The 143,780-nt window shown below is 44.4% G+C and overlaps 2 protein-coding genes across 3 annotated transcripts; one reads left to right on the top strand and one right to left on the bottom strand.

Moving 5' to 3' along the window:
* Positions 1-10,118: 10,118 nt before the first annotated feature.
* Positions 10,119-21,756, bottom strand: LOC128141167 (estradiol 17-beta-dehydrogenase 2-like). The gene is made up of 2 exons (XM_052785781.1): positions 21,328-21,756; positions 10,119-10,580 (listed from the first exon to the last, which is right to left on the bottom strand). The coding sequence occupies exons 1-2, from the start codon at positions 21,722-21,724 to the stop codon at positions 10,444-10,446; spliced, it is 534 nt and encodes a 177-aa protein (XP_052641741.1). The 5' UTR covers positions 21,725-21,756; the 3' UTR covers positions 10,119-10,443.
* A 29,616-nt stretch (positions 21,757-51,372) lies between these two features.
* PAK5 (p21 (RAC1) activated kinase 5) lies at positions 51,373-143,286 on the top strand. Of its 2 annotated transcripts, XM_052784077.1 has the most exons (10): positions 51,373-51,515; positions 92,999-93,075; positions 101,739-101,953; positions 124,386-125,183; positions 130,955-131,446; positions 132,766-132,899; positions 134,951-135,077; positions 137,979-138,104; positions 140,188-140,322; positions 140,974-143,286. In XM_052784077.1, the coding sequence occupies exons 3-10, from the start codon at positions 101,750-101,752 to the stop codon at positions 141,127-141,129; spliced, it is 2,172 nt and encodes a 723-aa protein (XP_052640037.1). In that variant the 5' UTR covers positions 51,373-51,515; positions 92,999-93,075; positions 101,739-101,749; the 3' UTR covers positions 141,130-143,286. The 2 variants fall into 2 exon arrangements, with proteins under 2 accessions (XP_052640037.1, XP_052640038.1); XM_052784078.1 differs by lacking the exon at positions 92,999-93,075.
* The last annotated feature ends 494 nt before the right edge of the window (positions 143,287-143,780 follow it).

Below are 143,780 nucleotides of genomic sequence, written 5' to 3'. Positions count from 1 at the left end.
GAGGAAATGACTTGTGTGGAGAGAATGAAGGAATTATCTAGAAGAGGTATGGAAGAAAGCCTGGCCACATCCATCATGGGCTCAGAAGCAAGCAACAAGCAGTGATAGAACAGGGGAAACTGAGCAGAGCGAAGCATAGAGGGGTGTTAGGTGCTGAGGCTCAGCACCTGATTAGCCAGGTGACTCTGTTCAAATGGCAATTAGCCAGTGGACTGGCAGTCCCATGGAGTAGAGTCAAGTGACGACCAGTGTGGAGAGTCAAGCCCACAGGCAACTCAACAGGTGTAAATGGTTCATTTGATAAAGCAGCACCAGTCAGATCCAGGGCTGCATTTAAGCTACATGTCTGATGTGGAGATCAGGAAAGGTTTCCTGAAGTTAGAGGAGAGCACAGAGAGCAGTAGAAGACTCCTATTGAGCCCCACGATTGTGTGCTGACCCCATTGTATGTTGGACCATTTTCAATATGCTGCTTCCTCCTGGGATATTGCTATAGGTAATCGTAAAGTTGGGAGAGGAAGCGTGGGGTTTAATAGCTTTGTGGGTTTGAACTGATCTGGGCAGAGTTAACCTAGGAGTGAGATTAGTCTAGCTCTCCAGAGCTGTCAGTACTCTGTCTTTCAGAAGCATAAAAGTACACTTGAAATGCACAGAAAGCTGCTATGAGAGGTGTTAATGGCCGTTCATGACAGACTAAGTGACGTCTAATCAATTCATTAACTGTCTAGAAGAAAGGACTAATAAGGCTGAAAAACTTGCTGGAGGTATAATGTAACAGGTATTAAGATAAGGAAGATTTGAGAAAGATCTAACAAAACTAGATAATAAAGCAGCACAATAGCAAAAAAAGTCATCATAGCAGAGATGACCACAAGGTAACAGAGTATGATTCCTGCTTTTCACTCATCCATGGAGACTGATATTTAATATTTGTTGGCATTTGCATTCTTAAAGTCACAAGCATTGTATAAAAACACATCTTTTTTATGCCTTTTTTTTTTTTTTAATGTATCCATTCTTAGGAACTAGAAAAACATCCAAACACATGTGTAACATTAAGCATGTGACTCATCCCCTTTATAGCCACAGATGTCTCTCACTTTTTCAATTAAATGTGTGCTAAAGTGGTCTGTTGGAGCACAGCCCAGGAGTACTGTGCGCAGGTTTGAGCTCATCGATACAAAAGTGGTGCTAACAAGCAGGTCTAGATTTATAGACCTGTCAGTTTAGCTTCAGTTCCTGGAAAAACACTGGAACAAATAACCAAACAAACAATCTGTAAGCACCTAGAAGAAACTGAGGGGATGAGTAACAGACAGCGTAGATCTTTTTGAGATGTAAGAGATTCAAACCAATCTAATTTCCCACTAAAATAGGGCAGCACCCTGAGATTGGTTTGAATTTTGGAGCTGTTTAACATGCACTCTTATATGGATGGCATGGATGAAAATACTGGGGTACAAAACTGGTTGGAAAACTGATAGAAGGATGTTTTTGAGTGAGGTTCTGACGGGGCTGTTTTGTGTGCATGTCTTTTGATTCTATATGTGATCTCGCTGATGGAAGAGTGAGTATGCAGTTTAAATTTGCAGCTGACACCATGTTGGAAAAGGCTGTGAGCACACCAGGATTAGAATTCAGCACGATCTTTGCAAGCTAGAGATGCAGTAAAAAAACCCCAACCAAACAGCTTGCCATTCAGCTGGGATGGTGCATTGTCCCTCTGCTGAATACAGATTTATGTATTGTAATAAACTCTTAATATAGGTTATTATATAGTTATAACAGGTTGGGGAACAACAACTATGTGTGTAGTTGATTTATCAATAAGGATGAAAGATTTTGATGGCTCACAAGCTGATCGTGAATAAACAATGCCATGCTGGTGCAGAAAAGGCACAGCAAATATATGTGCAGGACTGTTGCCACTATGGCAAGTGCCATAATCCTTGCAGTCAGCTCTGTGCCAGCAAACAGGAGCACAGCGCTTGCTTTTGGCCAGCATACTTCAAGACTGAGCTGGACAATGGTTGAGTATGAAAAGGAAAGCAGTAAGACTGATCAAAGGTTTAGAAGACTTGATGTGCCAGGAAAGATTGAGGGGGTTTCATCCTTAGGAGAGGGAGACTGAGGGGAGACTACATCTCTTCCAAAACATTGTCAGCTGCTGCAAAGGAAAAAGGGAATGATTTGGTCTTCCTGACCCTGAGCAGTTAAGACAAGAAGCTGTGGGCTAAACTGCTTCAAGAGAAAAGCAGGGCACTTTATTTTTAGTAATTAATCTGATACTAAGGGAGTGTGAAGGACTGAAGTAGGTTCCCTGGAAGAGGTGAGTCTCTGACACTTTGAAAATAAGCTAGACCTCTGTCTGTCAGGAATGACCTATGTAAGTCCTCTCTTACACAGGTGGATGGACTAAATGACCTCTGGAAATCCCTTCTAGACCTCTGGTTCTGCTAGGGTTAATTTACACTAATCTACCAGCATAAATCAAGGTTAATTTAACTAAGTCAGTGCCAATAATCTGGTATTGATGGAAAGGGAATCTTGTCATCTCAGCAATACAGCTATAGATATCCAGAGGTTTTCCACTTTGGCACTGAGAAGTATTAAATGTGTAAGTACAGAGAGTAGCAGGGTAGGAGAGTGCATGAAGCAACTAATAAATCACAATATCTAACTTGAAACTCATTTGTTAATTAGTGTGTTAGCTAAAAGTTGATTTCATCCTACTTTGCCTCAGCCCCTAAATGTTGGTGGCTTCAGAGGCTGATAGAGGGAAGTAATGCAGAGCAGGCTTCTTACAGCTTTCCAAACAGCAGAAGATGACAGCCTTATATACTGCAGACAAGTTGACTATACAGATATTTTCAGCATTTAATGGTCCACCGAATGCTACTAGTGTTGCTAGCATTTGGGCTCTTTTTCCTTTCATCTATGCTTCTTCATAGAGTCTGCTTAATGTTTTGGTCCTGCCCCCCCCCTCCCCCAGTTAATTTCTGGATCCTCAAGCTCCCTTTTTATTTTTCTCAAAGCTAATTTCTTCCTCACAGTTGCCTGCACATAACAACTCCGTTAAATGTGGAAGTAGGAAACCAGTAGGTGATGTTTCACTTCACATCTGATACTGTAACCATTGTGATGGTGTTCTCTTTGAAAACTCCATTCCTGTTACCTGCAGGGATCAGTAATTCTCTTCATCTAGTCACTTGTTTATTTTTAAGAAAAGAGATATTAAAATCTACCAGAACATTTAAAGTCAGCTACTACTTCTTGCTTCATTGCTTTATTTATATATGCACTAGCTTTAGGGACAAATTCCCAAGAAAGCAGTTCCACTGCATTCTCCTCATTAGGAGAACTGACTAATTGGTGGAATAACCCACATCTGATGGGCTTGACCTCAGTTTCCCAAATCCAGACTCCTGAAAAGGTTCAGGTTTGCATGTAAGCCTTGATGGAGATGTTCAAGTTCAAACATTGTGAAATGATGGGTCAGCAGAGTTACCCAAAGCTTGTCTGGCATGTAAATGGCTCCCAGAACACTGGATAAGGACACCAAACCCCTTGGCTTTCTCTCTTCCCCATGTCACACTCTGTAATGCTCCTATCGGTTTAACCATGCTGTCTGTACAGGGGGCAGGTTCTTGCATCGATTGGAAAAGAGACAAAGGAGTTGGAGACCTCTACTCTTAAGACAAATATTTGGCCATAGCAGTGGATATTTAAGGTTTTGATCAGTGTTTGAGGTTTGTTGCTCCAGTGCGGCCCTAGGCAGGATAGGATTGTTCTTATTAAATCCTAGTTAGAAGCATATAACTTTTTCTGTATTGCTGAGTTATCAGTATTTGTGTCTGTTTGAATATGTTTGTAAGGTGACAATTTTGAAGCTCCAATGGGAAACACTATTTTGGGCTTCGCCTTGGGCATGTGTTGACCTGTGATACTGTGCAGTGCAAAGTGCATCCAAGCGGCACAACGGAAAGTTGTTGGTCATTTCTTCTAAAAAAAAAAAAATCCACCCACCCAAAAGACATGTTTCTCGGGGTTGTATTTTTTTCGTGCTTCTTAGAGCTGATACAACAGCATTGCCCATAGTTGGTTTTTTGCTATTTTTTTTGTCCCTAGGAAATGCCAAAATAAATTAGATGCATTACAGCAAACTAATCTTGCAACTATGCGTTTCAGAGTTCTTGTATTCTGGAACATGGTATCTGGGCTCCTTGGACGGATGCTGCCTGTGGCATTTGCTGTTACAGCGACGCGTGTCTGTTCACATACTAACATCTATAAATGGCACAACTTCCCTTGTCATGAGGTCATGGGGACAGGCTTTTGGATGGGGGAAAGTGCCCCCCCCCCCCCCCCTTGAGCTCTGCAATGGGGAGGGCTATTCTGCAGGGAAATCTACCTTTAGTAGATTCCCCACACCACCCCTCCCCTTGCAGTTTTCAGTTTGGAGTTTCTCAGCTTATTTCAAAGCCAGTTATAAGGCTTGAAAATTAGCTTTATACTGATACACCAACAGGATGTTTTTACATGCTTTTAGCACTATCTGTTTAGAAAGATGAAAGCAAAACTTAAGGCAATCTTTCTTTCTCTGCCTAAAATCAAGCTAAAGAATAAGGATTGTAAGAAAGGCCTGTGGCTCCTTAGAACATATGCTGTGTCCTGTGGTATGATACCAATAATATATCATAAATGCCATAGTATGAAATAGCAAATACAACTGCTCTAGGACAAAACCCAGCAAAGCCACTGTGGCACCACCACCCTTACCACAGTGACCTCTCTGGGACTGGTGCTGTCCCACCCTGCCACCAGTTGTGCCTTGTCCCTCCATATATGTACATTTTTATATCTTTTACATATCTTCAGCATCTAATTGATGAAGTCTCCAAAGAGGGGCTGCTAATAAGTCAATCCTTCAAGGAAAGACTGTGTGAGAAGTGTAGGATCCAACTGTGTGTGATCTGCAAAGCTTTAGAAGTGTTGGGCTGTCTCCAGTGCAGGTGAGAAGCACACATGGCTCCATCTGTGAGTCTGATGCAAGTGGTGCCTTGGAGCATGGCACCTATGCAATTAACTTGCTCATATAGACCAAGTCTCACATATCCTGAGAGCCATCATCTCCATATCATGTGTCTGGTGTATCTAGCACAACCAGGACACACACCATGGCATGTGGCTGAGGAGGTCACTTGTGCATGGCTGGGTGTTTAGGTATGGGAAATCCCAGTCCTGGCTTTTTTTGTTGCAGAAGTAAATGGGTAGTAGAGATGCAGATGATGCTAACCAGGGCTTGTGAGTGTTAAGCTAAATATAAAGTGACTTGATCGTGGCAAGCACATAACAGGGTTCAGTAAATGTTTATATTGATTAAACTATTAACAAGAATAGCAAATCCCATTACGCTAATCATTATTATATTGCTTTCCTGCCCTCTCCTCACTCTTTCTCCTCCCCTGAATATTTTTCCTAGAATACAGTAAAACACATATAGGGAAATTTCTCACCTCAGGGGCCCTGGCTGTCTGAAACACCTCCCAGGTGTTCACTGTGGAGGTGAGTAGTACTTGCACACTGGGCTCTGGCTTCAGTGGAGCTGTATGTGTGGCCAACCTCTGTTTAGGAGAGGAAAGTCTGAAGAAAAGTGCCCCAAAAAATTGAGACGGACTGCTAGTAAGAGAATGACAATGCTGAGGAGTGTTTAACCCAGGGGGATTCTGTCTTAGTATCTTTTGACAGGCATACAGACATTCAGGAAGGAATCGTATCAGCTTGTAGATTCGTTATTAACATATTTTCAAATGGTGAAAGGATGTATTCATGTAACCAGCTTCCCTCTGTTTCTCCATCACCACTAACGTTTTGGTTCTGATGGGAAATAATTCTACAGTGTTGCCCAAGCAAAACTGTTATTTTTGAAGTCCAATTCTGTGCTTTCTTAGAAAAGTTAGAAAAAAGGAAGTATTGCAGTTGGGTTTGGGGAGAAAGAACAGGTCTTGGGTGATCACTTATTTCTGTTCTGAGTTGTGGGGCAAAGGGTTTGGTGCTAAAGTTTGTGTTCTTTAAATAGACTTATAGCCCAATTACTTTTTTTTTTTTAATGGCTCAAAATGATCTGTTAAAAAAAATTTGTTGGAATTGTTTTTTTCTGAAAATTTTAATCAAAACTTGGAATATTTTCAGGGATTTCTGAAAATCTCTAGTTTTAATGGCAGTATGGAGGGGAGGGATGTGTGTGTGTGTCCCAAAAGATGCTGGCAAAATCTTTTGGCTAGGTTTGTAAGCTTTAAGAGCAAGTTACTTTAATTTTTTTTCATGTTATACATTAGTGATGAAACACTCAAGACTATTTAAGGAATTCAAATCCCTCATTCCCACTCAAATTAAAAGCAGCTGGGCATTCAGATCCCTTAGCTTCAGCAGTCTATAACTTCAGTGTTAGTTTGATATAGCTGATTTGTGTTAAACACACTTTTAAGTGCAGTTACATTATAATTTATCTCATGGTGGTATTGCCTCACAGTCATAATTTTATGCTTGTACGCAGTAGTTCTCTGTATCCCAATGGACCAGAAAGCTTTATAAACAAATGTAGGCCATCCCCAAGTCCTCAGGCAAGCAAAACTTCCACTGAAGTCTTCAGGAGCTTTGCTCACATAATGTCTCCAATTTCAGACCATGAATACTACTGTGTATACAAGCAGGCATCATCCTGTGAGTGAAGGTCACTTTGGGGGAAAAGCAGTAGCCATGTAGCAGCCCATATGTGTCCCCTGCAGTAGTTTGGAGGAGAAAATAATGGTTATCAGCCGAAATTGCACAAGGTTATGTGCACATAATGGGATTACGCACTGAGGGAGTTGACAACTGGCTCAAAACAGGGTTCTGGCTAAAGGAAACCTTTCCTGGGACATTCTGCAGAATATATGGGTTTGGCATTATTCATATAACTGGTTACTTGCCAAATATGTAAAGACTAAAACCCCAAGCTTTTCATTCAGGAATTTTCTGCTTTAGCATGTTCTCTCCCCATGCTTTGATGTTCTGGAATTAAATTGTTTGTTTTCAGTCTGGCTTGATATTAAGCTGGTTTAATGTTTTATAGAAGGTGTTTTGAAAGCTTTCCTTTTCCTCTCTGGATCCAGCTCTCTGGGTGGGTGACATCTCTTATCATCAGTCGGACAGTTCTGAGTTGTGGCTTTAGATAATGAAAACCAAGCTTTAGCATTTTTCTTCCCAGCAGTGTTCTTCCTTTATTTCCTTTCACCTCAGATGTTTTTCCTCTGTATGTGCATATCCCTGTGTGTACAGTACAGCATTGTAATGTACAACCCAAAATTTCAGTGTCTTGGTGTTCTTTTCCTTACAGATCAGACTTGGAAGGGAGTTGGAGACCTGTCTCATGGTTCAGGAGGTGCTTTCTGTCTTCACCTGCAGTTTTTCATTGTCCTGCAATTAAAGTCACCACTCATAATCCTCTCCTGCCGGGAGTTTGTCACTTCTGATCCCAGCTATGCTCCTTCCTGTAGCATTTTTTCATTGTGGCATGCCAGTATTAACGTGTAGCGCTCCATGGGTTTCCTTCCTGGCTGAAAGACATCGGGAGAGTTTTAGTTTTTCAGTGCTGTTCAGTCATTTCAACTGACTTCATTCATACTGCCATTTTACTCCCTCATCACACCTGCACTGTATCACTGCTGCTACAGCAGCCACTGGTGAACACATTGCAGTGGGGAGAACAGACTATATCCACCTGTATGTTCAACATAGCATCTACAGCATGCTTTATGGCCCTGATCCAAAACTCAGAAAGGTCAAAGCAAAGATGCTACTGAGAACTAGACACCTGAAGGTAGTGTTAGATGGAGAGCTGGGGATCCTTTCCCCTTTAGCAAGAAAAGATTAGACCAACCAGTGGGGACACCTGGAGATCCATCTCATTTGCTGTCTTACTCCTTTTTTTTTTCTTTTTTTCCCCTCCCCTGTTCTAAAGCCTGGATCAATGAATCACAGCAGGCTCTGAGTGCTTTGTCTTGAGCAGGGGTGTTGGGGAATTTGCCGTTTCAGTTGTTCTCCTAGCCATGTGCTCCAGTAGATGTAATTCAAGAGCCATCACACCCTGCAGTAACGATAATACAGGAATGGGGGAGAGATGATCCAGCAATGAACAAGCTACAGGATATTTTTGGTTCTGCCCTTTAAAAGCAACTACCATGCCTCTTAAATTCCAGTGAGATGCGGGAGAGCAGCTAACACTCTGCCTCCAGTGTTGGAGACTGAGCTGGCTGTTCTTGCGTTTGCTACCAATCTAAATGTGCTGCAGCTCTGGCTGCAGAGCTCAGAGGAATACTAACTGACAAAGCAGCAGGCTCTAAAGCGCCACCTGTGCCTCCTTGCTGGGAAAGCCTGTCCCTTTGCTCTCCCAGTGATTTTGGAGGCAGTACTTGCAAAGCAGAACTGAGCTCTGGGTAAACACCTAGCACCAAAGCCAATGACAGACCTTGCAAAAGGTTTTATGTCAGTATTTATGTTAGTTATTTAATGCACATTTGGTTCACATCACTTGATCTGACATGAGATCTGTATATATGTGAACATGCACCACTCTTGACAGCTGTGGGTTTACAGCTGATTAGGATAGTATAGGACAGCATTTACCAGTTAAGCCAAATTTTGCTTGTATTCCTTTGTCTTTGTCCCTCAGGTGGCTGGTTGCACGTGGCTGTGCCCCGGGCTGGACTCCCTGGGGCCAGATTGGTGCAGAAAGGCAGCATCCTTCAGGTGTCAGAGTGCTGGAGGGGACAGGAGGCTGCTCCTGGGCTGCTTCCCTGGTCCTCCCGAGCCCTCTTCCTACCAGCTGGGTCGCCCTTCCTTGTCCCAGCAGAGGTAAGAGCCGCTATTGCAGGAGATGCTGGTTAGCTCTGTCAGGTGCATGTAACTAAGCTGTGAGCATGCTGTTTCACCTCAGTTTTTGGACTTCAGCAGAAGCACAAGGAGCTGCAGACTTCTTTTCTTCAGGAAAGTCAGGGCACAGTTCAGTGGGCAAAAGAGGACCGCGACACAGAGGGCTGCAAACAGAAAAGTGCCTCTGTTTCAACCACTAATTCAATAGCAAAAGAGAACACTAATCTGTCAAAAAAGAAAAAAAAAAGATATCTTCAGCACAGCATTTATGGGCTTTGGATTCCCAGAGCAAACAACCCAGAGGCACTACTTCCCCCATCCCACTCCTACCCCAGCGCCCTTTGCACAAGGGCTGTGGGGACAGCAGGAGGAGGGCTCAGGTGGGGAAGGGGCCCGCTCACAAGCCGAGCTCCCGCCACACTGTGCAAGTGAGCACTGTACCCCTCAAATGTGAACTAAGTAATGGTAGCCAGGAGTGGGTGGTTAGCAGGGTGGCCACGAATGCTGGATCCCCCCAGTGCTGGCTGTCTGGGATCTGGAGCGGGGGCTTGTGGAGAGTAATGGTAGAGCTGGTGATGCAGAGAGTTAGGTAGCAGATCTTTGGGTTATTTACCCATCTACTTTTGTGATATACCCCATACTTCCCACTTGGGAAAGGAGAAGAAGATACCTACTTTTTCTGCTATTTCATGAAGGAGAGCTTAGCTGCCTGCTCTTACAGCTTTTTTTTGGTCATTTTTCTCTCTACTAAGAAAGGAAAGTACACTGGGACTCTGCAGCCAGAGTCATGACATCCCCGAGGCCAGAGTCTGCTTCCCCTGTCAAAGCTCTTACATGCCTGAGAAACACCTTCAAATGGTGACAAGTCTTGCAGAGGAGACTTAGCATGCAACTAAATAATATTGTTCATAAGGCAAACAAATTTATAATGTAAATAAGTAGGTATAAATGAACATCACATGTAATAAATAGATTGAAGTCACGCTTTAATTATCAGGTTATTTCTAATCAGGAATTCTTTCTATAAACAGCTAGCCCTGACAACAAACCTCTTTCAGTGAATGCTAAGGCAGCAGTAGCTTCTGTGTGAAGAGCTAAGCAGGAAGAGAATTTCTGCCATCTGATAAAGGCTCAGTGCTGCCAGCTGCTGAACTGTATTTTGTTGATGGGAGTTGTGGGGTTTTATTTTTTTTCCATGCCAGGAGGAGGGAGCTCACGTGGTCGCTGCGACAGTGGGGACTTTGCAGAGCTGATTCTGCACGTTGGCTCTATACTACCCCGGTAGTCTTAATTACAAGCCCAGCCTGGGAGAGCAAGAGTTTTCCAGAATATTAGCTAACACCTTTGAACACGTTTTAAGCTGTCAATGGCAAACCCTGGTGAGGAGTGGCCACAAATGATGACTTTGGTTTTGAAGTTTTGAAAACCATGTTAAGGAAAAAAAACTTACCGGCTAAAACATTTTAAAGACATTTTCCCCCTCATCTAGATATTGTCAGAGAAACGCTATATGTTCAATTGTACTGACTGCTACAAGTGGTTCCTACCTGGAGCCTTGAAAACCTTCTTCCATTTATAAGAGGTTTTTCTCTCAGGTAACCTGCATGTGTCTGGTTCCTCCTCTTCCCATATCAGGATTGATGGCTTCTTCATCAGCCCATACATGCCTGCCAAATTAACAGGGTATGAGCTAAGTTAATTTGTACAGCTCATTCTTGGATTACATCAAGATGTTTCTCCAAAGACATAACAGGTACAGGTGAAATATTGCCACTTGAAAATAATTCTAATTAAAAACCTGAATGCAATGAGGTCTATAGCAGCCATCCACACTGGGGAGGAGGGAGGCCATAGTTTGCAAGACTTATAGCATTAGAAGTAGAGCTCGTTGAAAGACTGTGATTCCTCCGTGTGCCCATTGAAATTTGTTGTTACATATTCTATTGGAATTTCAAATCTTTTTTTTTTTTATAATCAGTTGCTTGAAGTTATTTTTACGAAAGCTTTAGAAACATTTCCATCAGTTATACGAAGAGGCCGTACAGAATAAATAGGAGAAAGCCCTGCTGTATGAACAACCTAATGCACTTCAAAAGGCCTAGCAACATGCTGTGATGTCAGATTATTTGTTGAAGGTCAAATCAATTTTCTCATCAGGCAAACATTACAAAATTATTTTTCTTAGAAGCAAAGCAAGCAAAGTATTTTTCCAAGAAATACTCTTGAGAAAAAATCAAATGGCATTTATTAGAAACCATCACTTGCTGGGACTTGTTCTCTTTAAGGCACTTATTCACTTCGTAATGGTAAGCCATTGCATCCAAATATCATGCAGGGACAAATTCAGGTTTAAAAGTTTTCTGCTCTGTAGGGAAAATGAATCAGAACTGGGGCCTGTTTGTCTGTGGTATAGTGAATAATCTTTGAGAGGGGATGTTTATCTGTTTGTTTGCTTACCTAGCTTTAAAACAGGGTGCCAAAGGGCTCTGACCCATAAAAATGCAGTGTCTACTGAAGGGACCACTTTTCCTTTAAATCTGGTGGCTGCTCCAAGTTGTCTCCAGACAGTGCATGTGAGGGAGAGGGGACAGGGTGGCTGCTGGTTGAGGAGACGGTGACTTCCTGCTCAAGGAAAGAAGAGACCTGCCTTGCTTTAGGGAAAGAGGGCTGGAATACAGTATTAAGGAAAGTATCTCCTTAGTGTTGAAGTGAGAGCCCAAGGAAAGCTCATGTGAATTTTTCTGGCCAAGAACTGTCCTTCTCTGTGCTGTGTTTGCTGAAAGCTGTAAAGATATCTGAAAGCTGTAGCAAAAGGCACCATGGGTGGTGCTCAGCTCCTGTTAAATGTCTGTTCATACCTGTAATGCGGGCCCAGAGAAAAGTGACTTGGACTGAACCTCTGATTCACATCTATCCCGGACCCAACTGTCTGTCCCATGGTTTAACTCCTTATGTCATTCTCATATATCAGATATTTATCATATACCTGATTTGTCATATCTGATTAATAAAGTGCAGTGCCAGATGTATTGTAATTATGCTTGGGCTGAACGTGGTCTGTGGCACGTCCCTCTGGGAGTGAGCAGAAAGACTCGCCTTGTCCCTAGTCCTCTCTGCTTCAGTGCTTTGCCTCTCTGCTTCTCAGAAAACAGTGATAAGACTTGAAGTCGTCTTTTACCTGCTCCCATGTTTTAGTTGCAGAGTCGATGCATTGCCTTGTTTTGCATCAGACAGCGTGAATCCACATGATTGACACAGGCAGACATGACCTGTGCCCTGGAGCTGGTGGCATGAATAAAAAAATCTGCTAGAGAGGTCTAAAGAGAGATGCAGAGAGCAAATGGATGGCAGTAGCATTCCTCTTGCCACCTCTCTTTCCAGCATCCAAACACTTGGGGACTTTGCTTCTGTTGTATTGTAGACTTTTTTTTTAAAGGCTGTAATTTATTCTCCTATTTCTGCCTGTATTTTTATTTTCTGGACCTTATATAAATAACACTGAAGTCTGCTGTTCTTGAATGGATGGATAAGAAGGGCACAGTCCCTCCCTTTACAGTCTGCTACCTGGTGAATTAGTCAACACTGTAGGTATGGTTATTGGAACTGCTCAGGAATTTTCCATGAGTGTGTTTACTCATTGGAAAATGTGGTCTCCATAAACTGAAAGCAGGATGGAAATTCAAATCTCTGATGAGGACTAAAAGATTTCCAGATTCTGTGCGAGTCTCAGGTAGCAAGAAAAGATAGAAAATGCATTTTTAATATATGTAAATATGAAACTGTAAAGGTGGCCAGAGGGAAGGAGTGGAAGGCAAGTAACCTGAAAGGAGTTTTAGCTTTAGATTGATGACATATCAATTAATTTAATGATGACCACTTAAAATGGGAGTGAAGAAAACAAGGCCTTAGTGGAGGACAGGCATGTGGGCTTTTACAGTAAAAGGGCAGTTCAAATACAAAACAGATTTGCAGGGGCTAGAAAAATCAAAACTTTCTTGGCACAGGTCTAAGGCCTAAGTGGACTTGTGTGGTGTGTATGTTGTGTTTCCACATTTAGGACAAGGCAGAATGGAACTTAAACAAGAATGCTGAGACCTATGGGGAAAAGCCTATGGGAAAATGGGGAAAGCAGTTAGGTGTAGCACCAGTTAGACATACAGGCATAAATGTCTGGTTTAACCACTGGGAACGGTTCTCTGATGACAAACATTTTATGGGAGGAAATACAATTACTACTCATTATTGAAAATAACTATTTGTTATTCATCAGTCTGCTGTTTTAAAAAATTAACTCCCTGTAGTCTGGGGTTAGAAATGAATGCTACCTGGCACAGCTATTTAGCAGGATAATTTCATATTGGATAGCTCATAAGTTTCAAACTGTTTGACCAAACCACAGCAATGAATACTTAATAAATGTAGTCCCAGAAACTAGGGAAGACCACCCAAGAACAGAAGGAAGGCTCTGGTTTTTGGACAATATCTTCATAACAAATCATTTGACTAACTGTAAGAAAGCATCAGGTCTAAGAGGTTTTCACTACGTGCATTTATAATTCAGTAGACCTGAAAAACAGGTGGATTTTTAAACCTCTGGTGGCAGACTGTTGTCTAGTCTAAACTGGTGCAATTTTTTTTAAGACAATGTTACTAAATCAACCTACTGTGGGGTGAAATTCATCTCTGTGCTGGGATTTTTTAAGAGCTTTGGTACTACAGGCTGTACCTGCTGGACGTTTCCTCCCAGAGCCTCCCCAGAGAACCAGCGGAACAATTTAGTGCCAAAGTGAAGCTCCTGGGGCTGAGCTGACCATGAGCCTGGCCAAGTCCTCTGTCCTGCAGCAAGGAGAACTCTGTAGAAGAGTTTGTTCCTGCTTACCTTTTCCTACTGAAAATGCCACAGCAATTGTTCTGTGTTACCTGGGAGTTTGCCGCGTAATAAGTGTTGGGAAAACAGTTTGTCATTTGGATGGGAAATTTCAAGAGAGTAGATTTAAAATAAATAAATAATCTACTCGGAAGTTCTGTAATAAGATAGATAATTTATTTCTATGTGTCAAGAAAGTATTTAATAATCATACATAGAACTATTCAATTTTTATGCATGTTCCGTCTTACTACGTAATTTAAATTAAGTCTCTAAGCATATGTCTTAGAACTGTTCAGAAGGTTTCTGTCTCCAAACACTGTAACATGGGAAGCCAGAGTTGCAGAAACCTTTTCTTTCACTTGGTTCCCTTTCCCTGTCAAAACTGTCCTCTGGAAAATTTTCCTGAAGGCTTGAGGTGAGGGGTGGAGAAAAAAAAATAGAGGTGCACACATGCTCCAAATACTCTGTCTGACAAGCTGCATTATTTCAAAGGGAGAAATAGATCTGTAGAACTCTTCGAACTCTACTCCTGGTATTTTTCAAAAATATTTGTCTGGTCGGAAGCTGTCCAACTCTGATTAATGGAAAACAATGTTTCTAAATTGGTACAAAGTTAAGCTCTTGTTTGGGACATTTTTAAATTAGTGTAAAGGTTGGGTTACATCTGTGAATATTTCCAATGACTTACAGAATCAGAGGTTAGTTTATCATCATGCATGAGTGATAAATAAATAGTTTCCCAGATACTTTTGTTTTCAGTTTACCTTGCATCTCTAATCCTACCACTGCAATTGCATGAAAATGTGTTGAAGTTCAAGAATGTTCAAGAATGACATGTCATAAATACAGATATCTTTCTGGTGATCTCTCAAAATACTCTTCAGTCTTGTGTGGTTTAATGATTGATGAAGCTTGGAAATGAAACTCTTGTCTGGGGTTTGTTGTAAGATAAACTTACACCCTGGGAGTAAAATTCATATGAGCTAAGCGGGGGCAGTGTGAGGAGGGTGTTGCTTTAGGATGGTAAAGAAGGCTTCTGGCAGAATTTAGGAGCCAGTATAATGTAAGTATCCAACTACCTGGGCCTTGTTTGGTTTCTTTTTGAGAAATGATCCATTTCTGTTCATGTTGCCTGCAACCATAAGATTTGGAAGAAAGCTAAAAAAGGTCATGGCAGCATATGGCTCTTTCACCTCCTTCTCCTTCCATAATATTATATTCAGGGCTGGTATTAGTGGTGAGCATGGCAACATGTTCTGAATACATGCAAATAAAATAACCCACTTTTTAATATATGGCAGACCAAGATGCATTTTTAATTATTGCTTAAAGATCTTGGTTTGCAAACAGAAATCCTCCAGCCACCGACAAACAGATAAACAAAGTGCTGATGTGCACAGTGGGTCTCATGGGTACCTGCTGCATTTCACAACAAACCGAGCTTGCTGTTCACAGCTCAGCTCCTGCTTTCCCTGCCCACGTATTTCCACATGGATGGCTGCCTGGTTTGTTCTTTTGAAATCTTGATGAAGTTCTCTGGCCTATAAAATACAGGTCAGGCTAGCTGACCAGACTGATCCCTGCCAGGATTAAAAACCATGATCGTGCAGAGTCCTGAGGACTCTGCACAGGGTCTGAAGTGCCAGCCCCTTCCAGCACACAGCCTTCCCGCTCAGTCCAGCAGCAGCAGGCAAGAGTGTCAGCAGTAGCAATGTGATGTGGGGGATGGAGGTGTTGAACCCGAGTGGGCTCTGCCTGCTGGTCATGAGCAAGGGGATGGGGACAGAGGAGAAGTGTTGCTGCAGCTTTTCTGGATTGTGTAACTCACTGATCATGTGTTTTTATGTGTATGTCCAGGGTGCTTGGCTCTTGGCAGAGAAATTGTCTGTTGAAATAAGAAATTACAAAAGCACTTCAGGGAAGTGAAAACTGGCCTCCCAGAAAAAGTCCAGAGGTGTTGATGCATAGCTTCTTTTAGAAAAATTAAAAAGCACATCGAGTATAGATGACGCATAGATTCTTATTTTAAAAAAGAAACTTTGAATGGGAAGCTTCCCTTCATCCTAAAACAAATAACTCCTCCCAACCTATAGTTTAAGAATGAGATCAGTTTTCTCTGTCTGGGTTGTTTCATAGCCCTGACAGGTGCTGTATGAAAGTACTTGTCTAGTTTTGATAAATCCCCAAGAGATAGGAAGGCAATATAGTTGCAAGCCTGTTTTTCAAAGACTTCTGGATAACCCATATTAAAGGCACAAAAGCATAGCTACGAAAAATTAATCATTTGACTCGTAACTCCAAGCATGGTCATTTACAGCCTGGAAAATGGCCTGATTTATCCAAGGTGGCCTGCAGTTGTTGTAGCTGAGTGAAGTTAAATAATGCAGTACTCTTTAAAATTGCATGAGTATATGATTGCGTTTGCTTTATTCATTCATAATTCCTACACCCTTGTAGTTTATTGCAGTTAATGATTATCGCATCTGTTTAATCCATCTCTGAAGTGAGTGGGAATGGCAGATTGTTGTGACTCTTCCTTGCTCATGCCATGCACGAAGCTATACTATTGCAAAAGAAAGCTGAACTTTCCCTCTGTTGTGAGTTTAGGAATGACTGTATGGCCTAGCCTTTTATCTTAAGATAAGTGTAGCATGGAAAAGTGAGTAAGGAAGGGTTACCTTCTAATAAAATAATTTGATTGACCACATTGACATCCTGAGGAAGGAAAAGAATTTCTACGGTGCGTCCACCGCACAAGGGAGCGGTTCAAATGTCTCTGTCTCTGGTTCAGGCCCACCATAAGGTCTCACTTTCTGGATCTCTGTCACAACGGTGCCTCTATGGACTAAACTGTATGACTAACCAAAGTACGTGGATGCTGAAGGAGAGGTGCAAGGCAAGTAAATGTACCAGGAGAGCGTCTACCACTGCTACCTACTGCAGAACAGAACTGTAAAAACAGCTTGACCTTTAGAAGAGGTGGAAGCTCTCCAAGAAGCCATGGGGCTGCTAGAAGCCTTGATATTTCGGCACTCTGTAGTCCTGCCAGCACCTCAGTACACAGCCTTGAGCAAGCAACTGCAGCTGTGGACACCCTTCCTTGCCTGGGATTAGCTATACTTGCCACTGGTGGTGTTACTGCCCTCGCAGCTCTGCTCAAGGAAGAGATTGCGTGAGTGTCCCATGAAGTATAGAAGAAAGTAATCAGCTGGATTAACTAAATCTACCTATTTAAATTGATCAAATGATCCAGGTGATCTTGCCTGGACTAACTTAGGAAGAGGTTATGAGAGCCACTCTGCCAGCAGCATCATGGGGGTGAGAACAGATGGCCAAGGATGACAGTCCTTTAACTCCCACTGGTCTAGCTGTCTGCACAGGGAGCTTTCTCCAGGCCCTTTGGAGTCCTCGGAACAAGGTTTGGAAACAAGCACTTACCACTGGTCTGAAACACCATGGTGAAGTGCGGAGTGAGAGAGTCTTTCGGATATGGGACCTAAGATAACTTAGGAATTAACACTATTGATTTGTATCGGTTATTTCTCTGCTTGTGAAAAAGGTATTGTCCTTCCTATTTAACAGATAGGGATGGAGGGAAGGTGATAAAGTACCAAAGAATCCAGCAGTTGTCATGTCTTAGCTGAGATTCAGGTACAAGGAATGAAATCCTGACCCTATGAAAATCAGCAGGACTCTTGCAAGCAACTTCAGCATAGCAGAGACCTGAATGATCACAGGGAGGCTGTGCTGTGCAGCCAGAGGCACTGCTCACATCGAGCATTGTCTCCCCTGCAGAAACCTGAGGCATTACAGAGGAATGGAAATAAAACAAGGAAGGAGAAAGTAGGTGGAAACAACTGGGATGCATGATGGTTGGTAGCACAGTATGAAATACTGTGAGGAGTGGGAGAGAAAGAGTGGAGAAAAGTGTGACAGGGTAGTGGGAAACCAACTTTGGTCCCTGGAGTAAGGGTAGGAAGGAAGGATGGCAGGTCCCCTGAGTGCTCTGCCATCGTGGCTGCTCTATGCACTATCAATAGGTGATCTACAGACTCACAGATGTTATAAAGTTTGGCGGAGCTCAGCATGGAGTGCAGAAAGACCTGAGGGACATTAAAGACTCTAAAAGGAGAAGACAGGATCTCTTAAGACACTGGAAGTGTTTTGGGTGCAGCTAAAGAAAAAAAACACAGTTCAAATAATCTCTAAGCCGTGAGAAAGGCTGAGACTAGATGCGAAACAGTGGTTTCTCCATTCTGTCTTGTCCTGGCAGTTTAATTCAGGGAGCTGAACTCTGTGCAGGCTAGCAGGACAGGGTCACTTAACAGCTTTGTGGGGCTTGTTCTTCTTGGCAAAGCCAGAGACAGCCAGTCTTTGGACATGGCACAGTAAATACTGATTTCACTTAGCCCCATGTCTGTTGTGCTTGTGTGTGTGATTTGGTGAACCCCAAGGTACTGCAGCAACATAGGCTACAGCAATTAATCAGACCAGTGCTCTGATTGTCTGAACTCTTCTTGAGTTGGGTCAGGTTGCCGTCTGTTGGGTCTTGCCCATCTCTGCATTTTTTTCCTCCTTGCCCTGCCCCAGCCTCCCTGCAGTCAATCCTGAAAGTCATGAAGCAATTGCCAGCATTACCAGGCAACGTGCCCAGAGAGCAACACGGTGCAGCAATTTCTCAAGCAGCTCAATCCCAGAGCACTTGGACAGGATGCCAAGAGCTCTTGCAGTACAACCTCTTGATAGTACAAGCTCAGCTACTGGAGGTGAGCAATCAAGACTCCTTCTCTCCCCTTTTTCCCTCTACCTCTTTGACCTTCTGGTCACAAAGAAAGTTTAAACATTTGATCTAAAGGCACCAAAAGCTAAAAGCCAGAAGAACCCAAGACTTTTCATGAACCAAGTTAAGCTATCACAATACAAACTATGAATTTGGAAGGGAACTGACTTGCATTTCTCTGTATCTTTGTGTTACAATCTCTTTAGACCTAATAGCACCTTAATTATTTGTACTGCCACCACAAAATCAAGGCATTAGCCTACCTGAAAATTTGGGTCTCTGGGCCTGTACTAAAATAAAAACCAGATTTAGTTGTCATAAGCCTTTTAATTCTAGAAGGAACCGTGACTAGAGGGTTGTGTCTCCATTGTGTTACTCTCAAAGGCGTTTAGGATGCATTTCAAAAGCTGTGTTTATATCAAACAAGTATCTTTTTACTTACTTACACTTGCAAAGATATAATGGTAAAAATTTCCTATGGGGACAAGTTATTAAAAAAAAATTCATAAAAACTAGCACAGAAGTCCCTTTCTTTGGAAAGCAAAAATTGCATACACATGAAGTGCGTAAGAGGAATCTTGAAATGGAGAAAGTTGTTTAATGGTTCTGCCATATCTTGTCCCTATAGCACAAACTCTCTTTTCTTCTCCTTGTCCAGATCCTGCTGAACAAACTGCATGTTGCATGTGGGGACCTATCAATGTAGTCTTTTGATTCGGTTTAAATTGTTTTATTATCAGTCAGCTGGTGGCTGGTGTTCATGTTCAACCAACCCATGCCAAAAATATTACAGCAGATCTTGCAGAATAAATACCAGCACTCACTTGAAACTGTTAACAAAGAAATCCAAGAAAACTGTGAGGTTTCTTCCCCGCCCCCACCCCCCTCCCCGACATAGTGCTTTGATCTCCCATGCAATCGGGTCAGCGCTTGGGAAATACATTTTAACATCCCCATCTGTGATGTGAATACTGTGCAGGAGATCCTAAATGTAAAACCTCACGGATCCTACAATAGACCTCCCTGACAAAAAAAAAAAAACCACAAAACCAAAAAACCCCCCAAACCTGCAAAAGCCCTTAACTAGCCCAGTGATCAAAGTATTCAAAAGCAAAAACCACAGATATCACTGGGCCAGATCCTCATTTAATTAAAACAGCATGGGCCCACGGAAATCACCAGCTCCCACAGAGCATTACTGGTTAAGAAAGTCTCTGTTGTTCATTTCCAGAGCAGGACTATGCTGATACTTATCTTTGTGAGCGTTTAGGCCTTGTCCACATAGGCAAGTTTTACCAGAATAATTTTACTAGTGTAAATTAGTCTAAATGCTCATGCAGGCAGCTGAGCATTTGGTCTGAAACCCTCTGTTTGTGTGCAGGGCACCCGTTCCCGGAGCCTGCAGGCTGCTAGTGAATGGGGGGATGTATCCTGGGCCATGCAGAGTCGCACAGGATCTGACCACTCACGCTTCTGGTCTGCTGGATGCTTCTGAGGAGAAAAGCAATATGAGATAACCTGTGCCACTGGGTCCTGAATAGCTGCAGCTAGCAGCAGGTATTGGCTAGGGTTCCCTACCACCTCTCTGAAGGCTGTCTACAGTAGGGGAGGCTTTGTGGTGCATGCTCTGATTTCCAAACTGTCCTTCCTCTGCAGAGCCTGGGACCACAAAGAAAACTTTCAGTGCTGGGCAGCAGTGGAAAGGGTCTCATTATTTGTCATGGTGAGATGTGGACGCTCAGAGATCTTGGCTCAGTGTGAGTACGCATAGAGGCTGCCCTGGGGAGACCTCAACGGGAGCCTCAGAGAAACCACAGAGAGAAGAGCAAGGAGGAGAGGGATAGAGAAGCTGGAGAAGGAAGGAGGCAGTGTGGGGAAGCAGTTGGGAGAGCTTCACTGCTCAAATGTACCTTAGGTAGGCTCACAGTGGAGGAGAGGGTTGGCCTCTTCCCTTGTAACCCCATAGTCCTGGCAGGCAGTGAGGTTACAGCCCTGACGGCTGAGGCTGAATTTTCTGTCACTTCCAAGAGGTGTAAAATTATGGCTGCAAGGACAGAGACTCCTGGATAGCAGAGCTAATTCAGCTAGGGCATAAGCCAGCCTGCCCATTGGCACCCTTCATCTGGCACCTAGAAAGAACTGGGGAGATTCCTCAGCAGAAGTGTTTACAGCCACCCCCTCAGTAGGACACTTGCCTCGTGCTGTCCCAGGTGAGCTCTGCAGGTTGCTCTCGGTCCCATATCCCCACAGAAATGATGGCAGTGTGGTTCAGAGAGACAGTCCCAGCCTGCCAGCCAAAGCTCTGACCTGACTGTTTCTTATGAATGCCACAGCAGGCAAAAAGCCAAGACGGACCTCAGGTTTTTTAATCCAGAAGAGGTTAAAAATCAGATACATTCCTTCACCTCAGGTCACTGTCTGAGTCTCTGCTCCCCCTTGTTCATCCCTGTGTTTTCTCCCAGGGTGAGTCCAGTCCTCTGTGCCTTGGTGGGACCTTCTCCTCCTCATTCCTTGGCCTACCTTGCCTTCCTCCAGGGACTGGGGTCTACTGGTGCCTTTCACAGCCACCAGAGCAGGCACTTTCCCCCAGAAAAAGCAAAATTTTTGTTTTGCACAGCAAAATGCAATGCAGTTAGAGTGTTATAACCCATTTCCTAAAGCATTCTTGCCTCCCTTGTTGGCTGATGAACTACAACGATCTCACAATCTTGTGCATTTTGATTTCTACTGTAGGCACAATCCACAAGTTTGCCCTAAAAATTACCTTTCAGGGATAAGTGGCTTTCTATGAAGGTTTTCATTGTCTTCTGATACTCATCTTCAGTCATATGGAGCTGGGCTACCTCCATGCTTGAAGAGCAGTCTTCTTCCGTAGCTGTCCCCTCCTCTTGAGGAGGCCAGTGTGCAGCAGACACCCTGAAACCTGCTTTATCCAGGTTCCTTGCAAACATCCTCCCAATGGAGCTGTTGGACACAAGAATTACAATTGCTCTCCCTTTCACATCAATGTTCCTCTCCACAATGCCGAAGGAGAAGATTATAATGAAGCAGGTCAAAAATGCGATGGAAATGCATACAAAGGCACAAAAGAGGCAGGAAAGGGTCATCGCGAGTAATAAGTCTGTGGCCAGCAAGAAGAAATGCTGCAAGAGGAATATCATCGTTAGAAGGATTAGCCGCCGCCTCGCTTGCAAGCGAGCTGAGAAAACTGCTAGGAGTCACCGTGTGCAACCATGCTGTTATAAAGCCAGGAAGCGTTGCAAAATGTGCGGAGGCAAGTCAAAACCCCATGGGGAAGATTAATCATTTTCTGGGATAGAGCAACAACGGAGATTTTCAAACCACGTACGTTTTCAGGAGAGAGCAGTGCTGTGTTTGTCTTGGCTTTGTTGTGCACTTGGATGCTCTGCTAGGCTGAAATGTAAGGATTCGGTTTGTAAGGGCATTTCGTCATGTGTCATCTTTAGGGACAGTGATGCATATAGGTTATTTTGAAGCAGCCATTTTTAAGGGATTTCTTTAAGTAGTGTGTGTGTGGCATTGGGAAGCCATGGAGTAGAAATAATCCCCGTATCTGCTTGGCATGCTATGACTTAAATTTACCACTCTAGCTACTGCTGTAAAGCAGGCAGTTTCAGTAAGTCTGGGAAAGGACCCAAGCAGGCACAGAACTGGGAACCCTGCCCCATGCAACCAGCTCTTATTCTGCTGTAAAACATGCCATGCCAGGAGCGTTGTGCTGCCTGGCTGAAGGGACTGCATCAGTCCGGGAGGATTTAAGTCACGTCAGAGATGAGAGAAATGAGCTGGGTGCTAGAGAGAGAGCTTTTTTGATTGAGGACAGAGATTTTAGGGAGGGTCCTGCCATTTCTCAGGCCACCAAAGTGGCAGGCAGAGCAGTGCCACTGTCAGGGGCGTACTTATCCCCGACTGCAGCAATGCCCTTTGCACATGGAGCACAGCAGGGCTCTGTGCTACAGTCGTAGGCCTCTGCAGGATTGGGAAGAGCCTGGTAGACTTGGGAACGAGCCTGGCAAAGGTAAATGCTGCAGCATCAAGGCTCAGCTAACCTCCAGCAGTGGGTCAGGAGGGAAGCTCCCACATAAGCTTCCCAGCTGCCAGCTCTCTTACTGCTTTCTCTGAAGCAGCCACTGATGTTGGAAGCAAGACCTTTCCCTTCTTGGTCAGGGTGGAGGTACTGCTGATCACCGCTAAAACCTCAATGTCAGAACCTGCTCTTTAAATAGTATCTTCCTTTTTTTTTTTTTATTTTTGTTTTTAATGTGGATTGATGTAAAGGGTCCCCCCAAGAAGGTGTGTGCGGCAGGGTGTGTTGTGTTGCAGGTGGGTGTTGTGTTTGTTCTCTGCTCTAACTGGAAAGGTATTGGGAGCGTGAGACAGGCTGTCAGCATGATCCATACATGTTTTACTAGTCCTTCTTGTTTGTCTTCTGCGCAAACGTGCAGGTCCCATCTCGTGGATCGGTAGCACTGTGCTATCACAGCAATCCAGCTCCAGGCACTTCTGAGATGGAGTTGCTGCTAGCTGCACCCCAAAACTACCCTGTGCACCCCACCTAGCATGTGTATAAACACGCAGAGCTTTATTTGAAGTGGACAAAGGGATGCAAGCCTCCAGTTTGCCTTTAGGTGGCTCATAAGAAGTGAGAGGCAGCGGGGCTGTGTGCATTGGGGGACTCATCTTACTCATAAGGTGCTTTTTAAAATCTTCAAGCCCTTCATGCTAGAAGACCGGGCCAGGACATGGTCTGCAAATGGTCTGTGGTGGAAGAGGATTACCCACACAGCTTATTTAGCAGAAAGTGGGTGCCATCACTATGCCTGGCACAGGAGTCATGACTGCAAATGCCTGTGCTTGGTGCCAACCAGGTAGGAGGCGTATTCTGAGCCGGGAAAGCACAGGAGATCCCTCCCGGTCAGTGAGGACGGCACAGCCCTGGCCCTGCTGCAGGGCTCAGCAGGGAGAGCATGCAGCGAAGCAGAGTGGCCACGTGCTCCAGCGAGAGTAGCTGTGGGCACGCGTGGGTGCTGCGCTGTGCCGGAGGGCGGGCACTGGCCCTCGCCACCAGTGGGTTAGCAGGAGCAGGTGGCCCTGGCCAGGCCAGTGTGTGTCTCACCAGCTTGAGGCGCGAGCAAGGCAAGCTCCTGTCTGCAACTTGGTGGGGCGATACCTGCCAGGCTTTGAGCTGGCAGCCTGAGCCTCCTCTATCCTTGCAGTCTTGGCCAGAAAAAAGTCTATGGTCCTTTTTGCTGCCAAAACCAAAGAAAAACCCCAAAACCTCTTGCCTCTGCAAGAGATGAGTTTGCACCCCCTCCTTGCTAGGTGTACTGACCGAGCATGAAAAGCCTCCATGCTCCTCTAAATACTGGAGCCTTAAGGTCAGCTGAAAAGGCAGGACAGGGGAGCACCGTGCTGCTGGGGAGACGGGCTTTAATTGTCCTTTGCTGGCCCTCAGGTATTCTAACATTCACCCGTTGGTGATGCCCGTTTGAGGATTTCCTTAATGCGCTTCAAGACTGATTAATTTGGGAAGTGCAGTTCTGTGTTGGGGTGCAAGGAAGACTGGGTCTCAAAGCAGAACCGTCACAGCGAGGATTAGCTTTAGAGCTAGGCACGGCGCGCTGCGTTTCACCTCTGCTCTCGGGTCCCTTTTCTAAAAAAAAGTTGTTAGAGAACTTGGCCTTTTGTTTTAAAAAAAGGAACTTTTAAAAAGCTGGTGGGGGGGGGTTTCCTAGTAAATACACTTTTTGAGGGCTTCTCAAAGGACGGAAGGGGAAAACTTAGCTCCCCCCCCGCCCCCGCCGGGGGTGCAAAGCCAGCCGCGGGCGCCGAGACCCCGCCCCCGCGCCCAGCCCCGCCGCCCGCGGCGCAACGGCGCCACCTCTCGGCCGCCCGCGGCGCCGCTCGGCAGGGCCGGAGAGGCGGGAGCCGGGGGGGGCGCTGGCAAAGGCGGAATACCCCCGCCGGCTGCCCCCCGCGCTCATCTGGGGGTTCCCCGCAGCCCCGGGTGACCCCCGCTGGAGCCAGTGTTGCTTCCACCGCCAGACCGACACTAGCAGCTTTTCAGATGGGGTGTGACGGTATTTCCGTCCTTGTCCTAGGTTATAACCCTTCTGATCTTTCCCAGAAACTCAGTTCTCTGGTTTCAAAAGCGGCAAACCACCAGCTACCCAGAAGCACTGCAAAAATCCTTTTTTTTTTTCCCCCCCCCCTCCTTTTTTCCAAGGAATGATTCCTCTGTTCAGTGGTTCTTCTTAGTCGATGAATAAACATTAAAATGAGAGGCTCTAGTATGGGTCAAGAAAACACTTCCACTGTAGTGATTTTTTTTTCCCTCCACTACTGCGACATCTGGGAACAGTCAAGACCTCAGGCCTGTCCTGGGTTTTACCATATTCATAAGCATAAAGATATTTTGCCAGTAGGTGACCCATAGGGCAGCAGTGACATGTCTGCTAGCTCCACTGCTGGCTGTCACCCAACTTAAGTTTTGCACTATAATTACTAAGCTAACTCCTCCAAGGGTTTCCACTGCATCCTTTTCTAAATGGCATTAACCCTTGGAATGCCACATCATTTTACTCAGCAGATTTTTGTTTTCGGGACTGTTCAAGAAATTACTGATTAATGCTCTACTTCTGCATGGGGTTTGCTGTTTCTCATGCTAAGCAAGAGGATTAAATGACTGTGTCAGCAATGTGAGCTAAGCTATTGAGTCATTCCCTCAGGTTTGCTGTGCCTCTCAGAGAAGGCGTCTGGTTGTTTTCAGCAGCGTGATTTGGGATTTTCACTGGGGCAGAGGAGGTTGTGTGCTGGAGATCTCATGGCAGGCTTGAGTCTCTCTGATTACAGCTTCCTCCACAAATTAGCGCGTTAGAAGAGGCAGAAAGTCAACCAAACTTTCTGTCTTTGGGTCAGGTGAATTCAATAGTAGCTGCTTGAGAGGGAAAGGGAGACCCATGCAGAGGAGCAGTGCATTTTGGGCAACATTTCTGCTGTAGCACTCCACCGTGCCACAAGCTTGGCCTTTGCCCATGCTGGACAAGGGGTTCCTGCCAGTGTTGTGGCAGCCATGGCACCGGGAGAGCTGCAGGGAGAGAAAGGCTCTGATTCAAGGTAGGTTCTTTGCTTTGCTAAAGGTGCCCAGACAAAAATCAACTTCTGCTCACTCTACTTGCAGGATGACTGGAAATTGTTGTCGCAGGAGAACAGGCATCTGCTTTTGCCACTGGGCTTGATGCTTCTTTAAGAATATAAATGAATATAAATGAAAAAAGAATATAAATGAATGATCTTTCAGAAAGGGTAGATTAGCCTTTATTTGGGGCTTGCCAAAATTGCTGGCCACCAAAAAAGGGGACAACACCTTTGTGGATGTTCAGTGTCTGTCAACTGTGGCTTGATTTGGCTATGTGGTTCAAAATGTCTGTTATAGGGAGCTGTATATTTTTTAAAAATCTTCAGACCGCAGTTAAACTCTGTATAATTAGAGAGGCTTATCTTAAACCTCTTTTAAGCAGTTCCTAAAGTTCTGCTTATTTTCTGATCAATACCACCATTGCATTCCTGATGCTACTAACCAAGCAATAAAAAGTGATGTTTTTCTTAAAAACTACATCCTGAAGTTAGATTTCCAGGAGGCTTGGAAGCTTTACAGGGGCACCACAGGGCTTTGAAGCACTTGCTGGGGACCAAGGTTTCAGGCCAGCGCAGTCTTCTTTTGGTCTTCCTTTTGCTGCCTGTTTTAGTGTGGACAGAACAATGGGCATCTCAAGGCAGGAGAAAATGGAGCTGGAAAGCATGAGTTGAGGGGCTAATCGCCCTCATAACTCAGTAGCGCTGCTACTGGGCCAGGTTTATTTTGCTGCTAGCCGTGGGTGTTGGTTGAGCCATGCTCCATGCTGGGCTTGGCCTATTTTTCTCTCTTTGAAAAGGCAATACCCAAGTAGAAAGTATAGATTTTAGTTTTATAAATTAAATAATTCCAATAACATTAAATTTTATGTTAGCTTTACAAGGGTTTCCCTACCTTTTGTGTTCATCCTGCTGAGGAAGTGGAAGTACAGATTTAGATTTTGTGATTTGGACTGCACTCAGGAGAGTTTCAGAGATATGAGACCTAAAATGCAAGTGCAGTGAGAGCTGTCAGAGTCTCTTCAGTGGTCAGCAGCCCTTTGCAGGCACTCCAGCAGCCTTTGGGAGCTGTGAGGAAACAACTCTTATTGAAGCTCTTTCTTTTTTTTTCCTCCTGTTTGATTGAAATCCTTACTGCAAAGCATTATACCTGCATGAAAGATAACCAGGAAATTCAGTTTTTACCAGATTAAAATTGAATTCAGTTCTTCACTGCATGAAAATTGTTGTTTAAAGCTGCAAAGCATTGTTTTGTTCCCAAGTGCAGGAACAGAGTTTAATTTCTGCTTTATTCCCTTCATGTTTGCTTTTCCTGCTTTCTCTCTTTTTCAGGAGCAACATGAAAAGAGGAAAAATAAGACTTAGAAAGAGAAAAAAGATGGAAAGAGGGAGAAGGGGGGGAGAATAAAAGTTCCTATTTCTTTCAGTTCATTTCTTGAAAATTTTTATTGCTAGAAAAGTTGAGACGCTGTTTTGATCCCAGTTCAGTTAGTATGGAGAACTTGTACATTAAGTAAGGAGCCTATATGCAAGTATTGGAATCTCTTGCAGTGCTCTGATGTGATTTTTACCCCATCCTTCAGACTTCCTGAAGTGAAGTGAAAACTGACTAGCTAACGCATTTTCTTTTTCAGTTTGGTACCAATAGCAATAGTTGATGGTAATAAAATAATTCCTTCAGTTCTTATCTGGCAGCTCAGTCTTAGCCGACTCCTAAAAAAGGGTCCCAGTTGCTTATTAATGGAGGCATCCAACTGTTCTGTGATGTTTGACACCACTTTGCTATTCTGATCTTTAATCTAAAGAAGAAAACTATCAGCTTGGTCAGATACTAATGTCCTAGATGTTCCACTACAATTCAATAAAATACTGACCTATTTATTTATATATCTCATTAGATGCTCTGGTACTTTTCCCATTTATCTTTTCTAAAGGCAAATTTCCTGTCTTTTACTTGAGGCTTCTTGCTCTCTGTTAAATATTGTTCAGTCATAGCCTGCTAATTGAGTTGAGTGGGAGCAGAGAGAAGAAAATGAAAAAGGCAACTAATAATGAGTGGTGCAGTAGCAAGCTATACTGTATGCACATTAATGTATGGACCTGTCACACACACAGCTTCACTAAGAGAAGTTTAAGGACACATAGCCCTCAGTGTCTGAAAACCAGTGTGTGAGCACATAATTATAGGGCACACATATCACAGGGTCAAACTTGCACTCCACAGACAACATTAAATTATTAATTTGTTAACTTGTAAGCATTGACCTTTTCAGTTGAAATATTCCTTTATGTCTTAAGTGCATATAATTTCTTAAGTTAAAAAAAAAAAAATATGATCTATAGAAATTTGTGAAACCTTCACAAACATTATCAGCCAGTTAGGGATCCTTAAGTTAAAACAAAGTCCTGTGTCAACTAACTTGACTAATAGATTGCCAGCAATAGAAAACTTTTGTCTTCTCTCAGATTTTGGCAGTGGGTTTCCCAGCCACTGAGGACTTGTAGCAATGTTTTAATGGTAGATCTTATGCATTGGTGCCTTTCCTTAAATGCTTCTCTGAATTGGATCTCAAGTTCTTTAAAAGGTCAGCTACTCCTGAAACACTATTGCTCACAGAAATGGTCTCTGTTGATTCCTGGCATTCTCACAACCCAGCTGTAGCTCTGGCCTTTCACATTGTCTCAGCCCTGAGCTGTACCCTGACATGAATGCCCAGCCTAGGTTTATGCTGGCCTCCAAGGCCCTCTCTAGGTGGACAATTCCTGAGGACACAGCTGTAGGCTGATCCATACTCCAGTGGACTCCCTCCATTCAGAGACTCAATATGCCTCAAATGTTCTGGGATCCACCCCTAGCTTCCTCTGGAGCCTCCTCTGCAGCCCCCTAATGACTTGTAGATCTGCATTTTTCCTTTCTCTGAACCCCAGCTCTAGGTTGATCCATGGGCCAAGGAGCCAATCTTTCAAGTGTTTCCTCATAGCTGTGAAAGGTCCTCTAAAACAGATGATATCTTGCTAGAATTATGATCCCAGCTGTCATGGTCTTGTAAAACAATTTGGGTTGGAAGGAACCTTTGGTGGGCATCTAGTCCAATCTCCTGCTCACAGCTGGTCCAATTATCAGGAGTTTTGCAATGAACTTACTACAGTGGCAATGCTATGGGTCTCAGAAGCCCTCCATCTGTAGAGGCATTCAACTGGACACAGACCTGGGCAACCTGCTTTGGCTGACCATGCTTGACCAGGTGGGTTGGACTAGATAATCTCAAGAGGTCCTTTCCAACCTCAACCGTTCTGTGATTCTTTAAGGACCATGTTCATGGCTATCAAGTATTCTCTGCATGTAAGAGAAAGAGCTCCTTTTTGATTACTGGAAATAATCCAGTGGGGGATTATCTGGGAAAATTAAGTAGTTCTGGAAAATATGCTTTCCAGTGCTCTCTGTAAGCCACCACTGGACTGTAAACCACCACTTCTCTTTGAGTAGTCAGCACAGGTTTTATCTACAGCCCTCCTGCACTTCATGGAGGCTATCGGGGCTCCTTTCTGTTGAAGAACCTCAAGTCAGTCTCAGGGCATTCAGTTGGCATTAAAAACTGGAAACTCTGAAGAACAGAGACCCCCAGTGGAGATTTATCAGGTTTCGCTTGACATGAAAACATTAAAGATTCTCTCCAGAAAGCCGGAAGACTCGGCACAGGTCTTGAGAGCAGCAGGAATGCTACGGGCAGAAGTTCTTCCATATTTTTAAGGTGACCTTATGTACCTGGCATATCTGTCTTGTTTGGGAAACCTGAGCAGTAGAATAAGTCCCTGCCATAAACATTTTTAAAGTTTTATGTAACCCTGTCAGCAATTGCCAGTTTACAGAGTGGAACAAAATGGGTATATTTATAAGGGAAAAAAGTACAAAATTCATCATATGAATTGGTCATTTAACAGATTCACAAATTATTCAACAGGCTTTAAGTTGGATGAATGGAAAAATAAAATTAAACATATAGATAAAGTAGAAATAAAAGTACAGAAGAATTCATCAGAACAACTATTCACTGTTTAGAAATGCAAGCACTGCTTTCCCTCACTTGGTCACACCCACCTGATTAAACAGCAAGCTCCTAACACAAGAGATCATGCATTTCTCTGCTGTGGCGCACACTGGGCCTCTAACTAGCATCTTTAAGTCATGTTTTATAAGATAAAAAAAATCCTTTTCCCATCATAAATCCTATATGAGTCAGTATTATTCCACTTCTGCAGCTGAAAAAAATTAGGTCAGATGGAAAGAATGACTTGATGAAGGCCACCAGGGAACTCTGTGTTGGAGTGACAATTAGTGTGGAGGAGACCCAGGATAATCAGTTGGGTCCTGACATTTGCTGCATCCTTTCCACACTGGAAAAAGCCAGTAGCATCACTTCTTTTTGTCCTTCGAAACTGCTGGATGATGACAATAATGGGTTATCATTTGGGTTAAGCACACCTTTTAAATACATTTCTTAAAACTGCCACATAGCCCAACTCCCAAATTTCTTTCTGTTCAACATTAATATTAATGCAGATTTTCTGACTTAAACACGTGGGCTTTTCTTAAGTGTACAGATACCAAATTGACTTAAGCTGGAGAAGAAACCATATTTGGGAAACCCTGAAAATCTTTAATCAGAAGCTTACTAAATGCAGAGCAAAAAATAAAACCAGCTAATTTTCAAAATGGACATGCTCTATTTTTTGGCTTCCCATATTTTTCCCCAGCATGATGACAGATGTGCTTTCTGCACTCACCATAGCCAAGCTTTTCTCAAAGGTCAGGGGCTGAGGATTTAAAAATGAAACCTGACTGAAATTAAATTGCTTCTGCCTGTCAACACGTTCTCTAGTTATATGTACCAGTATATATCAGAAATATTTTGTGGTCTCTGTATAGAGGCTTTTCTGTGCAGGAAAACAAAGGAAGCGCCCTGCAGTGACCTGAGCAGGTAAAATAAACACTCTGCTTTTGATAAGCTGTTGCAAAGGATCCTTCCATACAAAATTCCTCTTTCGTAATAACAGCTAAGTGTGTATTAAGTGTGCTCTTCACCTATGATGATCCAATATTTTAGCTAATTAATTTCATTTCTTGTCTCTCCTCCCAAAGAGTTCTGGGCAAGTTACTGAACAGTACCAAAAGTGTCATTTTTGGCAACCAGTCTGGCAGAGCCAGGTCAGAGTTTGGTGAGGGTAGTGTTTGGGGGCGGGGAGGGGAAGGGTGGAGATTCCCCCACATCTGTGGGCTACTGCCCCTGCATAGCAGGTCAGTGCCCCCAGTCCTGCTGGTGGCCCTCCGCTGGCCTTGCTCCAGCCTGCCAACGTCCTCCTCCTCCAGAAGGCATAAGAGCACTGTGTGTTTTCCATATCTACTTGCCTGGAGTTAACTATTTCACTTGGAAAATCCTAATTGCTCCTGTATGGATGATCTGTAATCTTCCAGCAGTGCTCTCCCAAGTGCTGAGTTTTCTGGCCCAGCTCCCAGTCAGGGTTTGGCGCCTCCAGAGGGACCAGCCAAGCTGCCTCCCTGAATCTGCAAGATACAGCTCGTAGCCTCAGATAAGTTACAAATGCTTCTGTATTTTCATTTTGGTTTATACTTTCTAAAATCATATTGCTCCATTGCCTCCTTCTTGCAGGGAGCACAAATCCCACTCCTGCCTGGCATGCAGCTCCTGAGCTGCCGCAAAGCCAGGCTTTCAGGAGCCGTTGTCAGAAATAAGGCCTCTTTATCTGTCTTTCTCTCTTGCTGGTATCCATTTGAGAGAAGGGGTGAAGTGTAAAGCAGAACACACTAAGAAGCTTTTAATTGCACTGACACTGTCATCCTTTGCTCTTCTGTGGGTCTGCTCCCAGGCAAAGTGCTGCTGAAGCCATCTCTACCTGTCCTTCACGTTTTCATAAGGATGCAGCTCTCGTCAGCCTTTTATCTGCTCCATTCCTCCTCTCAATGTGTTTTCAGAGTTCGCTTTACTGCCTGGGAAGGTGCAGCGTTCAGCACACTCCCAGAGGCAAATCTGCTCCCCACAGTGTACAGCCAACGGGCTTTGCTCAGCCGGTGCCTCTGCCTAATGCCGTAGCTGGCTCCAGGCTGGGGCCGTCAGGGGCTGCTGTTCCTCCAGCTCTGCAGCACCCCAAGCAAATCCATCCAGATGTCCTGCCTGGTTATCACCTGTGCTGCTTCACTTTATTAACCTCTCTAGCACACAGTGTGTGAAGGCTGATAGCATTTTCAAGAAATAAAAGTCTTGGTAGCAGTAGGAACACAAAATATTCTATTCTCTTCTCTTCAAAGGAGAGACAGGGACAGAAGACTCCTTCCATCTGGACTGCGAGGCTCTGCAGCTCTTTGAGTTGCAGCGCATCAGGTTTGGACTTTTGCACCTTATGCCCAAGGGAGACTGACCTGGGTAGTTCCCAGAAAGTCCTTCATTACAGTGCAGCCAAAATGAGTAACTCAACTTCTCTCTGTTACCTGACTTTCCTTCAGAGCAAACCTTCCCTGCCCTGCCTGTTCAGACGGTGCATGCATGATGTTATGCCATAATATTAGGCCGTTAACCGTAAACCACAGTAGCTGTCTCTGTGCTTCATGATTCAGACCTTAACTGCTGCAAACATGCGGCTGTAATAAAATGTACGTGGGCATTTTCAGTGTCCCCAGAATCTATCACAAGCTTTGCTTTTCATGGGAAAGTGTGCCATTCACAGGGGAATGATGCTAAAATATGTCCCTGTGTCCCTTTTCTTCCCAGATTACTAGAGCTAACGCAGCAGTGCCTTTAAATAGGAGAGCTTGGGCACCAGTGTCTTAGCTGTCTTGCAGCCCAAATTGGAGGGCATTTTGCAGAACACCACGTAAGATACTAGACAGGATTATGGCATGTGTATCCCACTGTTTCTGGATCCCTTTAGCCCTGCGTATTTAAGCTAGGTCAGTTATAATACAGCTTGAAGCAGAAAGATGAAAGAGCTGCAATTAACATGATCAAGCCCACATTTTCTTATGAACAGCAAATGCAAATGTTAATGTAGACAAGCAGACAAAGACCTGTCCCGACCTCTGTATGTGCTGAAAATTTAGCAAGCACATCAATAAACTGTTCATGGAGATACTCTTGAATATTTTTGTATTTTAGCCTTGTCATCAGCAACTTTTCAAGATAATTATGTTGTGTGAAATGATTACTACAGAATGAAAGAGCAAGCTCCAGGGTAGTTTGTCTCTATGGCAGTTCATTTTTCAGTGATATGAATGACGGTTTTAATCAACAGGTCTATGCGATGGAATAAATTCCACTGTCTCATCATTGCTTTGGGGTGCGGGCTGTTTTCACCAATAACTGGTTTTGTATAACCAGGAGTAGCTCCTGCTATATCCCAGCAAAGAAAAGGACATGTATGCTGTACATGAGTATATTATGCTTTATGGCTGATATTTGCAAAGCTACCAAAACAATCTGGACACCCAAATCCCATCAGTGTTAATGAGCACAGAATACCCAAGCCCTTAGTTGCCCTAATTGAAAAATCTATATACACAGCACTTAATTCGAAGTATGTAGAAATCAGTGGATAGGCTCCTATTGATATCGAAAGACATTAGACCTGGCATACATCAAGGATTTTAGAGAAAGCACCAGCCACTTCACACCCCCAGAAAAGGGGGTTTGAGGTAACACAGCTAGCTGGCTTGGTGCTATGGCAATATTAGAGAGGACTGATTCAGCTGGGCTGGGAGCAAGTAACCTCCAGTGCAGAGGCTCCCAAAATGCTGCAGCCCATACAGACTGCAACAGGATGCTTTAATTACAGCAATTTCAGGAGGAAGCTTGGGGTTATGGTAGCACAAGCTGCAGCAGCTGTGTCAGGGCAGGGCTGGGCATCAGGGCATTGAGAGAGCCAGAGCTGTTGGCATGACAGAGCTAGGAAGAGCTGAGTCCTTCCCTCACCCTCCTATTTACCCCACCTGGCAGCAAGGCTCTGCTTCAGCAAGGTGGTATGGCCCAAACCAGGCTGTGTCCATGCTTTGTAACACTACAGAGGTGACAGCAAGGTCAGCTTCTCCTTGTGCCAATGTGTCTCAGTCTTTCTTGGCCTTTTTAGTGTGGAAAGGCAAACTGAATTCAGACTCTGTCCCCAGTTAATTCTTGGTTGTTCTCCTGGAGATGCACCTCAAAGCCCTTGTTTTAGTAAGTACTGAGCTGTTAATTTGTGCCTTTCCTATTTACCTCAGCTAGTATTGAGCTGAGCATCAGTGAAAGTAGATAATTACAGCTGCTCACAGAGGAGCTTACATAAGTGGACATTTGTTAGGGCCAGTCTTAGTAACGTGTGTGAAGTGTAAGCAGAGCCAAGGAAGTGACCAGGCTCTCTTGGCTCTTCTAGCACTTCTCATGTTCCCTAAAGAATTTTTTCAGTGTGACCCAAAATTTCTTGATAATATTTATGCCTGAAAACCAGGCAAAATCACTACACTGTGTTTTCCAGACCTTTGCCTAGGACATAACCAGTGGATACATTCCACTATGTAATTCAGCAAATTCCACAATTTGTTGATTTTTGAACACAGCTCTAACAGCCTCAACAAGCTTCGCAAAATGACTTAGATGCAAGAGGCTCCGTTTCATCAATGGATTTGTAACTAAGTGGACTTCACAGGGGGTTACTCAGTTGCGGGTGAAATTAAACCAAGATTCTTTGGCTGAATTTGCCATTTGTCTAACGAAAAAGCTGTTTTTCGTTTGCTAACCTTCCAAATGTGTCCATCTGTAATTAAATATAGCCTCTCCACTAAATATTAGGACATACCACATACATGTAAGCAATTAGAGTTGAGTATATATTTATTCATGTTGACTTTTCATTGCCTGATGCTCTGTAAGATTTACTTGGGTTGGGTGTTTTGTTTTTATTTTGTTTTCCTGGCAACTTGAGTCAAATAGCTCTTGGGTAGAAACAAGAATGCAAATAAACATACAAAGAAGCAGACTTTAGTTGAATGAAAGAATATTAAGTGTGCTGGATACATAAGCAAAACCCAGGCTTATTAGAGCATGTTTTGCATTCAGTGCTAGTTTATCAAGTAAAGGAAATGTTACCTGAAGCCAGCAAATTGAACTGTTTTATGGTCTCTGTGTTCTTCTGATTTTATAACCAGCAGCTCTCCGCCTCGTCTCTCATTTTATTTACTGGAAAGAAGTGTCCTGTTTTTCCAACTCCAGATTAACTTGTTCATTCAAAGCTAAACCAGCAAAGTAAGAAGACGCTGTATCTGCTGCAAGTTCCTTGTACTTCAGCAAGCTCCGGTGCTAGAGGTTTATCAGATGCCCCTTTATTTTTTCCTCCTTGAGGCAGGATTTTTAAAGGCTGGCTTTATACAGGCAGAAATCAGATACATTCAGTAAAGGTTAACCATTCACAGTGGCACATATTCAATAGCTTTGGAGTGGAGACCAAGGAAATTCATGTTGACTTTCTGTGGTGCTTTAAGTGTTCTTGAAAACTTTCTCCTTGGTATTCCTGAAAGCTTCCTCTCTTCCTTACAGCATCTTAATGATTTTTCAAAGGATGAATAAAAATTCTTTAGGAAAGTAAATCTGAGGAGCCATATGGAAAAAGAACTGGTCTAAAACTGAAAATTGTTCACCTGGGAAACAGGAAAAAAAAAAGTACTTTAGCATGCAATGCGTACCTCACTGGATTTTACTAAATTGCCATTGCATTAGCACTGAATCGCAGGAGAAACACTGCATTTCACAAGGCAGGTAAAAGCAGAAAAACTTTAAATCATTTCTGGGATATTAAATTCATAGAGACTAAGACATATTGTGCCAGCCTAATTTTGTAATACTGTGGGTAAACCAATGGACGTACACTTGATTTTTAATTGTAGGGGCCATCTATTACTTCTACTGTGTAGGCCAAATCCTGCTCTCATTTGCAATTACCGAAATCTTACTAGAGGCAATAATTCTGTGTGAAATGGGCAGCATTTCAGCACTTGTTTGATGATACATGTTGTGATAGAAAACAAGCCAAGAGCAGAACACATGGCTCTTCCTTTCCCACTGTTGGCATAGAAGTGGCATCACAAGGACCTCCACAATGAAGAGCAGACAACAGCAGCCTGTCCACTAAAGAAGAGGACATGTTAATTTTGAGTGGTTTTCCAAAAGAAAAGGACCTTTGGGGTCTATATTGGGTCAGGTGAGCTTCTGCCATCCAAAATCAATGCAGCACCTATGGCAAATGATGGCTGCTCTTTAATTCATCCAGGATTTGTCACCTTGGTCTAACCTGCTGACTGCCAGGTTTGAGCAGCGCTGGGAATGGGAGATCCTGCTCCAGCTGAAAGCTGGTGGCCAGGAAAAATTAACCATCATTGTCAAGAAGACTAGATGGGGTAAGTAGATGCCTCTTGCTTTATGTTCTCCATGGGGCTTATTTAGAGCTGGCCATGGCAGACTTTAAATTGTGACTGATTCCATTTAGTGTTTGGTATTGCCTGGGCTATTTGTGTGTTTTCCAGCATTAATAGTGTTTTCTAGTTGGAACATTGCTGTAGCATTTGCTCCCAACTTGATTCTAGGTCCTTGTCTGGCTTCCTCATTAAAATGACCTAAATTTTGAGCTGGAAGCTCCTAAGAGCAAGGATTGCTGTCTGTGCATTCTCTATATGATGGCTTTCCTCTGTGTGAGCTTCTCAAGGACACCTATATGCCACTGTAAATCAGCAAAATTGTACCCTTGTCAGCCTGTGGTCTGGAGAGACTAGTCCTTTAGGTACTGAAGTGCTAATAAGTAATACCACCAGCATCCTTAAAAGATTCACTTTGGGGTTCTCTTGAGCATTGCCTGGGGGGAGCGGGTGACATTTGTCATGGGAGCCACAGTAGTCAAATTCTTCTGTAATGCTTTTCACACTCCCACCTTATGAGTACTGAGGTCCAGCTTGCTCTGATGAATGCCTTGGCATGTGGCACAGGGGAGAAGGACTTGCTGTAGAAGGTGATAATCATGTTTACTTGCTTATTGTCATCGCAGCAGGGGGAGAAAAGTCCTAGCAAATAGCCTCTTAGTCTTAGTAGTCAGAAATGTTTGAGCTCTCCAAAATTATACCTTTGTAAAATCGTAACTTTGCAGGCTGCAACCCCTCCAGGGCTCCAGAGACTTTCTGTGCAAGCTAAATAACCAAACTGGCCCTGCCTTCATTCTCCACTGTTGACTGGAAGAGAAAATGTGTTGATTTTATGGCGCTGCTAAGATCTCCTAGCACAGGATTAACCCTGTGCCAGACTGTGCAAGTGATGCAGCGTCACTGTGCCTGGACAGCATGAGCTAGACAAAAAAGTAGTTCAGAGAAAAATATTATCAATCCAAGCAACTCTTTAAAGTCAGCAAGTATTACCTAGGATTATCTAAAGGTGTAACTGCCATCATCCCCCCTTTGCTATGTACTGATGTCAGAGCTAGCAAAACTTCAGCTGTCCCCATATTTTCTTTGGGTCTGTGGTACGATGGAGACGTCCTGCCCTAGAGATGCTCCCTGGGGAACATGCCTCTCCTGTTGCCTCCACCCACCTCCAGCCGCAGGCTGCTGGCATACCTGCCCTCAGCGGGGCTAAATCCCCCAGGACAAGCCACATCGCGCATCACCTCTCTGGCAGTGGCACCCTTATAAGTGGGGGATCTCCGTTGCCATGACAACAAGCCTGTCAGGATGAACATTTCTTTCTGTGAACGGCAATTCAAAGCTTAAAGCAATGCTGCTGCCTCCCAATGCTTATTAGTGCCATGTGCAAACAGAGTTGGGCAAAGCCTTGGGAAAATAAAGGGGCAGGGGGGGAAAAGCTGGCTGGTGCTGCGGTCCCTTCCCTGCTCAGGCTTTGAGCAGTGGGGAGAGTGATTGCTTTCCGCCTCTTTGTTCCCAGCTCCGGCACAAATCAAATCAAGCCTCCCTTCCCCCAGCAAAGCTCACGCTAAGCTGGAGCACGCCAGAGCAAAAACGGATTAAAAAGAAAAATCGTCCTTGTGGCAGCAGATGAAGAGGGTATAAATCAGCGAGATTGAGGGTGCTCTGCCCCTGGGCTGGTGCTTGCCGCTGCTAATGAGGGGCTTAAATCAACATAATCGGGAGGACCTGGGGTATCTGCCGAGCCCTCCTCTGCCTTCTGCACCTGTAACACCAACGGGCCGAGAAGGGCAGTGGCCAAATACGCTGTGGGTGTGAGAGTCCAGGAGTACGGGACGAGCTGGAGCTGCCTCTCGCCACGCTGGAGGGAGCTCCTGAGACAGCAAAGGGCTGCGTTGTGGTCCAGCCCTCACAAGTCAGACCCCAAAACGATGAAAGTGGGTTATATTTCAGGATGCTTTTAATAGCTGATGTTGGAAGACAAGTTGTTCCTTTTCAATTTTTAGATCTGTGAAGAGTTAGGGTTTTTACCCTGTGTAAATAAGTCTTATGTAGGTTGTAAACAGTCTTACATAGGTTTTGAACTTTTTTTTTTTTTAACTTTTTACATACAGAATCTGACTTTCTTGGAGCCACGTGACCCTGGGAGCTGGGGGAGTGAATTCCCAGGTTGAGGGTGACACAGCTTTACACTGTCGATTATCCTTTCCTCCATTGGCTGTCCCACAAACCACGGCTGGCCCACGCACAGAGTGGGGGACCCTTTCAGCCGGACCCCTTAACACAAAAATAGAGTCAGAAGTTGGCATGAGTGAGTGAGGGCCTGCGGACAAGCTGGGGTGGGGACTGGGGATCAGGATGCGCCCCTTGCTGTGGATGGTGCTCAGAGTGTGGCTGGTGTCAGCAAAAGCATTCATGAAAAGAAGGGGGTTTTTGCAAGCAGGGGTGGAAACGCAGCGGGGCACTGGAGAACTGGATGGGAAGATTACAAATACAGAAACAAACGTCCTTGCTTTATGCAGGGTTTGGCTACCATTGAAATGTGGGCTAAAACTGGTGAAAACCTTTGAGAGGTGAATGCAGAATAAGAACAAGTAATACCATATCTTTCTTGTGCTGGTTAAAGATTAACTGTCTTTTGGCACTTTTCCTCAGTTCTTGTTTCTATTTGCTTCAACTGTTGGGCACTGAGCAGTGATGATAAACTCAGAAGGCTCCATCCTTTGTGGAGTGTGTGTCCCCAGAGCACCTGGGGCAGCAAGGCTCAGAAAGGCTTATAGTGCTTGTACCTGGGGTGGGACACCCAAGATAACCCCGCAACAGCACTGAGCGGAGGATGAAGGGGGGTCTTGGCTATAAGATGTGATCTGTAACCAGAGTCTGATGTGATGCTGAAGGACTCTCAAGCCACGGATGGTTGGACGTGGTGTTCCCAAAAGGCCTTGAAATACAAAGAGCTAGGACCATGCTCCCCAGAAACGTTGTTTTTGTCCTGGTGGTGTTGTGCCAGCAGGAGTGGATTAAGGGAAGATTCCCTCATTTGAGAAGGGGGGACTCCTTAATCCCCAAAGCCTGGATATAAAGATACTGGAGAGAGTAATCACAGCCAGCCAGATTAACATCTGCTGGGGAGCCCGGCAAGAGAGGGCAGCATGGCACTGCCAACCCCAAAGTTGGTCCTCACCCTTGTTTGCAGCCCTTTTTCCAGGCCTGCCTCGTAGATGTACTCAGGCACTTGAAAACACAAAATCCACAGAAAAGGCGGCATTGAAAAGAGCATTTCCTTACTCAAGTCATGGGTGGTTTCCCACAAGTGAGAAACATGCAAAACACGTCTGGGGCAGGTGACAAATAATGGGGGGTGGGTGGTGGGTGTTTTTTTACAAGTGTCTTTAATATTGCTTTTGCAAGGCTCCTGCCATAACAAACTGAGTCATCCTTTAGCCAGAAGAAGAAAAGGAGGAGATGCTTCTCAGCAGACACTAGCTGGTGTAGGGCCATCTCCGTGATGCCTGGAGGCACGCTGGCCTTCAGCCATGTGAGGAAACCCATAGTTACTGCCTTGGTTGTGTGAGAAGCCTTGAAACCAGAGTTTGTGGTGGTGTGTCCCTCATTTTTTACTTACTGTGGCTTGTGCTGTCGGGGAGCATGACCATGCTCTGCTTTTCCCTGAGTATGCCAAACCCAGCCTTTTTGGCAAGGTGCAACTTCTTTCTTGTGTATTTATTTGAAACCAAATCCCTAAACTGTGGGATTTCTGTACACATATAGTACAAGTGAAGCATTTATCCTGGCTGTGGCGTATTCCTGCTGGGAGATCCTGCAGGAGAAATGGACCATACTGGCTTTTCCAACTGGCTTCAGGTATCACTGCAGTGGCACATGAACTCAGTGGTGCATGCATTTACCTGGCAGGAGACAGTTGCCTCAAACCAAGTGAGGATCAGCTCCCCAACAGGTTCACTATTTCAAATTTAAAACTGCATTATTTATTCAGACAGGATTTTCTGGCATCAAACCATGCATCCTTTTTTGCATCCTCCGTAGACAAGACAAAAGACAGTGGCATTCTTGATGCTCCCCAGAGCATGCCCTGCGACCCGTGCTGATGGCCGGGCTCAGTCAAGCTGGATGGTGAGGTCAGCAGATGCAGGCAAGTGCCAGCTGACCCATCTCAGGCTTGGGAACTGGAACTTTGGGCCCTGTTGCACATTGCCTTCTTGGTTGCTCTTTTTAAAAGTTCCCTTTGGGCAATATTGAAGCGCCTCTCAGCATGCTACCCTGTGATGAGGCTGATGCTGCTCTACTCCAGCCTTGCAACTGCAGCTCGTCAGTTGTTCTTGGCTTTCAAGTCCAACATGATCATCTCCTACAGTCAAATCAGTCCCCTTTGCATAGGGCCTTTGCTTTCAGTTTTCAGACCCTCTGGATCCTCCTCTTGCAGGTCTTTGTTGTCTCCATGATGCTTTCCTGGCTGGGGATGGTTCAGTTTAAAGCCCTCTCCTACTTCTGTATGAATCCATCATCTGAGAGAGACATCACTGATGAAGTACATATAAACAGTGTGGTAGAAAGGAAAGCTATGTAATATCAGAGCTACCAAGAGCCTGATGCCCTTTTGCTTAAGTCACCAAAACAGACTGCAAAAGGGTAGGCAGCTATCCTGCTTTTCTAATCATTTCCAGTGTGACTTTGCACTGGACAAACTGTTTCAGCCCAGATCCTCTTTAAGGCATTCATTGCCTGATTTCAAAAGGAATTCAATAAATATCTCTAAAGATCTGGTCCTTGAACTCTCCCTTTGCCGTTCCTTGCTGAATTGAGGGTCAGTGTTTTCTCTTCTCCCTCCATTGCACCTGCTCAGGAACACTGATGCAGAGGGTGATTTCTGTTAGCATCAATTCCCAGTCTCAGGGGACTCTGCTCTGCCAAAAGAGTGTGAGCATGTCTACCCATGGAACATGGTGGAGGAACACCCCAGGTACCATCTGGCAGAAGATGCTCCATCGGCAGGACACCCACTCCTGTGCTTGGATGCCGCTGGGCCAAGGTGCCACATGTTCCACTGTAGTGGGTTGACCCTGGCTGGATGCCAGGTGCCCACCAAAGCCGCTCTATCACTCCCCCTTCTCAGCTGGACAGGGGGGAGAAAATATAACAAAAGGCTCGTGGGTCAAGATAAGGACAGTTTAATAAACTGAAAGCCAAGGTCGCGCGCAAAAGCAAAGAAAAACAAATGATATTATTCTCTACTTCCCATCAGCAGGCGATGTCTAGCCACTTCCTGGGAAGCAGGGCTTCAGAACGCGTAGTGGTTGCTCCGAAAGACAAAAATGCCCCCCTTCCGTCTCCCTTTACTTAGCTTTTATATCTGAGCTGACGTCATATGGTATGGAATATCTGTTTGGTTAGTTTAGGTCAGCTGTCCTGGTTATGTCCCCTCCGGAGATCTCGCCCTGCCCCAGCCTGCCGTTGAGGGGGGGGCAAAAATGTTGGAGAGACAGCCTTGATGCTGTGCCAGCACCACGCAGCAGTAGCCAAAACACTGGTGTGTTATCAACACCTTTCTAGCTACTGATGCAGAGCACAGTGCTATGAGGGCTGCTATGGGGAGTATTAACTCCATCTCAGCCAGACCCAATACATCCACTCTGGCAGACCTGCACAACTGTGTGGTTGTTGACCTTTTTTCTCTCCCTCCTGGGCCATTTTATATTGAATTGGATTTGTATAGTGGCTTTTTTGCTACAGACTGTGCCAGTGCTTTGGGATGCCTGCTCCTACAGTTTATCCTTTCAATTTAAATGTTGCCAAGGAGCTGTGTCAACCCTAGCCTCTTAAAGGGTGAAAATCCTTTCTGTTGTTGAAAATCGACTGTGTGCAAGTCTCTGAGGACCAGCACCAGTTTGTACTGTATACTGAATAGGAGCAGTGGTCTCAGTCTGGTTTCTAAATCAGGTCGGCTGACGTTAGCGAGGCAAGAACAGCAAACAACCTAGTGCTATTCTCCATCTGTGCTCAGAGGAGACCCAAATGGTATCAGCAGAAGGGCTGCAGGGAGAGAAGAAGGTGTCTTGGCAAACCTGTGCATGTGACGTAATAGCCAAGAGAAATCCCTGTTTGCAGCAGGTTGTTTTCCATCTCTTGCACGTGGCCATCAGCGTAATTGTAGCATACAACCTGCTCAGAGGAGATAATGCCCAAGAATAACAGCTAATGGGGAAGAGTGGGAGAGAGAAGAGGAACAACTTTTTATTGCTGCCATATGCTTTAAATCCCTTCATCTCTCTCGCTACAGTCATAGCGAGGAATTTTTTTACATTGGGAATTTTAGTGCTGCTTTAAAAGAGCCAGATTAGCAATACCAAGGAAGTAACCACCTGCCCATCCCTGGGATGTCTTCCTGCTCCTGCCTGCACTCAAGATCTCATCAATGCACCCTGCTGACTGTGGGCACCTTACTGGTTTTTCCATCTTGATCAAATCAGTGTCTCTTCCCAGAGAGTGGACAATGCTTTGCTTTGAAAACAGACCACCATGATAAGCCCAAGAGTTGTTCTTCAGGTCCCAACAAGTGCCTGGTCTGCTGGAGAGCACCCCACTGAGAGGGAGGAGATGGATCACAGCCTGTGGGGGGTGTCTCTCCAAACCTGCCGCACTGGTTTGAGCATCCTGCAGTCCCCCCGCTCTGGTCAGCACAGGCTGAAGCTGATTTTTAAGTCAGCGAGCTGTTGGGGAAGGAGAGGAGGGGAGCCTTGGCAAAGCCATGATCCCGTTTGCTCTGATGACTAAAGCTCATGAGGTGGTTCCTTGTGTCAGAGGAAGGAAGTGAACGTGGTATCTTCAGCAAACCAATTTCAGGCTTGTACCAGTTCCCTTTTCAGTGTAATTTAATCATCTTCAGTGTCTGATTCTACAAACACGGCTTTGTACTGCTAAACCTGTACTGCATATTAGCAGAGAGGCAGCTGGAATTTGAATTTGATTTTGACTATAGTGAGAAACCTTATATTTAGCACTTGGCAAATCTCTTGAATGCAGGAGCATATCAGTATATAAATGCAGGTTGCTTTGATCAGTGTAATTTTGGAAGCTTAAGATGAGAGAGAGAAAGTAGGTTGGGTACTGATACTTGTAAAGGAGATATAGAAAAATATTCTACCAGGTGATTGCAATTATATTACTCTATAATACCAGCCTACCTAGAATTTGCTGCAAAGAATTGTTTGTAATCGAAAAATGCTTTGGGTTACAAAGTACTTTTAATGCAGTCTTTTGTAGCCTGCAATATAAGGGTCAGGTACAGAAGCATGTTCTGTCAGAGGAAGGGACTGGCGAGAGCAAAGAACAGCACGAGCTGGACTAATCCAGGGACACGATGGTGGCCAGAAAATGCAGAACAAGCCGAAATGGTAGTGGGATAAACTGCCTGCTTTCACCCCTCTTCTCTGTTGGGCAAAACTCCTGCTGGCTTCTTTGCTGTGTAGGATGCCAAACTAATAGTCACTCTTGGCATTAAAACACGTGTAGGACTCAGGATTTGGCCATATGCTCTAACAAAAGGAAGTACTTTAGTTTGCAGCTTGGGGCTGGAGCTGGAGACATTCCCAATGATTGCCTCTTCTGACAGTTTGCGTCCCTTTGAAACCTGTCCAGTTTTGAAAGGAGCCACCTCTGACCCTGGCGACTTCACAGCAGCTCGCACAGAGGTACGAATGTGACTGCACTGCTGTAAATTCTGGTTCACTCCCCAGACATCCCTGGGGTCTGGTTTTCTTTTGGAGTTGCTGTTAGAGGGGAGAGTACTTGGTACCTGCTGGGTGGAGAGCAAGGGCTTCTGGCAGCTGTGAGGCTCGTCTGTGGGCTCATTGCTTCATAAGAAAGACTTTGATTTTTAGCGAGAGGGTTCCCTTTACATAGCAAAAGCGATCGGTGCCAAAACTTAGGAGTACGTGGTTTTGTGAAGGAGCTCAGGTTCTGCTCTCAGCAGAAAGAGATAAAAACTAAGGCAATAGCAGTGACTTTGTTCTTCAAATTTGCATGGGCAGAATAGAAAATGGAGCTTGGATGAAAATATTATCATCAGTGTTGTGGGCATGGTAACTGAGCATTCGCTGCCTCTGGAGAAGAAGTAAGATGAAGAGGTGACTCTTCCTTCCCATCGCATCTGCTGGCTTCTGGCTTCCAAGAAATACCCTGAGCACTTTGATTTATTGATGTGCTGCGAAAAGGCAGTTAAGTTTTACAGTCAGCCAACCCTGTGAGTCCAGATCTTCTGAAACAGAAATTAAAAGGGAGCCTCCCCATCTCACATGTGTGAAGAAGGACTGATATTTTCAAAGCACTGTTGTGTGATGGTGCTGCGGGACTTCAGATCTGATGGTCACTCATTCTCCGCTTTGGGGTTGTGGCTGCTTCTGCCCAAAGGGCTGGAGCAGATATAACTCCTCAGGAAGCTTCACCAGGAGATATACACAATTGCAGGGTTCAGTCTGTGTTAGACCCCAAAACCCACCATCCCTGGGCATAGCCCAGAGGACCCAACTTGGAAGGCTTGAGCGCACAGCCTTCTTCCACAGCCAAGAGGTGGTCAAGAGGTTATTGCCTGCTATCAGAGGCTGCAGTTCCTTCCAGCCTGTGATGCCTTCTGCTCTCTAACCCACCACCACCAGCGGGTGACCAAGAGAGCACCGGCAATGCTGCAGAGATTGTTTTTGCACCATGGCTACAGAGCGAGAGCACATGAGATTTGATTCCTTGCAGCTTTTTGCTCTTCGGGCCTGTAGATCAGTGTAGCAGGAGATGGTTTGTCTCATGTCGAATAGCTGACTGTGGGCCAGTTGGCAGCCCCTTTGCAGGGAGGCCTGTGTTAATAGCAGAGTTGGGGTTGATGCATGGCGTTGCTAAAACGGATTGACAGATTTGCAGAGAGCAACTTTCATGCATCCCATATGTTGCTTGGCTTCCTCTGGGTGACTTAAAAAGAGGCGAAAAAATCTTTTGCTGGAAGAAAGTAAGAGTATTTGTATACTTGGCTGTTTTTAAGCATCTCTTTTTCCCCCTGTAGCTTGACCTGATGTGGTCAAAAAAGAAAAAGGGTGTCGATTAATCATTTTAGAAGCGTGCACAGATGCATTAAGTAACTATAGTTTCCTGTGGCCCTAACAGCAGGCACAGGAAAGTTCCCATAAAAATCGAGAAGTTCTGCTCTCTAAGAATTGCAGCCCTGACTTGGATAGTCAAAGATACACGCTGCTAAACGGCATGATAACTGCTGGAGCACTCTGATTTACACCTGAAAGATTCGGCTCATTATCTATAGCAGAACTTCCCAGGAAGTGTGAAATTTAACCTTGAGGTCAAACAAGAACTTTTCGGAGCAATCCTATTTTTACTTCTCTCTGTTTCATTTAGGCAAAAACACATGCAGTACAGACCATCGGTCCTGATGAAGTGCCATTGTTCAATGCTGAAAAAATGCACATTTGATCTAGTTTGCATTTCCTAAAAACTGTGTTATTGATTTGACAATATATTTTTCCTTGGAAAAAAAAATCTGCAGTTATTTATTCATTCTTGCCCCTTGGTGAGCTTGCTACCATCTGTTTTTCTTGGCTTTGCATCACCTTTTTTTTTTTCACTTATTCTTCTCCCACTGTGCACCACTGAAGGACTATACTGTACATTATCTCATAGCCAAATTATGCAGGGCATTGTAAACATGTTGTAAACTTTGCCAGCTGCAAAGTCAAGGGCTCTGAGAGATCTTGCTAGGCACTGGAAATGGTCTTTGAAGAAACAAGGCAGCCTTTTGGAAGCAGATTTGCAGGGCAGTGTGACTCAAAGGTGTAATACTGCTTTTGCAAAATGCTGGGGGAAGAAGAGGAGCAAATAAATGTGTTCTTGAATCTCTGTAGCTTTATCATAGAGGCCAAGAAGTCCCTGAAACAGTATCTGCTCAGCACCCACTGATAAGACACAGCATGGCTCCTGCATGCAGATGCCGGGACCTGCGGGCTCTGTGCCCTGGTGAGTGGTAACAGGGATCGGAGCCTGATATAGCCCCAGCACCACTGTCATTTCAGTCAGGACGGGACAATGCTCAGGGCACGTTGCAGGACTGAAGCCCCTACACATCCCAGGGTTATCCCTGGAGTTGGAGCAGCAATGTCCTGCAACCAGCATCCTGGGAGGATGCAAGCCACAGGGCATCTTGTGCTTTGCGTTGCAGGGTTAGGGCCCATTGCTGCCCTCGGAAAAAGGAGCTAAGGGGAAGAATCATAGGTGTGTGAGGATAAGTCTGTGCAAATCTACAAGAATTATCCCTAGTTATAGATCTCTGTGTATCTTTTGGTTGTTGAACAATAAGGATATTGGCAGTAGCAATACCAGGCATTCCAGAAATCATGCCTCAAAAATATACAGTAACTTTAAAAGTACCTTTATGAGGTTTAGTATCAGTTCTGTTTGTCTGTCTTCTGGTGACTGATCTTGGTGCAGTGAAGGTCGTGCCTTCAAGCTTTCATCCCATGGTACACTTCCAGAAAGGGCAGAAATCTCTGTCTTGGGAGACACAAAACTTGAGCCCAGGAGCTGGGAGTGCAGGAGGAGCACTAGGCAGCACAGAAATAGAGGTTACGGCGACCCTTGCAAATAGAGAGAGAGGCCATGGGGTTGTAGCGATGCACTCTGCAGGGAGCAATCCCAAATTCCATGAAGTCAAGAGGACTAGGAAGCAATGTGGATTACTGGACCACAGGGAAGAGCCTGTTTCTGTGGACGGTGGACATGTAAATAAATACCTGGATGGACTGATGATATGCATACAACCCTCAGTGAAATGCAGTTTTCTACATTTGCTGTAAATTCATTATAAATGCTTTCATGCTAAGATTTTGACTGATAAGGAAAACAAAGTCATCTTAAGTTTAGGGGAGCTATGAGGTGGAGCTATAAGAGTAACTGCTCTGGTACCAGAGATGTGGCCCTTAAACGGTGTTTTGGAAAGAGTCCAGGGGCTGGATGGGAGCACTGTGGTGCTTGGAGTGGCACAGTTCCGCTCCACCCAGCATCCTTCGGCCGTCCTCCCCATGCAACAGCACGCAGCCCTCAAAAGGCTGCTGGCTGCTAAGAGGAATAGCTGGACAGGACGTTCGTTTACAATATTTAGGGAATTCAAACCTGTCTTTTAAATTATCCCAGCAATACTTCATCTTCCTCTCCAACAGTTAGTGAAAAGGATCACAAGTTCAGTCGTACTTACATAATGTGGCTGTGAATATCCTATGATTTATTGCCCTATTCCTGCTATTTTTACAGGGTTAAGAGCTTAGGGGAGAAAAATTGCTTAGCTTGGTGAGATGTATTTCTTTTTGCAAAGGAAGGATGAATTTCTTCCAGCCCTGGAAGTATTCTTGTGAAAGCTGTTTCTTCTCTGAAGAGTCTTTTATTACTGTTATGGGCTTACATTGATAGGCTTGCACTCTCATTAAGGGGCACTGATTTAAATGAGGGGCTTTAATCAACAATTTTCATCATGATTTAAATCAGCTAGCAGGAAACACAAAGTTGATTATTTAAATGAATCTTGTTCTTCATTTGTATTTTTTAATTATTTTCCTAAGGAACAACTGATACTTCCTTGCTGGAGCCTAGTGCTCTTTTTTCACTTACGATCAGGACATGCTATTACCATATTTATTTAAGAATCTGCATGTTAAGTCTAAAGTTACTTAACATTTTTCATTTTATGTGCCGAACTGATGGCTGATGCCTCTACTACATGACTAATTTTAATGTTAATTTGTGTCAAGGTGCACTGCAGAGCAGAGTAAGAAACATACATTAGCTACTGTGCTCTAATTTAAATCACATCTTAAATATGATGGACAGGTGGGGTAAGGGGAAGAATACAATTTTCAAAACTTATTCTGCATTTGAAATGGACATTTTGAACATGGGAAATATTACCTCTTGACAGCAAGCTGGGATATTTCTAATCACCAAATCCTCATAAAGATTCATACGGGGGAAAGTGCAATTGCCTGTTCTCTCTTTCATTTCAATCCCTGATGGTTTTTGAGCGAACTGAAGGGAAGAACATCTTTCTGTGCATCCCGAGGAGAAACGGGTCTGTATGTAATGGACTTAGAGTCTCAAGAACCTCCTGATCCAGGTGGTTCAGCAAATACTTCAGTCACTGAAGTGGCTTGACTTCATCTAAAATATTTATGGATTTATTTCTATTTATTATAGTATTACAGTGAAACTTAGGCCATAATGTTCAGTGCCATCGATTCAGTTTTAATTTAAAATTATTGAATTTTTAAAAAATAATGTAGATAAAAAAATTAATAATCCTATGCTCTGATTTTTCTGGGGAAAGGACATTTTGCATTTTCATCCTCCTTTCTTTTGCATCAACTCCAGCTTAGTGCAGCTGCAATGAGTTGAGGGGCCATATTTCTGATTCATACCATTGTGTGTAAGAATAAGCCAAAACCAAAATGAACCTTTTTTGAAAAGCTTTGGGCTTTGGGGTATATGTATGCATATATCCAGCTATTTTTCATATCAAAGAGATTAAATAGTCAAGCATCCTTTGGGTAGTTCAGTTGACTTTATTGGAGAAACTAATGCCCAAGTCAGGTATCTGGTTTCTTGTTGGCTTCAACCGTCATGACAGAGTCCGGAGCTCTCTGGGGATACACAGGATGGGATTTTCCAATGCCGATAGATGCGTCCACCTCTCTTCGGTGTGAGTCTCAGCAGGTTCACGTTACTGAACCTCTCTGCCACCCCTTCTCCCAGCACCATGCGGGATGCAGGGGGATTATTGCTACCTCCCTCCCTCGACGCTCTTGCAATGGTGCAGTGCCTCTCTCCCAGCCCTGCAGTTTGGCAGTCGTCAGCCCATTTTGCCAATTCACTGAGACAATTTCCTACAAATCACACTTGAGACTAAAAACAAAACAGCAAAGACTTGATTTCTTTTTTTTCCCCTGCTAGAAGCCATATGTACCATGCCAAGATGTGACACGCAACACCTTGCATTACAGACACACGTCATTCATGCTGACTCAGAGCAGGGAAACCTTCACTGCCTCATCCCATGTTATTTCTAGTCTGATGCACCAGGGAAAGGCTTCAGCTTTGCGTTGAGGTCTAAGCCCAAGTTGTTTTTTCTTCTTCAAGTTAAAGTTTTAGCCTGGCTTGGGGTTTTTGGGGCGGTTTCTTTTTTTTTTTTTTTCGCAGAAGCCTGAACGTCCTTCAGTGGCTACTGATTTCAAATGATACTTCTGGCTGCAAAACCCACTGCAAACCAATGGAAACCAGGAGCAACAGAGCGACTTCAACAGTGGCACCCACTCAGAGTGGCCCTAACCAGCCTGCGTCTGAGTTTCACATTTAGGGGCTCGAAGTTATGGCCCAGGGCTTCTGAATAGCTTTATGCTGTATTTTTGACTGTGTTTGTCTGTGCCCAGTCTCCTTCCCAGCAAGGAGAGAGCGCCCCTTCTCGTGCTGGTGCTGCCCATTGCTGCTGTGTCTGGGTTTTGAGGCCAGAGCAGGCACTTTGCCGTGCCAGCAAACACCGAACACCATGTGCTGTCAAGACCAAAGGGAGCTCACTTCATCTCGCAGCATTAGGTAGAGCAGTGATTGAGGGGAAAGTAAAGAAAATAAGGTAGAAGCAAGCATTACGGGTAATGGAAGAGCACATTTCTGATGGATTTTTTTGTCGTCGTCGTTAATGTAGGGGTTTTCGTACATGCGGAAACCTGTTTAGACCCCAGGTGAGCGGCTGAGCGCCATGAGAGCCTCAGCCTTTGCACCTCCCGCTGCCCATCCCAGCACGGCCACCCCATGCAGCTCCAACGCAGACCCTTATCTTCAAGCCATTCCTGTTGTATCCTCTCTGCTCCTGCTATTCGTAGTGCGTTTTAATGCAAATGTGCATCAGAGAAACTAGAAATGACATTTAATTCAACATCATTAAGATGACATCGCCCCTCTCCCATGCAGGGCTGTATCAATCAAGCTGGCTTCAGGTCTTTTCTTCCCGGGAATCTGCTGCAGGTACTTCCAAAAAACACTTTGCCATCTGCGCTCAGTGTTTCCTGGCAGGGATGGTTTATGGTCCATCACCTCCCTCCTGATTTAGCATGTGGAAGGACCGATATGTACCTTTATTAAAGGCAATCTTAATCTTTCTTATGGAACATTATATAAAAACGTAGGCTTTGAGCAGCTTTCAGAGGCAGGCACAAACTGCTGGCAGTAATACACCTAAATTACACGGGATATACGGGGTTTGGCTGTTGTACTTCTCCGACTGCTTCCTTCCATTGCTTGCCTTAACCAGACTTGTTCCCAGCACCTGGCCATTGCTGGGGGAGAGCTTATGGGTAGCAAAACTTGTCGGAACAGTTGTTTGTATTTTTTATATATATATATATATATATATATATATATGACTGAGGTCCAAGTGCAGAAGGAAGTGGGTGGGTGGATGCCCGGGTGGATGCCCAGATGCATGGGTGGATGGATGTACAGGCATGTAGGTAAATGGATGTGTGGGTGGATAGGTGGATGGATATATGGGTGGGCGTGTGGGCGGATGGTTGCCGAGTTGGGGAGCGTATGGGAGCGTGGATGGGGGTGGGTGGATGTGGATGGGAGTGTGGATTGGTGCACGAGTGGGCAGATGTGTTGGTGGGTGGGTGCATAAATTGGGGTGTAGGTGGCTGGATATATGGGAGCATGGGTTGGTGCGTGCATGGGTGGGCGATATGTGGGTGTATGAATGCACGGGTGGGTGCACAAGTTGGTGCATGAATGGGTAGGTGGGTGTCTAGGTGCACGGGTTGGTGCAGGAGTGGGTGGGTGGGTGCCTGGGTTGGTGCTGGCGTGGGTGGGGTGCGCGTTTGGAGGATGTGTGTGAACGGGCAGGTGGACAGACGGACAAACTCTCAGGACAGACGTTACGTGCAGGTGCGCAGCCACTGCCTCCCGCTGCGGAACGAGCCCGCCTCAAGCGCGCCACCGCCCCGCCCCGCCCCGCCCCGCCCGCAGCGCGCTGGTTGCGCGCCGCTCCGCGCCGAGAAGCACGCGCCGGTGGGGCGGGGCGGGGCCCTGCTGCCGGCCCGTCCCGGCGCCAGGGCGGTGCCGCGCCCCGCCCCGCCCCGGCTCGGCGCGCGGGGGGCGGGCGGTGGCGGCGGCGGCGGCACCTGCGGGCCGGGCCGGGCGGTAGGGAGCGGTGCCGAGCGGAGCGGAGCCGAGCGGCGGCCGCGGCCCGGATGTAGCCGGCGCGGGAACATGGCGGTGGGGGCGGCGTGACGGCGGCGGCCGCCGAGGTAGGGGCGGCTGGAGCGGGGCGCGGTGGATCCGCGCAGGGTACGCGGCGGCTGGCGAGGCGGAGCGGCGCGGCGCGGGCGGAGGCTCGACCTTGCGGGGCCGCGGGCGGGCGCGGCGCTCCCCGGAGCGCGGCGGGGGCCGCCGTGCCGCCCGCCCGTCCTGGCAGCCGGTGCCCGGCTCGGCGGAGCTGGAGCGGGCCGGGAGACAAAGGCACAGCCCGGGCATCCTCTTCCCCACCTGTGCGGAGCGGGCAGAGCCGCGGGGGCTGCCGAGGGCGGCTGGCGCAGGGAGAGCCGGGCGCTCCCGGGCTCCTCTCCTGGAGGGCTCCCGAAGGGTCGGCGTAGGTGATTTCGCTTTAAATACCTTGTCGGGGTTTCCCACAACAGTGGCTTTTTTTTTCTTTTTTTTTTTAAGCATTCTGATTCTTGTCAGGTGTTCTTTCCAGAGGAAGTTGCTCCCAACTTTCCGTGAATATCATGTGCTTTGGGTTTCACCCACCAGGCAGGTGCCCAGAGAGATGTACAGCCGCTCCTGGAAAAGCTCGTGCATGCACCTATATACCTCTGCTTACTCTCATTTTTTGCATGTAAAGGGTTAGAAGTGCCTGCAATCGGCTCCGTTCTTCTGTCTGTGTTCGTTAGCCTTAGATCATCATACCTAAAGAAAATGAGCTGCATGGTGACTGCTGTGCTTGAATAATGCTTGAGCCTCAGACCAGAGGAGAGGTGCTTTTTTCTTGGTATCGATCAGACCTTGAGATTTTCTCACCAACAAGCCAGCAGCACACAGGCTGCCTTTCTTCCTCTTTGTTACACACCAGCCCTCTGTTAATGTAAAGAAACAATGGAATTTTCTTTCTTCCCAAATACTCAGTGTTAGACCAAATGGGCTGTTGTTGCCATTAAGGATAAAATTCCCATTAACTCAAGAGGAGCCAGCAGTGAGACCACCCTGCTGGTAGCCTTCCCCTTCACCTTAGAATGTTTTTATATGCTTTAGCATTTGCAAAATGAAGGAAGGGAATTGGTACCTGTGTTGAGAGAGATCTCTGTGGTCCCTGCTGCCCAGACAGCCCTTAAGGAATCATCGCTTCTAATTTATTGCCTTTATTGTACCATGAAACTTTAAATAACGCAGCTGAGGACTAACGTAGGGAGCCACGCTCCCCTGCCCTGCGCAAAAGCCGGTGTTGATGGCTGTGAGCATCGCTGCAGCTGTTGGGGACGGACCTCTTGTTGCATGGAGAATGCATCTGGAGGTGTTGGGGAATCACTCTGGCCGTCTGCTGAGGATGATGTTTCTGATGAGGAGAGTGGGTTTAGTGTCACTTGCAGGGCTCCCTGGCCATCTGCAGCCCTGAGAGCGAGGTTGAGCAGAAGCTGTAGAAGCTTCTCCGTTTCAATTTGAGGTTCATAAAATGGCCCTTTGCATTGCTTATTTCTTCTGGCTGAAGTGTTACTGTTTGTGCTGCACAGCAATTACCAACAGGTTGATCCCCCCATGGTGAGCAGCTGCTCTCCCGGTTTGCAGGTGGGGATGGAGGAGTGCAGGCAGTGTGGGGCAAGGCACTGGTTTCAGAGCTGCTGCTACTGTGCTGGCTAAAGCTTTGGGAGTTACTCATTGCAGTTTGCCTTACTGGCTGTTTCTGTGGTTTAGTCACCATTTTTTGGTTGTAATTTGTTTCAGGTTGATGGAAGCTCTTTGTTCAGTGTGGAATTATGTTTTTGTATTTATTGGAGATAAACTGAGTAAAAACATGGTTTGAATTGAGGGAAAGACTCACTCTTGTGTTCAGAGTGCTGAAGCTAAACTTTCTTCTTTAACCTGCTTCAAACATTTTTACAACTGGTTTTGATCCAGGTGAAACTGCGCTGTCTAGCGGAGATAAATTTTACTCAGAAGATTTTAGATCAGTCTGCCATAGTCCTGCCTCCCCTTGGTGCAGAAGCTCTGAGTGCCATTACTCACTCTTGCAGTTTTTTAACCTTATCCCAAGGAAATGAGGGCTAACCAGTCACTGTGAGTGTGCACGCATGTCATTCAGCTGTAGTGACTGTTGAACCATACTTAACAGAGGGGCTCTGAGTAGTCATTTCTGTGCGGAGAAGTGGTAGCACAGAGAGGAGACCGTGGCAGTCCTGTTGTGGAGAACCCCTTTACAAGTCATCAGTGAATCCCCTTGGTGACCCCCCACAGAGCCAGACCTAGTAAATCCCATTGCTTGTTTGATTCCCGTGTTACTTTGGCACCCCTATTTGCTTCCCAGTGGCTTTTTTTTTTTTTCTGGACATCTTCATCAATCACAGATATCCACAGTAGGTGAATATTTAGCTTTCAGTGAAACCTCAGCATCCCAATGGCTGATTCCAAACTGGGAATGTGTAATGAGCAAGGTTCTTGCAAAGCATTTTATTTCCCAACTATTATTTGCCAAAGTAACAGTTACTTTGGCAACTATTGCTTTGAAAACTAATATTTGGGAAATAGAATGCTTTGCAAGAAACTTGCTCACTAGTGTCAACTCCTGCTGTCAATCAGCTGTGAACAAATTTCTCATGGTGCTTAGTTAACAACAATTATGAGTTTTGCCTTACTTACCTCATCAACATCATCTCTGACCCCAGATTTGCTACTGAAATAGGGGAGGCAAACTGTTCTTTTTGACATCAGTTGGGGTATGTAATTTGGGTTTAAAGCTGAGTTTAAGGAGGACTCCAGCTCATGTGGCTGAAGCCCAAGCGGTGATGCTGGCACAGATCTGTCAGGGGTACTGTGCTGTTTCAGGGAGGTATAGAAGAAAGAAGAGGAAAAACAAAGCAGAAGAGCGCCTGCATCTCTGCTCCTCCTCTCTGATCACACTCACATTTGACACTTAAATCCAATTATTGCTTTGAAGCTGCTCCAATTAAGAATCTGAAGTGTTTGGCATCTACTTGTTCAAATACATAAATTCACTCCGGTTTTACCGGCTTACTTTGCAAAAGCTACAAACAGAAGTCTGCTGTGTGGTGTGCGTTGAAACTGCTAACAGGTGTTTGTGGGTACCAGCAGCTGAAGAGTTTCTGAAATACACATAAAGCTCAAACAAAAAACCTCTTGCTAAAACACCTCCTTGGGATATCCTGCTCGTGGCGTTAGCATCTCTGACTCATGTTTGGCCATCCTGGTGGGGTTTCTGGGGCCATCTGTGCTTTGCTTCTTGCTGAAGTCAGTGGAGTTGGTCTGTTGGGTCTGCTGCAGGGTTTGGCCACATTTCCCCGGGTGTTGGTGAAAGCCGAGTGAACCCTCTGATGTCAGGGTGGGATGGTCGGTGACAGCAGCCGGATAAAAACTAGAAACACCATGATGGAAACTTCATGTGCTTGATATCCCTCACACCTGGAGGGCATACACTTTTTACCATCTTGCAATTATACTCTATTATTTTTTTCCATTAATTCTAATCTATTAAATGTTTCCATACAATCTCACTACTCTCAATAGCTATTTGAAGCATGAAGGGTGTTTTACACAACTATTTGCTCAAAAAATGGATGGCACAACCAATAGAGCCTCAGTTCCTGTCGTGTCCTCCCTTGTAGCTTCTCTGGTGTCTGATATGGGTTTGTCTCTTGCTTGGTAGGAGCTTCATAGGGTATCTCCCTTCTTTCCAGATACAAAGCTTGATATTTTTGAGACGACTTCCCCCCATTAAATTCAGCTTCAGCTGGTGATGAGGTGCATCAGAGTGCTGCCTGATGCACAGCACAACTGCATTGGCTTCATTATCAAGGGAAAAGAGCTGAAATCTGGAAAGTTTCAAAAATGTTACCAACTGCACAAAACCCCAGTTAGTTATGAGGCCATTTAAAAGGCAACTCCCCCCAGCCCTGCCTTAGAGCAAATTTCAGTGCATTCTAGTGATATTTAATGTTCAGGTAACTCTGCTGAAGCCTTTAATTCATTAGGCCATGGAGATTCACTGGGGACTTGCTGTTAGTGCTGGTGTTTCAGCCTGCCTGTCACCAAGCCGAGCAGGGCTTGGCATTGCGTTTGGAGGGCTGTCCACACGACCAAGAAAACAAAATATTTTCTATCAAAATGAATGTTTAGCTTTTGCTTTTCTTCTTTTCCTCGAGAGAAACAACTCAGAGGGCAGGACTGTGCCCGGGGCTTCAGGGCTAAGACCTGCCACAGCATTTGGTTCTCGCGTGGTTCAGCTATGCCTGTTGAAAGCAGCCGTCTTGCAGCCCTGGCACAAAATGTCGGCTTTGAGCCAAGTCTTGTGCCTTAAAGGTTCAAGGATTATCCCTTTCCAAGTAGTGCCTGTGAGTGCAGTGACGTGAGAAGCGCATGGTCCCATCGTGTCGTGCAGAGCCAGCCATGACATATGAAATCAGCTATTTTGCATCTTTTCCAACTGTTTTTTTTTTCTGGGCTGTGTAAGAGTGCTGCTGCTTTTGGAAGGTGCATCTAGTCGAAGTACAAAGGTAATTACGTTTCGGAGCAGACAGAGCTTGAATATCTTTTAAAGTCAAACCAATCAAACAAAAATGTGTGAGTCAAGTTTAGCTCTTCTCCTTTTACAGGCTGGGCTGCCATTTCCTATTTCTGACCTTTCTTATTCCCTAAGCAAAGCTTTTATTAAAACATGAGCTGTATATACCAATTAATATTTATATCTCACGAACCACCAAAATTGGGGTCCTAGTAGGGCTGGAGACTGTAAGGACATGTAGTAAGATGTGTTTTCACCCTGGGGAGCTTATGGCATAAGGTGTACCCATCCTGTTTGTACATATGCCATGTGCCAGGGTGAGGATAGCCAAAGCGTGCAGGAGCAGAGTGGTGTGACTTGCTCAGGGGCACGCAGTGATGGAGAGCAAAAGTGAAATCCCAGCTCCCATCATTTTCCTTCTGGGCCATCCTGGCTTTGCTCTGTGCGCCAGCTCTGCTGTTAAGAGTTTGCTGCTAGCGAACGGCTCTGCCTGCAGCAGGACACGCTGCTCTGGTGTCGCAGGGGTGGGAGCTTTGATTTTGCTGAACAAAGGTGCTCTTCCAAAACCAGGTTAAGCCAAAGAACTTGGATGCCAACAATAGCAATAGAGATTTTCCATTTTCTGACTGTGTTTGAGATTTATTGTTCCTTGCTGGAGGCAGCTGAAAAAGTAAGAGATGCTGTAGCTATAGGCAAGGGAATAGTGGAAGTAGACATACACCGTCACCTCTGATGGAGGAAAACCACACTTGTCAGATATCACCGTAGAAATACACAATAATGCGAAATAACAATGTAAATAAAAATGTGCAGTGTCACTAAACCCTTCCCTTAGCAAAAGTTTCATTGCTTTCCTAGCAGTTAAAGTACCCCAGAAAGGGAAGGATGGAGAGATCCCTGGTGACAGGGGACAAAAGAAATGCCAACAAACAAAAACTGGAACGAATAAATGCCACAAGAATGATTCTGGTGATAGCCCCTATAAACCTTTCATTGCGACATGCTCTGCTGTATGTGAATAATTCACTCTTCCTAAACTGGTGGCAGTAAAATCTGTGCAGTGGCTTTCCCCTCCGCCTTCATACAGGTTGTTCAGGTAATAGTTGTTAAAACTTAAAATTTCTCTCATGGGATTCTCCATAGAAATTTTCATATCATTAAGTTGAACTCCAGCTTTCCCATTCCCCGAGTTAGATGCATGCACAGAGGACAGAGCTAATTACTTGCACTGCGGCTATTTAAGGCACTGGGCTGAGCATGGAGCTAGAAGTCAGGAGGCACCCTGGCTCTAATCCATGCTGTGCTGCTCACTGAGCCACCTCTGAGAAGTTATTTAACCTCTGCGTGCCACTGCTTCCCTCTGGGTAACAGGAGGGATTATGATAATTGCTTTTGAAAAGCACTTTCAGGTGTTCAGCTTTATTTTTTTTCCTAAGGCACAGAACTATCTGGTCCTGAGCTGAAGAGGCTCAGTCTGTCCCAGGAGGCTTTTGGTGCTTTGCAGGATTAGAAAAACAATGCTTAATGCCTCATCGGGCCGTTTAGGCCATGTAAATAAATACATTTAAAAGATTTTTCATTAATCTTCTGTGCATTACTCGTGGAAGGGCTCTTGGATACAACTGAAGGACATAGAAATGAGATATTGTTCAAAAGGGTTGTTGTTGAACTCTTCGTGAAATGTAAGTAAAATGTCAGAATGCTTAAATGGTTTATTTTTTCAACCAAATCCTGTCTTCTCCACAGAAACCTGGGTTTACATCTGTTAAATTTGTCTCTACCTTGAGTTAAAGACCCCAAAGGCAACAGACTTGCTGCATTTCTTGTAGGATTTGGAGGGTATTTGGTTTTGTGTTCTATAGAAAAGGCTGATTTTTCTAGGCTGAAGAAGTAGGAAGGTTTTCACAAGAGCAAGATGAGCACAAAGCAAATGCGCCCTGAGCTGTGCCTCTATCTCAGATTTCGAAGCATCCAGGAAAGAATAATGGTGCATGAATTTGTCTCTCTGTTGCACGCACTGAACTCCTCTTTTCCAAATAGCAAAACTTCTTCCTATTTATGCTTTGTGTCACAGGGAAGAAATAATCAAAGGGCAGAAAACCCCATGGCTGAACTGCAGCTGAGACCAAAGTGTTAATGAAAAAGTTTTTTGTGGAGCACGGTGCTTTCAGTGGGGTGGCTGGTTGGGAAGCACCATCTGCTGTAGGGTGTGCCGGCAGTGTTTGGGGAAGCAACATTACTGGGGATTTTATGTTGGAAACATAAAGTTTAGTGTGCTACTGGAAGTGCTCCAGTGCCAAGGCCATGGCTGTAATCTAAGCCATCAGCTGCTCTAGCAAAATCTCTGGGTGCTCCCATGTTCTATGCAGGAGCTTGAAATGATGCAGCCTAAAGCCGGGGAATATATTGCATCTTCCCAGCACGAGGGATACAGGCCCCGTAAGCACGTGTTGAGAGAGGCTTGGCTGCCAAAATAGTTTAGTGTTGCTACGATGCTTGCAGGTGGTGATTGCTTTTTAAGTTCTTGCTCTCTGTTCTGACATTTTTAGGACAGTAAATGAAGGATGAGAAGTAGAAAAGCAAACAAATTAGAAAAATCCTGTGTGTGGATATCCGTAATTGCATTCATGTAGCTTAATGGAAAGAGTCCATCCTACTGGAATTCAGGGAGGGCTTGGCAGTGAATAAAAGTAGTTATTGCCAATAGCTCTCATGCCAAAACTGAGTATTGATGACAGGGCTCAGCTTAAAGCAGGTGCCAGAATACATACCCTAAAAACTGCTCTGGGGAAACACATGCAAAACCATGTGCCTTGTATGCCATGGAGGATTTATTCGTAGGGGTGAGACAAAAGAAACCTTTGCTTGGATGGAGGTGAGAGTCAAGTCCTGGTCCTGGGAAGTGAGAGAAATGCTTTACTGAGGCAAGGCTTTTATTAGGGGCACTCTAATGAGTGACACTTAGGCGTGTCACTCATTTTTCATTATATTAGAGATACAATACTGAAATTACCAAAAATGCAACAGCCATCCCACATTTTGTGCTTTCCCTACCCGCTCTCTTTGAGGACCAGCTCTTAGCACTGTGAGGATTCAGAGAAGAATAAGTAGGGTTTTTTCAAGTACTTAAGAAGTACAAGGCATGAGGTAAATAATTTAAACACTGATGCAGAGCATTGCCAGCTGAAAAGTGGCTTAGAATCTCTTAACATGCTAACAATAAGTGGATTTTTTTCCTCTTTTGGGGGAGAGGAGTACAGAATGTGCCACCAATCAGCAGGGCTGCTTCCTTCCAAGAGAAAGGTTTGCTAGAATTAATTCAAAGCCAGAGCTTCTTTCTTCTTGGGCAATCTGGTCTGAATTTGGACATCACCAGTGCAACAGACCCCTGGGATTGTGTGTAACGTGAGAAACCTGATACCTCTGCGGCTCACATTTATAATAAAACTTCTGCTTGAAGAAGCATTTTGACTTTTTCCTCAGCATCTGGTAGGACTTGGCCCACAGTATTTTGTTGTTGCATTTTTTGTGCAACAACCTGATGCTGCTACTTGTGAGAGACCTTTAACTGAGGGTTACAGGGTTTCTGGGTGGTTTTGTTCCATTACTTCTGCCATTTTTATTCTAACTCAATTTCTCTTCTTGTTTACTTTGCTCTTTGGTATCTCTCTCTTACTGATGTAACAGCATCTTGCTATTTCTCTTCAATTTCCAATTCTCTGTAAGAAAGAAAAATAGTCAACTGTCCTGATTTAGCTAGAAATTAAACTGCAACTATTTTTTTTCATGGACTTAATGAGAAAATTGGTGATAATTGCTAACTAATGCTTTTTAAAGACTTTTTTAAAAGAGGTGAAAGGCTGTCAAGCTGTCAATCGACAAAGATTGGATAATGCACCATTCCCCTGACAAGTTCCCTTTATTACATCAGGCATCCACTTCCCTCTGTAAATTTGAGCTACTCGAAATTTGCCCTTTAATGTTTACTTTGTCTATCCTTTCTCAGTATTATTTAAGTACTATTAGTATACCTGTACAGCATAGTCAAATAGATGTAATAATCTTTGAAGAAAAATAACTCTAAGGTGTGATTAGCTTTCCAATATCATGGTATTCTTCAGCGTTTTTCTAATATCTCACCCTGTTGCTCCATGATGCACCCACCTGCCCTTGCTGAAGCCAGTAACCAGCCTTGGGTCAGGCTCTAAAATGTGCAGGGTCTGGCTTTGATGAGTGTGTTAAAGCCAGGCAAGTGTGAAATTCTGAGTTGCATGAATATTTGTGGTCCTTATGGACCGTTTCTCAAGACTTTTGCCTATAACATACGGCATTTAATTTTCTCTTTATTTTCTTTTTAAGTAAATTTGGAGAGCAAATTGGAGATTTTCTTGCAATCCCCTGATTCCAGAGGCATGGGGTTTTCAGAGAAACTGTTAAAACAGCAAGATACATAATAAAAGCAGATACTGGGCCATGCTGAGTAGTGTCTTTCCACAGTACCAGCTGCTCTTTTTCATGGTTCTGGATTTAAAGCACCATGAAACAGAATTTATCTCAACTCCAGGCACTGCTGGCATTGCATGTAAAGCACCACAAATGTACGAAACTGGTGCAAAGCGGAACAGTATTCCTTCCCAGACCATTCCCCCACCTCCAACAGTATTTGCAGGTTGAAAACCATTGCCTTCCATGCCACCAAGATCTGGAGTTAGCATGTCTGTAGCAGGATTTGCTGCTCAGGCTGGGCAGAGGATGGAAAGCCACTCTGGCAATGTTCCCATCCTGCTGGGAGAGGAGGTACCAGTGGCAGCACTGTGAAAGGACTAAGTGCAGTATTGATTTTGACATAAATAACGCTAAAAATTGCCATGATGTCATAGCAAAGCATTGCAGTCGTCATGGCAAATGACGAGAAAAATAAGAATATAGAAATAACTATCTCCCTTGGCCTGCAGATAAATCAAAGCTTAGCCCTTGACCTCCCATTGCTCACTAGCCCAGAACGTAAATCCAAGGGTTTATCATTAAGCTTAACGGGTCATAAAATCTGGGCTATTTTGGAGGTAGTTGCAGAGATTTTCAGCCCAGGCAGAGAGCAGGCTCTAAGCCGCCGGGTCTTGTATAACTAGGTAAATAGCAAGCTTCAAATAATACTATAAAGCTATCAAATGTAATAACTAATGCAGTCAGGCAAGTGTTCGGGGAGGGTAGCCTTGCTGATGACAAGCTTGCCAATGAGGACCATAGGAGGCCTCAGTTTAAGAAGACCTTTTATGAACAAGTTTAAGTCCCTTTTGCTTTACTGGAAGTCAGTTATGTGCATCCAGTTTGGTTCATGTGTAGCCCTTTTATTTTCTGCACAGCAATGCTTTCTTCACTGTGGGCCCAAGAGAGCAAGCAGCAAAAACCAGAAACAGAAGCGACCGACAGCTTGCTTACTTTGTCATTGCAGTTTAAATATTTATGACAGCGCTTCACAGCGTGCTAGTAAATGCATGATAGCATATTATGTAATAGTAATAAAAGTTTAGAAGTAGGAGACTTCACTACTGCCCTTTGCTAGTAAATCTTTGCTACCATCCGTAGTGAGGCCATGTAAAGGCCATGCCACTTTTGCCCCAGTTATTCTATGTGAAATGGGAATTAGCTCTTCATTGGCATTTGCAATCACATGTTTTTTAAAATTGCTCTCCATCTCTTATTCAGGCAAGACTTTGGTTCAGGTCCGATTCCTGTAAAAGTTGATGGCTCTGAATTTGCGAGTGAGCAGCAGGTCTTTGGTGTGTGCAGGGGAATGGACAGGGAGCAGCTCCCTCGGTGAGGGAACCTGGGAGGAGGGTCTTTTAGGTTAGTTAACAGTTCAAAGTACCTTTTTTTTTTTTTTTTAAGAGTTGTAGAGTACTGATTACCATTTGTACTGTACTGCTCCAGTGAGGGGGATTCTCAGGAAATTATGTGCCAAGTCACTTGTGCCTGGACTGAGGATATCTGAGTTGGACTAAAGTTTGGGATGGGTGGTGCAGCTTCCGGGGGAATTTACTGTGAAATGCTGACAATGAAAACAGAAAGCTAATGTAGAGTTGACTTTGGGACAGCCAAAAGTGTTGACTTTGGGACAAGTAAGAAGGTAGCCCATCAAAGGAGGAGCCTGTCTAGGAAACCTTACATGTCTGGCTGCTGCCAGGGCCCGTGTTGCTGTGATTTGGATGACGTGCCATGGCGGGACAGGGCAGAACCTACCCCTGACCTGGACAGCCAGCGGTGATCAGTGCTGCCCACAGCTAACACTGGCCAAGAGAGGTCTGCGGCTTGGTCAGCAGGGGAATATGCTGGTTTTCCAGTTGTATGGTCCCAGATTTCAGTCCAAGGACTAACCGGGTCATCGGTTCCTTGAGCTATTTTAGCATAAATAGTCAAATTGAATTAAATTGGACTTCTACACTTAAACAGAGGTGTGTACATTAGTGCCTTAATGAATCAAGGAGAGATTCCCCACTTCTTAAAGACAGACATTGGGAACCTGCGGTTAGTTATGTTTCAAAATGGCAGAAAAAAACGTAGAGTTAAAGAAAAAGTAAGTTAAAGATGATTTGTACTTGGCATAAGAGCGCTATTAGCTGTTGTGATGGCTTTCCTAGCAGTACTGTATGTGCTCGGGAAGGCATTTTGGGGATCTGTGCCAACAGAACTCAGTCTTGGAAGCACATCATGTGAATGGATGAGAAAACAAACCACTAGCACGAACAAAGAGCCAACGTGTAGCAGGCTCTAGGGGCGGGTGGGATGCACGTCAAAGTGCAGGAGTTGAGAGCTGTGCAGGACTTGGGTAAATGCTTTGCACAGTCACGGAGAGATTAAATGTACAGCAGGTACCGGATTATTTATCTGATGTACACACATGCGTGTTTACAAAAAACAATTGCTCAATGATCAAGACTGTTATCTTAGTCGTTACCAAAGACGTCGTAAGGATGCCAAGTGGAAAAGTGAGACCTGCCAAAATCAAGAAGTAACAGTAGAAGTTGTTGACTTTTAATTTTGAGCCTTTGAATATACAGGCAGCTCTAATTATGTATGCTGTTTCATACACAAGATTGAGCATGGTGCAGCCGTTGTTTCTTCATGTATTATATCTCAGTACCCACTGGTGGAAACTTCCAGCACCTTGGCTGAGCAAGGCAGGAGTCCCCAGACCCACAGAGCAGCGCGGGTTCTTACGGGATGAGACACACAACCAGGTGGGCTCCCGGGTCCATCAGCTCCCACAATTCAGTCTTTCCCTAATGTCACATTTCTGGAGGCTGTGCTGGAAGATCTGGTGATGTTTTAGTTCATTTGGTGCAGTTTGAAAAGCAGAAGCTGTAGTGGTGTTTGTTGCTTTGCTGGGGACGCTTTGTGTGTTACCTTGGCTTTATTGACCCCTGTGCCAGTGCCCAGTGAAGCTTCGATCTTGGCACAATAATTCTGTGAACACTTTTCTTGAATTTCAGACCTCGGGAGACCACTGGACTCTTGCCTTTTGCAGTAGTGTGGGATTGGGGCCTGAAAATTTCCTCGTACATTTGAGAGAGGTGGCGGGATGGACGTACCTTGGTTTTGAGTTTGATCTGTGGGATGAGTGTTGCAAGATGTGGCTGGGTCTCAGCTCACTTTTATAATGTATCTGGCAGTTTCAAAATTCCCCAAACTTTGCTCTCTCCCTTGTACATTTCTCTTTTCTAAGAAAGCATTGACTGTTTCTGAATTTTGCTGCTTTATATAGGCTCCTTTTCCTCCCCCTCTCACCACTTGCTGCCTCTTCTCCTCCGCCCCAGTTACTAAAATCTCCTCTCCCCAATGTGTCATCTTTGTCAGCAGCGCTCTCATCATCCGCAGGCTGAAAGCAGAGCATGCTCGAGGAAGAAGAAATGAACCTGAACCCCCCTTAAGTTTTCAAGTGGCTGGAAGTTGTTTGCCGATCAAAGGCGGTGCGTGGGAGTCTCTTCTGCTCTTTGCTTCCTCCATCCTTTATCTGGCAGTGCTTTCTCCCTGCTCCCGGCTGGCAGGGCTTGCTCTGCAGGGGCTCCATGCTGAAACGAGTGCAGCTTTGCATTTCCAGATAAAAGGCACGGACGAGTACCCTGGTGTATAAATACCAACTGCAAAATTCCTGCGGTCAGGGTGGTAGGTGCCTTCAGGAATATTGGAAACACTTTGGTAGGGAGAAAAGAAATAGGAGAGCAAGGAGTTTTGGAAAGATAGGTAAAACAGAGAGGAAAAATGCACGATGGCAAAGCTCAGCTGAATCAGCTGGTGAGAAATACTCGTTTTGATCGCTGCAGTAATCGAGTCATGATTTTCAGGAGTATTATGAATAGCTCTTACATGTAGAAAGTTTGCAGGTGGCGGATAGACTGATCCCATCTCTCTCCCTGGATGTTTTCAAGCCGTGGCCGGACAAAGCCCCAAGCAACCTGCCCTGGTCCTGCTGTGAACAGGGGGCACGGGGGCCCCTCCAGCTGGGGTGAGTCTGTGACATTGGTCGGTGTTTGGAGAGAGGATAAAACCAAACAAAAACATAGAAGTAGTAGGAGTGACATGGCAAATTTGTTTTAATGTAATCTGGGCTTTATCACTGGTGTTGACTGTACTGGAGGCTTCCAGGTCTGGCAAGGGGGTTGATCTAGATAAATGTATTTATTTTCCTGCTTTTCATTTCCCATAGATGTATATACTGGTGTAGCTTAAAAGTGCACGGCAAGGACGAAACAGAAGAAGGGGGACAAATTAAGTGACTGCTGCCAGATTAATTATTCCATCACATTTCAACTCATATTTTTAAACCTACAACTTTGGGGATGTTCAAAATTATCATTGCAATGACCATCTTTCCATCTAATTTAAAGTCATTCAACTTTACAAGAAGCAATTATGCTCCACACTAACAAATGAAAAGACATGGCAACATCAGAAAAAGTGATTATTCAAGCAATCTTTCTTACATAAAATAGCTAACTAATCTCCCAGCTTCAGTCCTTGAGTGCTGTTGCAAATATCCTCCTGAAAGATAACTTCATTCTCGGTACACTGGCAGCCTGCTTCTCATCACTGATTGCTCTCTGTGTTGTCGCAGTCATGGTTTAGGGGTTAAGAAATTATTTTCTCTTTTGTCTCTGTAGTTCTTCTTGCACTCACTGCTGTTTTTATCATCTTCTGTGACCAGTGAAAGTGAGGAGCAGGGAATAGAGTTTGTGTCCTGCTTAGAAACATAAGGAAATCTCCAGACTTGCTGCTCTTCTGCTGCTCTGACCATCATCCTTGAGGCCATCAAGTCTGAGGTTCTGGAGAAATCTAAATGTCGATGGGCTTTGTTGCCAGAGAGGGGGATCCATTTGCAGGTATCTTGGTTTATTGGTGTGGAGGTGATGTATCCTGATCCAAAAACTGAGAAAGGAGGGGAGGGAATCTGCCAAAAACCAGGACCTTTCTAAAAAACAAAACAAAAACCCCAAACAAAAAAACCAACACCAAACCAATTCTCAGAGCTTAAATTTCCATTTTAAGTTTTGCAAGTCGATGTAACTAGTGCAGTGTTGCACTTGAAATCTTGTTATGAGCAAAAGGAAATGCATCTTATTTGCAAAGCCAAAACTGTATTGTTAGTGTAATTGAAATCTTAACCCTCTAATGAAATGTTTATTGTTAGTCCAAGTTATTACAAAAATAGAAAAGGAAAATAAAAAATCCCACTAAAGAAGAAGTATCAATAATAAGTTAAATGTTGCTATACACATTTCCTAACATCTGTGCCTTTCTCTGCTCACCCTTCCACTGCCCCCTGTGAAAAAGTGGGGTGGCACAGAGGTATGTTTTTGGTTTTCTTTTTTCTTCTTTCTTGGGTCCCCTGCAGGTGTGTCTGGCTTTCTGTACTCTACGTCAAAACCTGCCTCAAAATTGAGATGCAACCATCAGAAGCAGAGGTTCAATTCAAATTCAACCAAACAGACCAATTTTGCAGGTGGAAATCGCTGTCTTGTACGGGCTTTTATCCCCCTTTAGCTTTACCGATGCTTTTGTAAATTCAAAATACCTCTTCTCCAATAAAGCATTTCTGCTTCTAGTCCTGACTGCTCTTAATATTTAAAAAAAAAAAAAAAAAAAAAAAGGCAGTGAGTCATTAGTGTCCTGCGCTGCTCCCGGGAGGAGCATGATGCTGATGGTGGCATTTATTCTTCCTTGCTGGGAGAAGCAGGAGGTGGAGGTTGGTGGTTTCTTCCACCGGGCTCTAGGATCCACTTGGGATAATACATATATTTGTTTTCCAGCCTGCTTTTACATGCTCTTTCTTAGAGTCTGCATCCCCACGTTGTATCCATGTTTACTGTATGTAGAGCATCTTAAACACATCAGATACTTGTTCATTATTTTCTTTGCTACCCCAAAACCTGATTTTGCCAAGGTCTGCATTTCTTCGACTGTTAGTGAGATATATATGGGGCTTATGCTGTGTTGCCTATGGGCTGTCCAGTACCATCCTGTGCCCCCTCTCCTATCTTCCCATGCCTGCACCTTTCTGTGTGGCATCCTGTGCCCCTGCTTGGGAGTCCCCTGCTATATCGTGCTGTGACGCTATTCCTCTGCACTGCCTGATTGCGCCGGGATCATCAATATTTCATTCTCTGCAGAACACCTGCCTGTTACTACTCTCTGTACAAGCATTACAGTTATGTACAAAGATAAGCCACTTGGTTAATAGAAAAATTGATGGTACAGCTAAATTAGCTGCAGCAAAGCCCCAGGCAGATGCAGCTAGAGCCTGACCCTCAGCAGAGTCAGTGCCTCAGTGTGTACCATTTCATCAGGTTATTTGCTGGTTTTGTTCCCCCCCTCTGTCTCATAACAGTTCTTGACTTTATATTTTCATCTTAATTATTGCTGAACATTAGGTCGATGTTTACAGGAAACTATTTGTAAGGCTTTCAAGATTTCTTTCCTGATCTTAATGTTAATTGAGAGACTGTTGCTGTGCCCACAAAGTGAAGCTTGCTGTCCCTGCCCTGTGAGTTGGTTTGTGTTTCCCAGTGTTGAATTTAAGCTGATATTTCAAAAGTATTTTTGACTGAGAAGCAGTCACTTCTGATGTCAGAAAGTTCAGTCTCTACAGCCACAGGCCATCAGGATGATTGCCCAGTCAACCTGGAAGTAATTGGGATTTTCCATTCTTACTGTCTGTGAAGGAAGAGCAGAAGAGCCAGAGGATTGGCTCGCAGGTGCCGCTCAGGTGGCCGTGCTGATATGTCTCTGCTGTGCTGCCTGGAATTGGGCATGGCATTGCAACTCGCTGGGGTTATGCTGATACCATTGGCTAGCTTACCTCTGTAGCTTTGAGCTTGCTTTGACACCCAGCACTGTTCCTGCTCTGTCATTCCCATATAATCTGTACCATGTTGTTAATTTTTTCCCTAAAAAGTTGTGCAGTACCTATTTATCCATAGCCTGTTGTAGTAATAAGCTGCTTTTCAGCATTCCTGATCATAATTTGTGTTTTGGGTGCTCTACCATTTGTCTAAAAATATGCATCTATTCAACCTTTGTCTGCTTTACTATTTTTATATACCCCCCCCCCCCCTTCAGTGGAATTTGCTAAGGACTGTTTGTCTCTTTTTACAAATGTTACCAATTTCTACCTTTTTTGAAATTGGAGAATTTTGTGGGATTCATTCCTAGAGGAGGCGTTAACCCGAGATGTGCTTTTCAGTTTTCCCTCATTCCTGCTCTTAACACTTTCCTGTAATCTTTTGAATTTTCCAAGCCAGAAGCTTGGCCGTGGTTTGCTTAGCGGACACTGCCCACTGTCAGCAAGGCTTGACCTGCTCCAGGAGTCTGCTCGAGTCCCTATTCTTCAAACCTCTTCCGAAACTGTTTGTTCATCCGTGTTTTGAGTGTTTCAGAGGATTTTACTGCGGTGTTTCAGCCGCAAACACAGAAAACAGCCCAAATCAACATCAGCCCTAAATTCTGCCTGCAGGCTTCTCTCCCTCCTTATACTGCTGGTACCTAGGTAGACCGCAGCTACTGAGTCCCTCCATAGCATTTCCCAAATGTGATGTATCTTGAAGGATGCAGAAGATTGTCCCAGATCAAGGTTGTGGTTTTCTGAGGCTCATCTGTTCACGATATGTTTAAGCAAATGGAGTATTCATAATTCTAGATAAAATTAAGGGGGAGGAAGGAGTCGTTTCACATTTTGAATGCAAACATTTAAAACAGATGCAGCCTGCTGGGAAACATCGCATTAAATTGCATGACTTTTTAAAAGAAAAGAACATCCATTTTACTCAAGTCCACAATATGAAAGATTAGGAGTTAAGAGACATTTTTTGCCCACTTTGAAAGTAAATGTATTTTAAATGTTATTCTTCAGTGCAGCTGCTGCTTTGTCTCTCTGGAAAGCCTTTCTCATGCTTTGAGCGATGTAAAGTTGTGGGTTGTATGCTAATCCAGTTTAAGATGCCAGACTTCCTTTCCACTCATGGGAGGTTTTCCCATCACCATCTTCTAGATAAATGTAGGACTTTTTTATTCCAACACACCACCGGTTTGGGAAGATCTGTTGGAGATTCACCATCTTTGAATTATTTGTGCAGGGAAAAGTATGAATGTGAAGATTTCATGTTATTTTAGAATAGACATATCAATGTAAGATGTCATGGAATCAGCTGGTTTCTTTTTTTTTCTCCTCCAGTATAATTATCCAGTAGTTCCTACATTTAAAAAAAATAAGCCAAAACAAACTAGGACCTGTGAAAGAGGCTCACGGTGCTGATGGAGTACCCTCAGGTAGTGTTGATGGGGCAGCCAGCAGCCGTTGGGATGCTCCTGTTAGCTGCTTGTCACAGATGGGTATTGTAGTTACTGTTCCAGCTACCACTTATTTGGGGCTGGAAAATCATCCTGCAGAATGGGTTAATTTGAAGATGCTGGTAAGTTAGGTATGCCAAAATTCTGAGGAGTCTAGTGTTGCCTGAGCTTTGTTACCACCCATTGACCACAGGAGGAATTGCCAAGAGCATGCAACAGCAAGTATCAGCACTGGGAGAGTTTGGCTGGAATAGCCACAGGATTTTGCTGTCTCGTCACCCCTGTTGTCCTGATCTGATCTGCCCTGGGGACTTCCCTCTCCCAATTCTTGCTGCTTTCCTTTGAGAAAAGTGCCTTTTTGAGGAGAGCCCTGGATAGAGCTTCCTCCTTTCCTATTCCTCTTCTCTTCCTTCATGAGAGTATATTGTGTAGCTTGAGCTTGCTGATCTTGAGCTCAGTACTGCCGTCGTACCATTCTGAATACATCAGCCATGCTCATAATACGCAATCTGAAGCCATTATTCTCTATTCTCTAGAAGCGATCTTCCTTTTTAAAATTATTATTATTACTATTACTTTTATACAGCCAGCACTGCCGTCTGAGCGCTTCCCCAATTGTAACTCATATTTAGTGACTTACTAAGGTTTGTCCAAGTCACAGATTCCCGGAGGATGTTCTGAGCTTGTTTCTTATTTAAAAACATCATCTAAATTCAAATCAGGAATTAACACAGTTCTGCAAATGACATTCACCCCTCTGCAGAAGGACCAACATTAATCCTATGCATTGCAGCAACGGCATCTCAAGCCTTGTTTGAGGGCTTTAGTGGGGCTTAAATGAGCCTTAGGCAAAGCGCAGACCTCTGCAATAGTTAGGTAGGACTAACATGACCTACTTTGGGCACCAAGCTTAAACATGTGTCAGAGGGGCTGTATTAGGATGTGGGTTCCCTTGATAGCCACGGGAGAAGACAAGGTGCTCCACAAAGCCTTCCTGCATCTCTTGGTACCAGACTTAGTAGCTGCAGACAAAATCTTCACATAACCCTTTTCCTAAGCCATTGCCCCACTGCTGGAATCCCTGCCTTTGCTGGGAGAAGGATGAGGTCCTTGTTTCACAGCTCTAAGGGAACTGATGTGGTGCTGGCAGAAACAGCAGGATCTTTAGGCTGGGACTTTCAGCACCTATTGAAATTCAGTTCAGGTTGATCTGGTTCCTGTAGGGCTTCCTGGAAATCCTCACCTTAATATATTTAATTTTTTTTTTTTCCTCCTTACTAGTTGTCATCATCAGTACGTGTTGTTTGCATTGCTAGAGTTCCCACAAAACCCATTGCACTGAGTGCAGCAGGCAAGTTGGAGAGCATCCATCCATCCCTCCCATGCCTGTGTTGGGCAGGGCGTGCCCTCAGCATAGAAATTGCAAAATGGGGCTCAGAATAGAAGAGGAAGCTGATACACTTGCTTCTCCAACATCCCACTGCTCAGAAAAATATAAACCCAAAGCAGATGTGTCATTAAATCATTTTAAATCATTGCAAACATTGCAGGAGTTCAGTACAATCATCCATAGCTTTAAGCCACCTCTGCAAAGTGCTCTGTATCTCTGTCATAAAATTTAGATGAACTACACTGGGTAAACTGTTTCACTGTTACCTGATAGCCACCTACCTTTTAAAGTTGAGATTTACTGGGGAAAGTTAGAAATACATTTTAGTGCATTGTGAGAGCTCACCAGAAGATTGGTGTGATTTCTCGGTCCTTGTAAAGCTTCTGCCCAACACGGAAAAATATCTCCCTTTAATTCAGAGACCAGGCAAAGGAAGCTGTCTAGTATCGGAGATTAAAATATATGATTATTTAATCACTGGTTAGTTAGTGATAATGAGCAAGTATTTTGCAAAATGAGCTCTTAAAATGAATCTCTAAACACAGATCCTCGTGCTGCACTGCTGAAATTGAATGCAAAGTGTAGCCCTGCTGCTCTCAAGAAAGGCTCACCGGATCAGTGTTCGATCTCGGCCAGGTGTTGGTGGCAAACCTGCTGGCCGAATTACCAAGCAAAGTGTGTAGCAAGGTCAGGGGGAGGCTGTAGCTTCAAGGGTTTCTTAACTCATAACTGTTATTTCTCGTGCTTCACTGAGCTTTTCCAGCACAGATACGTTCCCCTTTAATTGTTGGACTTCTGAGAATGGCTTGACAGAAGAGCAGCCAAACAATCTTGTTTTCCTTTGTTAGCTATTTTTATTTTACCTGGATCATTACTTATCAAACAGTACTGCCATCACTTGAAATAAACATGTTTAAACATTAATAAGCAGCTTAAGAGATGCTCTTTTTGATGCTGTGGGAAAATATCGGCTGATTCTTGGAGGAGGAAAAACGTAGCACAAATGTTTTTTACCTCGTGTGTTTTAATATCCCTCAATAATTACTTCGCAAGTGGGAAAGCAAAGAAGGGAAATTGCTGCAATCAACTGCCCATAACATTGCCTTGACAAAAGCCCAACCAAGCCAACAAAGCGAGAACTGGTTCCCAACTGCAGCAAAAAGAGGTTTGTGAGCGTGCACCTGAGCGTGCCTTGTGTCTGCGCAAAGATACATTGAAGGCTGCCGGGAGTCTGGCGGCACTGAAAGCAATGCCCTGGACCTTTCTGGTGGTGGTTAGTGCTGCATTAAGAGAATTAACAGCACATATTTCGTTACTATCTATATAATTTCAACTATGTTGAAAGCCTCAGATAGAATCAGAACATAACGATGCTACCCATATGCCCAAATTTCTTAGAAACTGACTTTTGAAAGGAAGATTTATTCCATTTTTATATGGCTGAGCATGTTACAGTATGTATCGTGCTGCTCCCTGTCCATGCAAGGTGCTGCGTTCATCACTTCACGTAGATTCAGAAAGTCAATCCAGAATGGAGTGTTGAATCATCTTTGTCCTTTCTCTGGCATTTTGCGAGCCACTCTGTTTCCACCTGCTCATCTCGGCATGGGGTGTGCTGTGTCTGCTGTGTCTGACTACACTTTCCTGTGCAGAAAGATGTCCAGATTTCACATGGCATCTCCAAGAAATTAAACGTTTGCTGCTCTACTTGATAGCCTGTTTAAGAGTTTAATGATTCATAGTATAAAAATACTTTCCTTGTTGGCTCGCTCTTGCCTTCAGCTTCCAGCCAGTGATTCCTTTTATTCCTTATTGCAGAGATAACAAGGCCCTTTTTTGCACTGTTTTCTTTTGTGAAGGAGGTTTTACGCTATAATCAAGTTACCTCTCAGTCTTCTTTAGACAAGCTGAACAGATTGGGCTCCACGTTTCTCATTATAAGACATTTTTCTCCCATCCAGTAATTTTTATGGCTGTCTCCCATATCCTTTCCAGTTTTGCAACATCCTTCTTGCCAAGGTTGACCCCAAAACTTTTTCCAGGATCCATCTCATCAACTGCGATGTGAGGGGGGTGAAATTGCCTCCCAGCTTGCGTGCATTGCATTCCCGTTTAATATGGACATGGCTTAAGCAGAATATCCCCTGTAACATAGAGAGGTTGTGTTCTGGTCTCCTGAATATTTTTACAGAGGCATTTTGTTACTGACTGCTGTGGCCAGTTCTGTAGGTACCTCTGTGGTCCTTGTGGTGCCCAACAGTTTTTTCTTTTCATTGCTTTTTCAGCCATTAAAAGAAGAAAAAGTTTGACAGTGCCAAGCTGTTTCTGGAGAAAGATGAGTTACTAGCTTAATAAATGCAGGTATTCCCAATGCTTTCTTATTTGTTGGTTTTCGGGTTTGGCAGCTAAGCTAAAGTTCAATTAAGTGTCTCTAACCTTGCTGCAGGGAAAGCTGGGGAACCATTTGTTGTTTTAAATCTTTTTACTTTTCAATTGTCAAATTCAATTAAGGGAGAGTTTATACTCTCACTGGAAAAGGGCAACAGCTATAGAAAATCCAGCGACCTGAGCTGTTCCAGGGTCTGATGAGGGGTTTCATGCTTTCAGCGCAGAGTCGTCTTCAGAGGTTTTGGCAGTAACTGCAAATAGGTTTTTGCTTATCTTAACATATGGGGAGTTACACATGCATGTTTTCATGCTTTGCAGCCAAGCTGCAACCCCAGAGGACAGAGCTCAGCAACGTCCACCTGAGCAATGCTGGAAACTTGCTTTTTAGCCAGTTTGCAGAAGCTTTAGTTTGCACAGACTGTGCCCTGCCCCAAAGCCATTGAAAGCAAAAGTGACATTTCCAGGGAACGCAAACATGTATGTGGGGTTTGGGGGGTTGTTTTTGTTTGTTTGTTTTAATCTCACTATATCCCAGAAACAACACTCCTTTCCTTCAAAATCTCAATTGTGGTTATTTCCTTGTCCGTGGGAGGGGAAAAAAAGGGCTTGTGCATTCATACATCGAAGGACATCATACGTAAAGATTGTGGGGTGCTTTAGTGCCATGGGTGCCGTAAAAGTACGAGACAGGCGTTGTCATGGGCTTTGTCAGTCCTTGATGCAAAACCAAGGAATAAATGTTGCTTGAATTCATCTGAAGCCACTTCCTAACCAGGGACTCGGGCGTTTGTGTTGACCTGCTGCACGTCCTGTGCCTGGCTTCACAGAAGGAGACTTCTTGCGTAAAATACTGTTCTCGGGCTGTCAGGATTTTCTGCTATATAACCTGGTTAGGTTTCTTTACAGCCCTTTGCAGTCTCAGAGCAGGTGCTCTTTCTTTTCTTGCTGTCTCATCCCCTCTCCCCCTCCGGTTAATGGTAAGAAGTATTTTTAAGTACCACTTCCACGTAAATCTGGGAGGCTGAGTGACTTAGAGGCCAGTTGGGAGGATGAATGTGTCATCACTGGAGTAAAACATAGATTTGGGGAGGTTTTGTGTTGTTTTGTTTTGTTTTTTTTATAATGTTGCCATTTCTGGTGGGCCAGCAGATGGAACTGCCCACAAGGCCATATTTATCCCTGCAAAACCAGCTGCTGCAAAACGCTGGGGCGAGGGTTGTGTGGACTCCTGTGCTTTGGAGAAGCTTGTTATTACAATAATAATGCCCCTCTGTTTGGCTTAGCAATGTTCTCGAAATTGGTATTTGTTCTTGAAGTTGTGTATAATTCCCACTTAGTTAATCTAGGCTGAAGTAATTGTGTAAGGTACAGCTGGAGGTTTGTATTTGTTCCTCTGAAAAAGAAAAAAGGATTAGAGCAATTTTGGGGTGAAATGTGGTTTCTAAGATAACATCTCGCTATAGGACATCTGGTGGCATCCACTGGCGTTCAGGGAATTAAAGGGTGTTCCCTGCTGGTGTGGATGTGATGCCATACCCTGGTTTCCCCATAAAAGCACAAATGTGGTCATTAAAGTGAGTGGCAACAGTCCTTTAGGCGCCTGTTACTGGTCCTGAGAGGTCTTGGAAAGGCAACAGCCAAAAACCATGGGGATGAGAGTGCCACTAGCTGAGAAACAGCCAGAATATCTTTAAAACTTTTTGATATTTAGGATAAAGAAATGCAAAATGGTGGCACCAACGGGTATGCTGTGCAGGTAGAAGAAGAAAAATAAGATAATATTAAAAATAATTATTTTTTGAAGCTGAGCAAGGCAGGAGCAGGCAGAGTTTGAAGCACCAGATGAAGCCAAATGCATGTGTTTGTGAGCAGCCTGCTCTACAGACATCACAGCAACCGGGAGTGCCCAAGCCAGTGGAGAAGCTGGTACTGTGCAGTGGTTGCTGCACAGTGATTCTGTAAATCCTGTGTGTGCTGGGAAACCCTTTGGAAATGAATATTTAATACAGAAATAAAGTGATTATATGTATGTGTAAATGCTGTATTTATCTCCTTGCTGCCCTATAAATGGCTGGTAGCTATCAGCCCAGAAGGGCTATAATAATTATGGCTTCAATGACTTGGCTAATAAAAAATCAATTCCATTGAGACGATCTTATGCTTGCCTTAATGGGAGGCGCTGGAAGCGTTATCCCCATTTTAAGTATGCACCTGCAAGGAAAGGGGACTTGCTTGGAGTCCAGCTTTCCCCAAAACTCGAAACTTCTGAAAATGCTGTTTTTCCCTAAGCTGTCTCTTGCTTGGCAGCCTGTAGACACACAGTGCTCGTGAGCAGCAGCTGCTTTCCCTGGCACCTACCAGACTTTTTCCCAGCTGAATATCTTTGGTTTTGTTTTGGTTTGGGTGTTGTGTTTTGGTTTGGTTTTTTCCCAAGAAGAAAACTCCAAAACAGAAGCTTTTTGCAGAATTTGCACTGGTTCTGTCACTATTTCACAAGAAAAAGTTTCTCTTTCCATGGGAGTGCGAGGGAGACAGGTAGAAACCAAGACTTAAGAGTGAGCCGGAATGGAACGTTATTTGTGGATGTATAGACCCATCCCCAGTCTCCATGTGAGAGCTGAACTGGGACTGGTAATGACTGAAGTCTTCAGTAAATGCTTTTATATCAACTTTCTGTTACGCAGAGTTGTGTCGTCTTGTTTCCTAGGGGCAATATATAATTTGTTCACTAATAGACTGTCCTATTTAGACAAATTAGACTTTTTTAACACCATTCTTATTAATTGGTTTTGACTGCACTGCGTTAATTACAGCAGGAATAGGAACATCGTAATTGTAGAGAATTGTTCTCTAATTTGGGGAAAACAGACAACACTCAGCGCCCAGCTTCCAGTGCAAGTTTGTTATCTCTGTATTTAAATGTGGTACTTAAACCATTAACATAATCTTGGGGTGGCTGTAATAATGTGAATAACTGGGTGGGAAGGAGTCATAACACGGTATAAAAATAGCCCCAGGGAGTGCAAACCTGTTTTTATAGACAAAATAAGAGCAGAAGGGGGATGGAGATGGGATGCCAATGCTGCCGCATGCTGGGACCCGGCGTGGATGGTTATCATGGCTTATATCAAGTACAGGTGGGGACTGGGTGTTGGCATCACCAAGCATAGTGCAGCAGTCCCCATCCTCCCAGTGGAGATTTGGGGTTTATTGCCTGTTTAAAGTGGCTGGGAAATCATTGAAGGCTTTGAGCAAGACCCACCAAAGTTCATCGGGTGCCGCCTCTGGGATATATCTCCCAGGTCACAGCTTTGGTCCCTAGCAGGAGCAGCCTTCCTGCCCAGCAGGATCCTCCATTTACCTTCATGTAATTTCATTGCTGTCATTTCCTTCCCTCCGTGCTGTGCGGAAGAAGAGAGTGGAGAACCTTCTTGCAGTCCCCTGCTGAAGTCGAGAAGACCCAGACCTGTTGGAGAGAGTGAGCCCTCGCAGTACACTTGATGCTGAGTCTGATGGAAGGGACTCTGCCGCCCACATGCATGTGGACTGGAGTAAACGATGCACATCAGTACACTGGTTTCCCAGAGCTTGTCTATATTATTCTATGTTTTAAAATCTCTCTGGTGCTACTAAATCAATACCTCTACAATGCTGCAAGGATGCATAATGCTGGCAGGGTAACAGAGCACCTTTCTCTTTCATGCAGAAATCTGGGATCTCAGCATCTCCAACATATTGAGGTTATTTAAGCCTTCTCTCAACCCATAGGACCTTTTTGGCTACAGAGTCACCTTTCAATTTTTTTTAAAAGACTTTTTCCAGCATTAGCTGGCTTTAAACCTGCTTGATTTGGAGCACGTGAGTTGTTGAGATCCCTCCAGCCCAGCCCGCCACCTTTACCCACAGCTTATAATGTAGAATATTTGTGTTCCCATGAAAACCATCTGCAGGATACAAAGGGTTTATTCATTGCTGCCCAAACAGAGGCAGTGATCCCCTTACCGCCCTGCGCCTGTGTCTAGAAACCATCTTAATATACTGTATCATGGCACTTTAGAAAGTCAAATCTCTTTTTAGCCCGACTTCCTAAGGAGGCTTATGTGATCATGCTCTGTTTATATCTTCATCCCTCCCTTCGAGAACTTTTGAACCCATGGGCCCAGATCAGCCAAATTTATCAGCTGAAGGTGTTGACGGTAGTAAGGCTGCAAGGGGTTTTTGGAGCTAGAGAAAGCAGTGACACTGAAGAAAAGTGCTTCTTTGTCAGCTCATGGCTGATCAGATGCAAAGTCTGCAGGAGAGGCTTAGAGACACCCAACCGCACACCAGCTGTGGGAATTGCTTTTTTTTTTTTTTTTTTTCAGAGCCCCAGCAGGGCCAGGCCCAGTGCGGGTCCTGCTGCAGAGATGCCATGGCAGGGTTGGGGCTCGCAGGGCTCCCCCGTTCCTGCTTTCACGGAGCTTGGCCATGCGAGAGGCCGTTTGGGCTGTAAATAGCAAGCTGCAAGTAGTGGAGGAGACATCGCCACAGCAAACACGTTTTCTGCAACGTTACAAAAATTGGCAACGTTTGGAAGAAACAGAGCAAAGCTTGCATTCTCATTTTTGTGTTGGAAACATACAGGGACATCATGAGGGTCACAATAAGTTGGGGTTTTTTCGAAGCTCTGTGTCTTGAAACCAAGTGATGGAGAGTCTCAGATTTGGGGTTTTCACAATGACTTTCCCACGCTTCTGACACCAGAGAAAATATTGAAATGAAGCCAAGCCCATAGTTTCAGGCACAGGAAAACTGATTAAAGCTGCATCTAGTCATGCATGTGTGTGTGTATACATACATGTGTGCACATTTATGTGTATATATCTGTGTGTATATATAAGTATACATAGGCATGTGTTAACGCAGTATTGTGTATTTCAAGCTATTCTAATGGCAGAGTGAGATTAAGTATTTTGAATCTCAAGCTTGAGAATGCAGTGATAGGAGAAAACTCCTGTGGAGTCTCATCCTGGGGGGCAGGCAGGTAAGTTTGGGGTACCCTGACAGCTAAACTACACCTTATGGTGATCCGAAACCCGTGAGCTTGTTGAAGCTTTGCACCTTTTTCCTGCAGACACATGAATGATTCCCCGCAGTCTCACCTGAGCTGAGTAAAACAAAACCACACCCACGGGGTTATATCTCACGAGCAAAAAGCTTGCGTAAACTGAAGTCTCTCAGCAACAACCTCGGTGAACTAAATCCTTCTCGGGGAGCAAAAGATAATCATACGAAGAGGCTCAGTTTCCCCCTGCTGTGCATCTGTCAGTCAGCTGCCTGTAGAGAGGGTGGAAAGCAGTTCTGCTGCCGTAACCCTGTGGGGAGAGACAGGGGACCAGATGGGTGAGGGATTACATCTGTGACAGTAAGAGGGGAATTGGGAACGGCCATGCCGGCAGCTCCGTCATGGCTGGCTCATGTGCAGGTATAGGGAGATATGCCCGGCCACAGCTGCTTTGATTCGGTCTCGGGGCCGCATCCAGCCCTCCTGTGTGGAGGTTTGACGCATGCACGGTTGGAGGAGGAGGTTGTGCTGCAGGCTGCTGAGGACGCTAAATCCATTTCCACTCAAAAAATGATTGTGTTTGAGACTGGAAGGTGGAATTGAAAATGGTTATCCACTAATATCAAATAGCTTTTCTTCTTTTTTCTTGAGTTTTAGTCTTAAATTTATACTCGTGTCTTAGAGTTTTGATGGGAATAAGCTGTGTTTCTGTTTCAAATCAGTGTTTGACATGAGAAGGATTGTCTGATGTCAGTGTATAATTGTAAACTGAAAAGAATGCTAATTAACCTTTAATAAGTGGGGCTAAAACTTTTTGTTCCTAATTTCTAGGACACAGCTCTGAGCCCACTGTAAGCACGATATTTTCTGGCAATTTAAATCACTGCTTTTCTCAGGAAGAATTAAAATATCCTAAAAGAAATGGCATATAACATCAGCAAAAAGGCAGCAAGCAAAACTCTCAAGTGCCTCAGTTCTTCTTAATCTCCTCTGGTTTTTTTAGCCTCTTGTATCGTTTGGGATCTTTGAGCTAAGAGTTGAGCTTCCTGCCATGTGCTTCTCTGATACATTTTGACCAGCCTCTTTATGATGACCTCTCATTGCAGTAGTCATCAGGGACATGTTGCATGACTCCCGAATGTCATTTAGGAGGAAGACTGCAGAAAAGGTTCTCTAGCAAAGTCTTTATCATCTCTTTTTTTTGCCTTTTGTTATATGCACTTCAAATTGTATCCTTGGCTTCCTAAATATTTTCTTCCTTGCTGCATGAATCTTATTTTCAGCCTTTACTCTTCAATCTTCATGAAACTAACTAAAAAATAAAAATTTCCGAAGCTAGATGTTTTTCTGCTTGGAAAAATCTTTGAAGCTTGAATTTCCGCTGCCTTGATTTTCCTGCTATTCTCTGGTAGCCTTTTGCGTGGATGGACACGGGTCTTCCAATATTCTGTTTTCCTACTGGTACATATGCCAGACTTGAGTACTTTAATAACCATATTATTGACTCTAGGACCTTTTGGACTGGCTTTCTCATTCTTCTCATGTGGTTTATTATTTTTGGCCTATTAACTCTGATAGGTGATTAAATTTAATTAGATGAAGTTGAACTTGATTATTTAACCTTAATTAAGCCACTCTGGGTCTCCATTCTTTGAATCTCTTGAGAAAGAATTACAATGTTCCCTTTCCAGTATAACCTACATTAGGAGTATCAGCTAAACGTTTTAAAACTGAGTAAGAGAGGTAGATCTCATGGGTTTCTTGAGGTGAATGTTGTTAAGGCCTGATGTTTGAGTTTGACATGGTGGAGACATGCCCCATCGTAAACACTGGGTGGTGCTTTGCCATAATAAAAGCTTGGAAATAGGATTTCTTTCTTTTTTTTTTTTTCTTTTTTGTCTTTCTTTTATTTTAAGAATAGCCTTCCTGGTTATGAATTCAGGAGTCTGCTTATATCTTGTTTGAATCATCTCACACCAAGTATGTGAGACCTTTTCCTCGAGTGCAGTATAAATCGAAGATTAGGTAAAATGGGCTGTCTAAACTAATATTTTAAAATTACAGTCCATCTTATTTTAACCAGGGACTTCAGAGCTGACTGTTAATAGATATCAACTTGGACATATTTAATTAAGTATAAAATACAATGTTGTCCTGGATTTATTTTGAAAGGATTGAACAGTTATGATACTTAGATTTTCATCTGTGTTTTATTTACTTCATGTACCTTCCTATGTGGCATATTGTAGACAGTTCTTATGAGATACTTCAACTCTTTAGTACTATAATTTAATTACTATAAGTGAATGATCCATCTTTATTGGGTGGAACGTGTGGCAATTAATCTACCATGATGAAAGAATTGACCTATGTATAAAGCTACAGGGCTTGGGCAGTTGGGGCCCTTTGGCTCAGGAGGGCTGTGGTTTTGCTCTTAGCAGAGAAAAACCTTTGAAGGTCATTCTGGTGGGGGCCCAGTTTTGCTCAGTGCTTGCAAATTTGTGATTTTAAAAGAAAATTGCAATGGTGGGTGTCTGCACTAACTAGATGTGCCCCAAGTCTTTCTGGTGGGCATAACACCGCCCTTTTGGTGTTCATTTGAATAGGAAAGTAGATCCAAAAAATACAACCACCTGGATCCGCAGCCCCTGGACCTGGTCTGGGAAAGCTCTCTGTTACACTGGTGGGGTGTCTCACACTGCCAGTCCCAGCCAGTGAAACCAGCCATCCTCCCACCTGCAGCGCTGCAAAACACAACTTATCTGGAGAAAGAGCTGGGTGCCAGGTGACTGGATTTCTAGGATGTTTTGAAGCAGGTTTACCCATAGCTATGTATAGCATGAGCTTTCTCAGTTATGTTTCTGGTACCAGTTCTTGAGCTTATTGTTTCCCAGGTGTTTTCTCTAATACTTGCATAAAATTCACTGCTTTTCGAACATTGCTGCCATAAATTCTAGGGCTAATATATCCAAAGGAAACAAATACAAAGATTAAGTAGAGCATCTTGTACCTGGATGGATATTACAGATGCTCCCCTGATCTTATTCAGCCTGATTGTAAATCTGTTGTAACTCTCAGATTTCCCTCCTATGTGAGGTAGCAAACGGCTGCGTACCATCCCAGGTGATCACGCTGGATTTATTTTAGCGTCAAGGTGTCTGCTGGAGAGCTCCGTGTTGTCTGACTTACGTGTGCAGCACAGATACGTTGTTCCTAAAGTAGCGCATCACTTCTAAGAAAATGAAAAAGCAATGTAAAATGCATGACCAGTTGGTTTGCCAGTCAAATAAGAAATGGTTTCTAGAGGCCATGAATTATGCGCTAAGTAATTTTTAGTATTAATTTTACTGGTGCTTTTTAAAGTGGCTCTAGCAGTAGCATTTTGAAAAGATTCAAAACAGTTAGAACCTACGGCAAAGAGCTCCAAAAAGACTATTACCTTCCCAAGAAAACCAATGGCAAATTAAGCTACTTCTTGCCTCAGAGAAGAAAATCAGACCTTGGTCCTGTGAGCTTTGATACTTCGCTTTGAGCACAGGAGTAGTCTTATTAACTCCCGTAAGACCAAAGAGCAGGAATAAAGGTAGGCCTACATGTGGGTAGAATCGGGGCTTAAACCCCACCTTAGCATCAGACCTGATCTGTGCCTCTGAGCTTGTGATTTCCCGGGGAAATGCTCACAGGAGAAGAGGTGGACTCAAAGGTCTGAAATCAAACCCAGTCTCCTGGGTTATGTAGACAAATCACTTCGTCGTGCAGTCAAATGGGGCTAGTCCCACTTGTTTTTTCCCCACTCCATGTAGGCAGCGAGCCCCCTGGGGTAGGGACTGCGTCGTATGTGCAGCAGATACGGCTCTTGTCCGGTAGCAGTACCTATGTCTTTATTATAACTGGGATGAGTTTGGCTCTTTGACATCAATTAAGCTAAGTTCAGACAAAGCCCCTCAGAAGAGTTAAATCAGCGTAATTCCTTGGCAGAGCTGGGGGCATTGGTGCTAAGACATCTGGTTTAGAAATGTATTTTAAAAAAATCCCCTGCAATGCAAGCACGTAACCAAGTAAAAGGTATTCTGGGCCAGATTTTACAGTTATGTGGGCACCAGTGATGTGCAAAGCCTCGTGGCGACTTAGGATCTTTTCCCTGTCTGCACAGGCGGTGTTTTTACCAAGCATTCAGAGTTTTTCCCTGTGTGTGGAAGTACCATTGCTGTTCAGTGACTGAGTCGTCTGTGTAACTCTCTGAGGCAGGATGCCGAGGTGTGAGCAACGGGGCCTCATCCTGCAGGGTGCAGAGGGCTCGGGGTACCCAGCGCAGCAGTGGCTGGTACTGGCGAATGTGTCTTGAACCTTGTATTGGCCAACAGTGTAGGGCCTGTTGGGGTTGATCCTGCCAGAGATACCTCTCCTTTCTGTTGGCTTTGGCAGCTGTGAAGCATGCTTCACCGTTCCTGGGTCTGGGATCCTGAGCAGCAAATCTGGAAAGGATGGACAGCTTTCTTGGTAGAGACAGAAAGAAAAACCTCAGTTGTACTGCTGGTGGGTGGCTGACCCGCGTCCCATCCTCAGTCTGTGCACACATCTCAGTGTTCTGAGGGGACACCGAGACACCAATACCAGAGCGTTTAGAGATGGTGATGAGGAAACTCCTTCTGAAGATCCTCTGTTAAATCCGTGCTTTGAATAAGACCTTCAAGAGATCTAGACCTGCTTTACCCACCCCAGCTGAGCTGTGTAACTGCATAGCCTTTTGGCATAGGAGCAGTGTTGTCACTTTTCCACCTCCACAGCAGTTTCACGAGCAATGCCTGCATTTCTAAGGCTGAAGATAGCTGAACCTGTGTGCTGGATTCAGCCCAAGTCCATAAGTAACTTAGATCCTCCAAAACAGTATTTTTGACAAATACGCCATGTCCATTTTTAAAAAAAGACCTATTTCAATTTTCATCTGATACATGGCTGATGTTTCTGTTGGTCTCTCTTGACGTCTTTTCCATAACTGTTTTTAATCGTTGCTAGCAGAATGAGTGTGTTCCCTTCCCAGCTAGGTTGAGCGATTGCCCTCGTAGGAGACGTTTCTTCAGCCTGAAGTAGCCATGAGCCCCAGCACATGTGGGTCCCACGAATCTCAGTATCATGGGATGAGACCTCCTGGTCAGCTCAGCCCCAAGGTAGGTCCATGCTCAGCCTTTCCTTCATAAGCTCCCTAGGGCCTTTGTCATGTGTTTCTCCTCCTTCGCCAGCTCTGTCCTTGCTTGCAGGGCAACCTTCCGCAAATCCCAGAGCAGCCCCATTGCTGGGTATCTACCACCATAGGTGGTGTTCCTGTATTGAAAGGGAAAATACTTAGCAAGTAAAATGTTTGCTGGTGGAAAGCTACAGCATTTGCAATCCTTGGTTGTGTTTGTTAGCAATTTCAGTATCTTTGCCATAATAACTAGTTTAAACAGGTACGGTTGACTGAAGGACAATTAGGGATTGTTGAATTTTACATTTCCCTAATATTCACCACAAGCTGCCGGCGAGCCCCATTCTGCTGGTATTTATAGTACTATGATTGAACGGCTCCTTTGAAGTCAGTGGCAGTAAATCGATGTGAAACTAGAGGAGCACTGGGACTGGCACCCGGCACAGCTCCCCGGCGGTGTGCCATGATGCTGTAGGTGGTCGCAGCATTTTTTCTCCTCCTGCAGAGATTCCTACACAGCTGCTCTCCCTGACAGCCTGATTTATGCCCTGGGATTTATGGAGCTGAAAAATGATTATAGAAGAGCTATGCGTTTTATTACACTTGGACCAATTTTCCCAAGCCAGAGAGCAAATCCCCTCTTCTTTACCTGCGGTCTGGTTGTGCAGCTGTTGTGCATCCTCTTCAATAGTCTGAAAGCTGCAGATTAGGGGATTCAGGGGGCCAAAGGAGCAGTGTAGGTGTTGCTGTGATTTGTCACCAGCTGTGACCTTGCTGGGGGATGCAGTAGGTATAGGGGGCCAAATCCAGCAGAGCACAAGTGGAAACAAGCTTTTCAAAATGAAAATTGGAGCAAATCTTTTAAAATTTCATTTAAACTTACTAGATGTTTAGTCTCAAAGCTCATTTCCTTTTTCAGGAGGGAAACTGAACACTTAACCTTAATCTCCATTAGCTACTTTGGTAGTCCAGGAACTGCATTAGCGCTGCCAGAGTTAATGAAGTGTGCGAGTTAAAAGCTTTGTCTAGTCCCTCTGCTTTCTCAAGTGTCACCAAGGCCTGACTCGGACCATTCGTCAGCAGTAGGCTTGCACAGATGTTGCCAAGTGTGAGATCTGACCCACGGGAACTTCACTGGCAGTGCCGAACAAGCCAGAGGGGACCTGGCTGGGCTCTGGGATCCCAGCTTGAGGTTTCAGCACTCTGCGATCAAGAAATGCAGATTTCCAAGTCTGAGCCGAGCCCATTGAGCCTGGAGCATTGCCAACACCAGAGTTGCTGTTTCCATGGAGGCAGCTGTGCAAGCAGATTTTTCCTTTTAAAGAAGGGCAGAGCATGGGACAAAGCACATGTACTCCAAACGGGTGGAAGTTCTTTACTAAACCCTGGCAGAAATGCACTGGTACTGATAAATCTGTGCAGAACACAAGGCTCCTTTAGCCGCTCCTACATAAATGGATTTCCTAGAAACCAATTGCAAGCATGTTTTTGCAGAGAGCCAAGGATTACTCACATGGCTCCTGATGTTCCTGGGGCCGTGGATGGAGAGGGGGGTGTTACTGATTTCGGAAAGTCTTGCTTCCAGAGAGAGGGGTAAAGAGCTGACCCAAAGGAGTTTTTTGGATTTATGGAGCCCTCCTGTTGGGGGAGGGGAGCTGCTGAGGCTGACTCTGTGTCTAATTAACTCGATTCTGAGTGATCAGGGTGCTGGGAGAAATACACAGGGCAGACCCAGCAGAGGGGACCCGCAGCAGCTGCCATGTGACGCCAAGGTAATTGTGCTACTGTCACTTCACGCCATGTACAGCGTGGCTGATCAAATCCTCGTCCCTGCCCTTTAAGAACTGAGCGCTCGGCTGGCTTTCCTCTTCCATACTGGATCAAGTCAAAGCTACCTGGTTGATTCAGCTCCTTCTTGCCTGGCCTCTCCTCTCTTACTCAGTTTTCTATTGCATCTGTCCCCTCAGATGGCTGAGCCTCCCTCTTCTCTACCACCCACTTATGTCGATACCTCTGTGCTGCTCCCATCTTCCCGGAGAAACCCAACATGGTTTCTACATTCGTGCCCACTGCCCTGCCCTCATTGCTCCTGCATTTTCCATTGCAGACCCCTCTCTTCCCTGCCACCCTGTTGACCTGTGCACAGTTTCCCTATAGGGATTGTCTGTCCCATGCATCCTTGCTACAGGCATGTGCACCAGGGCTTTTTCTTAAGTGCTGGGAGCATCCTTCAATGCAATCGATGTCACCGCAAGGAAATGCGAACTGATGCTTTTGCTGGTTGGGGGGGGGTGTCACAACATGGTGGTGGCTCTCCACCTGCATGATGAATGGTCGCATGGTAAAAATTTTTCTGCAGTTTTTTTCTAATGTTTTGTGTTGGGGAAAAGAGCTTGGTGGCTTGGTGCTGGTTAGCACTGGAGAAAACTACACAGTGATGGCTCTGGTAAGGGATAATGCTGCTCTTCCTGTTTTCTGATTCAGCAGGAGAGATAGTCTTAATATACATAAGACCTTGCCACAAAGATCATGTACATGGCCGAGCAGATGCAACACAGGGCGAGGAGGAAGGCGTCAACAGGAAGCAGATGGGCAGCACAGTATGTGGTTTGCCTGGCGTTTGCAGCTTTGCAATTGGAAGCTCAGAAATGAGTTACAGTGGGACCAAAGAAAGAGAAAGAAAAACATTGAAACCCATCGATATTCAGAAGAAACAAATATATTGACCTAAATGACCATCGGTGACTCAGAAGCTTAAAGGCAATATATGTAATTGGTGATGGTGCCATTAACAGCACGAAGGCACGTGGGGAAAAGGGGCTGTGAAGGCAGAGATGGGCAGCTGCTGACTTCTGGAGGAAAATACAAACTAATGGAAGTAGTTTCTTTGAGGGTCTGCTCTCTTCTGCCCTGACCGCAGAGACTCTTTCCAAACCTGACTTGTAAGTTACAATACTGACTTCTGCCGAAAACGATTCAAGTACTGCTACTTTCCTCAGAGGAGAGTGTTTCATTAGGCTAATTCGGAGAGTAATTCAGTCTGAATCATCTCCGTGTGATTCATCTGTATGAATTGCAGACTGATTGCAATTTCTGCCTGTGTTTTTTCTCAGCCGAAAGCAAGCTGACCTGCAGGTTTTTGCTTTGGTGCATCCATAGGAAAATTTTGCTTTGCTGGCCTATCGTCATTTTTTCCTCATTCCAGATTTTTTTAAATAAACAAAAGAGATTAACTTGAGTGGAAGGCTTAATTGACCTCTTTCAAACAAATCTCTTTCCTAGAGAAGCTTGGATTAAACCCCCACTTTTACTCCTGCAATTTAACTGACTGGTGGTATCTCATCTGTAAAACAATGTACTCTGATTCATTAAGCCTTAATGTCTTAGACTTTTGAAAGCTGATTTTGTAGAGACACAGAATGTATAACACCTGTCCTGAAACCTGCTATGTTAATAATTTATTAATATTCTGTCCTGACTTTAGGCATCTGGTAGTGTCTTTTACATTTATTTTTGCTTTTACTCTGTCTCCTTGTAACCATGTATTTCCTACTTAGTCCCTGCAGTGCCCGAGTTTGCCTCTGTATTGCCTTGTTGTGTATTTATTAATTTCAGTGCATGATGACGTTAAGGAAAATCCTTTTTATCTGCTACCCTGAGAAGCTGTTCTGCCAAGGGCGGTTCTTTGGTCTCGTATTACTTTGCAGCAAACATCGGAAGTCAAAAAGTGAGAGGGCAGTAACCTTGCTCTTGATAACCCGAGGTGACAGTGAGGGCAGGGACAGAGTCATAGCTGGCAATGAAGTTGGGTTTGAGATGAAGTTTGGAGAGAGTTTGGAAGATTATTTTGCATAAATAGGTAACGGAGAAGCGGTGCGGGGAAGGATAGGTAGGAGCTGATGGAGGTAGTCCTTCAGGAGCCAGCCTTGGCTCGGCGCAGGGAGCAGGACCATGGCAAAACTGAGAACCCAGGAAAAACCGGTGACGTGGAAGAGCTGCAGGGAGTCCTGGCTCTGCTCAGAAAGTGGAAATGGAGGAGGAAGCTACTACTGAGTTCCCTTCATGCACTCTTCACATTTAAGTATGCCTTTAGCCAAGAGAAAAAAAAAACAATGTTGGTTCCTCCTCCTCTCCCTGATCCGTAATTTCCTTGCTCTGATTATTACCAAGTGTGGAAGCATTTGCCTCTGCAGACGTGATGAATGCCAGTGGCACTGGAAAGCTGTCATCGGGGGAAAAAAGAAAAAAGTCTTTTCTTATGTTTCTTGGAGCAGAGTTCAGTGGAGCATTTCAGATGCTCATATTCAGATTATTGCTCTTCTGCTTTGCCTGTAACTCACCTTTTCCTCTGAATTAGAAAACTACCTATTAATAAGCTGACAGGCGAGTAGTGATTTTGCATGTTAAATAGTGTGATTGCTTCATCCCAGTGGGATTGTACTTTTTCAAGGTTAGACAGCTGAAAAATACGTATATTGGTAATTAAATTAGACTTTATTTACAAATATTGGCTCAGAGATTTTCCAAGTCAGAAATTTGTCTTCCTTTTCTGATGAAAAGGATTCTGGGTGCAGGTCAGCCTTTGTCCAGACGTTGGCTCAGAAAACATTGACGAAGGGGCACAGTTTAAGTTGCTGAGACTTTGGTTTCCACTGAGACATGGGAGATAGTGGCAGCAAAAGGGAGGGAGGGAAGCAACATCTCCTCTAGCCTGTGTTACAAAGAAATGGAGTAGGAGATAAGCTTTCTCAAATAAGTTCAACCATGTTTTTGAATGTTCACCTGTTTTTGAATGTGCTGTCACCATATAGGGTTATTTTTCCCATCCTGCTATCAATAGAGGGAAATAGAGAAGAAAGTGGCTATTTCTAGGGTCAGAGCCCTCCCACTGAAGCCAACGACACTTGAATTGGGACCCAAATGGTGCTCCAGAAAGCCCAAGACTGTGATGACACAGCTTTACGCTGGTGAAAAGGTAAACGGCATTTGAAGAGGACTTTCAGGGAGGTACAAAACACACAGCAGCGGGTACCCAGCTCTGCTCTTATCAGGTATCCAGGAGCGAGATTTGACCTAATGAGTCTGTTAGTGACACTTAGGATGAAGTCTGAAGCTCTTTGGATTTTGGAGTTTCCTTTGAGTTTTGAAACTCCTTCCCAGTAAGTCAAACTCTGTAAAAGAAGCAGTCACTCCACCCTAGTAAATGTACATTTTTTTGATTTCTCCATGAATACTCAGCTGCATATTTGGCATTTAAAAAAATGAATCGATACACTGAATGAACTGATGTTTTTAAATGGCACTGCGTGTAATTAAAGGCTGCATGGCAGCTCCACTGCAGATACAGCTTTTCCAGCCTGAGCCCCCGCTAGCGAGAGAGAAGCTCACATGGACTTCGCACTGATTTATTCATATCACATCTCATATGTGGGCGAGCTGAGCCTTCAGCTTTTGGCATCCTGAGCATTGGTTACTTTCAAGGACACGCCACAAGTAAGAAACACGGGAGGACAAGATGATGTTATTTCCATTTAAAACATTCAGCCTATATGTAATAAGGAGAAAGAATAGTTATAATAACACGGTTGATTTCCATCAGAGTACTAAAAGGGAGTTTTACTGGAAAAGGTATTACACAACCCACTGTGCTTTGCATAATCATTTTAAAAGCCGTTCAGGACATCTTCCTGCCTTTATCCTGAAGAAGCTGGAAATAATTTAGAAAACCAGGGTTGTCAGTAGGTCTGCACTCAAGGCTGGGCACTGCACACAATTACACATGCCGGGGTGGGTGCACAGGGTGCAGCCAAAGGCTGAGTCAGTAGCATTTGTGGAGTGCAGAAACTAACTTACAGGGGTATATTGTAAAGATGTTAGTATCATTCATCTGTGATGTCTCAAATAACCAGTATCATGGCTGTCTTAAAATCATCTTTCTAAAACCTTTATATTGCCCCATGAAGCACACAGTAAGTCATGTCTGATGCCCACCCAGAGCACCGACAATCTTCAGATCAGCTGAAACAAAAAATACTGGGGAATATATTGAGTCATATGTCCAAAAATTTGAGGAAAAACCTAAGCTGACATTTTGGAGGTTTTAACTTAAATAGCTTTTGAGTTTTATGTTATTCTGTATTTAAGAACAAAAGGAAAATGGTGAAAATGAAATGAAAGGTTTGGTAGGACAACATATTTCATTTGACCAGTAAGAAAATATTTGTTAGGACCTGAACTCCTTCTGCACACTTATTTCTTATCTCAGCCAGCAAATTCTGCAGTCGCTTTTTTCACTAAGTGCTGACTCTGCCCCCCACCATCTGGCATAACTGCGCATGTTTCCTTAATGCATTTTTTTGCAGTTACTTCCTCACTCATCTTTTGATTTCCCAGTTGTATCAGCAGCTTTGTTGGAGTTGTTCCTTAATGAAGTAGGGAATGAATGAATGAACAAACCTCCCTGCCCCTGGAAACAGTGGTGAATGAATCAGAGTTGGCATGCAGAGATATTATTATTATTATTATTATTTTCTAATTGATGGTGTATTTTTGCTGCTCACACTTCAAGAAGGATCTGTAATCCCAGATGCAAATATGCTAAATTTATGTTTTCCTGGGATATAAAGAGGGTCTGGCGGGCCACCGGCACCATTTCCCTGGGCAGGATGGGAGCCATTGGCCGTTGATTCCTGAGAGGTGACAGCCAAGTTCTTCACCTCTGCACAGGCTCAGCGTCTCCCCCTCTGTGGTAAATAAGACTTTTTAGAAAATATTGGAGAAGATTTTGCCTTCTCTCACAGACTCCTTGTTACGATGGCATTTTCTCAACAAAACAGCTTCCTTTGGAGCTGCTTGCAAAATCAGTCAGTCCGGGCTGTGGGCTAGGGAGGGGTGATGCCATGTTGTTCAAGCAGGAGCGTTTCTTCTGGGAGAGATTTGGCATTTTGACATAATTGTCTAAAAGAAGTTTGGAAGCTGAACCAGCTCTCACACACAGGCATCTGCCAGCTTTTCTTGGTGTTTCCAGACCAAGGTTTCTGGGAGTCATCTTAGCTAGTCACATAGTCACCTGCCAACTTCCTTTCCTTGGAAGTGTCCTTTTGGACCATTTCGGATGAAACCCTTCATCCTGGAGAGGCAAAAGATGCCCTTCCCAGAAACAGCATATGAATGGGCCCAGCAAAATGCAGTGATTCATGTGTGTGCATCCTTCCTCTGAAGGAAGGAATCTGAGCTGCTTTCTGTTGCAGCAGCATCTCTTGGGAGGTGGTGGTGGTAGCCATCCAAGATGCAGTAACCTCTCCAGTTGCTCAAAACCTACCTGCAGCCAAAAACTATTTCTATTTTTGTCATTTAAAAGCTGGAAAACAATAAAGACCTCACAGTAGTGTTCATCTTTCTGGATTTGTACTGATTTCCCAGAGATAAAAATGTGTGGGTTTTTTCATTCAGTTTACATTATATTATGGGTTTTGTTTCCTTTTCTGTGGCTCGTCTCAAAACTTTCACATTGGCTTCAGAGATACAGCATAAAGTGTCTCCATTTCTCCCCACAACCTTAATCTCCCATTTAAACAGAGAACAGGTGAGACCCATCACTTCCAAACTGAGGTCTGGAGATGGCAAAATACAACATCTGCATGGCAAGGTCGCTTAGCTCCAAAAAAATCAGCGTTGAGGAATTCCTCAGCTGCAATTATTGATTGTTGTGGGTGATCCAAAGGGAGGAGAACTGAGTGGGCATTGCTTTATAAACATTCAATGTTCTGTATAAAGAGCTTATGGTAAACTTTCTGAAGGAGGTAATAAATAGTAAGCACTAGCAAACCCTTTCAGGGATCAGTTCTCATTTTTAATATGGAAACCAAGTATTGTATGACAGCAACTCAGTAGATAATAGGATAAGAATTGACTTTCAAACCAGTTTCTCAGCACAATGCAGAGTGAGAAGAAGACAAGAAAATATGTAAGGAATAAAAATTCAAAGTAGGATCTATACATTTCTGCTTTATTGTAGACTACAGAAATATTTTTCCTTCAGTTATATGTTAGAGTGACACAGGGCAAAACCTGCTACTAAGGTCAGAAACCCACACTGATAACAACAGGCGTGATTTTCATCTTCCAGGCACTTGCTGTGGATACATTAATCTATAGACATGTTTGTTTGCATTTTAAAGATATTTTGACATATAAAATAATCTGATCTTGTTCCATTTCTTGGTTAACACTTACAGGTCAGAAGATGTGTTTCATCCTAAAGAATATTCTTATCAGAGGCTTGCCATTAATAATGCATTAGGAAGCATTTGTTTCTGCTGATCATTCATTGGAAAGCAATCTTTATTACAAACATTATGGTAATAGAGCAATTCCTGAGAGCCAGCACAGCCTGTATTGTTTTAGAAGTAAAATAAGAAATGCAGTTAATATTATTGTAGAAAAAAATCACCGTGTTGAATGCGAACATACCAGTGAGGATTTATGGCAGGAGGTTGGCTCCAGAGCCCCCGTCTCATTAATGTGTCTCAGTGGCACGTGATGCTGTCACAGGCATGTGTCCCCCTCCGGTCCTGTTTGTGCTCGTCACCGCCTGCCCTGTGGCACTCACTGGGTGCTGTAAAATAACCTGTGCTGGGGCAGGCACCCTCCTAGAGCCCCTCCTCGATGCAGTTTTGTTATGTTCATGAATGCAACCAGCACAAGATAAATTGGTTTTGAGACCTAGAAACTATTTTGCATCCTTTTTTTAAAGCAAAAGCTGTTTTTTACAAATTATCAGGATACATCAATAGTAAATACAGGGCACTTGTGAGGAACAGCATGGTCTTGTGATTAGTCTTTCCTGGGAACTGTAAAAAACACTCTACCACAGCCAAACACACTTTGGTCATTGGTATGTTTGTAATGCTGGCTTTGCAACTACCATCAAGCGTTGGGGAGGAAACTCAGTTTCAGAGGGTTGAAACTAAAGCTTTACATGCAAAAACAAAACGAGACGTTTTAATGACCCCTTCGCTGTGCTACCAGTCAGTGCCAATCCATCTATTTTGCCCAGGCTTTGCCAGCAGACCCCACTGAGGATGTGGCTAAAAATGCAAAAAAGGTGTAACCTGGTGCATGATCAATCAGAACAATTTTCCAAGTGCTTTTCAAGCACTTTGCTCAGTCCTGTCTCTTGACAGATGTAGGATTTCATATTCTTGCAGTTCTTATCCTACAGTCACCCCAACCTATAGGAACTTTGATATTTACTAATACTAATATTCAGAATTAAGTAATATTTTTTCACAACTCTGGTTTTGGTATTTCCTGCAGGCTTTCCTGATCTCTCTGCTCACTCTGTCTCCTCTATTGATACATCATCACTTTCATTCTTGATAGTATTTCCTTTTAGTGATTATTTTTTCCTAATTCAAAACATAGAAATAGAGTAGCTGTTTCAGACATAGACATAGAGTACCCACATCCTTTATAATACAGAATTCTGTATTTTAAAATAGTAATAATAATATCAACTCAGAAAAAAATACTACGACTGCTTTGAAGTTTCAGAAGTAGGTTGAGATTTGGGGTGTCTCATTTAATGGGTGCCTTATTTAATACCCCCTCCCTGTGGGTGTCCAGCATTTCCTACAAAGTTAATATCGTTAATTATTTCAAGCTGAGCACCCAAAGGACTATTTGCTTCTACAAATCTGGAATTTTCAATTGCTAGGGGCAGAAATTGAGTTACCTCCAGGGATTGGTGGGGTTTGGGGTTTTTTTTCCTCTTTAATCGGCTAAGAGCTGTTGCAGACCAATTCACTGCAGGAACCTCTGTCTGTACATTGCTATATATGCGTGCATGTGTATAAGATAATAGAGAGTGACTGACTACAATACATGTGTTTAAGCTACTCAGCTGAAAATTACTGAGCATTAAAATCCACTGGGAATCACAAGACTTCTAAATTAGGAAAGCACATGTCAGTCACTGTGTGGAAATGAGTCCTCTTACAAGAGTAGCTTTCAATAAGAAGAATGGGTATTGTTCCCTGGAGTACATCAATCCTAGTTTGGCCAATCTGTACCGGCTTTTACAATTTCTCTAGAAGCATGCATTGCCTTTTGTTATTATTTTTTCCTGTATTTTGTTCCATTGTGCATTTCTATTAGATATGTCTCATGGGCCAGCTATCAAGAGACACCCTACTGTGCTGTGACGAATGAAGGCATTTTCAACCATAAACAAGGTATTGTGGGATTGAAAAGAAATGTGGACATTGACAAGTCCTGGACAGCTTGTAATTGTTTAAATGTATTTTTATTATATTGTGGGGTGACATGGGAACTCTGAAAAATTGGCTGATTTGACCTGAGGTTGAAGTGAGCAGAATGCCATAGGGTAAATGAGGGACTTTGGGAAGGATGGCATTTTTGTGTTTATTAGGTGTGGTCTAGTCCATCAGTATATGTTTTTCCATGATTAAAGCACGTATTTTAAAAGTGTTTAAATGACTTAGGAGTCTGTCACATCTCAAAAAATATCAGGCACCTTGAAAATCCATGGGAATAAGTTGATTCCTATTGACTGTCAAGCTTTTTTTGTGCCTAAACCTGATGTGGGCATACATTGAAAATGGTATTTCTGTACTTTCTTTGAGTCAAAAAAGATAGAGCTAGTCTGGAAAAACTGTATGGCCACAGGTGATTAATTTTTCATCAGTAACACTATTTACATGCAGAAGAGCGTAGCCCGATGATAGAAGACTCTCAAAATTTGGGCTGTATGGGCTGACTCAGTTCATTCAGAATTTGTAGATCCTTTTTATTGCTGCCAGAGTTAATGTTTAAAATCATCATCTTGATTCATTAGTAGGGTGTGTCAGAACATTTTCTAATGGTTTATTTTATTGTTCCCAAATTGTAATGCTCAAATCATAATTCAGAAGAGCAGAGGGTTAAGCAGGGATCCCAGGAAACAGGGTCTCTAATTAGACAGATGAACTGACCTGGTATTCTCCTGCATTTGGTATTGTCCATCCACATGACAAAACAAACAATATCCTTTCATGAGGTCTGAAACTACCTTGTATCTAAAGAAGTAATGAGATCTTCCTCTAGATAAGACCAGTAAATGAATGAATAAGTACAAGACATGACCGCAGGAGCCACCTACCTGTGGTTTGAACATGTTCTGCAGGCAGCTGCCCCCCAGTTCCTGGGTATGCCCTATTCATCTCCATCTGGTACATCCAGAAAGGTCCTCTGGGAGTTAGGGAAGTATTTAGGAGTATCTTATCTGAGAAGTCAAACAGGATGTCTCCTCTGTCCCAGAGTCACAGTGGTGTGTCAGGCCTGACACGAAACCAGTGTGGTTTTTGCAAGCCTTTCCATTAACTTTATTGGCTTCTCATTCAGTCCGCTCTGTTTTTCCAAGTATTGCTTCTCGTTTCATCTCCTGAAAAATAGGGTAGTGTTCTCCGTATTTTCAGTGAAAATAGAAAAATAGAGGTAAATTCTTCTAAAAAATGCGTACCTGTAATCAAGACACACTTTTGTTTTTGCAAAGGAAAGTCGTGCTCTGATTGCAGCCAGCAGCAGAGGGTCCCCACCAAGAAGCTTAGAACCATCCTTAAAGCAAACAAAAAGGAAATACAAAACTATTGTTGTTGCTATTCCATATTAAAAAAAAAAAAAGGCATTTTCCTTATTTTTATAGCTATATAGATACACAGATATGCGTTGGTCTCCTGCTTGCCTCAGTAGCAGGGAGTTGCACCAGTGTGAGCTGAAGGAGAGCCAACGTCATTTTTACCTCTCACTTACAGAGTATTTCTTGGTGATTTATGCTGCCGTCAGTCCTTACCAGACATTTGCTTTCTCCTCGAGATTGAGTATCAGCCCAGCTCACATTTATCTGGAGTACTGGCTGTGCAAGCTGGCTTGACATGTTAATTTAATTTGTGCTTCTCAATTCATACTCTTTCATTTACGATCAAATATTGGGAAAGGTTACAATTAATCAGAGTGCAGGAACAGAAACTGGCAAAGCTAATGATGTATTACTGCATTTTGGTTGCTCTGGAGGGGAATAATTGAGGTCCTTGCGCTACAGAAAACTGTTACTAGTAAGTAAAAATTATCAAAGGAAAGCGACCCACACCAGTCTCCCATTTTGCAATCTGTGTTTCTAATAGTTTTCTTAAAAGTTCTTAAAAATGAAGCATTTTATTAACACTCTTGGCTGTAACCAGGTTTTTTGGCTGTGTGGCTGCCTTAGGGGAAAGTGTGCCTTTTCACGGGGCACTGGGGGGTTTGAGCTCTTGCTGTTGCCCCCGGCTCTGGGCTTGCAGATACTACTCAGTGTGCATGAAGGCAATTTTCAGATGCTAATAGCATGCCCGTCCCTGAGGGAAAAGGACTCTGCTGCTGCTGCTTGCTCAGCAGAGGAACCACAGGGAATTCCTGCAGAAAAAATACAGGCTGCTGGACTTAACGTGGTGCGCACTTCATAACTGAAAATGAACTAACTGCTGGTTGTTTAAAAAGAAAATGTGTTGCTGGGCTGAGGCAGATGATGAACACTGAGCCCCTCCTGAGGGAATATTTACACCCCAGCCACATGCTCGAGCAGCAGAAGGGTGTGCATAAGAAATACTTGCAGGCTTCCCGGGGCAGCTTGGGCTTATTGGCAGGCGCTGCTGCTGGGCACAGGTGATTTGCTTGGCTTAGTGGGACACAGCATCTGGCTGCTGAAATACTATAATGAAAAAAAATAGGGTTTGTGTAGCTATAGTAAGCAATCATTAAAAGCTCCATTTCTAAGTAAAAATACCCATCTCACTTTGTTGTTCTAGTTACTAACTTTATAAGCTTATTGTATGTTTTTACGTATGGCAAAATTTCACAGACCTTTGCTCAGTGTTAGTCTGTTGGGTCATCCGGGATGGCAAGTGGCATTGTCAGTGCTTAGTGGATGCACTTGGGACTCCCTGGTAGTTTTCAAGATTACAAGACAAAGTAAGTCTTTCCAACTTCCCTAGTTTTTAATCTAAAAGAATAGCTACTGGGAGGGGAAGAAAAAAGTGGCTCTGACTTTTTCTCATTGGGAACAAACAGTCTGGCACACCATAAGTCAGGCAGAGTTGAGCAGACTTCTCCCTTATTTGGTGGGTTGACTAGATGACTCTTATTTAGGATATAATAAAAGATACAGAATACAGTTAACCTTAGGATTGAAGGTATCCTTTCTTCCTTTTATTCCAACTGCCTCGGGTTTTACATGCTGTAAGTGCAAAAATTTGTTCTTTGAGGCTCTTTACATAAATCTGGACTTTCAGCTTTTCAGTTCACCAGTCTCCCTGAGTGTCCCCTGATCTCACGTACAGGGGAGGGACAACCCACCACAACCCCAGGATGAGGCCAAGTGTATGAGACTGAACAAACAGAGCAACCTGTCACCTCTGAACATGAGCTCTAGGGTATGAGCTGGGCAAGGCTTTAACTTTTTGTGGGAAAGCTATTGGTGGAAACCTTGCCCTGAGCACAGACACCCTCATGGGAGGACCTGAATGGGCTCCCCTGGCACCCAGAATAATACTGCCACCCTCTTGCTCCAGGGTAGGGCTGTAGGATACTTTTTGCTGGAAAAACACCTTCATTTGTGACTGGGAGGCAGCACAGCAACAGTGCAGTAGTTGGAGTGGATTTGCTTTGCTGGTCTGTGTCGCACACGTTGCACAGACAGTATCTCGGACACAGGGAGTTTTCTCTTTGTGTGGGGACTTGATCTGTTGTTGAAGGTCACATGAAATTTGGACCCGTTTGGGAGTCCATAGCACTGGGATGCTCAGTGAATTATTTCTGTGCATAAAAAGGAGTGAAATGAAAAGGAGCCAAGTCTGGCATAGATCTAACAGGCAGGGTGTGCTGATTAGCATGTAATTCAATTTGTTAGGCACTACAGTAAACAGCATTAAGTGCAAAATGCAGTGATTGCTCCTAATAGCACCCTTTCAGCATTACCTCGGTTCCTGCAGCAGCTGGATGGAGCTGTGTTAACGACTGTTCAGCAGGCACCAGCAGAGCTGGCAGTACTCCTTTCTTGGGCAGAAGCTTGAATAACATAAATACTGCCATTATAAAAGGTTTTGGGTAGCTGTATCTAAAGAGCACAGCTCACACATTTCTCCTGCTATTCCTACTCCTTCCCCATTCCCCAATGGCACAGCTGGGACCAGCACTGCTGTAGTTTACTCAGCCATCGTCAGCAGGAGAGGTGGTACATTATTCTGATTTTCTCTACCAGTATTGTGTTTTCCTCCAGTAAACGTCATGTCCATATTTTTTCCATCATGGCTTTGGTAAAGAAAGTCCTTTGTCTTTATTCTTGTGCCACGGTTGGACCGTGGGTTGGAGGAGCCCCTCAGCATCGTGGCCCTGAGCTGAACACAAAGTTACCTCCTGGCTCCCCCACTTAAGAACAGACTTGCTCTTGGTCTCATTCTGTCATGCTTACTAAATTCTTTGTTTGCTGTAACTGTAGGACCACCTCCTTCAAACATCCTGTTTACAAACACAAAATTAATGTGCTGCATCATTTCAGCATAAGGGCGAGTAAAGTCTTTCTGTAGAAATACGCCATTGAAGCCGTGTAATGGTGAGTCCTGTTTTTTCTTCCCCCCTGAAGCTAGCTGAAGCCCACTGCCATCAACAGTAGCTGTTGTTAGGACAGGTTCCCCCAGCCCCTTGTGTTGAGTATCACCGTGCACCACACGCGTGCTGTTGAGATCAGCCAGACTATTCATTGGCAAAGCACATGCAAGTAGAGGACAGACAACCTGGTTGTGCTCATCCCCACAAAAATAGCAACAAATTACAAGTACGATACCTCTCATTTCCTCTCATTCTGTGGGGGTAAGCACAGGAGGAGCTGGACAGAGAGATGGCATTTGCTGAGACCTGGCACAATCAGGAGTATGTTGGAGGCTGTTGGGAAGAATTAAGTTAAGGGTGAGTGCTCTGGCATGGGGAGGATTGGGTGAGGATTCCACACAGGCAGCTCCAAAGACCTGCCCTGATTGCCCCATTGTCTGTGGGATGTTTTCCTAACTAATCCCATTAGGAAATCAGGGTTTCTTAACAACTGCAAGAGGATTGCTGTTTTGCATGACAGAGAATGATGAACTTTAAGCTCATATATTTTGTACTCTTGATAGAAATTTTGTAACATTTATGTTGCGCACGCATTATCCAGCATCCTGGAAAGATTCATAATTTCTCTTCAAAGCACTTGGGTACCTCTTATTCCTAAAAGAATTTGATAAACCTTGAAGAGCTTTCTCATTTGTTCGCTTGTCCAGGATGTTTTCCGTTTCCACACCTGATGAGTAAATGCTTTATGTTTTGTATCATACCAGTAAAGCTATGGCAAAAATTAAATCATCTCTCCTTTTCTGAGGCCAGAGGATCAAGCACATGAGTGGGGACTGAATCAGGGCTCTTACAAGCCAGGAGCAAGAAGTTTCACAGGCTTGTCTGCCCCAAACCCACATCCTCAGACAGCTAAAGAAAACAAGTAGCATCAATCCCATTCTTGGGGAGAAATTAGGGGAAATGAAGTTTCCTTACAATTGCTCTGTATATTAGAGGGACCACAGTAAGGAGAGGTCAGCTTTGCAGTGAAATGGGGAGATCTTGCTGGCTGATGAAGCAAAGCAACAGTGCACAGCATTTATTATTGATACCCTTAAGAGCCAGTCAAGGCTCTGCTCCTTTTAGTAGCACCAAGCAGCTGTTTGCAGAGCTGGTGGAGAGGCAGCATGGCCCAGGAGGGCTCCTGCCCCACTCCCACAGGGCCAGGGCTGCTGTCAGCCAGGTTTCCTGGTCACCTTTTACAGGCACAGCCCCACAGGAGATGTTCTGCAGCCACCGAGTTGCATAGCGTTTTTTGCATTTGCCCGCATGGCTGAATCCATCCCTTGCTGTGCGAGGTGCCAGTATCCCTGTCTCTCCTGCTATAACTTCACAGTCAATTTAAGCTGATCTAAGCATGAGCTGCAGTCAACAGGTGAGGGGCACAAGACCCACTGCCCAGACCCCATCCCTGTGCAAAAATGTGGCCTTGGCATTGGCTTTAGATTAAAATATTCTACTGAGAAAGAGGTCCCAGTGGGCCAAATTTCACATTTGCTTCTAGCTGCAATGGTGTTGAAACATGAGACCACAATATATCAAAGAGCAATTTAAGAACAAAAAAGAGTAATATCTTGTTGAATGAATCTGCTGTATATTTAAAAAAGACAGTATGCAGTATGCCAGCTGATATGCTTTTATGTATCTGATGTTTGGGGCTCTGGAGGACTTCAAGCATCCAACAGCTGCATTAGGGTCCAAGTCCAGCAAGAAACCCTGCAAGTACTGGCATTGATCAGATGAAGTAGCACATGTCTAGAGCTGATGGTTTAAAATGTGACTCCAATAGGTCTCATAGATTCAGTTCCCAGAGGGTGAATGAAATCAATCCAGTGCCATTGATCTGTAGCTGTCTGTGATTTGTGGAGCCCCACAGATGAGCAGTGAACACAAGCTACTACCTGAACTGGCAGCTGCTTCTGTTTGAGCCTTGAAAAGAAATAATCTTTGACCAGAGACCAATCATGGTGGCTTTGGGTTAGGATGGAAACACCTCTGCAAGTGCCACAAGGTACCCAACATGCCACTGATGTTAAAAATAAAGAGATCACAGTGTTGGAAGTGGAAAAAGGACTAGAGAGCAAGGTGATCATAAGAGGTTTCAGGAGAGGAAGGTGAGGCAGATACCAGAGTTAACAGAGCTGGAGAGAGACTGTCAAAACAGCAGAAGATTTGGAGGGAGTTCAGAGAAGGGGAGCAAAGCCAGAGGGAGGTGTGGAAGATGAGACCTGTGAAGAAAGGCCAATGGGAGCAGGTCTACTCCATCTAAAGAAAATATGCACAAGGGAGACATAATCACCTGCAAATGCACAGGGGGGGCTTACAAAGCAGCCAGCAATCAATTTTCAAATAATGGACCTGATCTTTCAATAAACTAGTAAGAGGGAATGAGGGTGGAATAAATACCTGATTTATCATCCCATCCTTTTTTGCAGCAGCAAGGCAGCTGTATTTTCTTCCCTGAGCTTCTCCTCTCCACCTCCTGAATCATAAAGTCAGGGCAGCACCTTTACAGCTGAGTCTCTCCTGTGATACAAGAGGTTTTGTAGAGCTGCCAGCCTCCTCATCCAGCTGCATTTCAGGCAGATGCTGCTCAAGGACTTACCAAGCCCTGCTTGAAATGGGCATGAGATCAAGGTGGAAGGCTATTTTGAGACCGGAGAAGGCAGGTAGAAGACTTTTCCAAGACAGGACAGTATTTCATTGAAAAGCAACAGGACCTCTGTCTGTTTCCTTGGGACCAGGAATTTCTCCTTGCCTTAGGCAGCAGGTTTCTGGAGTCCTTCAGAAAATCTGCTCTGAACGTGCCTCAATATAACCATTAGATTCCACTTTGTTGTAAGGTGGGACCCACCAAACCCAAGGGTTAATCCAGACTATGAGTGTATTGGCTGTTTCTTAGGCCAATAGAGTGAGCAAATACCTTCATCCCTTTGAGTTTGCAGTTCATGCCTCCTTCCACTTTGCCTCTGAAACCTCTCTTGCCCCAGCTATCTGCCGGGGCTCCCTGTGTGCCCTGCAAATCCTCCTGCTGCTTTCCCAAGGCTCCTCGGGATGGGCAAAGCAGATGGGAGGAAGGCAAACAAACCCACTCTGGTCAGGAAATAACAACTAACATAGTTGACCAAAAAGGTCACTTTCTATAGAGTAAGTACTGTGATGATTAGCTTTACCAGGCAGCCAGGTTGACCGAGGTGTCTCCAGCAACGCACAAGCTGGGAAGGTCACATTTCCTCCAGCAAGCCTCCAGTTCCTTGCTTGCACAGCACTGGCGGGGGGGAACTCCTCTCTCTTCTCCACACCACCTGCACAAAGGCTAAAGGAGCTGATCCTTTCTCCTGGGCCTTAAAAGGAGTAGAGCCGTCACTGTAATGAATCCCACCTGAGTCTGCTGGGCAGGAGCCAGCAAGCTGCACCCACCCAGGCATAATAAACCCAGGTGCTTCAGGCATGTGGTTCTCTCACAGCAAATTGTTTCTGTCCCAAAGGAGAAGTCAGGCTATGTAAATATGATGATTATAGCAGCTGATACTGTTTTTAAGGAGGACCCTTTACAAATGCAGATGAAGGCCCTTAGACCAGGCTGGAATTAGATTTGAGCTCTCTGTCTATTCGCATTGCTGAAATGGCGTAGGATTAAACCCCACTTTCATTGCTGCTGGGTGAGATCTGGATATGAACATAGCGGGGATGGGCTCTCATCTGGGATGGGTTGTCTTTTCCCCAAGATCTGGCATATAGATTTAGGACACAAAGCTGTGTGTGCATTTGCTCTCGCGGCGTGTTGGGCATGGCTCACCGCTTACACCGTGTTCTGTCCTCCAAGCAAAGCTGTATGCTGCTGCTGGTAGAGCTCAGGGCTGTGAGCTTTCATGGCCTGCATCTTTCAGCATGAGCAGATCAGCAGAGAGAGGACTAGAAAGTAGGACCTGGGGCTTTCTCTCCTAGGAGTAGAAGCATTTCCTTGTTTCATAAGGTATTATGAACATGTATAGATTAGAGACTGGGTTAATTTCTTAAAATCTCAGATCCGGGAGAGGAGGTCAGATAAGTGCTTTCCTTGCATAGATCTCAAAGAGGGTATGTGCAGAGTAAGGTAGGTATTTGGCTAATAATATCTACTAAAATTATACAGTAGAGAGAATGGCTCTAGGTTGCAACAAGGCATAAAGATGTCTGTTTTTTTCTTTTCTTTCCGGTTTCCCTATGACTTCTCCAGATTTTTCCACCATGTTCGGAAAGAAGAAGAAAAGGCTTGAAATTTCTGGGCCCTCTAACTTTGAGCATCGGGTTCACACTGGCTTTGACCACCGGGAGCAGAAGTTCACGGGACTACCTCAACAGTGGCACAGCTTGCTGGCGGACACGGCAAACAGGCCAAAGCCTATGGTGGATCCCTCATGCATCACTCCCATCCAGCTCGCGCCTATGAAGGTATCATGCAAAGTCACCTTTGAATTTCCTAACCTACCTTTAATTGCATGTAACCTTAATGAAGTACCAATAGTGTCTGACCCGGGAAGCACACATGGCTGGGGACTGTGCAACTACAGAGAGAGCTGCAAATCCAAATATTTAATAGTAGAGGTGCAAGGAAAATTGTTATATGTATAAAACTTGTACAAATGTCGCAGAAGAGTGTGAGTCATGGGTCTTGCATGGGCCATGCCTTTGCGCTCCCAGGCTGCAGAAGAAAAAGCCACAAGTCCTGGTGGAGGCCCAAAATGACGCTCCTCTGCAGCATAAAGCTCCTTGATAATTAATTTAAGAATGGTGCTGTAGGCAAAGGCAGTTTGGAGCAAGAGAGAGAGGGAAAAGTACACCAAAGGAAAAAAATTAAATTGCTTCTTCAGCCAGGCAAGGAGCTCAGGCAGGGATCTCATTGCCACCCAACGCTGCCTGGAGGGGGTAACGCAGGTGATGGAGCTGAGCTTCTCGCCAGGTGGTAAAATGAGGCGACGCAGCCCCAGGTTGTGGCTTGGGAGGTTCAAGCTGGACAGCTGGGGAAAAAACTTGGCTCAGAGGGTAGAGCAGTACTTGACAGGGCACCGGCACCGCTCTGGGATCCCCATCCTTAGAGGCTCAGGATTCAGGTAGACAAATTTGCCCTGATTTAGCAGCGTTTCTGGGATTGCATATCCTAACATCCCAGTAAGTCACACCTGTGTACTGGTGCTAGCCTATACCCCACCAGCCACATACATCTCACGGTCATGCAGCTGAAAAATAACTTCAGGATTTCATCTTCATGTGGATTTTTCTGCAGCAGGGGAAAATCAGATAATCCTGAGAGCACAGGCCCTGTATTTATATTTGATAAGTGCTCTTTGCTAAATTTACATTTACTGCCTGCTCCTGAAGGACACTCATCACTTGCTGATCAGGACTGCTGGGTGTTGCTACAGGACAAGGGGGATAAAACCAAAGTCTTGATTTTTGCTGTAATAAAATATCTTACTGTATAATAGAGGCCCAGAATAATGAGGATAAAGGTAGGCAAACCTTTTCCTGCTAGGGGAGGAGAGCAACTTTGTTCCACAGCCCTTCTTAACACCAAAATATCCCTGGGTGTTTTGACATGAATGCATAAAGATGTTTTAAAATTTAAAAAAATCAGTTTACTATCTTGCAGGAGTACCATCTCTTTTCTGCAGTTCTGGAGCCATAAATGCATAAGCTTAAAAAGTTTTAAAATGTATTACCTTTCTTAGCACCATACAGGCAATATGACTCTGGGTCTCAGCCTGAAAATGGACATACGCATAGCTTGATTCACGAGCAGAGTCCCATTGAAGCAATACACACTGTGGGGTGTGAAAGATCAAGCCCCAAATGAGGAAGTGCCGCATTTTGAAGTGGAGAAAATCACTGTCAGTTGTTTCCAAGAAATCGTCAATTCTTGCTTTTCTGTCTGTGTATCAGAGGTCTACATAGGTCTGTATATCAGGGGTCTATATGTGCGCATATACTAGGGATGCACTTCTGAACTAAACCATCCTGTGCCAGGAAAGGGCTGGGGCCAGGAGCCAAAATGCAGGTCCCAAGATGAGCTCATTCTTCCAGTGTAGCCTTGGGCCATGGTGGTCCTTGATGCAGCCATGCATCCCACGACATCTTCCCAGAATGCGTGTCCTGGGGACAGGGTGCCTGCAATTTGGTCCCCATCTTGGCAGCGGCCGTGGGGCTGAGCACAATCAAGTCCATCTGCGGAGGGACCTGCAGGAGGGGTTTTCTGCTTAGATGGAAGATGTGAATTTGGAAGCAGATTACCCAAATTGTAGTTAATTGCATGCCACTGCTCTGAAGGTATAGTTAGAGAAGGAAATGTGTTTAAGACTGAAGGGTTCAAGAAATTGTGCCTTCGCCCTCCGGTTACTTTCCCTGAGACTCAATTACAGCCTATTGAAATGGGCCTCCATAATAGTGCTAGAAAAAACAGGTTAGTTTTAATAGCAACTAAGAGGCATTGACTGTCATCTGAGAATTATCTTTTAACTCTATTGCAAGATAACATTTTGCTGTATATTTATAAAGAATTAACACACCTTGTTTTGATATAACTTAGCTTATGGAGGGAAACTGAGTTGTGGCCACTTTAAACTAAGAATATTTAATGTTGCTAAACTAGTTCAGCGTAATCATTTAATTTAGACAATTTTTTTAATGTGTGCTCATGCACCAGCACCTTGAGTTCTGTTGGAAGGTTATTTAGGCACTGAGGACTTCATAACTTCAGTGAGAACTGAAGATTTAAAATACACTTGCAATTCGTGAAGACAGAAACCAAAGGTTCCGAGATCTCAATATTGTTTACAACTTTTCTCTTTTCCACCCAGCAATGGATAGTTTGATTAACACACTTGTGAAAGCACTGAGGTGTAGCAGAAAATTCATAATTGTGTCCTGAGTCACAGTATTAAGTCAGGCTGAGGCATTTGGCCAGAATTAGTTCATGCCGTGGTTTCAGGTCATACAGCAGCTCTGTAACTCCTCTATTCTGCACTCCTAAATTTATTCTCTAATTACTTCAGTATATTGACTACCTGTATGGTGTGAGGCAGAAGTGTTCCTGCTAATAGGCGCTCCTTCGTGACTGAAGAGTAGCACAGATCATAGAGGTAGACTTTGAGAGTACAATTTCTTGGTTACAGAACCAGTGTTTGCTTGCTTTGGGCTTCACCCAAAGCTGAAGTAGAGGAAGGGAAAGACGTTTTTTGACTTCTGTAGGTTCTGCAGCTTTCCTGGTTAGCAGTGTTTGCTTGTTTCTCAGTCTGCAAAGCAGATAGGATCTGATGGTACACAGTGTATCCCTTTGGGTAAAACGAATAAATGATAAATATTCTTACTGCTCCATCTATATTCAAAGGCAGCAGCAGCAATGACGAAGAGGCAGTGCCCTGGGCTCCCAAATATCCTGGGGAATGTCATCGCTGTACCTCTGCATTGGCTGGGATGAAAGGCTTGTAGTGCTTTTGCACGCGAGTGACAGTGGCTTGTCATGGTAATATCAGCGTTTGAATCCAAACCTGAGCTGACTGTACAAATTCATTCATTTCAAGTACAAGGAGAGACAATAATGGCATTCCCCTTCTCGGTGTGGGTGACCCAGATACCAGCAGAGTATTGTGTATTTCAGATGCTAACACAAGTCAGTAAAATGCGGCAGAAAAATTCATGAAAAATAGGAAGCAACAGTGGTCTTGATAGGCTTGGGGTGTGGAGGCAGGGGGGTTTCAAAAAAGGCTGATTTTTCACCAAAAACTTCTCTGCATGAAAAATGTGAACCGCCTGTGTGTTCGTGTACTTAAAATAGGCTTCATGAAGTCTGAGATCCTGATGTCAGGCTTCTCAGTCCTCTTGCTTCAGTACTTTGTAGTTGTGCCATGTGTACCTGGAGCTCATGGTTTGCATGTTTGCCATCAGCACACAATATGCTTGGCCTGTCATCACTGTTACACTACACAGGAGCTTCAGTTTGTTGCCACACTTTGATTTTTGGAAAGCTTCAGAATCAACTGAAATCAGAAACTAAGCAAATGCATTGTCCTTAGGCAGTAAAACTAATTCTTCATGGTTTTTCCACTCTGCTCAAAATACTAGGAAAACAAACACCAGAACCCTTATTTTGGGGATTTTTGCCAAAAGAGCTTAGCATTGGCTTTGTAAAGATGCTCTGTTAAGATGCTTGAATGTCTGCTGCTGTCAGTGGGAGCAGGATGGCACTGAGACTTGTTAAAATCCCTTCTCATGTTTCCTGGTGCAGCAAACAGCTGAGCATCCTCACTTCCGTCAAGTTACTGGAGGAAAAAATGCCATTTTTTTCTGAAAAAACACCACTCTCGGGTTATTCTTCAGTTGTCTATGCTGGTACATGCGTGAAGCCTCCGTCGCTTTGCTTTTGTTGATGCTTTGGGTAGTCTTACCCATCCACACCATCAGCAAGATCAAGGTACCCAACTTGAGGATGACATACACGGTGGTGGGCTTGTCCTTGAGTAAAGAGGGAGGCTGCTGCGAGTATTTGGGTGGCCAAATATATAGAGGCACCAAGAGGACTGAATCCTTCCGGCTGGGACCTCTGCAAGTCCTTCTCCTCTGAGCACATTGCAATAAATCCAACCATGCTCATGTGGTGGAGTTTCACATGTTTCCTGAATTTTCTCCCCTGTTTCCATCCCTCGAAAACACAGAGTGTAAGGGCATGAGGGCTTTCGCTGCCCCGTGGTATCTGACATGCACCGAGATGAGCATTAGCACAGCTTGGCAATGCAGAGGCATCAGTGTTCAGCCAGCAAAGGCAGAGCGAGATCCTCAGCTTGACGTTGATGCTGTATTGTCAGGAAAATGGAAGGAGCCTCTTCTGTGCTGTGTTGAGCTGCCTTAAAAGTAGAGGAAACATCGTCCTTTCTATCACTTCAGCAAAATGCCCTTGAATGCCCCACGGCTGGGCTGAGATGCACATTAATTGTGCCATCCATTAATTGCACAGTTCATTTACCTGGTGTCCTGCAATGTGTGGGTGTTGCAGGGCAGAGAATTTCTGTAGGAGACAGACTACAGAGTCGCTGGCTTTTCTGTCTCTCTTTCATCCTCATGTTTCAGTGGTCTAATCTATATGTTTTGTCTTACTAGTTTTAGTTTTTCTCACTTCTGCATCTCAAACATTGACCCTGATACTGGCGAGTTAACTGTAATCTTTAAAATCTTTCTAAGTTTCTAATGCTATATTTCAGCCTTTCTATTACACAGGGAAAAAATAATCAGAAAATGAGTTACTGGTCATGGCCCTTTTAATAGCTCTGACATGAAAATCAAAGCTTCTGTTTACTGTGCGTGTTGGCAGAAGGAAAAGCAGATATTTCTCTTCCCCATTGTCGTAGTTTAACCCCAGCCAGCAACTAAACACCACGCAGCCGCTCACTCACTCCCCCCCACCCAGTGGGATGGGGGAGAAAATCGGGAAAAGAAGCAAAACCCGTGGATTGAGATAAGAATGGTTTAATAGAACAGAAAAGAAGAAACTAATAATGATAATGATAACACTAATAAAATGACAACAGTAATAATGAGAGGATTGGAATGTAGAAATGACGCGCAGTGCAATTGCTCACCACCCGCTGACCGACACCCAGCCAGTCCCCCGAGCGGCGATTTCCCGCCCCCACTTCCCCGTTCCTATACTAGATGTGACGTCACGTGGTATGGAATACCCCGTTGGCCACTTTGGGTCAGGTGCCCTGGCTGTGTCCTGTGCCAACTTCTTGTGCCCCTCCAGCTTTCTCGCTGGCTGGGCATGAGAAGCTGAAAAATCCTTGACTTTAGTCTAAACACTACTGAGCAACAAGTGAAAACATCAGTGTTATCAACATTCTTCGCATACTGAACTCAAAACATAGCACTGTACCAACTACTAGGAAGACAGTTAACTCTATCCCAGCTGAAACCAGGACACCCATCCTATTTGGCCTCTTAAAGTATTTCCAGCAATGAAATTCAAGCTTTGTTTAAGGTGTCATTTTCTTCCTACATTAACATGCTTTCCTTGCTTAGATGGAGGACACTGAGCATTTGCACAGAGCCATGCACAGTGGTGCTGAGTGGCCGAAGACCTCAAAGAGGAGAGGTGGGCAGGGGTCCTTGTCTGGGCTTGAGTGGTCAGAAATGTCCAGCTCTCATTAGATAACCCACAGCCCTCTCCTCCCATGTGGAATTGCGCAGGGGAAATGCCTGACCAGGAAAAGGGGGATTTAGAAATAAAGAGCTGCTCAGAGGCTTTGCCCCCTGCTTGGGGGCAGATGGACAAAGCAGTGGTTGTCCTGACCTCTATTCCTTGCCCTCCCAAATTTTTACCTCTCCTTCTTGATAGCGCCTTTTTTATTTACTCCTCCTGTGGTACCTCTGTAGATGGGACAGTCTGAACTTCTTGCTTGAAGAAGGTTGAATCCCATCCCACCAGGATGCCGTGGACCCATGGTGCTGCTCTTGCTGGGACAGGACCTGGAAGGCTGCTGACATCTCGTGGGCCTTCCTTGTAACCACATCGTGAAAATTCATGCTTAATAACGCACGTTTCCTAATCACACACTTTGCAATTGCACGTTGGGCCTGGCAGATGCTCAGACGGGTGAAAGGGGGGGTATCTTCAAAAAGGGCAAGAGCCAACACCTTGCAGCATAGGAAATTCTGGGTGGAAGGGAAATGTTTTGCCAGCAAGCGTGGTTGAGCAGCAGGACAGCAGCCTGGACAGACTGTGGGATCTCAGCCTTTGGAGAGGGCAAAATTTTATGGACATTGCCCTTAGCAGCCTGACTGGACTTTGATGTTAGTCCTGCTCTGAGCAGGAGGTTGGACTGGATGACCTGCAGAGGTCCCTTCCAGCCTAAGTTCTTCTGTGATTATCCTCATCTACAAGTGATTACGGTCAGATTTGCAATAGTCCTTTAAGGCAGCCCCACTTTCAGTTTATTTTGATCACTAAACAGGAATGCGTTTGATGCTACATGGTGCCAGAAGAAACTACTGCAACATATTTAAGTAGAAGCTTTTCTTTCAAAGGGATAATGCATCACTCTTGAGGGCTATTTGATTTACCATGTTCTTAAGTGGCAATACTGCTTCAGTTTATCTCCATACCCGCCCCCGTACAGATATAATACAAATATGCCACCTAGTGTCCATGGATGTGTCTTACTGTGACATTTGCTTGGTGTGAGAAGAGCCAAGTTGCTGATTTTGTGTAATCTTGCAGGAAATCTATCACTGTACAAATAAAAATCAGCCACAGTATGAATAAATGCAAGAAGTACACAGCTCAGAAGGTTTTTATTATTTATATCACTAGGTTAATACCTTTCTCATATGTACTACATGTACAAAGGAAACCTTTGGTTTTATTTCTGATTGTCTGATTTCAGAAAATTACAGGTTTTTATGTAAGTCCTTTAGAAGAATATTGCTGCTGCCTGTGAAGTTGAGTTCGAAAGGAGAGAAAATGCTTCAATAAAAGAATAGGAAGAAATTTTTCAGATCAGTAGTTCATTTTATGGAAAATGCAGTTTCACTGTAAGGACTGTCAGCTGGAAGAGAATACACTTTGGAGATCAGAAATTGTTTGTTTCAGGTTTTTCTGTCAAAATATTTAAATATTTTGGTTTCAAAGATCAAAGCAGCCTTGGATGTGAAGTGCCCCAGGAAGCAACCCAGAGCAGGGCTGTTACAGCAGCTTGTCTTCTGGCACCACCATGGCAGGAGCTGCCTGTCCCTCTCCACCGATGGACCCTGGGCAGGGCAGTCAGGTGAGGTAAAAAACTGCTCGAGGACTAAAGTTAAGGGAGAGGAGTGCTATTGCTCCAGTAATACAATTTCTCCTTTCCTTGGACCCTCCTCAGGTCTTCTCCTTACCCACATCCACATACATTCAATGACATTAATACATCGTCATCTCTGTCAACAGTGCATGAACTGGTGCACGGATTTTTTACTCAAGTATCACACTGGCAACCTAGAGTCATCATAAAATGAAGCCAAGCCTGTCAGTGTTTAACAGGCATTTGGACAATGCCCTTAATAACATGCTTTAACTTGGTCAGCCTTGGATTGGTCAGGCAGTTGGACTGAATGATTGTTGTAGGTCTCTTCCAACTGAAATACTCTATTCTATTCTATTCTGTTCTATTCTATTCTGTTCTATGGAAGCACCTCTTTTTAGCTGATGTGTTCTCTGTTGTTCTTTATAGTTTTGAGTTTCTGGCTTTCTGAACAGCAAAGTTCCTGATCAGCTTTTTAGCAGCAGCTCTTTCATTTTCATACCATTGCTTTTCAGACTATCGAAGCACTTCATCCAGCCTAACTAGAAATTGTTTTTCTAGAGCCTCATTTGCAGAAGAAAAAGCAGCATCATTATCATTTCACATTGACTCAAAACACAAAATGTTCCTCAGTTTTTCAGTTCAACTAAGGAACCAGAAAATCAATTATTCACATAATTTTTCTGACCAAGATATTTGTCCCTCATAATAAACCCCTTAGGTTCAGCCAGGTATGTTAGGAGGGTCTGTCTGCAGCTGAACTGCAGACACCAGCATCAGGGTTTACAGGCAGGACCTGGCCATCCTAGAGAAACACTGAGGTTGCCAGTAAAAAAAATCTCTCCTAGCACACGGAATAAATAGTGTAAGTGGCGAAACAAGTTTTTCACATTCCATCTTATTTCTATCCTTTAAATTTGCTCAGATGACCCAGGAGTAATGCCTGCAGAAGTGTGGTTTTCAGAGGTGGTCCCTCTAGCTAAGACAGATAGCACTGGGTAGGGAACAATGCTTTGGTCCACGTTGGACTGTGTAGACAAGATCAGCACTGCACTAAGGCTTTAAGTGCATCATTTTGCACCTCTGCCTTGGAGGGGTGGTAATCAGTTTGCTGGTGCAAAGAGCATTTAAACACGTTATTTTACTAATCATATTGGAGAGAACTACTTTTACCCACTTGCACCAACATCTGCGCAGTCCCACTGAGCTCATTGAGCTCTATCCCTGGAGTAGTGTCAGAGTTTGCTGTCTGCACGGTGGAGATCTGGGGATGTTGTTAAGAAATCCTTCGTCATCTGAGTAAGCTTTGTTCATGCAACAGTTGGCATTGATTTGAATTGGTCTGCTCAGATGAGAAAGGAGTTACTTTACCTGGGCCTGCAGCAATAATAGACAATAATGTAGATTACAGAATTCTGTGGGTAAAAGTAGTTCTCTCCAATATGATTAGTAAAATAATGTGTTTAAATGCTCTTTGCACCAGCATTGTGATTTTAAGTAATATTAGCATTGGAGGAATCTTGCAAGGGCAAGCTTTAGTTCTATTAATGAAAGCTTATGTGGGTGAGCAGAACTTTTCAATACGCTAAGTAAAGATTGAAGATAAATTTAGAGTTCACAGTCTACATCTGCTGAGGCAGACTAGCCTGCTTTACAGCTAAAAAACCACGTTAACCTGTAGGTCTACACATAAAAGGGGCAAAGTCTCAGTGTCAGCATTTCAGAAATTGAATCTGGTCTCCTCTGGGAATACCAGACTGGGAATACTCTCCAGGTAGCGCTGTATAACCTGGAATGAGCCAGGAATTAGATCCTGAGCAAGGACACTCATAATCGGGTTCTTTTTTTAACATGGAAGTTAGTCCCTGAAGACAAATTTATAGGAAACTGTTTCAGTAACTCCTCTCGCTGGCTTGCGTGCCCTGATAAATGAGCCACGCTCCCAGCTTGCTGCCTGGAGGTGGAGGGCTCTAGCTCCATCGCTGCTAACATGACTGTTGTTTCCTTCTCATTTGTTTAGCTAAGCTTTTTGCCTCCAAAACTTTCCCTGCACTGATGCATAAGATCTCTGGGGCCAGAAGCGGTGCTCGGGCCCGTGAAGGACCAGGCAGGCAGAGGTGATGCTTCGGGGCGGCTGCTGCTGCAGTAGGGTCCTTCTGGTTTCTGTACCATGGCAGTGATCCCCTAGAGCAAAGCATGGAAAATAAACGGTAAAATGTAAGCAGTAAATGCTTGCTCCAGTAAACATGTGGAAAGGCTGAAAGTGTTTTACCAAGCTTCAGCCAAATAGTCGCTTGGCTCAGCTGAGAAAGCTGATGGAGTAAAACACCCTGGGAGATTTCTTATTTTCCATGGACTGGCTGAACCTCCAGTAGTGCTACTGACATCCCTCAGATATAAAGTTGGCGTTGATGTTAGAAAATCTCGGCTCATTTCGTCGGTGGCCGGCAGTGGGAAACGCTAGGTGGCAGCAAGAAATCTGTGGAAGTTCATCTCCCTGCGTGTCAAAAGCAGACCCAGACAGCAGAAGTAATGAGAAATCTGCTTGGGCATCCTGATGGCATTTGTTCAAGGCAGACGTTTTAGCCCACTTCCTAACAGGTCCGTGGAGGGGATTTCCATATAAAATTGGTCACGCAGCATTTGCACTCCGCATCGGCACTAGGGCAGTGTTTGCTACTTCCATTTCCATTTAACCATGCAATGACAATAATCATTCAGTAACTACATATTCTGCACATCTTCATGAAATATTTGTTCCTAAGTCTACTAATGAACTTGTTTGGGTCCATTATACACCAGAACAGAAACCATTCTGGTTATAGTCCTGCTAAATTATACTCTATATTATAACCAAACAGCCAAGTTTATTCGATCCCAGCAGAGTTTAGCTCAAGAAGAGTAGTAAGATCAGGGGGAAAATAATGTTGCCAAGCAGCTCCCTTACCTATGGAGCCAAAGCTCCAGGTGTAAATGTGTTTTTTTCTATCTCCTGCTCTGACATGATTAGATCTGGGCTTTGGTGGCTCTCTAGGAATTTGAAAGTGCTTTGCTGCTCACTCTTCCTTGTCTTCCCCTTCATGCAGGATCCAATTACACTAGACAAGTGCTGTGTATTATGGGGGAACAGCGCTGACTTGCCTGCAGAGACTTTTAAATGCCTTTTCTGTTGTCTGTGGGATGAACCGTGCGGGCCAGAAAAAAAAATGGCATTTCAGATACAGGTCTTTGGAGAGAGAAAAGTGAACAGAAGAGAAATATTTAGGATGACCATGTCTGCTTTTTAATAGCCAAGATCAGATCCAACAGGCTTTAGTTAGCTATCAAGATCACAGAGTTAAAAGAAGAGCAAGAGACCGAGTGTTACTGAATTTTACAGTTTTGTAGTCTGAACAAAACAGTAATTGCTATCTGTGTCCTAGTTTGCATTTAATAATTCCCACAGAGCACAGCACAAATGAAGATGCTTACTGCTACAACTTACGCTTCGATGTGAAGTAGCACTTTCCAGAAGCGTTGGGATGTATAGGCATAGAAAACTGGTTTAAACACACCAGCTTTTATGAACCACCCTGGGAAAATGCTCTGGGGCAGGAGATCGGGTCTGACTCCCACCCCACACCCTGGGCCGGGGGGAGCAGCCCCATTTCTCTCTTATCAGCAGTGCCTGCACGGCCCTTCTCCTTCTTCCCGACTTTCCGTGTTGTCCGGCGAGGGTTGGAGGAAGGGGGGGGAGCAGCACTTTGTCAGGCAGATTAATTTATCAAGCGTGTCAGGACCAATCTGCCACTGGGGACAGAGTGCACTTGGTGGTGGCACAGCCCAGCAAATCGAATCAAATTGAGATTACCCTAGAAATGTTTCAGCACTTTCTTGTAAATGAGATATTGTGGTGCAGTGCCAGGCACTCTGCTGCAGAGCATCCTCTGAAATCTTCTGCCTTGGTTTGTTCCCATCAAGAAGGCGTTTGATTTGCACTTGTTGTTTACAAGAGTGAATAATTAAAGCATCAGATCAGGAAGCTCCTCATGTCTTTCCTCTCACCTGCCTAACTGTCAGATTTCTGCACAGCGGCGCTCTTTGCTCTAAGTCCACATTTGCAGGTGAAAATCGCTCCGTGGGAGTTAGTACCACTTAGGGCATTCCTATTGCTGCATTTCCCATTTAATAGCTGTCCTTGAAAAGGAAGACTAATATTCTTCCTTGGAAGAAAGAATGCTGCAATTTACAATGCATATGAAATTATTTTGTGTTGTGATTTTGCTAATACAAATTCCTAAATTCTCTGAAATCAGAGAGTGAGGTTTCAGAAGATGAAGGAGCCCATAATACTCAGAGACATCAATCAGATTAAAAAGCACACCTTATGTGTTTGTGGCCAGGAACGCACAATTTTAGTGAAGTACCTTGAAACTTTCTCACTATTTTTAAGGCCATGGGACTGAGGCATTTTTTGGCACAACACTGGCTGCAGGGTGATTTCTCCTGCTATACCTTGACGGTTTCCTTCCCTGCCGGTATGGCCAGCATGCCGCACACATCATCCCACCCTTCGTTGGTGTGTTAATCCCAAATACGCAGGGCTGTGATTGCAGTGACTGTCTCGACCCTGAGCGGTACTTTGCTGGGCTCATGGGAGATGAGCCCCATCGATCTGTGAAAAGCTGGTTGCATGGCGCTTGGAACTGAGGCACTCATCAGCATCTTCTTCTGCTCGCTGCCTTCGCCTGATGATTTATGACGTGGGAAGGTAATTCACAACCCCCGCACTGCGGCTTGCAGAGCACAAGGAGCTTCTCGAGCTGGCCTCTATATGCTCTGAAACAGAAATGTTGACTTTGTCTTCAAACATCTGCCTATAGAAAGCCTCCTTTGCTGTGGTAAATCACAGCAAAAAGTAATACAGTTTAAATCGTTTCTTCTAAATTATCAGACTGTCAAAATCCTCATTTTAATTAAAAGCGGGGAGATGACTGCGACCGCAGCAGAGTGACCCAAGAGCCTCTGCCCTCCTAAGCAAGTGCCCCACTGCCAGAGCTGTCAGATGAAGGCAAGTACTTCCCTAGCGTAAAATTTTATCACACTGGAATTTACTTAAGTATTTCAGAAAGCTCAAACTGCAGCCAGAACTCTTTCACTGAGAAAAAAGCGCCAGGATCATTAATTGGGTTAATGCTCCATCAACCTTGCATTTGTTAATGGGCATGTTTAGGGCACGAGGGAAACCTCCGCCAGGGAAATGTCATCTGAGCTACAAAGACAGTTTATGCTGTGGTGCGACTTTATGAATTACAGACTGTCCCTCTCTTCAGGCTTTTTTAATTGGTGGTGTTGGTCGAGAGCAAACTAGTCTCCATGGTGGCAGTCAGTACCCCTGTACCACGGTGGCCATTACAATAAACATACGTAGTGGTGAGCGAGACTGAAATGATGGGGCACTGTGTTTTACACTGCCCACCCTACTGTGGGGCTCGTCTCCCCGTGAATAGCCCACACCGACGCCTTTCTGGCCTCTAGAATAAAATCTGCAATGGTGTCATGCGCCTTGGTTGTAGAAAGACTATTTTTTTAAATGCATATCAGCCCTGGGAAGACTCACACAATGTTGTGCCCCACCAGTTCCTAGCACTAATCATGGGTAGATGTAAAATACTGACTCTGTGCCATAGAAGCAGTGTCAGTGGGCGCCTCGGCATCGGCACCGCATGGGAGACCCATGGCTCCTGTGAAGCGTAGTGGTAGGTTATCAAAGCTGAAGTATTTGAGGAGGTGTTTAATTCTTGTGATTTCTCATGCCTTTGTTGAGAAAAATGGATTTTTATTTTCCTCACAACTCTCCCACAACTCCCCCAGAAAAATAACAGTCTAGCCTGCAAATATTAGATAAGGACAACTGGCTGATACAATATTAAGGTTGATGACGATTGTCTTGTGGCTGCAGAGAGGGCTTCAGAAAACTCTATAGCCATTTGGGTTAGCCCCAAGCCCCTGTGGGGTCCTCTTGTTATCTCACCTCCCTGCAGTTCCTCTGCCAATGTGAGTGCTTGCACCCAGTTCAAAGTGATGGGCAGCAGAGTCAGTTCACACCTGGTTTAAGATGCATTTTTTGCAATGCATTTTGCTTAGAAAGTGGAGATGCCAGAACTGAAGGAGACATCAGGATTGCCACCACCCCTCTCTTCATCTCCTGTTCCCTGCACCTGCAGTGTGGCTGAGGATGAGGAGCTGTAGTGCAGAAAGGGTCATTCCCACGTCTCTCCCGTAGCACATCAGTAATCCAGGCACAAGCCAGTTCCCAAGCCCAGATTTTGGAGGCAGCAGTTAGAGACACTGGAGCTTCATTGCTTTATATTAACTGCCTTTAATTCTGTCATTTTTATTTGGACATAAACCTGCTCAAGTCACACACAGCCCTGCCTGCGGCAAACTTTGATCCCGGAGCTGTGACATGTCATGAATTTCCAGTCCGCTGTTGTCTTGGTATTACAAGACTAAAAAACAGAGTTGTGTTTCTTGGAGGGCAGGATTTCTGTCATCTGGCCCAGACATCCCCAACTTTCCTTTGTGGTTTTTAGCTGCCTCTGAAGTCAGCCCAGCTGGAAAGCTCTGGGGTGCTGCCGCTGCGGGGTTCCCCCATAACCGTAGGGTGCTGTGTGGTGCAGAAACCATACCAGCAGTCACTGGACCACAGCCATACCTCAGTAAATCTTACTGAATTTGCTTTACAACTTCCCTGGGGGGGGGAGAAAGAAAATTCCATTAGCACAGAGGCACTGGCAGATGACGTGGCTTTGAAAAAGGGAGAATAAGATACCTGGTCCTGCTGGTGTTCAACAACAGGGCTGGCCACAGGCGTTCCAAGTCAGCAATCTTTTTCTTTTCCTGCTAGAAAATGTTAATTTGACAAAATAGGAAAGTTTGACATAGATGGATGGATTTTATCCAGAATGTGGCCAAACAACTAGTCTTTGGTGTGGTTTGATACAGCTTTTTGGCTTAGCAGGTCTACTCTGTGCGCTGTTGTGCTGAAATGATTGCCATCAACCTTAGGAAAATGCAGTGCTATTAAAAGGGCAGTTAAAATTCCTGCAGTTAACGTTTTTGAGGAATTTCATCTTGTGGGACATTTTGCTTTTTCATTCTGTCTTGGGATAAAAGAAAATTTTGAAGTGTCCCAAGTCCTATGAAATAGAAATTCTGTGGTTTTGAGATTTCTCCATTTCTCTCCTTGTGAAGTGCTTGTATAACTCATCAGTAATAAGTACACTAACTTTCTCCCTCAAACTAAAACTTCTAAGTCACATTTCACTCTCATTTGTTGTGTGTCTGAGGGATCTGTGGATACACATTACATATAAAATTGCACGTACCTGATGTGTTTTAAGTAGACCCAGAATAATTATTTTTGACATTTAATATTCTCTAATAGCATTTAAAATGACATAAAACAATCATGTTTGTGTATTTAAAAAAAAAAAAAAGAAGGTAAAGTTACTAGAATGTAGATGTTTCGGTGGAATTTTAAAACTAAGTGAATGTGATTATAATGAAATGTTGCTCTTGTTGTTATGGCAACTAACTTTTAAAACTGCTGTGAAGGGTGACAAATTACACAGTGCCGTTTCGGTTAGCCTTTTTTTATAGTTTTCCATCATTTTACTTTTGAAGAATTTTAAACAGCTGGCACTAGTGGTGGTGTTAAGCACATTACACTTCTCTCAAAACTTTAGCTGTACCTTTATTTTGATCCATGGAGTAATATATATTTTTCTAGCTGAGTAAACTTCATTTCTACATCATCAATGTAGATCATCATCGTCATCTACATCTTCCAATAATTAACATGTGGCCATGCCCATGTTTTCCCAGCTTCTCTCCTCACCTGTGCTGTTGCCAGTATCAGGTTAATTAATGTGATAGTATTGGATGTACGCTCCTGAAGGCCGCATATTACCAAGCTCAGCTCTCTGCTCTGCAGTGACTTTGCTGTGCGGCAGCAAAAAAATTCGGTGATGCCGATGTGCGCTCAGAAACGTGACTGCAGTGTAGACGGGCATATTTCGTGGGTCTCCGTGTAGCTGGTTTGCAGCTGCAGGAATCTGATGACGACTGCTCATCTGACCTGTTCAGTCCAGCCCCTATGGACAAGCCTCACCAAAATGCACTGCAGATCTCAGCCCAGGGCAGCCAGGGCATTTTGTCAGGTAGGACTTGCAGAAGCAAGTGGGAGATATTTTTGTACAGGTGGATGCAGGGGAAGGAGTCTCTGGGACCCATCCCTCCTCCAAAGGAGAAATTGTGAGAATGATTTAGTTTTTTACTCTGTTGAATTTAGTAGAGAGGCAAGGGCACAGTCCTGGAGTAACACAGCTGTTGGATAGCCCAGCATTATGCTCCTCCAAGCTCAGCATGTCTACTCCAATATTAAGGAAACCAGAACGGTGGGGGGGGACTTCATACGGAAGAGGTAAATCAGCCTCTCTGAGGGAGGTGGTTCTGAACTGATGTTACCCACAGTGACCTTCTCCCCTTGGAAAGCGCAGTGTTACCTGTGGCAAGGTGTTGGTACGGGTATCAGTTGCCTCTTCTGCCATAACACAGAAAAGAAACTGTACGCTCTGCTGCTATTAGCATCTGTCAGGAGGTGAAAAACTTGTCAGATGATAGTGGGTGGACAGAGTAAAAGCTGCTTCTTTGTATCCAGTGATGTTGAGTCAGCTGTGGTGATGAGCACATCCCAGATGTGGCACATGATGCAGCACCCCGGGGCTCATGTCTGGGGGCTTCTGCCCTCCCAGCTAGCAAAACCATGGAGGTGGACTTGGCTGAGTTTTACTTTGGGGCTTTTCGTTTATATTTAATTTCTCCTGTGCATGGGAAAGGACAATAGCTGTCCCAAACAGGAATTGCTGGATCTTCTAGAAAGGGATTAGAGAAATTCACGCGACAGGATCATGGCTCACACACTTAGACACTTCACGGCAAGGGGCAGGTGATGGCCTCATGCTCCTAGTTTTCTCGGATGACTCTACGGTGTAAAGTGCACGTTTGGTCCAGAGAGCAGAGACCCATACCTCCTCGCCCAGCTGAGGCATCCAACACCGGTGAAATTTGCAGAACTCCTTCCCCTAGGAGGGAACTGTGGGATGCCAGAAACGATTAATTTTTTTTATTATTATTTTTATGGGGAGAATGAGAATATATAGCATTGGGAAGGAATTCATAACAGAAATGATATAAACTCTGAGGCTTCCAGGTGTAAACCAAGCTCTAAATTACAGGCTTCAGGAAGAAATGTTCTGACATGCTTTCCTGCCTGTTGTATATTCCTTGTGACTAACTCTTAAGTAATAGCTGTTTTGTTTGATCTACAGGCTGTAGATCAAAACTGGAACAGATCTCATAGAACAGTACTGCAGGGTGCAGAGTGATAAATGACATCTCTTCCCATCCAGCACCGTTTCTCGCCACGTATCTGATGAGCTTCTGTTGCAAAAGGCGTGTTTCCAGGATAATGCTGTATGGCACAAGCATGCTACACTTCCCACTTAGGTTAATGTTTTGCATTACTATGGAGAAATGAGTTGTTTGGTTGGCACGGGTCACTGGTGCTGGCCCCTCTGGCTGTATCTGCTCATTGCCTGCCGAGGTCAGGAGACAGCTGCCCAGATGCAGCACTTATTTCTAACTTGTACAATTTGTATCATCTCCAATTCGGTCTCAGGATGAAGTTTGGTGGTCCTACAGCCAGAAGCTGGGTTTTGGCACGATCCAGGTCTCAGAGTTCAAAGCAGCAAATACATCCAATTACCTCCCTTGTGGTACAACCATACAAACGTAGCATAGATGTGATTACAAAGAGGACCCTGCATTGGTGGTGGGAGCAGATGGCACCCAAAGGGACAGAGCCCTGGGGTGGCCTCTGGTGAGGAGCAGGTCTGCTGGCTGCACGGAGAGCTCACCCAACGCTAAGGCCATTGTGCGGAGACCAAGGGAGCAAGTCGACAACTTCCTAACCCTGGGACTTTTGGGAAGCGCAATGTATGATTGAGTTCCCCAAGACACTTGCACCTGCTTTAGGTGGGAGAAAAGGCAGAGGAGAGGGATGTGACTTCAGCACAGACCTAATCCTTAATTCTGTCTCCAAAGCCCTTTTGTCCAAAAAATAGACAGGAGTCATGCGCTTTCTTTTAAACACAGTCTTCTATCTAATGTGCAAGGCTGACGCACAAGCTCGTCTCCTACAGATGGCAATGCAGCATTGGTTGGGCACTTCTGCCATGAGCATGGGAAGCACAACCTGCCATGATGGCATCATCAGGTGGGGGAAAGAGGGGATGGAGGTACAGAAATGTTTTTCAGTCCTTTCTCATGAAGCTTCCCCATTCGGGTGTAATTAAGCATTCGCTGGAGCGCAGTAGGATCATGAGGATGGCTCCGACACCATCATTTGGAACGGTGACTCAGAGGTTAGAACTTGTCCTCCAGTGAATATTCGATGGAGAAAAACCCTGAGTGAAACAGTGGGCCAGCCTTCTTGAAAACAGCTGTCCTGGACCCCAGCTGAGCTCCCCAGTCGCTGGGCTTCCAGCTGCCATCACTTTTTCTCCCTGGCAGCATATTTACTCAGCCGCGTAAAGTCAGCCATTGGAGTCTGTGGGCAGGTCTTTATCTCTCATCTATCTCCCATCTTCCCCTTTGAGCCTGGTCCTTGTGTCAGCCCTCAAGATGGCAGCTCAGACTTAAAATTTAGCCTCACAAACAAGGGAAAGGAGGCCACCTCATATTGGCCCCAGGCTGCTAGAAAGAGCAGGTTTTTGCTGCACACTTGCGGCCGTCTCCAGGAGTTTGAGGCTCTCTGGCTATTTTGAGCTTCTGTAAGAACTTGGCTTGGTCTGAAATCTCACAGCCTCTTCTCCTGTTGAGAACAGATCAACTGCAGACCCCTGACACCTCTTACACCCTTGGCTGCAGCTATAAAACTCTGTTACTTCTGGGGAAAGCTGGAGTTTTCCTTCTGACATGATGGCAAGGATCAGTTTTTCTCCCCAGTGTAGTGCTGTTCACATTTTCTTATGCCAAGGAGTCAGATGTGGTGTCATGAACACAGCTTCAAATACTTTGAATGTCTTGCAACACAGGAAGATAAATTACCGACACATCCACCGCTTACACTTAGATTATTTTGACCAGCTGTGCTTTATGCACCTTTTCTTAAGAAAAAATTGGTTTTCAGATGTGCATAGGCTATGCTTTTAGTTTATGTATCATGCAAATGAGGGGAGAAGCTAGCTAGAAGCGAAATCAGAGTTTAGATTGGCTGTTTATAAGGGCGACATTTCCTTAAAAGACCTTTTTTTTTACCCTGCACATCACAGAGATTTTAAGTCCACATCAACTTCTGAAAACACGGCTCTGGGAGGACAAAGGATGATATATTCTTAACGAGTGTGTAAAGTATAGTAGTTTTAAAGACAATAAATGCAAGGTCATATTAGGGCAAAACAGTTAATTAACCACTTCATTATTGTCAAGGTTAATACAGTATTTGAGCACAGAAGCTGTTTTTCACCTCCTTTTGGAAACAAGGCAAGACAGCATTTCTTACAGACAGATCCATTATAGCTTATCACCGGAGGACAGACTGCTACAGAAACACCATGAAGGATGTCTACTGTCACCAGGCTCCAGAGCAAATGCCAAACCTGTCCAGAGAGCAATGGAAATGAAATGAGAGCTACAGCTTCAGAGTACTGCGCTTTAATTCACAGAGATTGCGCCCCATTGATTTTAATGTATGACGGTAACGGTAGCATAAAATTTACTGTCAGTCCTTCATCTGTTGTAACATTGATCCCTCCTAAATTGCAGAATGCACTGAAAAATGTCCTTTAATAAACATGGGGTGTCGACTATAGCAAATCCGTGGTGAACCCAGTGAAAGCTGCACCTGCAGTAGGGCTCAATCTCTGTTTTTTATGCATGCCGGGGTGTTGTACAGGTTTCCATTACTTGATCTCAATAGACAGAAACAAAGGCCTCATAAATCTGAGCCTGTCAACCTTCGTGAATAATGCTTTGCTTTTAACTATCTACTCTACCTGCAGCAACTTCGAAAATTCCTTAAGTTTAAAAATTCAGAGACCAGTAAGTGGTTAAAAAAATTAGAAAGAACCCTATATGAATAGATATAGAATATATACAAAAATAGAATTCTCTCCTTATATGGAAATACAAATTTTTTTTTCAGTTTATGAAGCTTTTAAAATTGTAAAAACTAGTCTAGTTCCTGTGAAACTAATTACCAGGGTAACTGTGTTTATATCACTTTCGATGTAGCCTTTTTCTGTTACATTTTCTTTCAAGGTTTTTGTTTTGCTTTTAAGTTAGAGCTAGAATTTCCCATCTTTTGTGGTTCCTGCTGTTGTATTTCAGTCCCAAGAGGTTTTCCCTCTGCTCGCCAATGCAGCGCACAGCCTGGTGATGCAGTAACTGGTGTTCTACATTCCCAAACCAAGACCCCCACATCAGCAATTCAGTCTTTCCACTGAAGTCATACCTTTGAACGTGGGTACTTCTGGCCCTGGTGCTAACATTAGGCTTTCAGGTTTGGGAATTTGGGCCATGGTTATGGCAGTTCTCAATCTCTGGCTTCTTTCTGCAAATACTGTGCTTCCCAGGAAAGCTGCGGGTGCTGGTGAGCCCCCGGCACACACTTTCTCTGTAGTAAATGACTTCAGGACAGGTTAACATGGCACAACATATGTTTCATTCTTTATAACATCTTCTTTGATTTTATTTTTCAATTTTTGATGCTCTGTGGGCATCCTTACAGAGCAATTACTCTTACAGAATGATACCTGCTTTGGGATTTTAATTTGTTTTTTAAGCCTAGTAGATTGTTCTGCCCACCGGGGAGGCACCTGCTGTATTTCAGATTTGTGTATAAACTTCTTAAGTTCTATTCAGGTAGCAAAACTGCATTCTTCTAAATCTTCCTGCTGAAGGTATCTAAAAATCCTGCTTCCAGAGAGCATCTGCTTGGAGAGGCAGAGGGAAAACTCCTCTTTCCTATAACCAAAGAGGCTGCGCTGCTCCCAGGGGCTCCCTCCAGCTCCAAGGTCCTTTTGTGCAGGCACAACGCAGGTTGCTCCAGGAAACCTCTCCTTTGTGAAGGCCGGTCCCACAGAGAGTATTAAATTGGCATTTTACTCCTCAGCATGCGTTTGCACAGGGGAAGTGGGGTGGCAGTTGGGTATTTCAATCTTGTTTTCAATTATAAGCATTTCATTGTTGAATGTTGCTGGTTTATTATGTGGTAATTAAATATGAATGATTGCACAGTCATCCTGCCAAAGGGGCTGTAGCCGAATGAAACCAATTCCTCTCATCTTGCTGAATGGCTTCAGAGGCGAAAGGAGTGATCTATTTGCTGTCCTATTGTTTCAGTATCACTAGCTTCAAAATAGCAAACTAGGCAAGTAATTACGGACATAAATCAGAGCAGGGATCAGTGTGAGGTCAAGACTGCTTTGCTTGTAGCCTGGCTTTGCTCAGCTGCCTTTTGCTGAATAACAGAGAAGTACATTGTTGTTAATTTTGTGAAAAAGTTATTTTATTAGTGATTAAATGCGAATTTTGACAAAGTTTGAGCCTCTGTGTGCTTTCAAGCAGGCGTTGAGCAGCCTCACCATCTCTGGAGTGGAGCCTCCTCTGTCAGTGTTGCAATGAATGAAGGGCCAGTGGCCAGGCTGGACACCACAGTCAGCATCTGATATGCCATGGTTGGTGTCCAATACACCACGGTTGGCATCTGATACGCCACAGTCGGTGTGCAACATAGGCAGGCTGCAGCTCGCAGAGGGACATCTCCTTAGGGTGACCACAGTGACTCTGTCGAAGAACTTGGCAAGTTAAATAAGATAAAGCCATAGATACTTAGCCGAAGCAAATCAGCAAAGCAAATGTGTTTTCAGTAGGGCTGCGCTGATTTATGGCCCTGGCCCTTATTCTGTACATCTTATTCTTGTGGGGTGTTTATAAGCATGAAGCGGCATTCAATGGGAGTCAACTGCTGAAAAATGGATACAACCACGTGTTATAGTCTTCAGACGGTACTAGCTAAAAATAGTCAATCTTTCTTGAAGGAGAGCTGTAACCAAGCACTGCTTGCCTCCCATCCTACCAGGAGCACCAATATTTTGGACAGAAGGGAGTAGGGATGGGCGGGGGTTGTGGGCAGTCAATGGGAGCAAGTCCATGTCTGCAGTGCTCCTACACACTCATCATCCATGGCTGGGGGATCTATAGAGGACTTTGCAATATTAGGGCCACCACTGCTGCCACCACATGGCATCCATGACATGGATGTCCCAGAGCCATGGTTGTGCACAGTGGTTTTCTGGATGCTGTGTATTGTAAGAAGGAGATGTAGATAGGTATTTTTCCCTCTTCCCCAAGTGTCTCTTATGCTGAGTTAGCTAAGAGGCAATCCCCAGTGGTAATTCTGCTACCCAGGAACATACCATTTTGGAAAAAAAAAAACAACAAACCAAACCCAGTGCCTACTAAACTATATGCTGCTTTCCATTCCAACAGTATGTTAAAATAACATGTAGAAGTGACCTCTGAATGATTTTCATTTAGCTTATCCATACCCTGTAAATCAGATTCAGCCCACCGGTTTGGCTTGATGTAGACAACTGAATAACAGCAAATACAAAATAAGTAGTGGTTTTAAATGTCTGCTGTTGGCTGCTGAACACCTACCTCAAACTGCGCTTTTTAAGAGTATCTTGGGGTTACATGCCAAATCTCAGCTTATGATGTACACCGAATTGAACCCGTCTTTGTTTATTCATTTCTGCATGTCCTATTGTAAGTATTTATTGAGGTATTTTTTTCTAGCAATGGATTATTCTGAGGTATGTGACTGAAGAACATAACACATTGCTACGGGTATTTCTGGGTGAATCATAGACTTTTTTCCTTTCGGTGGTTTTCTTGGTCAGCTATTAAACAAAAATCAGTATTTAATCAAAGCAATTTTTTATTCCCAGACTATTGTTAGAGGAAATAAGCCTCGAAAGGATACTTCAATCAATGGCCTGCTGGAAGAGTTTGACAATATTTCAGTGACACGATCCAATTCCCTGCGGAAGGAAAGTCCTCCCACCCACCACCAAGGAAACGCAAACCATGTGCCAAGGCACCAGGAGGAAAATGGTTATATCACGTATTCCCAGTACTCCAGTGAGTCAGACACTACAACAGACTATGTCGTGGAAAAATATCGAGACAAGACTCTTTACGGGGAAGAGTTAGACAGGTACTACAAAGGGAGCTATGCTGCCAAGCAGAACGGGCACATGATGAAGGTAACTTCCCGGGACATCTATTATTCAGAAGTGACGCCTCTGCAGTCAGACCTCTCCAGGTTCCTCCCAGATTACCATGCACACCTGGAGACAAAGCCCAAATCGCTGGAATACGGTGGCCTAAAGCTGGAGTATCAGCGGATCCCCAGTGGATCCTCCCTGGACTATAGAGATCCCTTTCCTTACGCCCCGTCCCGAGCGTCAGTGCAGAGCGAGTGCCCCAAGGAGAGACTGGAGTACAGCGACGGCGACTGGGGACATGGCCTGGGCAAGGACAACTATGACAAGAGGCCGAAGTCATCCTACATGGACCCAGCAAGCCCTCAGCCAGCAATGAGGCAGAGGTCCAGGTCGGGCTCCGGTCTGCAGGAGCCGGCCATGCCCTACGGAGCAAGTGCTTTTAAAGCACACCAGCAAGGACATTCCTACAGCTCCTACACCTACCCCCGCTTGTCCGAAACTGCAGCAGGCATCCCCAAGGTAACGTGACATCCCCGGTGACAGTGCTGCCAGGGCAGGGATCAACCTCTCCAGAAGGGGAGTGCAAAAAATTAAGTGCATTCAAAAAATTAAGGGCAAGGAGCTGCGCTTGGGCACATGATGCTAACCACAACTGGTAACGTCCCTGGGAGCTGCGCGGCTGCCGCTTGGTGGGTGTGAAAACCCACCCACTTTACTTGGGTATCTGGAAATGGATGTCAGGGACCAGTAGGAGGCAGGTTTGGAGATGCCCATCTTCTGGGGGTTTTACTTGGGACTGCCAATTACCCCAAGTTCTTTGGCAGTTTTTGTAGCATTAGGAGTTTGTACGTCTGTGCAGATAGATCTTAGTGGGAGGTGAGAAGCTGGTCTGGTTTGTATATCAGATACTTTCATATTTGAATTGTTACTGTGCAAGGCTGAAACCTCCATGTTTTAATATTTATGCTATATTTATATTACAAGGTTTCTTAATGCTTTGCTGCTAATGAGAGTAGGGGTTTATCCCTCTCCGCTTTGTTTTTAAGCAGTGAAATTAAATCAAAGCAGTTTATCTCACCCAAGACATTTTAGATGTAGTTAAAAAAAAGGGTTAAGGTGCAAAAAAGCTTTCCAACCATGGTATCTACAAGCAGCTCCTCTGCACAGATTTGTGGCCTGCTCTGCCTCTTCTAAGTCACATGAGGAATATTACCCATACAAGCCGTCCTACCCTACTTGCAGTAGTTTGCTGTAACTATTTGTTCAGTTGAGAGAATAACGCTTTTCTTACACGTCTAGTCACATAGCTACGATGATGACCTGCTTAAACATCTAATATTGTGCAAGACGTATTTTTTCTTCAGTGTAGATTGCATTGAACATTACCGAGTTCCCCTAGCAACGGGTTCTGAGATGATAGTTCATTTTTCCAGGGCTGAAACAGTCTTGGGTTGCTGTGACTTACCAAATGTGCTGAGGTAGGTAGCTTGTTAGGCGATGAGATCCACTCTGCTGTTTAATGATGGTCTGAACAGTGCGTTTTCTTACTGGCTCTGTGCACTGAGAATGTGGTCCTGTCTGGCTGCAGACCCAGAGGAAGTGCCAGGTCTCTGCAAATCCACAATAGCCCCATGCCAGAGGCATGCCTGTGTCTTGCTTGCTCAGGTTTTGGCTGCTTTGCTGATCCTGGGGTGCAGTTATAATCAGTGCCCTGCGGTAGAGGGAGAGCAATGCATTTTTATTCCACATTGCATTAAAGCACAGAGCTGGGCTTTGGATGTTGAGGATAAATTGTGGGGGGAGTAGAATAGTTACCAGGTCTCTTTGCATGCCTTTCCCGAGTTCGGGGTGTGGTAGGAGGGATGCATGTGTGTAATTAACTGTGTGCCAGAGTGTGGCATTAATTATGGATTCTAGAAGTTGTGGGGGAAGCCTGGAATGGGCTGTCCGCCATTTCCTTCATTTAAAGCAATCATTTTGTCAGTTTAGAAAGGAGAAGGACAAATCCAGTAATTCATAGACTCTCTTGCGCCTGCTGCTGCCAGTTTTACAGCATTCTATGGGGCAGAAGACAGCTATATTTTACAGGACTCAAAGCACTCCAGACACTTTGAAAAACATCCCATTAAAATGCAGTTAACAACTTGTATTAAAAAAAAAAACGATGCCTTCGTACAAGATTCATTGTGAGCTGTTGCTCTCCTCAGCATCAGAAACACTCCTACAGCCTTGGTGTATTGAAACTTGATGATTCACTGTGAAATGCAGCAGTTTCAATTCTCAAACCCGTCCACAGCTCCTGGAAGTGAATAGCAGTTTCTTGTCTTGGATGATTGCTGAAGAGTCTTCTTTTCAAGGAGGCATTATTAAGATAATGGTTCATCAAATGGGCTTACTAAATGAGAATCGGGTCTCAAATCAGATATTTTACAAATGAGATTGGCTTTAAAGTATAATCAAAAGGGGGGAAAAGTAAGCAGTGAAAAAGTCTGCAGGCTTCAAAATGTGTTGAACAAAGATGTTCATTTTGGCTTGTAAATGTGAAGAGCAGACTTAACTTCAGTATTATTTGCAGGTGATAGATGTCAGATAAATCAAATGTCTGCCCTGTTTCATCATCAGTGATTTCAGAGGTATTATGTCAGGAGACTTTCACTGCGCTGGGCTTGGCCACTGCCATGCAGTGGGACCACGGAGATGTAGAAAGCCAGAGGCTCAGCTTTGGTTCCCTCCAATCCACCCCCGTGTTACCCACCTGCTCTCCTATTCCTGCAGACTAACTCCAGTAACACTTGCCTGGGGTCGCAGCATCTGCTGTGTTACCCTCACGACACAGAGATTACATCCCACTTTGTTCAATGGAGTCTCCTCAATATTGTCACACAATATCAAACTCGTCCTACCAGGTCTGCTTATTTTTGGACACACTCTACTGCATGTTTTCTTTTTATCCTCCTCTTCATTGCAGGCGGCCCTCTTAACTTTTTGCAACAGATCCTATTATTTCAAAGCTCCTTTCCCTGCCATTTTTCAGTAGCAGCTCTCCGTGACCCTCTCCTGTTCCTCCTCCAAGGGGCTGTGATTTCTGCTCTCCCCTTCGCTACCTCGTACCGCTGTAGCATAGCAGAGGTCTCTCTCTAATCTGGCAGCTGCTCAGCCCCACCGTTTTCCTGCTGTGTTTTGCAGGCACTCTGTGCCAGGAGGATGTTTCCAGCCTGGTGAAGGCAGAGCCAAGCCTTTAATATCAGAAACCCTCTCATTTTTTCCCTGTTTTCTCATTCACGTGCCAGTAGCTTTCCGCAAGCGCTGCCTGTCACCTCCGTGCATGGAACAGGGAGTCTCAGAGATTTCCACCGGCAAAGCACCAGAGAGTAGTAACCTTTCCCCTTGCAACCTCCGTGTGATTTACAGACCATCCCTTCCACGCTTTTTACTTCGGCAAACCGAAACCTAATCAAACAGAAATTGGTTTTACGTTTTCTGGAAGGTGAGCCCATCTCACCAGGGGCTTGCCGCTCCCCTAGGAGGGTATGGGCTCCGGCTGCAGGGCTGCGGCTGCCATCTCTGCCGCAGTCCCACTGCGGTGTGTATGGGGACACCCGCTCGGCTGAAAGGCTGCCCGTGCAGCCTGCCTTGCAGGGAAGGTACGGACCCCTTACGAACAAGCAGGTGTTTCCACCACGCGCGATACAAAACGGGCATCGCAGTCATCAGAGTGGAAACTGAAATGAGTTAAAAGATGGTGTTACATCCACCTTTTAACAACGAAAAGACCTGACGGCTGACGTGGCCGCGTGCGGATGTGGGTGATGCTGCAAGCCAGTGAAGCGACCCAGCCAGCAGCAGCAGGGTATTGCCTTGCACCGCAGCGCCGTGATGGATGTCATGTCAGAGCTTCAGCTGCTCCTTTGACCTGATCTTGAATGACTGCACTACTGGTTTCTTCTTTCCTTTGTAGTATTTAAAGAATTTCCTTTCAGTAGGTAACTGCATTCGGTAGCAGAAATAGAATTATTAGCGGAATAAAGTGTGTTCGATTTTGCTGTGATGTGAAGCACTGTGTCAGGACACAGCCTCAGAGGAGAGGTTCAGCTGATTTACTCATTATAGCTCCTGATTTTTTGTAAGATTTCATGGGATTCGGGACGTGAATGGGTTTACATTGTATTGCAATGCTAACCTCAAAAAGCTTTCAATAATTCTTAGCAAGCACACCGAGCCCCTGAATTTTCATTTTAAAATTGCACTGAGGAATTTACTTTTGCCAGTGTGTTAAGCTTAGGACATGCTCAGAAATATCAGGCATGGGTGAAGCCTCAAGTAATTCATCAGTGTGGATTTATCCAGCTTGAATTTCTAGACAAGGCTTTCCCCAACTCAATAGTTAAAAGAAAATGGTGTATTTACAGCCAAAGCAATAATATATGTGTCCCTACGTACCCAGATATATAGGGCAGGGCTAGATTGAGTTCCCCTCCCTCCACCAAACCATCTGAGCACTTTTCCATGTTAATTAGTTTGGCAGATGTAATGTCCTTCATGAAATTCATGGTGTCTCTGACCCCCTTCTATTTTATGTCCGCCTATCGCTGCCTGACAGAGGAAGTGAAATTATGGCTGTAATCATGCGGATGTTTTGCTTAAACAAAACCAGCATCCTAGGAGGTGGCTGTACAACACTGTTACATGCTCACTGGATGCTCCATATGGCTGGTAGCTGTCAGCGTGCGAGTTGCAGACGGAAGCAGACTCCAGCTTCACGTTTCCAAGGGAAATCTCTGAGCAGCCCCTCTGGAGAGGCATTCCCTCTTCCCTGCTAAACCTCACGCAAAATGAAAAGGCAGGCACGCCCGGCTCACACATGAGGTAGGAGAGCGCTGATAAAATATTGCACTCGGAGGCTTTTCTCCCCACACCGAGGCAACTCCAGCTAGAAACTCCTCCTCACTGTGCAGCAGCCTACAGAGATAAATTGATGCTGCGGCAGATTTTTTTTTTTCTTTTTTTTTTTTGCAGTCTTAGCATAAAATGGTCAAATGATGTTCCACCGCAGAATTCAATTTCACAGTTCAGTTGGGTCCTTGATTACACTGCCAAATTCAGATTAATGTGCATTTAACTAACATGGATCAGGGACTCCTGGCCGGCAGCCAGCAGTAATAGTAGCAACCGTGAGCTGTGTAGAGTTTGCTGCTCTGTCCACCCCTGTGCACTGCCACCGAAATTGATTGATTAAATGAACTCATTGCCATAATTATTTGTAATTGTGCTACATCATGAGCCTGTGTCAAGCCACCCCCTCTGCCCCAAGATGCTCCACATGTTGTCAGGAGTCACATATGTTGTATTGTAAATGGGGAGCTGCTTTTTTCCAGGGGGAAACAAGTATTTTTTTGGGGGGTGGGGTTTTTTGTCTTACATCCCTTTTTTAGTTTGGATAGAAGCAAACTATTATGTTTGTGAATGTGAAGTATTCATTTGCTTTCAGCGTAAGAAGCTTAGAAAAGCTTGGAAAAGAATAAGAACGAAGGAACCTGCAAATGAGCAAGGCCTCCTATCGAGATAATTTCCTTTGCGATTGTCTCTGATTTCAGATGAAAATTAGCAGTTTCGTGACACTGCAGTTAAGTAGTGTGTCACTTGCTCTGGAAATTGAATTAGGCTCGTCGTCATACTCATGTAGGCAGTCAGTCAAACAGCAGCCGGTAGCAGGGCAAGGCAGGAGATGGCAGGGATTTCAGGGTACCACCACCTCCGCAAGAAGAGGTTGGGTCATCCCTGAACTGCTGGAGAAAAGCATAAGAAAAGACTAAGGGCTGAGAGTCAAAACCCAGGAACTGGTATTTGAAAGGAAAGACACAAATTGGAATTTGGCAAAGGGGTGCTGGTTGTGAAAGGGATGAATTCTTAGAGGAAATGGCCCAGAAAGCCTGCAGGGCACTGCAAATACAGAGCAAATACACTTTTTGGAGCATACGCTTTCATTAAAGATTATTGTATCTACGAACAGGTACCTGGACAGAAAAATGGACCTGAGGTCCATAAAAGATCTCATGGTTTTTCCTGGCCTCATTTTAGTGCTGATGACAGCACAGCAGCCCAATGGTCTAAAAAAATCTCTTTTCAGATACAGGGCAGCAGTGTCATGCTGAGAAGAACAGGTGCATGTGGGAACACGCTGCGCCGGCACCTGCTGAGGATCTCTGGGGGTGCCAAAAACGAGCCAAGTGGATGGACAGCAAGCAAGCTGTCTGTTCAGCCGCGTTCACTCGTCTGCTTTTACGTTGCAGGTGGATTATGATCGAGCGCAGCTGGTTGTTAGCCCACCGCTCTCTGGATCAGACACCTACCCCAGGGGCCCAGTAAAGCTACCTCAAAGTCAGAGCAAAGTCAGCTATTCAAGCAGCAGCTACCAGTACCCTCTGGTCTACCACAAAGCATCCCACTATCACCAGCCATCTCTCCAGCCCAGCTCTCCCTATATTTCCACCGCCTCCTACCCCAGCTCCCCAAGTATCACGTCAAGTGCTTATCCTCCACCCAGCTGGGGATCCTCCTCAGACCAGCAGCCCTCCAGGGTGTCCCACGAACAGTTCAGAGCTGCCCTGCAGCTTGTGGTCAGCCCCGGCGACCCCCGGGAGTACTTGGACAACTTCATCAAGATTGGTGAGGGCTCCACAGGGATTGTCTGCATCGCCACTGAGAAGCACACAGGAAAGCAAGTCGCTGTGAAGAAAATGGATCTCAGGAAACAGCAGAGAAGGGAGCTGCTCTTTAATGAGGTACGTTGTTTTGAGTGGTGCGATGGGTTTTGCAGGCGGTAGGTTCAACGGGAGACGTGGGCCAAATGGCAACCTCAAGAGCCAAATTAGTATCTTTCTAAAAGAGGTGGTGAGTCCCACGCACATCTATGCTGTGTAAATATTGTATAACCAGACCGGTTTCAAATGAGCTACGGCTCCTCCTGGCTTTAAACCTGTAATGCAGTGGAAAGTCAGAGTAAAAAGCTAAGAAATCTATCGGCTGCTCCGTGCAGCGTATCAGGTGCACAGGCATAGCCTGGTTGCCTTTTTCTGACCACTTTCTTGTATAGTTTATTCTTCCGAGATGGAGGATCCAAACTAGTCGGACTATTCAAGAAGCATGTGCACCATATTCTGGCATTTTTAACTATGAGTATCTTCCCTCAGCACATGACAGACTGGTTTATTTAAAACCTTTAAAAACTTGACATTTTTTAATTAAAATATTAGTTTTTAAAAAACTTCATACAGTTCTCCTTTGCATAGTCCATGACTGTACTGGGTATTTTGGCTTTGTTTTGCCGCTGCTGGAAGACTGCACTGAATTGTGTTGTGGTAGCTCTAACCAAACATCTCTTGAACGGTAACATCTTGAAGCAGGTCCTACATGCTGTGCAGGACCAAGCTGCTTCCCTGACACGCTCCAGTCACTCGTGTCATCTGAAGATTTCTTTTCAGCCGCGCTGAAATTCCTCCATCTATAATGAAGCCTTCCCTGGCTGTTGTTTTCTCTCCTGATTGCCTTTCTGACATCCCTCAGTACCATGTGGTCACGGTTGCCACCTTGGCTGGGCTGCTGTTACTGTGGTCCCAATTCCGTACAGTCCCTTTTAGATGTGGGATTTGAGTTGTCTTATGAATATCCCCTATATTACCAGCATTCTGTTAAAATTCTGTGCAAAGTACCATTTGGTGCATGATGAAGAAGACTTTGATGGGTTGAGCGATTGATCAGGTTAAAAAAAAAAACAAAACTCTGTCATACTGAAAGCAACTGGCAATAAAAAAGCAATGAAATAAACAGTCCTGTTCCTGCAGTCTGAAAGAAAACCAATTATCTACCACTTACCATTTTACAACTAAAGATTCTTCCTTCTTCCTAATGCATTTATGATGACTGTTACTTTTATGTAAATATATTGATTTTGTTTATGCGTTGGCATAAGGATTAGGGAGGATGTGATTCATAGCAAAACCTTTACTAAGCACAAAGAGAAAAGTACAGTGAGAAAGGAGGTCAAAACAACTGTCAGATAATGCTTGTAGCAATTCACATATCGTCTTTTCCTTCCTCACAGGTTGTAATCATGAGAGATTACCATCATGAAAACGTGGTTGACATGTACAACAGTTACCTTGTTGGCGATGAGCTGTGGGTTGTGATGGAGTTTCTGGAGGGTGGCGCTTTGACAGATATAGTGACTCACACAAGGTGGGTTGGGGACCAGCAGCGTAAAGCCCACAGCATAAGCTGGGCAGGAGGGAGATGCCGTGGCTTTCCTTCATGGACGCCTCCAGACCTCACCTCCTGCTGAGGGAAGCTGGGTACCTCCTGGCTCTATATATGTATTTTTATATATATATTTATTGCTGTATATTCATATATACATACAAAATACATATATACAAACATAAAAATACATACAATATACATACATGGAAAATATATATATGTGAATATATGTATGTATGCGTATAGCTATATATGCGCGCGCGTGTGTGTGTGTATATATATATATATACACACACACACACACACACACTTATACTGTAGCGTGCTCACTTCACCAGCATAAATAAGCCACTGCAGATGAATTCCTGTCAGTACCAGCATTTTTTAAATAGAAGGGAAAGAAATATCTGAAAGGGCTTGCTGGTAGATGGGGATTTGCTAGCGCTTTAGGAGGTAATTTAGCAGCAACACGACTTTTATCCTTTACTTCCTAAAATGGCAGAAAAAAATCTTCTTTTCCCTGTTTGGTGATCTGTATTGTTGGTTTTGCCATCATAACTACGTCTTCTAAGGGTGATTTCTCTCCATACTCATAACGCATGTAACCACGCTGTCAGAAATGTTAACTGCAAACCAAGCCTAAAACATAATGGGAAAAGTGGTTTTATATCAGAATATTTGTGCTTACGGTAGAGCTTGTTCCCATATTTCAGTTAATATTGTACCTTTAAAGAAGGCGATTTGCCAGCACAAAAGCTGTAGTGTATGGAACCGCTCTTCCTCCTCTGAGTGGCGACATCATTAGATTTTACAGCCCTCTTTACATCTGCTCTTCACTCATCTTTTTTCCTGATAAGCAGGATAAAATGAGACAGGAAAGAGGAATTCTTTATTTAATTTCTTCCTCTTGAATAAAAAAATAAAAATTTCCACCCCAAACCAGTGGGAGAGTATTTAGGTGAGCAAGAAGAAAAGCAAGGAATAGTAAATTAGAAAATTTGTCTTCTCTCATAGTTTAATGATGCTCTTAGATCCTATCAAAAGCAGAGCTGTAACACAGGTATATTATTTTTTAGTGTTGCCTTATCTGATGTGCTGAAATAAATCACAATATTGCAAGTCATTTGTTAAATACTGCTCCCCAAAATATTAAAGCTCTATCTTAGATATTTCTGACAGGAGTTTAACGGCAAACAGATGTTCCCAGGATGCCACTTCTTAAGAGCTGTCATCTATTTTTTTACTCAAAATAGTCTTTCCTTAATCTTTTGGGTTTTTTTTACATTGCATGACCTTCCCTCAAAGATTTTGCTAAAATACTGCAAATGGCACACAAAGTTAAAGCAGAAATCTTCATAGGTATTTTTCTGCTCACGTAGCAGAGATGCTGGGGACATCCAGCAATGGGGCAGCAGTACCGGGGCACATGACCCATCCTGGGCGTTGCCATCGCACTGTGGCAGATAGCTTCTTCCAGAATGGGGTATTGCACACATGCACAGAAATGAGGACTCTTGCTGTTTATTTTTTACTGAAATACGCTGAGTATTTTTTTAGAAGGCATAAAACCACAGAAGTGCTCTCGAAGAGCTACACCCAGGGCCTGGTGTTTTGTCTGCACAATTAAGAGTGTTTTTTCTAGTACTTATTCCATGCCTGTTTCCATCCCAGTAGTGATTTACCCTCCTTGGCAAGCAGTGAGTTTACTGTAAATAAGGCATTTCCGTTATTTCCCAGAGGGAAGCAGGCTCACTGTAACAGGCTACATCACACAGTACACTCTGCTTTTTTAGTGCTGCAGAGAGACTTACATAACCAGACCTCGTTGCAGTGTTTGTTGTTCTTCACCCCTCATCTCCCCTTTTTTGGCAGAAATAGGACCAGAGAGTTGCCCCACAGAGATGTTGCCTAAAAGATATCCTGGCTGTCTGTATACTGGCGTGAAGGGAGACTTGGGCCTCTTCGCTCCAGCTCCCCTTTCCTGCTGTCTTTGTTAAAGCTCAGCTCATTTTTCCACCTTGCTGTTTCAGGATGAATGAGGAGCAGATCGCGACCGTCTGCCTGTCTGTCCTGAGAGCTCTGTCCTACCTGCACATCCAAGGCGTCATCCACCGCGACATCAAAAGCGACTCCATCCTTCTCACAAGCGATGGGAGGGTGAGCACCCAACATTTCCCCTGCCATCTCTTGAGGCTGGCATGAAAATAGCTGTGCACGTTCGAAGTGACACTAACTTAAAAAAATACAAGCCAGGCATGTGAAGCCAAGGGATATGACCTGTGAATAACTTGTTAGAGAGCTGAATCAGAAAAACACAGACCTGGCCTGGCCGGTGATTGACATCAGCACTGCATGCAGAGGCCTTAGGGGGGAATCAGAGCCATCAAAAGGCAGTGGCAGAAGAAACTGTGCCACATGGGTGATGGTTAGGTGACGGGAGACCTTCTTTTACGCTGCACCACTCCTACTCTGATGCCTCTCAAAAATATTTTCTTTTTACTACATTTAGTTATCCTTTAGTTAGCAAGCTTCTATACATTTGCTCTGTTTTCCCAAGCCAGTTAGGAGGCTAAATCAATCCCTGTGAATAGGAAATATTCCGCATTACTGCTGAAACACTCCCCTGATGGCAAGAGTAGCTTTTACCATAGCTACACTTACAAGATGCTTGATAATACCTGTCCCACACTTCCATTTACTTGGATAGGCTGCTGCTGTCAGTGAATCGGTCGTCCTTTGTGTCGTTAATGAGTAGGGAGAGAGGGCAACAAAATGCTGCACATGACCTGCTCAGTCAGCAAAATAAAGTTTGCGTGCAAAAAGCCACTATTCAGCAGTGCTTGGTCCCGAAGAAATTATTATTTCCTTACAAGGAGAAAGGTGGGTTTGGGCAGTGGTATTTCTGGGCATACACAGCCATTAATTTTGAGGCACCCAAAGGCTTAGGTGGAGGGAGGCAAATCACTCTTAAATAGAAAACCCCAATTTCTGCTTGAGTTAGGCACCACTTCACATCTCACCTTGTGGCCCCATTGGGATAATTTGAGTAGAAACTAATGCATTCATGGCCAATGAGTCTCATAAGCAGGGCTTTAAGGGTTGCTTCCACTGGCATTACACACCTGTCTGAAGCAAGACTTAGTGGGTTGGTCTGAGCCCAAGAGCACCCAGTCGGTCTGGAACCAAATCTAGATCTCCTTCAGAAGGTAAAACTCTTGGCTTCCCAGGCCTGGTCTGATTATCTAATCAAAGGCTTACCTTTATAATTTGATTCCCACTTCGCGAAGGGAGGGGGATTTTCTTCCTGCAGTGGTCACAGGCTGCTCCTGTTAATCCCATGAGGGGAAGAAAATTCCACGTGTATAGGAGTTTTCCAGTTGTGATTTCTATCCATGTTGCTGAAATAGCATCTGATCTGCTCTCAGGATCTGCATACAGTGCCTCATTATACTCATTACTCCAGTACTTATTATCTGCATTGCAGATTTCTTCATGGCTGTGTTGTGCAATTATCTTTTTTTAGAAAATCGTCGTCTTCTTTTTTATACTGGAATGAGCAATAGATATGCAAAAACTCTTGTACTCCTACAAAAGAAGATTGGCCTCTGCTTCCAAAATATGCATTATTTCTTCCATTCCTCATCATGTAAAGTGAAAAATACATTTAGCACAGAGAACTTGGCTATTATTGGCTTTGTTTTAGAAATACCAACAATCATTTTGTAATTCTGTTAAAAATAATACCCTTCTTAATTTTAAAAAAAGTAATGTCTGTACTGAATCCAAAAGAAAACAAATCAGTGCTGATAATAAAATGCTGGTCTACACAATGCAGGGATTTATGCAGCTTCCCACTTTAGTTGTTCTGGGGTTGTCTGGGCTCGCTTTGTATCCCCAGGCGCCGAGTACGTGATCGGATACATGGCTTACGAACCTTGGACATGGGTCGCTGTTGCACTGTGCAGTGTATAGCTGGGGGTGATGGAGGTTAGGCTAATGTCCAGGAAAACCCTTATGAGAGCTTCTAAGCCTCCAAATAAATACTTGGGGGAAAAAAAAAAAAGCCTTTAGCTTTATGGAACAAGCTGTTTCTGGAAGGGGGTGATGCCACTGACACTCAGACCAGCAACGGGGGGGGAGGCGATAATTTTCCGTAATTTTTGTTGTAAAAAAAAAAAAAAAAACTGGCATAAAAGCATGAGCAGGCACATGATGCAGCAAGAGCTGCTCTCCAGAGTGCTTGTGTATCCCATTATTTCTAGTTCAGGACACTGCCACAGCTACTCAAGGACAGTACCGTCTTTAATTCCTGAGTTACCAAGCAAAGGGAGCAGGTCCCCTTATCTCTTAAAACCATTTTGGAAAAGTCTTGTACCCTTCCCTGCCTTCCCCAAATTAGCTCCCCTACTACATAAAACCGACAGTTTCTTTAATGATAGTCCACAGTGTGTAGTCCTGGTCTTGAAAAATCGTTCGCAGGGCTATTGCTTTCTGTGAGGGTTAGATCATGCTCTCTGTGATTGATAAAAGAAAACGGGATGAATGCCACTTGTTTATCTGTTGTCTGGCAAACTCACAGATTGTATGCCTGATACAAAGAATAGGAGTGGTGTGTATCACGAAATATGTATATTACTGAATATCAGTATACATACATAGACTACAAACATGGGGTTTATATTTTTGCAATAATAGATTCATTATAAAACACTGTTACTTCAGAATGTTTTGCTTTCCTTCTATTTTTTAAATATCATAAGCCATTTATCACCTCTGCATCTTTTTGCTGGTGGAGAGGCAATGAGCTATGACAGGCGATGTTAGTAACGAGCACCATTCCCACGCTCTCCTACTTCTTTCCCTTGCCTTCATTTTAATGAGCCACGCATTCTCCAGGCTGTATTGCCGGCTCCAGCCACACTTCCAAAACTCTGCTGCTGTCCTGTCCCAGGCAAACGCTGCAGCTCTGTCCCTGTCCCCCCAGCTGCAGCTGGAGATGTGTGTCTCAGAGGAATTTGCTTTGTTATTCAAAAGGGGCTTTTTCTTTCTACATTTCAGATAAAATTGTCCGACTTTGGGTTCTGCGCCCAGGTGTCAAAGGAGGTCCCCAGGAGGAAGTCGCTAGTTGGGACGCCGTATTGGATGGCGCCGGAGGTGATATCCCGCCTGCCCTATGGCACAGAGGTGAGTACAGCCTGTGCGGACCCAGCACAGCCGCTTTCCCTCTGCCTGGTGCCTTGGTCGACCGCACCAAGCCCTGTCAGAACCGTGCAGTTCTAATGCATTTGCGCAGATATGCTAAATAACAGCAATTAAGTCTGCCCCAGAGTGCTACATCGTGCCTTGTTTTAAAGTATTTCTCCAAGACGACGTCGTTAAATAACAACTCCATTTAGTGCACTAAACAGTGTAATGCTTTTACATATTTTCGCTTAGGGTGCTGTATTAAAGGAAACAGGCATCATTTTCACATCATGAAAGATTCTTTGATGATCTTTAATATCAAGCCTGCAGGCTGGAGCTGCAGTTACAGGTGTGTATACCTGCCTGTGCCAAACCAGCGGCCCGTACTGCACAGCCAGGTCCCATCAATATTTACACAGACCTGCAGGCAGAGATCCACTCTGCTTTCATCCAGCTAAAGCCTGAGATCCCTTTCCTCCAGAGTCCCAAACACAGGAGCCAGCTGGGTGGGTTGGATTGCCACCCTCTGTTGTAGCATTTGTCTCCACATCATTGGCTCATTCCTTGCAGTCATTGCTCTCATTAGTTGAGAGGCAGGGGAAAAAAGCGTATCTGTGGGAACTATTTTCAGCACTACCAAATGGTCTGAAAAAGGCAATTCATACATTTTTATTAGAGCCCTTCAGATGAGCCCAGAAAGGTGGGGACCCAGCAGCTCTGCAGTGCTGTACCCTCTCCGTTAGGAAGCTCTGAGTCACAGCACTTCAGCACTGCCAGCCTGGGAAGAGCAATCCCCTCTCACAGCCGTGACAGTGACTCACGCCTCCCCAGCCAGAGATGTGGCTGCATTTTCTCCTCTATGATATGTTGAGGGGAGTTGTCTTCTGCTTGATAGTGCCTATAGTCACAGCTGCAGAGAGCAAACCTGCAAGATAAATATAGATAGATATGGATATATTTATGGATATATTTATACACAGACAGACAGACACACACACACACACAAAAGGAAATGAGCCAAGGCCTGAGGTGGGAGATGCTGCATCTTCACATCACGCAGCAGGGACCGATCTGCCGCTGGCAGGGAGAGCTCCTGCCTGAGGGGGAGAGCACCCTGCAAGCACCGACATTCACCCAGGATGTGTGGCATTGTAGAAGATGTTTCAGGGATAATATCATCAGCTATTATTAGCCCATTAATAACACTGAAGGGATTATAAAGTGGCTGAACTTACGGCTACACTAGGTTCCCCCACCAGAAGGATAAATAAAAAAAAAATAAAATAAAAAAAAAAATAAAAAGATTTAAGCTGAAGGATAGTGTTGGCAAAAGAACACAAGCAGTATGAACTGGCCTTGGCTGTATTTGGGCTGGCAAATGACAGGAATTACAGTCATCAGAAGATGGGGATTCTGGAACAGCTCTGCAGCAGGCCAGGACCAAAAGAAAAAAAAAAAAAGTGTTTTGTGCTGTTGGTTTTTTTTAAGCTGGAGCTGAATCACTTTCCAAAGGGATTATATAATGGGTTATCTGTGCTCGCTGGAAATGGGCCGGGGTGTAGTAAGGACTTGCATTTGCCTTGGGGCCTCAGATGGCGTTCCTACAGTCTTTAAGTTTCAGGGAAAACAGAGTAACTGATTTCACAGCAGCTGAATTGTACCCTGCTCTCCCACTAGCTGCACCTTTCTGCAGCATTGCAGAGCCAACCTGGGGTAAATACTCAGAGGTGCAAATCAGTGCGGCTGAAATGCAGTACAGTAGGGTGCAGCTGGCCTCTCAAACGAGCGTGCCTTAGCAGTGCTTCCAGTGGACATCACCTAAACCAGCTGCAGACCTGGGTTTGTAAGTTGTTTCTAATTTATTTCTTCAATGCATTTACTGCTCAGAAGAAAAAATTGTTGTCGGCTGGTTAAAAAAGAAAGATTTATGGTGATGCTCACCAGACTGCTGGCTTAGGCTGGCCGCAGACAGCAGGTACAACAGCTCGAGCCAGCTCAGAGATTCGCACGAACCCAGCTGTTGAGCCTGGTAGCCCCCTCTCTGCACTACCAATGGTGTTTATGAATGGTTTGTGTGTTACAGGTGGATATCTGGTCCCTGGGCATCATGGTGATAGAGATGATAGATGGCGAACCTCCCTACTTCAACGAGCCACCACTGCAGGCCATGCGCCGAATCCGGGATAACTTACCACCCCGGGTGAAGGACATGCACAAGGTCAGACTTCCAATAGGTGATGAGGGTCTTGCACCTACAAACATTTAATAAAACCATAGCCACACACTTCCATGCTCAAAGGATAAATTGCATCTTTAAGGTACCACCTTGAGCAGTGGGTCCTACACAGGACACGTGTGGGGCGGATGCAAGGCCAAACCTATCAGCAAACCGTAGCCTTTTTTGTGCCCAGCCCCAGCTTTGCTTTTGCAGCCAGTGACAGCAAAGGGAACTGTGCAGAGCCTTGTGCTCCCTGCGCTTCCCACCCTGCCCAAGGACCAGAGCAAGTCGGCACGTCAGCCCTGCTGATGGGTTGGTCCATCCATGCCCAGTGCCAAAGCCTTTGGGTACCTCCCATTTTGGGTGTGCTTCTAGAAGTCAGACCTGAGCTCTCAGCATATGTTAATGCTTTTCTCACCTACCACATGCAAAGCTATGCAGTGTGTGCTGTTCTGCACCCCACTGATATAACCAAATACTTTCAACATTAATGGCACATAGAAGACACATGGCCCTTCAGCTCAGTACATCTGTTGCTGTAGGACAGCTCAGTGTCCCCCTTGTCTTCCCAAGAAAAGCAGTGTGCACAGACCCAGCGTAGGCTGGAAACGGGTGTCTTTGTCCGCCCCTAACACCAGTGTGATGTTTCAGGTCTCCTCGGTCCTCCGGGGCTTCTTGGACTCGATGCTGGTGCGGGAGCCCTCGCAGAGAGCCACAGCACAGGAACTGTTGAGACACCCGTTTCTCAAACTGGCTGGGCCCCCTTCTTGCATCGTGCCCCTCATGAGGCAGCACAGGCATCGCTGAAGCCGACAACTTTTCAGGAGGAGGTCGGTGCAGAGTCTGGATAATGGCCGCGCAGGAATCCCAGCGGTTGCGTGGAAACCGTGGGCAGGGACAAGTGAAACCTTGCAGAGGAAAACCAGCCCCGTGGAAATAACGTGGTGTGTAAAAATCCAAGGAGGTACTCTCTGGGGCTGCGAGGGACCGGGGAGCGATCCTGGCCACCAGTTGGGTGGCCACGCTCTGCCATGGACCATCACCCCCCAGTGCTGTTGTCTTCTTGGCCATCCAGGCAGAAGGTGCCAAATGCAAACAAGGTTGGAAAGATAATTAGTACAGGATAGCACAACCAGAGTGAAACACCAGAATTTTATTGCAGGCTACAGCACTTCTATTTCAGAACTCTTTTCTGACAAAAAAGCACTTTTTATCTCAGTCATAGCAGCGCAATGTATTTTGCAATGAATTTGTAATTTTCTGTACAGTACATTTTGATAACTTGCAGTACTTTGTCATGTAACTGTTGTGTTAGTTGAAGTATTAAGTGTAACTTAGAAAAAATTTGAGAAGATAAAGTTTCCTACTTTTTTAACCCTTTTGAAAACAGAAAACAAAAAAACCCAAAACAAAACCACCTTTAGGAAGTTAGAAGGTTTTGCAGATTTTCCATCGGGGTGAGGAGAGCACTCGTCCCGACATCACGGCAGCCCAAAGAGCCAACAATAATTGACGCTTGTGGGAGCACTGGCAGTCTGGCTTTGGGCGCTTGCCCTCTCAGCGCTACTGGTGACGCAGCGGCAATCAGAGCTGCTGCTGAATGTTAGCGGTCGTCAGGGTCTCCCTCCCCATTTCTCCAGCGGTGGGAGCTAACGCATCCAGCGTACCTTTGCTCAAGGGTCATCTTCTCATGCTGTGGCGGTCCCTTCGTTTTATGCCACTGCAAGGCCAGTTTTGTTATCACAAAAATCTCTGGTTTTTTTCTGTCATGCTCTGGAAGTGGAAAGGGACGGCAGGTGTCCGTCTGCCCGCCCGCCCAGCGGGTATCCTCCAGAGCTCCAACAGAGCGTTGTGATGCGTTACGAGATGTTTGCCATATAGAAGAAGTCGTGCTGCTGTCTAGACCTTTTTGAATGTTGATGCAACAGTTGACTACTACGGTACAATTTTGTGTTATTTGTTGGATGACTTTGCATGTTAACTGTAGGCCTAAATAGATTTGCCTTTAAAATTTTTAGAAGTGCTTCATAATTATTTCAATGATAAATGAATTTTATTTATTAATGACTAGTTCTTTTTAATTATGTATAATATGAAAGCCATGTTCTTCAAGGATTTTTTTTTTTCTTACTGACCTCATTTTACAATATCATTAAGAAACACAAAGCCAATTTTGTGAAAACACAGTTAGTTTCTTTCTTATTATGGAATTTCATAGTGAATAAATTAATGGTTATTTATTGTAGTGAATTATAACCAAACATCTAAACCTGGCAGGAGCCGTTTCTTAAAGATCTTCCTCCAGGACAAAAAAGTTGCCAATAGTAAAGAAGCTCCTTTAGTATTGCCCTTAAAAAGTTAGAGAGTACTTGAAGGGAGAGAAACAATTGAAAAAAAAGAATAGAGGAGATAAATATGAACTCAAACATTGAATAAATGTTCTTATATCTGTGTGTCTTACTCCCCGCTGCTTTCTCTTCTTAACCCTGTTTGCACATTTTAAGAAGACACTAAAGAAAACGTGTTTGGCTGCTGCTGCCCCGCTGCAAACACGCTCCCGGTACCCACCCGCAGAAACCTGGCAGAGCGCGCAGCACCCACAGCGTTCTAAGGTGTTTCTATTTTGTAGTCTTAACAACTCAGGAAAACAGGCTGCACCAGTAAAGGCAATGACATACAGGCGAAACTGTAATACTAGCCACAAAAGTAAACTTTTTTAACCATCTTTGAATAAAAAAGGGGTTGGGGTTGCTGGGGGTTTTTTCTTCAATATTCAGCACCTTTTAGGCTGTACAAGTGAAGAATTTTCTGCAACTTTCTTATCATTAGATACTTTAAACAGTATTCATCAAGTTTACTGAAAGTTTTGTCGATTTCAAAGGGTTTTTTTGTGAACACCAACTGCTGGTGAGACAAATGCACATGCAAGTTAATTAAATTAATTAATAAACGCTTTCATTTCCAGTGTGGGGTTTTTTTTTTCCCCATGCCTTGTTTCTATTGTCTAAATTTGACTCTGTCCCACAGTACTGGACCAAGCAAATAACAAGAAAAAAGGAGGGTCCTTGTATATATGTGTGCAATATATATACACACACACGCACGTGTGTATGTGTTTGTGTATATATATAAAAAAGTATATATAGTGATTTATAGAGCTGCCCCTAGTGATTTTAAAGTGTCGTCAGTGGCCGTGTCCACGTTGAAAGGCAGCTGCTCCTCCCTGGTCCCTCGCTGCTTGTCACAGCCGCGTCCTGACCCCTGGGTGGGGAGCTGCTGGGAAGCCCCAGCCTCAGTGAAGGTCATGGGTTGAGCACCAGTACCATGAGGGCTTGGGGTTAGGAAAGCCACTGGATCCAAAAATCAAACCTGTGCCTACCCACTGGCCACAGGAAGGGGACAGTCAGGAGTCAGCGGCTGTACACGTGCAATAAAATAGGTTGTTCTGTACTTTTTGA

The sequence above is a fragment of the Harpia harpyja genome, chromosome 4, assembly GCF_026419915.1.
Source record: "Harpia harpyja isolate bHarHar1 chromosome 4, bHarHar1 primary haplotype, whole genome shotgun sequence".
Lineage (NCBI taxonomy): Eukaryota > Metazoa > Chordata > Aves > Accipitriformes > Accipitridae > Harpia > Harpia harpyja.
Note: the sequence above shows the minus strand (reverse complement) of the source record. Positions and strands in the feature narration are given on the sequence as shown.

Bases quoted from the DNA above. Each gene is read 5' to 3' on its own strand.
- LOC128141167 (XM_052785781.1), bottom strand. From the start codon at position 21,724: ATGATATTCCTCTTGCAGCATTTCTTCTTGCTGGCCACAGACTTATTA. The intron at 10,581-21,327 runs GTAATTTTTAGG...TTAATTTGGCAG, and splicing joins AAGCCACTTATCCCTGAAAG to GCATGTATGGGCTGATGAAG.
- PAK5 (XM_052784078.1), top strand. From the start codon at position 101,750: ATGTTCGGAAAGAAGAAGAAAAGGCTTGAAATTTCTGGGCCCTCTAAC. The intron at 101,954-124,385 runs GTATCATGCAAA...TTTTATTCCCAG, and splicing joins TCCAGCTCGCGCCTATGAAG to ACTATTGTTAGAGGAAATAA. The intron at 125,184-130,954 runs GTAACGTGACAT...TTTACGTTGCAG, and splicing joins CTGCAGCAGGCATCCCCAAG to GTGGATTATGATCGAGCGCA.